This window comes from Chiloscyllium plagiosum, unplaced genomic scaffold, assembly GCF_037043375.1.
Source record: "Chiloscyllium plagiosum isolate Xiang-an unplaced genomic scaffold, Cpla_swu_hap1 HiC_scaffold_16, whole genome shotgun sequence".
Lineage (NCBI taxonomy): Eukaryota > Metazoa > Chordata > Chondrichthyes > Orectolobiformes > Hemiscylliidae > Chiloscyllium > Chiloscyllium plagiosum.
In genome coordinates this window covers 47408344-47530239 of record NW_028270154.1, presented here as the reverse complement: position 1 = coordinate 47530239, position 121896 = coordinate 47408344, and the positions used below count along the sequence as shown (strand labels likewise).

Genomic DNA, 121896 nt, shown 5'->3' with positions numbered 1-121896 from the left:
TAACAAAGGCTACGCTGGAACCGACAATGACTATATCACAACTATCAATGATTCTGCAATGTTTACAACAAACAAACTATGTTACAGAGACAATAACCTCATCACTGACCTATTATATCACAAAATGTATAAAAGTATCTTGACATGTGCTCCGGGTTGAGAGAAGAATTGCAGCTGACCACTGTGCTGTTGGTGTCTTTCTCTCCCTGGAGCTCCAATATTTCCTTGTGCAATAAACTCTGTCATTGAACCCCGACTGTGACTCCAAGGCTGGTGATTTTCCCCACAACACTGCCTTATGCAGTTTGGCACATATGGAGTCCAGTTTTGTAGTTTCATCCATTTGACATATTATTTTTAGGTATGCTTGGTACTGCTCTTAGCATACCCCCCTGCATTCAACATTGAAACAGGGATGATTCACTTCCTTGAAGTAAATATGATTCATTTTCAAAGCAAGGAACATTGACCGAATGACGAAAAGTTACTAATGACTGATAATTGTAATTTCTAAATGTTGCTAACCTTGAAATTCAAAAGATGACTTTGTGATTCTTGAAAATAGATAATTAAACTGTACATAAAATAATTACAAAGGCTAATGGAAAGGTGACCTTTATGTCTGAAAGACTGGAATATAAGGGGATGGAAGTTATGTTAAAACTGAAATTATAGATGTGCCCATGGAGTAGAATGAGCCAGTCTGATCACCAGAGCTTAGAGAGGATATATTGACCTTGGGGAGAGAGTAGCAAAGGTTTAGCTGAATGATATTGTCATGACTCATTGGAGTAGCGTGCTGGAGAACCAGCCCTACTATTCCCAGAGTTGATACAAGTCTGAAAGGATTTAATCAACTATCCAAAATTCCGACTTAGCTGACTGATGAATTCAGGTTAAAAGAAAACATTCAACACAATTTTGTATTTAAAATGAAAATAACTGTTTACTATAAACAAATTGTGTTAAACAATGACAAGGTGGAAATAACAGGTACTGTTTTCACTGGCACTATCTTGCTCTCACCAGCAGTAGTAGATATTTCTGCTGCTGAGTATTTGTAGATTTCTTGCTGCTGGCCACTGTACTTAGAGCCCAGTTCAGAGACGGCAATCAGGAATTGGAATTCTCATTGCCAGTGTGAGAAGATTTATTTTGGAGATGGTTGACAGAGGCAGGTTGGCACCCTGCTTTGCCAGTGGACAGGGTGATGGACAGAAGGGCTGTATTCTTTCCTCAGGGCTGACAGAGGAGACCACAGCACCAGACCCTGCTTGCCTGGTCTCAGGTTCCCACCAGGGTCAATGTAGTTTCCGTGGCGTGGCATGGAGGAATATTTACTGCCGAAAATTAATGACTAGCTGTGCTATGTATGGGTAAGTGACACACATCTTCTCTCTGTTACCTCACACTCATTTTAACCATGCCACTGACATAGTTCTCACCAAAGATTATAGTCTACAGCTCCCTTTGTGGCAGGCAGCATCTTACCTCAATCAGTCCATCACGATTCATACCCCCAACCTATGAACCTTTCCTGCTTAATAGTTCCTACTCACTCACTCAGGATACCTCACCATGTTGCACCTGCATTTGCAGCTGTGCCAGCCATTTACATCTCACTCAAATATCACTCAATTCCTCTCCTGTCTTTTTGCAGGAGAAAATGCCCCACAGTGGGACCGAGAGAGCCTAGATAGTGGAGTGTACAACATTCATTTTATCAGTTTACTATCAGGAGAGAATACTTGCCTTAATGAGAGCATTGCAACTGTTCATCTGGTGATGTTGAGACTTCCATGAACCAAGTAAGATTATTTGCAATGTATTATGCTGCTCTCCCATTACTAGCAATGTAAATGTATTTTTATAATGCCCAACTTCTTACCCTATTTTACATCTCATCCCTTCTTGTGTCTTTTGTAGAAATGGTCAGTATCTACACAACCTCTGTCATGAAATGAATAGCCCCCTTGGACATCACCATCTCCTCCAATTCTGATCAAGAAGCCCGAGATCCCACAGAGAATGCACCAGCAAGGCTATCTTCTGCACCCTCTACCAGCTGAGATACTGACACCTTGGTGCATACTGTAGACAGATGAAACTCAAGAACACATTCTGATGAGCACCTCACTGGCATGCCTCAGCAGCTGGTCAAGGATGCATCACCCAAGGTGACTGGCATTCAGAGTACTGCCGGAGACCAGGTAACTGTTCAGCCCCAGGCAGCACCTGGAGAGGATTCCAAGTACTTAACCATGAACAACTTTGTCAAAATGCACAAACAGACACAGGAGCAGCAAGCAAGTTTGTCACAGACACTCAATAAACTGAATCAAAATTTGAAGGAAAACACCAACTGTACCATACTGGATCATTATGCAGGCACCTTGATACATTAGTGGACAGGTTGGCGTCTGCCATGATAGTCAAAATCCAGCAGAATGCTTGCAGGGCTGGAGATACATGCAGACCTGCACTTCATCACTATAGCCATTGGTAGCCACCACGGCAAAGCAACAGTATGACAAGGAACTTGACCTCATTCTAAGTGCCCCTTCTTCACAAGGTGTCAGGGTGGTGCCAGTAGGTATGAATCCAGAGGAGAGACAACATAGAGGCCCCGAAATGTGTCCTCTTAAGACTCACTAGAGATGCTGAGCCCCTCCACATTCACCTTGCCTGCAATCTCCAACACTGTAGGAGTTCAAGCCAAAGAGAGTGAGCATGCATCCAGCACTCTCAGCATGTCCAAGCCCAACAGCTCCTGAGGTCCACCTAAAAGGCCCAGGCTTCAATTGAGAACAGGGTGCCTCCATCCCAACTACAGACACTGAGACTGCTCAAGAAATAGTGCAAGAGAAACTAAAATGACAGTTCAGAGCTGGAATGAATAAAACTCCATTGTAAATAAAATCTCATATTTATAATTGTGTTCACTTTACATTATGACCTGTGTGATTGACTTGTCAGCTGCAGCTACTATTCAAAGGTAGAGAGGATAGAGATTCTTAGTGCCACAAGATGTTATAAGCCTATCTGAAGGATAGTTATTCTTTCCTTAGAGCCTATACTAGCATAAAACATTCTTCTTATTGAATGAGAAACATCAAATATTGTGAAGGCTTTCATCAGTTTGTAACATCAACTCTTAGTGAACAAGAAGCAAAAGGAGGAGACATGTATTGAAGGTACATTTGCAGTTGAGATTATACAGGGGATGCTGGCCTCTCTAGTATCAAATCATTTACAGTCAGGAAATGACTTCACCTAAGTCAGTGTGGTTGAAAGTGGTTGCCAAGGAAGTCTTGATTACGACGATTGTAGTGGCCGACTCTGTTCTGAAGTAGGATGGTAAAGGTTTTATTCCTTCTGATGAATACTCTCACTTTCATACTTTGATGAATTCTGTGGCTCACAAAGATCCTCTCATTGCATGCTTCAATTGTCCAGATTCAGCATGCAAGTGTTATGCAGTGCTCTCTGTCTGTCCTGCACTGCAACATAGCCCCAGACCATATATGGTAACTTCTTCATCTGGAGACACCGTATGCCCCCAGTGACCACAGTAGGAAACGTTGTTGCGTTGACCATTATCCGTGTCCATACTAGAACATTCTGCACCTAGAATGCTCCATGGAACACAGGTTTGCCATGATGTCTCGGAACAGGCTCACTCAGTTATACCCCTGTGCCTCACTCATCTGGTTGATATCCCAACTAAGACAAAATACTTGGGGTCTCCTACACTTTCTCTGTAATACAGGGGATATTTTGACTGGAAATCCTGCAATGGCAAGCTCTTCCACATCCAATGCAGGTTGTTACTCATCCTGGGTTTCTATACACAAGTTTTCCCATGTGTAGCTGCTTGTAGTATAGCAGACATAAAGAAGATAACAAATTCTCTGCCTGGAATCATTGATGGTGTTTCCAAAGAGCTTTATGAGGAGAGAATCAAAAATAAATCTGATCCTCAGTCAAGTGATCAGTCAGCAGTTACAACACATATGAATGACATTTAACCAAGGACCTCCAAACACTGGGATATGGAGATCTTCAGCAGGGAGGGCATTAAGATGCCTTGACTTGAAAGTTTTACAGAGGTAGACCTGAATGTGATATATACCTCACAAGACGTGGCATATATCGAGTAAGAGATTGTGAATATGTTAGAAAGATCTTCTCCCCTACATCCACCTATTATAAAATCAAGAAAAGGCAGTATTCCATATAAGATAATAGCATTAACATTTTATTGTTCAAGATTTGGGGTAAATAGCTCATGGGCCTTATGCAAACTATGAAAACTTGGAATGTGTTTGTGAATCTTGGAGACAGGTGAAAATTTATAGGTCATTTGACGATATTTCTGCTTCAAAACAACTAATAAGATTAATTTTTCATGATCAATGACATGGCCAAGCTTGCTTGTGGTCATGAATTTTAGTCAAGAGAGTTGGTCATTGCATGAAGTTCATATTCAGAATTCTGCGACTACGAATGTATTTAACCTATGCTGTGTAAGTGCCTGATTAATTCACATGCCCTTTGGAGGGCCTCTCATTAGTCACAAGTACACTTGTTTAGACTCCATCCATTCTGCATGTGCTGTAAGCCATTTTTCATTTCTGTTGAGCACTTGCAATTTGAATGAGGATGGAAGGCAACATTAGCTTCACAGACTAAGTTGCAGGCTCAGCATGTCAATATAGTGACCACTACTTCCCCCTTACTCAATCTTCATGTTCCTGTCAGCTTTGTACTCTCTGTAAATTTCATCAGGTTTGAGCTTCCCCACATCCCCAACTATTCTACTTAACTGTTCATTTCCCCACTTTACTCCCTGAGACCTTGGCCTGCAGCTTAGTTATGCATTGCTTCCCCCCATCCTCATCAAAGTCACAGTCATGGTGGACCATTAATGAAGCTTGTCCTGAAATACCTGGCTGATGTTCGACTGTCTCCCATTCTTACATGTTGAGTTGCCCTCTCCTCCAACACTTTTGTAATTATTGTCCCCTCTGGATCTGAGGATGTTGCATGTAATCCCCACAAGTGATTTTCTAAATATCCCTACCACATCAGTAGCCTCTGGTAACCTTCCTTGAGTTTAACTTAACAGATGACTATGACTGACCGTGGCTCAACCTCCTGACCAAGGTAGAACAGCCCAATCTCATAATTAACCAAATCCCTGTGAGATCATTAATCCCGCATATGGTTAGACTCAACTGCAGAACAACAAAGGTCCATTCCCAGGCTCAAATGTTATGAAATCCTAACCCTAACTGTAACCTTGAACACCCAACTGGCATTGCCAAGCCCCTAGACAGATATTGGAATGATGCCCTTGCTTTTCTGTGGTGGTACCCCCAACCACCCCACCCCACTGTGGACAGTCACCCTTTTGTTTTATTAAGGACTGTTATCCTTAAACTTTGAGACATGGCTATTTGGTTGAAACAAGTGCAATGTATTTGCTACATAGGCTGTTAGTGCAGGTGTCATTTGCAGGAGCACAATGCCATCGAGAAACAAGTCATTCATCACTGCTCATGGCTGGCAACATGATACATTACCTGGATTGGTGTCTGCACTAAAAGGCAAGACTATGTGAGCCTGTACATTCTGAATGTAGTGCCAAAAAGGCCAAGTCAAGACAGAGGTACAGTGAGCATCCAAATGTGTGAAATGAGTGAGCATTTAGAAAGCAAGTTCAGAATCCAGACACACCAGTGTCTGTCACTAAATGCAAAGCAGCAGGCACTGTTGTAGATTTGCCAAAATGACACAGTAAGACTGGTGCATTTTCAAATCCAACTTGCATGGACAGAGTACAGGCTGTTGCTGCCCATGGGATATGCCCCAAGATGTTGGGGAATTCTAGTTATTCTGAATGGTTGTCCAGAGAAGATGCCTGGAAAAATGAGAAGTTAATGCATGCATGCAGACTAGTAACTAGTCTGTTACTAGTGAGATTCTCATCTAGCCATTGAAACTTTTTTGTGGAAATCACTTTCCTTTCCTCAGCATTGGAAACCACATTTTTCCTTCTCACTGTATTTTCCTGTCTTGTCATTATCCATGTCATTCAGGCCTGGGAAATTTAAGCCCAAGGAATTCTAGTTTTACAAGCTTGGCACAGCTGAAGACACTGCCTTCAGTGATGAGGTGGTTAAATTGAGGATGCACCAGAGTTTGTGTATTTGTTAGTTCAGCAGCATTTGACAACATCCAAATATCAGAAAGAGAATAGACCTTTTGGCCCCTTGAGCTTGTTTGGTCATCAATTAGATCAAAACTACTCTACAACTCAATCTTTGTCATTGCCCCATAACCATTAATACCTTTGGTTATCAAGACTCTATTAATGTCAGATTTAAAGTTAACAGTCAACCTTGAAGTAAGTCAGGGATGAGAGTGATTGAACACCACATATACCAGAAAATTAGTGACCAAAGAGAAAACGATCTGTTTTCTGACAAGGAATCATGACATTATCGCTTTTGCAATTTGAAATGAATGTAAATGCTTCCAGAACACTTCAAAAAGTTGATATTATTAGACTTCAAAAGTGTAGAAACATTTGCTTTCACTTTGTTTACCTTCTATCACTGTCAAGAGGAGAAAGTGAGGACTGCAGATGCTGGAGATCAAAGTTGAGAGCGTGGTGCTAGAAAAGCACAGCAGGTCAGGCAGCATCCGAGGAGCATAAGCCCTTCATCAGCCCTTCATCCATTCCTGATTAAGGGCTTCTGTCCGAAACATCGATTCTCCTGCTCCTCGGATGCTTCTTGACCTACTGTGCTTTTCCAGCACCACACTCTCGACTATTACTGTCAAGACTGTGGATAAATGCTTTTGGATCTAGTCACTAATCCTATCTCAGCACTTCTATGTTGAGTGCAGTTGGTATCTGTAATACAGGATGAAGTCCATACTAACACAGCACCACTGGATAATGCAATTGTGAAACACAGGACTGTGGCAGAGCTTCAAAAGCTATTTTCCAAGTCAACCCATTTAAGCTCAGTTCCAACTTCTCAATGACAATTAGTGATAGGCAACAAATATTGGTTTTACCAACAATGTTCACATTCTCCCATAAAGCAATATTGTAAAAACTCTTGAAAATTAGCATAGCTGCAGATGCTAGCAAAAACTGTAATAAAGTAATGTATCAACAGTCAGCATATAATTATTAAAGATCAAATAATACACAACAGCATAAATAACACATCATATTAATAAGAAAATTTGTGTTTTGAAGTACTTTGCACATATAGGTAGATTGCAGTCAAGACCTCCATGTTCCCTGGTGACTAAACTTTCTTTCTTCCCTCCAACCTCTTTCCTCTCTGATACCCACCACACATTCACACATGCCCCTCTTCCCAAATGTTTAAGAAAATGGGTAAAAGCAGACATCATTTTAACTATCTTTAACAAGCTACATTAAAATTACTGATTCCTATAATCAGTAACATCTTTGTGAAAATACAATTTCAAATAATTTTCAGCAGCTTATAATATGCAGCCTACATGATTTTATTCATTTACATAGAGTGATAGAGTCACAGAGCACGGAAACAGACCCTTCGGCCCAACTCGTCCATGCAGACCAGATATCCTAACTTAATCTAGTCCCATTTGCCAGCATTTAGCCCATATCCCTCTAAATCCTTCCTCTTCATATAACCATCCAGATGCCTTTTAAATGTCATGATTGCACCAACCTCTACCACTTCCTCTGGCAGCTCATTCCATACACATACCACCCGCCTCATGAAAACATTACCCCTTAGGTTCCTTTTAAACTTTTTCTTTGTCACCCTAAGCTTATGTCCTCTAGTTCTGTACTCCCCCACCCCAAGGGAAAGATCTTGTCTAATTACCCAATCCATGCTCCTCATGATTTTATACACCTCTATAAGGTCACCCTCAGCCTCCAACGCTGCAGAGAAAACATCCCTAGCCTATTCAGCTTCTCCCTATAGCTCAAATCCTCCAACCCTGGCAACATCCTTGTAATTCTTTTCTGAACCCTTGCTAGTTTCACATCTTATGTAACATAAGAATTGTCGAGATGTTAATGCAAGTTTCAAAAAATAATTTGTAAACGTTGCTTCTAATTACATTTACTTTGAAAAATAAACTATTATGTGCTCAATGTTTCTGAAACTTAATTAGAATTAATTTCCTTTAATCCCCTTCTAATTGACTCATGTACAGCTTGTTTCATTTCACCAGCAGCCTTCTATGTTTTGGTGAAAATGAGAGTTAGGAGGTTATCTCGACACAGGGGGCCCCACATCAAATCTATGTCATCCTCAATCTGATTTCACACAAATTGACTGGTTAACACCTCCACCCACATCTAATATCCAACGCGTCCTCTGACTGAAGCCAAAGTCGCCTTGCTTCCTAATATCTTGTATTCAATTCTCCTACCCTTGAATTTCTAATGTTCACATTCCCTAATATCTGATGTCCAACTCACCCTACATGTGAAGCATTCAATTCCCACACACCTCAATCAGAATGACCCTGCCTAACTCAGGAGAAGTTTTGTGATAAGTTGCTTCTATTTCCTCAAAAAGCAGTTTACAGAACAGAGTTGACCACCCTCTCCATCACATCATTAATCATACCCTTATCATGCTGAACCATGACAGCCCAAAACACTTAGCTTGCTCAAGACAACTCAGTGTCACAAAGTGAAGTTGGACTAAATTGATCTCCTCTATTTCACCAAGAATGGCTCGTTCTGCGGATGCAAGTAATAACGGGGTTCAGCCAAGTACACAAGACTGCATGACAGAATGCCTGCATCTGCTTCAGATTCATTCCCAGCCAAATGAACCCTCAGATATCCCAGCCCTACATCAACCACAGACGGTTTCACTGCGCGCTGCATGCCTATCATTATACTCTCAATGCAGATGGCAAATCAGTGGGAATAACATGGGCTTCAATGAGATCAATTTGTCAGGTCCAATGACATTGTGGAAAGCACCTCAACCAGCATTTGAGCCCTGAATATTTCACATGTTCAATGACATGATTGGAAATGGAGTGTACTGTATTTTACTAGTGCATATTTGAAAAGTTTTGCCCTTTCATTGTTCTCCAGTCAAGCAGAAGTAGAACCAATGTTTTCTGCCATCCAATTGACTTGTTGTTGTCCACGGCATTTTCTAATTATAGGTCACTTCTAGCAAACAGCCAGTGAAGGAAGGGTTGACAATTCATGGTGCATACCCTCAGCACCAGTCTTGGCTTGGTCATCAATTACACTCGTGGAGTCTCCACAGTCTTTTACCTTGCATTACCCAGGCAGCCTATTTGCATCCATATGTACTTCATCCTTTCCATGTGGAAACCCACCACATAGAACTCCATATCCCCTAGCATTCCTACCCCGTACCCCCCATGCCCTCCCCCCAGTCAACAAAAGTACTGACCAGATTCCTGTACTTGCAGCTCCCCAATGGACGGTACTATTCTACCAAATGCTTCTGATGGCTGTACCAGACTATACTGCAATGTACTCCCTGACCATGACTGACCCAGCAGATGACTCTCAATGGCCTGACCCCTGGATTGTGCACCGACTTCTTTTGAGTGATTGCATGGAACCCCAAGCGATAGCAACATCCTTTGACTTGATGTAGGTTAAATCCCTATATTTTGAGACACGGCCATGAAAAGAAAATCAGACAGTGTTTGCCACACAGGCATATTTTGCAAGTGTGAGACTGATGTCTCACCTTGGTGTATAGCATAATTTCTGCCAGCCTGATCACCTGTGGAGTTTCTGGTTTGCGGTCGGTAATTTGCTGATTTTTCGGTGGTTTGTATCACTCCCAGATCCCTGGTTCTGACATTAGCCTTATTTAGGGAATGTGAAATGAAGCAGAAAGCAGACATATGTTTCAGGGCAAAAGAATCTCTATGTTTATTCAACTACAAAAAGGTAAGCATAATACAAAAAATAAAAGGCAAGTGCAAAGAAACAGTGAAATGAACACAATTATACAGAGGAAAGTAATTAGATACACTATTAAAGTGAATATAGGTTAAATAGCATTAGAACTAAACTGCAGATTTTTATCACAAAAAGTATTTTTGGACTTCCTACTCTGTACTGCACTCTAACCACCCATCTCCCATTCCCTGCTAGATTGGATTCTTTGGAGTCTCAGGAATTAAGCTTACCACTAGGGAGAACTCACAATTTTGAAGTACAAGTGGCTGGTCCTGTTTGCCATACCCAGTGCCACGATGAAGACTTCAGACAGTATAGGCCTTCAGGCTGAGTTGAATCCGCTGATACGGTAGGACATGTATTGGATTTATCAGGCGAGTACTTGGCTTTCCTCACTTTCTGGTGGTTTTTGCGAGTCGGTTTTCACCTCAGGATGTGTCTGAGGCCTTGTGGTGTTGGTACTTTTTGGAGGTTGTCGGTGCTCAGATCAGCTGGTTGTGGCCAGACGACGGGTATGGTACTGGTCTGTGTTAACTTTTCGGGATCGCTGTGCAGATAGTTCTCTGGGAGAATTATTTTTGTGGATCCTTCTTCTGGAAGATAGCCAGGGAGAATAGCTTTGGGGGGGGGTAGCTGCAGGGATAGCTCTCTCATGTGAGATCAAGGCCTGCAATTATACTAATTGTGGGCCTATTATCTTCATGCCAAATCTGCGTTGCCCATTGTGTTACTGGTGTTCTCTTTTGAGGTCAATTGACTTCCTGATAGATAAAAGTAGATGCAAATGTATTTTGATTAAGTGGAATGTCTGTTATCTTTCTGAATGAATATTGATCGAAGTTGAATGCCTTGGTATCTGTATAGGCCCCATAATGTCTGGGTTGGGGTAGCCACACAGGTAACCAGAATGCTAGGTCTGGTTAATTGTTCTTTTGGAGTTGAAGTGTAAATTGGATTTTTTGAATGAACAATGGTTTCGGGCAGCTATGTGTGTCGGTCTATTGTTCTCAGAGCATAGCCCAGCTGCCATTTTTCTTTTAAAAGTTTTGAAAAGTCCAGGGTTTTGGTGCAGTATTTTGAATGATAGGGATTTTTGTCAAGGGTCTGCATGAAACAACACAATAATACTGTAAGTGCTTAGTCTCTGGCTGAAGCACCATTACATTAAAGGGCATAGCAAAAGAATGGAGGCAGTGATGCTGTGAGAATCTAGGTAGGCATTAAGTGAGCATGTGCTAAGATTGTAAGCAAGGTTTCTAGAATTGTAGCCTAGCTCAATCCATGAGCTGGATGCTGTGCCTGCACACAAATTGTTCTTACAGCTCTTATCAATCCCAGTTGTTGGTACACTCCAAGGCACTGGTTTAAAGTGCAGAAGTATCTTGCAATCAGAGAGGTGTCATGAGAGTCCTGAGAACATGACAGAGGATACCAGCTTTTGTGAATGTAGGGTGCATGCTTCAGGGTTCCCATGGAGCATTTCAAGAGATATTGTTGCCACATGTCTAAGATAACAACCTGCAGGAGCAAGCAGCAAGTCTGATATTGCCAGATCCAGACAGAAGTCTGTATGTAACTGGTCAACTAGTTTCCTTGAGGCAGATGTTATAATAGGAAGGTTCATATTAATGAGGTGAGATTCGTTGTTAATAAGACCACTAACATGCAATAATGCCCTCTAAAAAAAAATGCAAGAATCTCTTTTATACGCTCCAAACTCTTGTTTGCAAACACAACCAGTTGCTCTTAACGTCCAGAAAAACTTCACTCAACTTCTCACATGATTCTCCTATATACCTCTCCATAGCCCTCATCACCCCTATAAGAATCCAGACACAGTTCATTTGGTCATGTTAAATGAATATGTGGTAGATAGTAAAAAGCTATACAATAATATTCAAATAACTGAGCTAGTTAAATTCATAAGTCTCCAAATTTCCTTATAAAAATGAAGACTTCGGCCAGATTCAGCAATGAAGTTGCCTGAACTATCACTCTGATTGTCTCTAGTTGCACTTTCATGCTGCTTTGTTATCATCAGTGTTAATGGCAAACAGTCAATATCAGTATTTGTGACCAATAAATGATGTTGCAAGTGGTGGGGATTGTACTAAGATTTCATACATAAGCCAACTATTAGTATCAGTAGAAAATCAATCATTTATACAATGTAGATGAAGCTGTAGCATAGCATACGCCTGGCAAATCTACAAAAGAATAAGCTAACCAAATACTACACTTTTTTTAAACTGAATTATTCACCATTGAAAAATAATTTTATTCCAATAGCTTCAAAGGTTTGATATTGTGAAATTAGATACTATACAATGTTTATCAATTGGTTGATTTGTTTAAACCTCAAAATACAATAATTCCACTGAAAAATATTGTACTTGGGATTTATTCAGTTAATAATTTATACCTTACTGCATGCAATTTCACTATCTTAGTATGATAGCTTTCAATAAATATTACATTAAATAATAACATACAACAATTCCTGCACTAGTTGCAAATCTGGAACGATATTTATAAAATATATTAATACAAACAAGTATACTTTAATTTGTATACCACATGCAATTGGTGGAAAAGGCTCCTCAACATGATAGCTCCAATTATACTGTATTTTTGTTAAAATTATCTCTGTATTTAATCAACATCTCAAATGATTTTTATTCAGAAATTTGTTGTTAGAAAGGTTATTCAGCGGCACAAACCCATTAAATAGTATTTACTGACTTTGCACCTTTTAGAATATGATTAAGTCAAGTCTCTTTCCAAATAAAAAACAAGTTCTTCGATTGGCACTTTTGCACTATTCAGAATTTTCATTGTGCAAACCCTCTGTGACAATAACCTTGGAATTTAAAAAAATTGTAGAAAATTGGAAAGCTTCAAATATGACAACTTCTACATGTTTGTGGTGATTAAATAATTAAACTGATCAATATGGAGAATGCCTTATTAATAATGTACTATACTTTAATTACAATTAAAACATTTAGAAAAAAATGAAAACACTTTTCAGTCAATACCTAGTCAGTAATGTGTTACAAATCCATACTATTCATGTTCAAAACGTTCAAACGAGTTTAGAATTGGAGTGAGACACAGAACTACAGAAATAAATTAAAACAATCTACCCTAAATGTAAATAAATAAATATTCCCCATGTGCAAAAAGGAAGTACTGACCTAAGATTAGTAAAAGCCTTAGTGCTCACTATGAAACAATTTAACTTAGCCAATAATCTCAATTGATGATTTTCTGCTTAGAACCACGTATGATGACACTTTAAAAAGTGCATTTATGTTTCAATTAAAGTTTGTATCTGATATTAAATCTCAGAATAGAACCTTCTTCATTTATTTTAATCCACGTTTTGTGACATGAAGCTACAATTGTTGTCATCCACCCCTCTGAAGTTCAACAAGCCTGGACAATTTTTCACAGTTCTCAGTCTTAAGAGATTCAGCTTTCTGCTTCAGGCGTTCATCCCTGTATAAAGTGGCTAAGTTCTGCAGATCAGCTTCTGTTAAGAAAAATCAAACTCATGTTAATGAATAATACCTGCAACAAAGTTTGTTTAGAACAATCCAATTATAAGATTAGAATAAAGCAGAGGGCACTGTCTTGGTGGCTTCATAACTGCATACTAAACAAAATATGAAAGTGTATTTTGCTTGGTATAGAATGATTATGAACTCAGCTCAAGTACAACTCTCCTGTCCCTCAGATGCTGCCTGGCTGGCGTGCTTTTCCAGCACCACACAGTGACTCAAATACAACAGAACAATTCATCATGCACTTCCATCTAAAACAAGCCATCTTAAACAGTTTGGGGAAATGGAGAGGTTAGAGACTATCCAAATTAAAATTTTTCAGAATGAACAATATACAGAAAAAAAACCAAGGTAAAAATACAAAATAAATAAAATGTCCATTGAACCATGCCAATATTCAGAACAGATACGAAAACAAAGAAATTAAAATTGTCCTACATAGGACCAGCTCTTCTGCCTTGAAGTACCACAGCAGAATTCATGTGTACTTTATAATCACTCAACAAATGCCTGTTTCATTGGCAAGACCAGCATTTTCGCCCACCACTTATACCTTCAAAAATGTGACAATGAATCACTTTCTTGAACAACTGCAGCCCATCAGATGTAGTTACACCTACAGTTCAGTCAACAAGGGAGTTCTGGGATTTTAACTCCGCTTCCGTGAAAATGCAATGGCTTAGTTCAAAGTGAAGATGGTGTCGGTTTTGGATGGGAACTTGCAGGTGATGCTATGCCTATCCATTTGCTTTCTCTGTCCTTCTAGATGCTAGTTGACAGGCACACAGAAGGCAGTGTCAACAAATTGGAATCCATCTTGTAGATGGTGCAGAGAGAGAGCATCAGTCTTAAGATTTTTCAAGCACAAGAAAATCCCCTGTCAGTGCTGGTGTAAAACATTCATTTAACAATACTAAACCTACTTTCAAGCAATTGGCCTATAGCCTTGTATGCCTTGGCATCGCAAGTGCACATCTAAATATTTAAGTGTTAGAGATAGAAATCGCCATATCACCCTTAAAAAGACAGGAAGTTCCAGATTCCCATCACCCTGCAGGCAAAATAAATATTTCTTCATGTTCCCTCTAAACTTCCTGCCCCTTACCTTAAATCTATGGCCCCTGGTCATTGATACCTTGGAAAAAGTTCCCTCCTGTCTATCTATGCCCCTCAATGTCAATCACGTTCCCCTTCAGTCTCCTGTTCTAAGGAAAACAACCCTGTTCTATTCAAACTCTCTTTATAAACTCTCCAGCCCAGGCAACATTCTGCTCCCTTTTCAGTGCAATCACATCCTTTATGTAATAAGAATTCCAAAATTGCACACAATAATCGAGTTATGGAGTAACCAACATTTTATACAGTTCCAACATAACATCTCTGCTCTTCAATTCAATGCCTTGGCTAATACAGGCAAGTATCCTATATGGCCTCTTAACGACAGTGAAAGCAGAATCAATATTTAAATAGGTAGGTGAGGTGCTGATCAAAAGGTACTGGATAGTGTTGGATTTTTTTTTCCAGTGTCATATATGCCATCAAATCCCTATTAGAGCCTTACACATGGTTGATCAAGCTTTGATGATCAGAGGTGTTCAGTCTGCAGAACTCTTAATCTCTAACATGTAGAGGTTAGAAACCTTATAGAAACATTACTCATATCATTGGCTTAGTTACATTTCTAGCCAATGGTAACTCCCAGGCTGATGATGGTGGAGGATTCAGTGAAGGGAAAGCTGTTTAACATCAAGGGAAGATGGTTACATTTACTTTGATTGGAGGTGGTCAGTACCAGGAATTTATATGGCAAAAATATTATTTTCTATTACCATTCCAAAGCCAACTGAATGTTGCCTAAGGCTTACTGTACAACAGTAAGCTTTAGTAGGAAAAGGAAGTACAAATGATATTAAATATAGTTCAAATACCACTTTTTTTTTAAAAAGTGATTTCATGAGCATCACTGGTAGAGGTATTCAATTAACGTGCAGTCGTTGTCCTTCTGGGTGGCAGAGGTCATCAGAACCCTTGACAAGTTGCCAGTATTTCTTGTATATAGCAAACATTTTTTGCCATAACAGTGCAGTAATGGTGGAGGAAGTAAATGCTTAAGACAGTAGAGAAGGATGATAGCGGATGATCAAGTGGACTGTTTTGCCTTGCATGAACATAGCTACTTTTGACCTTATGATGGAGTGAAGGTCATTCATGAAGCAGATGAAGATGGTTTGGCCAAGAACACATCACAATATTGTTATTTTATCACAATTTTGACGATTAACCTTGGATCCTATTGTCTGTTCTAATACCTGGGATACTCATGGACTGAGATAATTTTAAAAGAGGAACCAAAAACACAGAAAACCTGACCCAGTGTAGGTTTACCAAAAGTAAACCTGAACTAAAATTACTTGTTCCACACCCCAAACCAACAAAAGCAACCAGAAACCTCAGCCCCATATCACCACTGGAGGCATGAAAAGGTTCTCTCCAAGTGGAATTACACCAATGAGAATCTTCACGTCAGTTTCCATCTCCGACTGCCCGAAGGCTACATGCTTATGATTGGCTCTCAACTTATATTTTTATAATAGCAGTAAACATTATATTTTATTAATTGAGAGGCAAAGCCTCATACTTAAAATAATTTAAACCTTTTGACCAACTGGGGAGTTCAAAAATGGGACCCGACTCAGTCCTTCTTGCCTAATCATATCAATCTTCACAGAGGAGGTACGCTGTATGGTCTTCAGGCTGGGAAGATTTGTCTTCAATAATCATGATCATGTTCCATTGCGTTAGGTATGACAGCAACTAATGGAGAGCTTTATTTCTGAATCCCAATTACTTCAATTTTGCGACATTTCTTTAGTGCACTTGGTTAAACAGTGGTCTGATGTCAAGAGCAGGCAGTCTCACCTCAGTTCTTGACTTTAGCTCTTTTATCCACATTTGTAGCAAGGGTGTAACGAGGTCAGGATCTGAGTGGCCTTGGAGAAGTTCAAACTGAGTATCAGTGAGCCAGCTATTGGTGTGCATGATTGCATTGTCAATGACACCTTATTGGTGAATCAAGAAGAGACTAATGGGTTGGAAATAAACTGGATTGGATTTGTCCTTCTTTATGTGGATGATATTTCTTTTTAGATTCCCTATAGTATGGAAACAGGCCCTTTAGCCCAACAAGTCCACACCGACCCTCCAAAGAGTAACCCACTCAAACCCATTCCCCTGTCCTCTATTTACCCCTGGCTAATGCAACTAACACGATGTGCAATTTAGCATGGCCAATTCACCTGGCCTGCACATTTTTGGATTGTGGGAGGAAACTGGAGCACCTGGAGGAAACCCACGCAGACACGGGGAGAATGTCTGTGTGGAGTTTGCACAGTTGCCCGAGCCAGGAATCGAACCCAGGTCCCTGGTGCTGTGAGGCAGCAGTACTAACTACTGAGCCACCGTGTCACTCATTTCTGTGCAACATTTCATGTCAGTGTATGCCAATCTTGTAGCTGTAGTAAAACAGATAGGGAAAGGTATGACTAATTGTAACACATTCTTCAGTAATACAATTTGTATGTGGGCAGGTATCAGGAGTCTTCAGACATTTCTCAATATCACTGAGTGAAATGTATTAACTGACGCTGGTGAAGGCGCAGATAGATTTGTCCACTCAACAAATCTATCAGAAGATGGCTGCAAATGTTTCAACCTGATCTTTTGCATTGATATGCTGGATTTCTCCATCATTGAAGATGTTCGTAGAGAATCCTCCTTAGGTTAATTGTGGTTCAATATAACTCAGTTCCTGATAACCCACATTGTTCATGAATTTCAGTTTTGAGCCACAATGTCTGTTATAAAAATTCCAATTAGCACACTCGTAGTGTCACACAACACAGCCATAGTGGCATCCTCAGTGTGAAAGTTGGCCTTGTCTCCACAGGACAGTGTGATGGTCAATCCTTCCAGTACTTCAAAGGCAAATACATTTGCAACAGGCTGGTTTGTTAAGGCAAGTTTGAGTTTCTTTTTACCCCCCTTTGGTGGTTGTCACTTACGGCAAAATCTAGTATGGCAGGTATGTCCTTCAGGACTCAGCAAGCTATGCTAGTTGTGATGCTACCAACTCTCTTGGGATGGACACAGAGGTCCCTCATCCAGAGTACATAGTGCCCTTGCTAAGCTCTGTACGTCTTTCAAGTAGTGGCCAGCATGGAGGAATTCATCACTTGATGGAAGGCAGTAGGTGGTAATCAGCCTGCATATGTTTCACCTAAAACCATGAGACGTATTCAGGTCTGGAGTCAATATTCAGGATGCCCAGGGCAAAGCCCTTCAAACTCTTAACGTTGTGCTGTCACCTCTGCTGGATTTGTCCACAGCCCTACCCTGGAATAGTGAGGAAGGTCTCTGGGACTTTGCCAGATAGTCATATTTACTGAATCATGCCTCTGTCTGGATGCTGCTCTTCCAGTTTTGGTAAATGCCCACAGAGTTAATATGGAAGACTCCCCTGGTTTGACTGATCAGTACAATTGTCACTTCTACTGCCTCAGTCCACACCAGGAACTCCTTCCAGCTTTTTTACATTTGGACTTTTCTGTCATGTTTCAGTACAACCAAACAGCTTTCTTGGCTATTTCATGGATAAATTAAGACCCAGATTTTGTTCCTAGGTCAAGTGCACAAAAGCAGAAGAAATTCTAGCTCTGCATCCTCTACATTTAAAACAAAACTGAGTCACTTACACTTCCCATTTCAAGCCAGGGGCTGGATAAGTTGGAAATCTGACTAGATGACTTAAGGCAGACTGGGCAAAAAGCCTGCCTGGAGATTCTAGCAGTATTCAAAATCTTAAAATAAAGATTAAAACAACTCCTGTTCTCACCCCTCACTCTCTCTGTCCCATCCATACCAAACTATACTACCTCACACCCTATATAACCCTATTATGTCAAACCACCCATGACAAGCCATGCCCCCTGTCCATCTCAACAATTACCGTATGTCAATGTCACCATATACCCTATCAATTTCCCATGATCCTGACATCTCCTGTACCCACCTATTTCAAATCAGTGCCAACTGTACCTTCCTAAACACACATACCACCCTGTGAGTTTTGAAAAGATTTGTAGCTCAGGTTGAGGTTCAGGTAGTAAGTTTGCTCGCCGGGCTGGTAGATTTATAAGACCATAAGACATAGGAGCGGAAGTAAGGCCATTCGGCCCATCGAGTCCACTCCGCCATTCAATCATGGCTGATGGGCATTTCAACTCCACTTACCCGCAATCTCCCCGTAGCCCTTAATTCCTTGTGACATCAAGGATTTATTAATTTTTGCCTTGAAGACATTTAGCGTCCCAGCCTCCACTGCACTCCGCGGCAATGAATTCCACAGGCCCACCACACTCTGGCTGAAGAAATGTCTCCACATTTCTGTTCTGAATTTACCCTCTCTAATTCTAAGGCTGTGTCCACGGGTCCTAGTCTCCTCGCCTAACGGAAACAATTTCCTAGCGTCCACCCTCTCCAAGCCATGTATTATCTTGTAAGTTTCTATTAGATCTCCCCTTAATCTTCTAAACTCCAATGAATACAATCCCAGACATTTGTTCTCAGACATTTTGTCATCATTCTAGGTAACATCAGTGAGCCTCCGATGAAGCACTGGTGTTCTGACCCGCTTGCTATTTATCTATCTTGGTCTGTTGTGATGGGAGATATCACTTCAGGCTCTTTGAGGTTGATGGGATCAAAATCAATGTTTGTTAATAGAGTTCCGGTTTGAATTCCAGGCCTCTAGGAACTCCCATGTGGTGTCTTTGTTTAGCCTGTTCCAGGATGGATGTCTTATCCCAGTTGAACTGGTGTCCATCTTAGTCTGTATGGATACCAGTGATAGTTGGTCATGTATTTTGGTTGGCTAGTTGGTGTTCATGTATCCTGCTGGCTAGTTTCCCGCCCGTCTGTCCAATGTAATGTTGTTGCAGTCCTTGCAGGGTATTTTGTATATGATGTTCATTCTGCCTGTTATTGGTATGGTATCCTTTAAATTCATCAGGAGCTGTTTCAGTGTAGTAGTAAGTTTGTGGGCTACCATGATACCTAGGGGCCAGAGTAGTCTGGCTGTCATCTCTGATATATCCTTAATGTTTGGCAGGGTAGCTAGAGTTATGGACTTACGGAAGAAATCTAGCAGGCAGTCAGAGAGACAGCAGCACCAACACTAAGCAGAAAGAAGGGAACACCCTCAACACACTGGAAAGGAAAGCCCTGGAAGGACTTAAAAGACAAAAATATCGTAATCCAACCGGCAGACAAAGGGCGCATGACTGTCATCCTAAACAGAACACAATACGTTGAAAAAGCAAACAAACTACTAAGAGACTAATACCTACCAACACCTACGTTCTGACCGCAAGACAGACCCAAAGCTTCCAGTTGCCTACCACTTCAACTCACCAGCCAGCCCCACAGACCTTGTTAACAACCAATCGGCTATTAAACACAACCACAAACAGTCCCCATTAACAGTTATTCACTCTCCCAGCCAGGCTGTCATCCCCTCCTTTGTCTGCTGAACTGTTCTCTTCTCTTCAGGCATTATCCCCATCTATCATTAACCCCTCGCCCCATCGTCCCATCACCACCACGCCCCCAACCATCTTCTACATATACACTGACATTTTCCTAGCTACCATCAGTTCGGAGGAAGGGTGTTGACCCAAAATGGTAACTGATTTCTTTCCACAGGTGCTGCCAGACCTCATGAGATTTTCCAGCAATGTCTGTTTTGGGTATTAGCACATTTGATTTTCACTCAGGATTTCATACTCCAGGAAGCACAAAATCTAAAATGTTATTGAATCATTGAAAATAGCCAGCTACCAGAACTTACACTTAACCAAAACACTGCCCTCAATCCTACCCTGTGAGAATGGGAGTTGCCAGGTTAGGAGTGGGATATGGGATTTTTGACTTGAGTCAGATATACAGCACAGAAACAGACCCTTTAGTCCAACTTGCCCATGCTGACCAGATATCCCAACCCAATTTAATCCAATTTGCCAGCACTTGGCCCATACCCCTCTAACCCCTTCCTATTCATATACCAATCCAGATGCCTTTTAAATGTTGTAATTGTACCAGTCTCCACCACTTCCTCTGGCAGCTCATTCCATACACGCACCACCCATTGCATGAAAAAGTTGTCCCTCAGGTCCCTTTTAAATGTTTCCCATCTCACCCGAAACCATTGCCCGCTAGTTCTGGACTCCACCACCCCAGGGCCAAGACCTTGTCTATTTACCCTATCCACACACCTCACAATTTAATCAACTTCTAAGGTTCCCCCCTCAGTCTCCAATGCTCAAGAGAAACAGCCCCAGCCTATTCAGCCTCTCCCCAGAACTCAACTCTCCAACCTTAGCAATATCCTTGTAAATCTTTTCTGAACCCTTTCAAGTTTCACAACATGCTTCCTATAGCAGGGAGACCAGAAATGCACACAATATTCCAAAAATGGCCTAACCAATGTCCTGTACAGCTGTAACATGACCTCCCAACTCAACGCTCTGACCAATAAAGGAAAATATACCAAAGACCTTCTTCACTATCCTATCTACCTGGGACTCCACTTTCCAAGGAGCTATGAACCTGCACTCCAAGGTCTCCTTGTTTAGCAACGTTCTCCAGGACCTTAACACTAAGTTTAAAAGTCCTGCCTTGATTTGCTTTTCCAAAATGCAGCACATCGCATTCATCTAGAGTCATAGAAATGTACAGCATGGAAACAAACTCTTCGGTCCAGCCCCTCCATGCCAACCAGATATCCCAACCCAATCTAGTCCCACCTGCCAGCAACTGGCCCATATCCCTCCAAACCCTTCCTATTCATATACGCATCCAGATGCCTTTTAAATGCTGCAATTGTACTAGCCTTCACCACTTCCTCTGGCAGCTCATTCCATACACGCAGCATCCTGTGTGAAAAAGTTGCCTCTTAGGTCTCTTTCATATCTTTCTCCTCACCCTAAATCTATGCCCTCTAGTTTTGGACTCCCCCATCCCAGGGAAAAGACTTTGTCTATTTATCCTATCCATGCCCCTCAATTTTGTAAACCTCCATAAGGTCACCCCTCAGCCTCTGACGTTCCAGGGAAAACAGTCCCAGCCTGTTCAGCCTCTCCCTATAGCTCAAATCCTCCAACCCTGGCAATACCCTTATAAATCTTTTCTGAACCTTTTCAAGTTTCACAACATCCCTCCGATAGGAAGAACAGAATTGCACGCAATATTCCAACAGTGGCGTAATCAATGTCCTGTACAGCCACAACATGACCTCCCAACTCCTGTACTCAATATTCTGACCAATAAAGAAAAGCATACCAAACGCCTTCTTCACTATCCTATCTACTTGCAACTCCACTTTCAAGGAGCTATGAACCTGCACTCCAAGGTCCCTTTGTTCAGCAACACTCCCTAGGACCTAGGATTAAGTGTATAAGTCCTGCTAAGATTTGCTTTCCAAAAATGCAGCACCTCACATTTATCTAAATTAAACTCCATCTGTCACTTCTCAGCCCACTGGCCCATTTGATCAAGATCCTGTTGTAATCGGAGGTAACTTCTTCACTGTCCACTACACCTCCAATTTTGGTGTCATCTGCAAACTTACTCAGCATACCTCCTACGTTTACATCCAAATCATTTACATAAATGACAAAAAGCACTGAACCCAGCACTAAACTTTGTTGCACACCACTGGTCACAGGCCTCCACTCTGAAAAGCAACCTTCCGCCACCACCCTCCTTCTTCTACCTTTGAGCCAGTTCTGTATCCAAATGGCTAGTTCTCCCTGTATTCCATGAGATCTAACCTTGCTAACCAGTCTCCCATGGGGAGCATTGTCAAACGCCTTACTGAAGTCCATATAGATCAAATCCACCGCTCTGCCCTCAATCCACTTTGTTAATTCTTCAAAAAAAAAACTCAATCAAGTTAGTGGGACATGATTGCCCACACACAACAATCTCTAATCAGTCCTTGCCTTTCCAAATGTGCCCTGTTCCTCAGGATTCCCTCCAATAATTTGCCCACCACCGATGTCAGGCTCACCAATCTTTAGTTCCCTGGCTGTTCCTCACCACCGTTCTTAAATAGTGGCACCACATTAGCCAACCTCCCGTCTTCCAGCACTTCACCTGTGACTATTGATGATATAAATATCTCAGCAAGGGGCCCAGCAATCATTTCCGTAGCTTCCCACAGAGTTCTAAGGCACACTTGATCAGGTCCTGGGGATTTATCCACCTTTATGTGTTTCAAGTCATCCAACCACCACCCCCTCTGTAATATGGACAGTTTTCAAGATGTCACCATGTATTTCCCCAAATTTTATATCTTTCATTCACTCTCTACAGTAAACACTGACACAAAATAAATACTCATTCACTATCACCCCCATCTCTGACCTGCAATAGTAAGCAGAGTGGGTTTTTTTTGATAATATGTTTTATTGAGATCTCTCTCTTGATTAAGTTTTAAACACATAAAACATAGGTGCTATGTTAGCTTGGAGCAGTGTTTTTTAGAGCAATAAGGTGAAACTATTTTCTGGGTCTATAGATTGTTAAAGAGCAAAAACGGATTCTACTAGAGTGATGCACTCTTCCTGTCAGATGTGGGAGATTAGGGAGAGTTTCCATGTTATTGATGAATATGCCTACAACAAGGATTTTTGTTGCGAATCCTATCAGACTGTATGGATTAGTTGGAGCGGCAGTTACAGGCAATAAGAAATTTACAGGAGCCGGGAGTGTGATGGATGACAATTATAGGAAGGGAGAAAAACAACAGATACAGAGTCAGGTAGATGGGTTACTTCCAGGAAAGGTAGGAGAGGGAGGCAGGTAGTGCAGGAGTCTTCTGTGGCTATCCCCATCTCAAACAAGTATGCTGTGCTAGAAAATGTTGGGGCTGATGGAAGCTCTGGGGAATGTAGCACAAACAACCAAGCTTCTGGTACCGAGAATGGTTCTAACGTAATGAGGGGTACATCAGGTTCCAAGCAATCATTGTGATAGAGGCCTCTCTAGTCATTGTCTCAGACAGATGTTTCTATGGCCGGAAGCAAGAAACCAGAATGGTGTGTTGCCTCCCTAGTGCCAGGAACAAGGACATCTTGGAGAGGATGCAGAATATTCTCAAAGGGGAGAGGGATCAGCAGGAGGTTGTTGAACACATTGGAGCTAATGACACAAGAATGAACAAGAATGAGATTCTGAGGGGAGAATATAGAAACTTAGGCAGGAATTTAAAAAGGTCTTCGAGGGTAGTAATAGCTGAACTCCTCCCTGTGCTACGAGCTAGTGTGGGTAAGAATAGAAGGATAGAGCAAATTAATGAGTGGTTGAGGAGCTGGTGCATGGGAGAAGGGTTCACATTTTTGGATCACTGGAATCTCTTCTAACCCAGAAGTGACCTGTACAAGAAAGACAGATTGCCCCTGAATTGGAAAGGGACAGATGTAGTGGCAGAGAGATAAGCTAGAGCTGCTTGGGAGGATTTAAACTAGTATGGGGGAGTGTGGGACCCAGGGAGATAGTGAGGAAAGAGATCAATCCAAGACTGGTACATTTCGGAAAAGGAATGAGTCAAACAAAACAGTCAGGGCATGCAGGAACAAAGTAGAGAACGAAGCAGGACTGATAAATTAAACTGCATTTATTTCAGTGCAAGATGCCTAACAGGGAAGGCAGATGAACACAGCATGGTTAGGAATGTGGGACTGGGATAGCATAGCAATTACAGAAACATGGATCAGGGATGGACACGACTGGCAGCTTAATGTTCCAGGATACAAATGCTATAAGAAGGATAGAAAGGGGGGCAAGAGAAGAGGGGGGAATGGCATTTTTGATAAGAGAACATTACTTAGCTGTACTTAGGGAGGATATTGCTAGGAATACTTCCAGGGAAGTTATTTGGGTGGAACTGAGAAAGAAAGGGATGATCACCTTATTGTGATTGTACTACTGACTGCCTAATAGTCAGCGGGAAATTGAGAAACAAATTTGTCAGGAGATCTCAGTAATCTGTAAGAATAGGGGGGTAGGGGAAATTAACTTTCCAAACATAGACTGGGACTGCCATAGTGTTAAGGGTTTAGATAGACAGGATTTTGTCATGTGTGTACAAGAAAATTTGTGATGTATTTACTAGAGAAGGTGCAAAACTTGACCTATTCTTGGGAAATAAGGGAGGGCAAGTGACTGAGGTGTCAGAGGGGGAGCACTTGGAGTTCAGCAATCAAAATTCTATTAGTTTTAAAATAGTGATGGAAAAAGGATAGACCAGATCTAAAAGTTGAAATTCAAAATTGGAGGAAGGCCAATTTTGATGGAAATAGGCAAGAACTTTCAAAAGTTGGTTCAGGGCGAATGTTCGTAGATAAAGGCTGGAAAATGGGAAGCTTTCAAAAATGAGATAATGAGAGTCCAGAGACAGTATACTCCTGTTAGGGTGAAAGGCAAGACCTATGGGTGGAAGGAATGCTGGATGACCCGATAAATTGAGGCTTTGGACAAGACAAAGAAGGAAGCATTTGTCAGGTATTGACTTCAGCAATCGAATGAATCCTTAGAAGAATATACAGGCAGAAGAAACATATTTAAGAGGTAAATCAAGAGGGCAAAAAGGGAGCATGAGGTATCTTTGACAAATAGGGTTAAAGAGAATCCAAAAAGATTCTATAAATACATTAAGGATAAGAGGATAACGAGGGAGAGATTAAGGCCACTCAAATGATCAGCAAGGCAGCCTATGTGTGAAACTGCTCTTCCAACATTTTTGCCATGGCATAGACACTCTCCACCACAGTAGAAAAGAGGTTAACTGATGTGGAGAAATTATTAGTCAAGAATATGTATATCACGACCAGCAGATCTAGTCATGACACCAATGGCACTTCAAAAGGCTGAAACCCATAGACTGTGGTCCTGTTATGTAACCAATGGTAATTGAGCTCCCTCACATGGTTGAGTTCAGTAATACACTATTCTAATCTGAAAATATTCCAAAAAACCTAGTACAAATTAATACAAAATTATACTTTCAAATGCTTTCAGCCAAACCAAATAAGTTTTAATTTTGAGCATGCAGAAAACATATGCCATTAACCAGTGAGATAATGATTTCCAAAGCGTGACTATCTTTGGATGAAAATAAAATCACAAAAGTGGGAATGCAAAAAATATTTAACATCATTTACAAAATGAAATGTGTTCTTACTCTGCTGTTTCTCCTTCCGGCAGCTATTTTGAAGGTGGTCAATATAGTCCTTCTCAATTTTATTTTCCATGTTTTGTAGGGCTATGCCTTGGTAGTCTTTCTCAAATCTTTTGTCAACAAAATATTCTACTTTAAAATGTTCAGTTTCTCTGGACAGAATATGGCCCAATGACCTGGATAATCAAATCAGGAAGCAGTTACACAGTTAGACATTATATGGCTTCTACACAATTTATTTTTAAAAGCCACATTAAACAAACATCTATGCTACAAGTTTATGACAAAATCAAGAATGTAGGATTGGGTTTTTTCAACAATTAGTTGTAGTTTTGTTACGTGCAATAGACAAACAAGAAAGGTATTAATATGGGACTGTTTAATGATGGCCAATGTAAGACTGGTATCTCGACATGGATGATCCTTTTTGCGTGTGTTTATGCATTAACTGGAGTGCCACATTGCCTCAGGTCAAAATAAACAAATGCAGGAACTTTCTTTTTTGGCTCAAACTAACAAACCCAGATTAGAAAATGTGAAGATACTTTGGAATAATAAAAGCTTTTATTCAAAGGCAGTGCTTTGTTACTTAAATTGGATTAGTTATGTACATACAGTACAATAGAATTAACTTATGGAATAAGTTTCTTGCAATGGTCTTTGAAGACAACCTGGGTTGTACAGTTTAGGTAAAGTGATACAATTGGATTCTAGTAATATGACTCTTACTCTTTGGAGAATAAAGTAACTTTAAGTTATTCATGGCAATAGCTATTATGAAATCATAACAGTAATTTTAATCAAAATACATTGACAGGCTTTGGAATTTGCCAAATACTTATATATATCAATTAAGCATTTGGGACAATATTAAATCATTAGGATGTGACAATACATATCTTTCATGCCAGTTCTTCCCAAACCATTTTCCACGTGCCCCCATTTTGAGGCTTAAAAATTGTTGTGTGCTCCAAGAACTATGATGTGGGGAGACAGACTTGCGAGGACAAGAGGCTGGGGCTGTGTTTTAAAGAGAGAGCTTAGATGTTATGACTTGGTCTTAACACTACAGTAGCCACAGCTGCCCTGATGCTTATAATCCAAAAATTTCAGCTCACGTTGAAGATGTCAGTAAGATGGCCATCGCCATATTTCACAATAAATACTGACCTAAATAATGACACCCACATTCCATGAATAAAATATAATTAGATGCTAATCACAAATTGGGTACATACCACAAAGCAAATTTGAGATTGCTCATATGCTGTTCCCATATTGGCAGGGAATCAGTTCAGGATGCCACTGATCATGCACAGGGGTAGTGACTAGCAAGGGTTAAATGACCTTTAGTGGTTAGGTGCACAGAAAGAACAGAAGAACAATTTCAGTCATCAGACAGAAGTCATGCGATAGTCAACTACAAGCCCTTCCCACTCCCTTTCCAACATGACCATTCTTGGCCTCCTCCATTGTCACAACGAATCAGATCGCAAATTGGACTCAACATTAAGTTCTCCAATTTCAAATAACATCCCTTCCCATCACTCGACGCCCTTCCCAGCCCCCCTTCCATTCTTCTCAAGGACCCATCCTTATAGCCACCAATCAGATTCATTCCTCCCATTGACCAACCAGGTTGTACCTTCCACTTGTCTTCACCTATCCCCACCTTACCACCCTGCACCCCCCCCCCCCCCCCCCCCAACCCCCTTTATCTGCAGCTCCTCTTAAACCAATCCCCAGTTCTGAAGAAGGGTTACACCTAAAACTTTGGCTTCTCCACCTCCTGATGCTGTCTGGCCTACTGTGTTCTTCCAGCCTCCTGCTCGTCTACCTTGGATTCCAGCATCTGCAGTTTTTTGTCTCTAACTACAGTCACTAGCTGTACCATGTGGACCAAATGAACCACTGCTTAAGAATGCAATCAGTATTTTGAACTTCTTGAAGAATTCTGTAAAACTGAGGAAATACTTTCATACCTGGAGTGGTCTTATGGCGAATCAGGACTGAAATAATTTTAAAATTGGCTCTTCCAGCTCAGTGTATAATTGTAATTGACAGAGATCTTCCAATAAAAGTTAAATTAAACACTTCAGGCCTTGTATGAATTAATACAAAGATCAATGTCATCCTTTTTTTTTTGGTTTTCCTACTTTTGCAATCCAGTGTTGAAAATATATTGTTAGCAGTAGGACCAAGATATCTTTATACTTTTTTTTTAAGCAGGTCACAATAACTGGTTTTATTGCTTAAAGGGTACAATGACAGTGGGGATTTACTTTTACAAGTGTAAAGACACATTTTTTTGCTTTTTAAATCGTGATTTAAAATGAGAAAGAATCGATTTAAAAGCAAGGAATTACAAAGAGCGGCTGGATGTTTTGAAAGCAAGCAATTTGATACCTATTACAAACTCTGTGGTTGTGGATTCCAGTATTATGCAGACAAACTTGAAACTGGGGGGGTTGTTTTTAAGCAAAGCTCATTGGCAAGGTACAGTGGCCAATTTTCATTGACTGGAGTCCTCTGCTTGTCAAAAACCATGCGATAGGGAGAGAAGACAGAGAGAAGCTAGTCAATCCAGAAAAGGATCTAGCAGGTCTGCAGCCTGCCAAAAAACTCAGTTCCTTGCATTAAGCCATTTTAAACCAGAGATATACCAACTTGTCACACATGCATCCAAATGTACAACATGGAAACAGACCCACATCCATGCTGGCCAGATATCCTAAATTAATCTAATCCTATTTGCCAGCATTCTGGCCAAATCCCTCTAAACCATTCCTATTCATATACCCATCCAGATGACTTAAATGTTATTGTACCAGCCTCCACTACTTCTTCTGGTAGATCATTCTATGCGCACACACCGCCTGTATGAAACAGTTAGGTCCATTTTAAATCTTGCCCCCTCACCTTAAACTCATGGCCTCTAGTTTTGGAAACTCCTACCCTGGGGCAAAGATCTTGACTATTCACCCTATCCATGCCCCTTATGATTTTATCAACTTCTGTAAGATCACCCCTCAGCTCCAATGCTCCAGGGAAAAATAACCCCAGCCCAATCAACCTATCCCTGGCAACAAAGCCTCTCAAAGCCTCCAACCCTGGCAACATCCTCAAATCTTTGAACCTTTAACAACATCCTTTCTTTCAGTAGATGCTACAAATTGTGACTTTGAATTAGGTAAGTGTGAGACATTTCACAAAAAAAAGCCACCCTGTGCTTCTGCTTCTACTGGCTTCCAGTTCAGACAAAAGTCAAGGAGAAACCTTTGGATCAGCAAGAATCAACCCAACAGATCCAGTGAACAAAGATTATGGAATTGCTTTTTCGGTTTCACCTCCATTCATTTTTTTTTCCCTGTCTGTGTCTTTAAGGGGAATCTTTGAGGAGAAAGTGAGGTCTGCAGATGCTGGAGATCAGAGCTGAAAATGTGTTTCTGGAGAAGCGCAGCAGGTCAGGCAGCATCCAGGGAACAGGAGAATCGACGTTTCGGGCATAAGCCCTTCTTCAGATTCCTGAAGAAGGGCTTATGCCCGAAACGTCGATTCTCCTGTTCCCTGGATGCTGCTTGACCTGCTGCGCTTCTCCAGCAACACATTTTCAGCTCTGATCTCCAGCATCTGCAGACCTCACTTTCTCTTTAAGGGGAAACTTATTAGGGGCTTTGACTTTACAAATTTAAAGTTTACTTAATTAAATTTAATTTTTACCTGTAGTTACAATCTAAATTACACATGATAGATTAGGTAGTGATTCTTGTTAAGTACCAAAACCTGGTCCACATTTACTATTAAACTGGGTATGAAAATCAGGTAGGTTTAGGGTGTTTTTTTGCATATTCTTCTAAAATCTTAACTTGTGATCAGGCAGAATAGCAGGGCTTCCATTCAAATACACTATTGCAGTGAGCAAAAACAAGCTTGTACATTCTTGTGCAACAAATGTATTAATGATTTGTAAGGCACTATTTCTTTGTTATGGCCATCATCTTGTTCAGCTTTCCAATATCTATGATATTTTACAATTCTCTTTCCATGCATACCCAACTTTTAAAATCAATTTTCAGTACATTTCATTTTTCAATCCAGCACGAACATTAAAATGTAATTCTGCCCTCTTGTGGTTGTACTAAACCTAGAAAACCGATGCATATGCCCTTATTATTAATATCCCATTTATTTTGTATTGATACTAAATTAGCATGCTTGCTCATTAAGAAAAGATACATTTACACAGAAAAACTTGATCTCTTCTCCCACCAGGAATTCTCTCATTTAGGGATTCTGAAATAGTATTTCACCAACATTTGCACTCCTCCTACAACGAGATTTTGTGTATCAATAAAGAAAGTGAATGCTGGATGTAACCAGGAATGACTGAGGAAAGGGTCATGACTGTGAATGCCAATTCCATTGCCAATGCTGGTATATAATTTGAAGCTAGTAACTAGGAAGAAAAAGAAAGCCTGAGCAAATATCTTCCATCTTGTATCATGCACCTTATTTCCATTGCAATCAGGTTTATTTTTTCTAACTTGCTGGGATAAATAAAGGACATTTACATAGTGCCTTTTACATTCTCTGGACATTGAAGCCTTTCCAACTAAACTAGTTACTCCTCAAAGAAATGGTTACAATTATTTTATGTAAAATTGGATATGTTCACCTATAATGTCCCACAAAAGCAACATACAAGATAAATAACCAATGAAAACAAATTAATTGGTGCAGGTGAATTTTAACAGAAAATCGGGAAGATATCTACCTCTTTTTTGATAATGTACCACGTTCACGTTTTTACTTGAGTAGGCAGAGTTTTATCTGATTTATCACACATCTTGCTCTCTCATTAGAGAGACACAACTGGTGGTAGCTTAACCAGAGGAGTACCACACCTCAGGCAAGGAGAACTTGACGTGGGACCTTCACAGTAACTGAAGCTGGGATGGAAAACAGAAGCCACCCACCCATCGCAAATCATCTGTCCAGTAAAGTCAATTAACCAACACCCCCATCTAAAAGCAACATACCAAAGTATATAATCTTTAAAGAAATAGAACAGTTTAATCTACAAAAATATAGTAACCAAAACACACTAATCAACACTAAATCTAGAGGAAAAAGTGAGGACTGGAATCAGAGTCGAAATTGTGGTGCTGGAAAAGCACAGCAGGTCAAGCAGCATTTGAGGAGCAGAAGAGTTGACATTCCCTTCATCAGGGAATGAGGCTTGTAAGCTGAGGAGTGGAGAGATAAATGGGACCGACTAGGGTAAGGTAGCTGATTGTGCAATAGGTGAAATCCATATTGATCCCATGTGGTTGGAGGGTGAGAAGGAAGATGGCCAGGTAGGGTAGTACCGAGTTGGAAGGTTGCATCTGGGATAAAATGGTGGGGGGGGGGGGGGGGGGGGGGGGGAGAGGAGGGGACATGAGGAAACTGGTGAAATCCACATTGATCCAGTGTGGTTGCAGGGTCCCAAGGCAGAAGATGAGGCTTCCATCGCCAAACCCTAAACACCCAATGCCTGGAAGAAGAACGCCTCATCTTCTGCCTTGAGACCCTCCAACCACATGGGATCAATATGAATTTCACCAGTTTCCTCATTTTCCCTCCCCAACCTTATCCCAGATCCAACCTTCCAATTCAGCACTACCCTCATGACCTGTCCATCTTCCTTCCCACTTATTCACTCCACTCTCGTCTACGACCTATCACCATTACCCCCACCTTCATCTATCTATCACTCTCAGCTCCATCCCCAAGTCCCAAAACCCCCTCCCATTTATCTCTCCACACCCCCCCCCCCAAGCTCACAAGCCTCATTGCTGATGAAGGGCTTTTGCCCAAAACGTCCATTCTCCTGCTCCCTGACCGGTTATGCTTTTCTGGCACCACATTCTCAACACTGAATCCAGACCCTATTGATAAAGGAATTTACAGCACCCTCCATTTTTTTCCAATGTAGTTTAAAAACAAAATGGACTGAACAAGTCCAAATAATCAAAGTCTGATACTTGGCAAATCTTGCCAGCTGCAGGAACAAATACAAATAAAACTGTTAACACTGAACTATTTAGATTCTTTTAAAAAAGCAATATATCATTTATATTCAACTTCCACTTAAGAATTATGACCACTTACACCATTCCCTCACCAATTGTAGAACAATGACAGCATGATAATATTTTGAAAATATTAAACTTACGGTTTGTAGTAAAGACTGTAAGGAGGGTTGATCACTGTTAACTGGGCGACAAGTGATACAAGAACTAATACAAATATTGGCAACAGCTGCAAAAATACTGAATATGTTCCCTGCAAAATGGGCAAGAAAATAACAGTCAAATTAACAAAGCACAATGGGAGAAACCTTGTTTTCAGTATTTCCTTAATCCCAGTAGCATAATATTGTTTCCCAGCAACTAAGTTCTTTCCTTATTATGTATAATCTATGTCAATTCTTTGCCTATACATACATTACACATATGCTTTAAAGATATTTTTAAAATCATTGCTGCATTATTAAAAAAAATACGTAAATCATAGTCTGGTTATTTAGAGCAGGGACCTTCGTATAATATCACCATGTTGACTATACATTAAAATGTCCTTCCTCCCTGATCCCTTCTGTGTATAAAACGACCAATTAATTATGTCAGGAGGTTTTTCATCAACACTGGCTTTAACTGGATGGCAATCGGATTCAAATGGAAAAGAGAAGCCAGTCATACAATTTTACCACAGATTTGATCATCAAATCTATTCCACTGCAGAAACTTGACCATTAATTACAATTAGGTCTAACAGGCATTTAACACAAGATAAAACAAACATGTTAAGTCTATAAATTTTAGGAATACAGGAACTTTCAGTTATTTCCAAATGAAAATGGTATTAAGGAATAAAACTGAAACCACTATACTGTTTAATGGCTTAATCTGACATGTTCAAGCTCATAGAAATGTTAACAGTAACCTGAGATCTAGCCTCCTGTTCTTCTTCTTCCACATGGTCATTCATATAACGACGCCGGCGGTAAATATGGGTGTATGTTGTTGTTCCATTTGTATAGGCATGAATATTACCTGTCAAAAAAATATGGTCGTCAGAAGGCTACCCCATTTAACAAATGCAAACAAACTGAGAAACTGGTATAGTGAAGTGCAATAGTAAAGCTAATAAAATGGTTCTCTTCTTCCAATCAGAAGTACTGAATTTTTCTACATTTCATTGATATGCGAATGATAAACATTTCATATACTGACAGAATGTCAGGTCAGCAAAGTCTTAATTAAGTGTAACCAGTTTTGAATTGGTCCTAGCTATTCTTAGATTCATCAGTGCTGTACACTTAAGAATCCAAGCATCTTACATTTATGGGCATGCAAATACTGCCTATCAAAATATATTATAACAGGCACATAGTAATGTATCTTTTGAACATAGCTACAGGGAGATGCTGACATAGTGATAACATTACTGGATAAGTAATGAAGAAACCAAGGCTCTGGACTGAATTACTCAGAGTATGTGGGTTCAAATCCCACAGATGTAGCTCGTGGAATCAAATCAAATGAATAAATCTGGATGATGACCATGTTGCACAGACCAATTTGGTTCACTCCTTGAGCCCCAGAGGCCAAAACATTGTTTGATTTTGAGGAGTTGGAAATAGCCTTGGGGCTAAAGGGTTCGAATGATATGGGAGTAAAGCAGGAGCAGAGAATTAAGTTGGATGATTGACACAATCATAATGAATACTGTAGCAAGATCAAACAGCCAAATGGTCTACTCCAGCTCCTATATTTTATGTTTTTAATATACCAATTTTGAATGTACGTTCATTTCTGTAAAAGATGATGAGCTAAACATATCAACCTCAGTCTTTTTACCTTCATCGTTTTCATTATGCAATGGCAAAAAAAATTAAAAGACTGCCTCTACATTAAAGGGAGGGTAAGTGGGTTTTTTCTAGCTGTTTGAGCATGTGGGCTCTACTTGTCAGCAATGCAAGGGGCAGTTCTATTAATCAGACACTTACGCAGTACAGATTAAAGGTATCTGTAATCACAGTATCCTGCATGTGAAATACATGGCGTACAAATCCTAACCACAGATAGGCTGAACAGTGTCAGTGATCTCTGAAGCAGAAGCAATCACAGATGACTAAACAATATCACCTGAAAGTCATAATTCAGAATCTCATAGGCTGTGCGAGGGCATAGAGCTGATTTCCTCACATTGAATGTATTTGACAGCACATTCTTCTATACAATGCATGTATCCTTGGGTGACATGGACGATAAGGAGGCAAGGTTTCAGTAACCTCCTAAAGTCAGTTCTTCTATAACACAATAGTTATATTCTTGTGCAACCCCACATTATAGAAAAATTGCACTTTACAAACAGTGCTTAAAGTGTTGGCACTATAATCGCGATACAGCCAACACACATTTTAAAGATTCATGCTGTAGAAACAGTGTCCTCAGTTTGTCAATCGTTGACGAAACACGCATTACAACAGAACAACCTGTACACTTAAAATCTCCAACTAGATTTGCATTGTACTGCTCCAATCAGAATAAAGTCCACTATATCAAAGGCCCAAAGGATTACAATGGTCCTCTTTGTCACACTGTATTGAGGACTACTTTTTAAACCCTCACTGTGCAAGATGTTAATGCTAATTGCTCACTTTACCAAGAACTTGTTCTGTTTCTGAAATCCCCAGACAGGTCCATTACAAAGACCAATGGATCCAACCACAGCAGGGATTATCGATACCATGACCACTAGACAAATGAAGGTGCAGGCAAATGTGCGAGCAAGCCAAAGACCTGCACCAACCTTCCCTGGCTGTTGAATAACCCCACGAAGCAACTGCAGCAGAAGGAACACTTTTGGCGTGAAAGAGGTACTAGAGGCAGAGAGATATCATCCTTAATGTCATTTCCTCCAGATGAGTGTGGCATTGGGCACCCCAGACTAAGGATGTCACTGGACATGATCAGAGAACTATGCCATCTGCTGTTGTGGGACTTGCAACTATCTTGACCACCTCATCAGGTTGCATTAAATCTATATGCAACTTGCTACTTCCAATGATCGATTGGGAACCTGTGCGGCTTCTCTAAATGCACAACCCACACACTCATCAAGGTTATTCAGAAATTATTTATAGTTGTGAAACACTCGAAAACCAGAACTGCTTGCATATCATGGATGCCTCTGTTTCATTGCCTTCTTCCATTAAAGATTGCTAGTATAGGTTTTAATCAGGTCAACTTTCACGTAGAAACAAAACATTGAGGATAATGGAAATCTAGATTTGCAAAGCTACTGGAATCCTTGATTATACACTAGCCGATTGGTGAGAGACTTGTTCTGAACAATGCCAATCATGGGAAAATGACATACTTCTCCATCCATGCTTGTTATGGTTAAGCTAACTGTTGCCCAAATGTAGAAGGGTGGGTACGGTGTGATGCGGCACAGAAGAGCTGGGACCACCCCTTAAGTGTAGTAACACACTACAAAGAGATTAAAATTGCTAGGCAAGTTTAATAAATTGTGTAGAGCATTGTTTAATTTTTTTTGTTTCTTTTAAACAATTAATGATATTGACGAACTGTAAGTGTAATAAATTTGTTATTTAGAATTTCTGAAAGAAATAATGTCATTACATAGAGTCATAGAGATGTACAACATGGAAACAGACCCTTCGGTCCAACTCGTCCATGCTGACCAGATATCCCAACCCAATCTAGTCCCACCTGCCAGCACTTGGTCCATTTCCCTCTAAACCCTTCCGATTCATATAGCCATCCAGACGCCTTCTAAATGTTACAATTATACCAGCCTCCACCACTTCCTCTGACAGCTCCTTCCAGACACATACCACCCTCTGCGTGAAAAAGTTGTCCCTTAGGTCTCTTTTATATCTTTCCCCTCTCACCCTAAACCTATGTCCTCTAGTTCTGGACTCCCCCACCCCAGGGAAAAGACCTTGTCTCTTTATCCTAACCATGCCACTCATGATTTTATAAACCTCTATCAGGTGAGCGCCTCAGCTTTCGATGCCACAGGAAAAACAGCGCCAGCCTATTCAGCCTCTCCCAATAGCTCAAATCCTCCAACCCTGGCAACATCCTTCTAAATCTTTTCTGAACTCTTTCAAATTTCACAACATCCTTCCAATAGGAAGGAGACCAGAACTGCACACAATATTGCAAAGTTGGCCTAACCAAAGTCCTGTACAGCCGCAACATGACCACCCAACTCCTATACACATTGTTTTGACCAATAAAGGAAAGCATACCAAACACCTTCTTCACTATCCTATCTACCTGTGACTTCACTTTCAAGGAGCTATGAACCTGTACTCCAAGGTCTCTTTGATCATCAAACACTCCCTTGGACCTTACCATCAAGTGTCTAAGTCCAGCTAAGATTTGTTTTCCCACCTCACATTTATCTAAATTAAACTCCATCTGCCACTTCTCAGCCTATTGGCCCATCTGATCAAGATCCTGTCATAATCTGAAGTAACCTCCTTTGCTGCCCACTACACTTCCAATTTTCAGGTCATCTGCAGACTTACTAACCATACCTTTTATGCTCACATCCAAATCATTTATATAAATGACGAAAAGCAGTGGACCCAACACCGATCCTTGTGGCACTCCACTGGTCGCAGGCCTCCAGTTGGAAAAACAACTGTCCACCAGTACCCTCTGTCTTCTACCATCGAGGCAGTTCTGTATCCAAATGGCTTGTTCTCCCTGTATTCAATGAGATCTAACCTTGGTAACCAGATTTTCTTATTTACCATATCTGTGATGATTCTTATTGAATGATTGAGCACAATGAGTGAAGTGGGTAAGAGGTCAGGACGATACCTGGGTAATTTAATAGACAGGTGAGTGGTAGGTAGTTAGTGATAATAATGGGATCAGGTTCTGAGGTAGGGCAACAGGTCAAGTTTTACAGTTCCCCAGAAATTAGAGCAAGTTTACTAAAATTTCTTGGATAACTACACACATAAGAAAGCCAGAACACTCCTGCCTATTCAGGCTCATAAATGTTTTCCCAGAAGGTTCCAAATGCTGGGAATGTGTCCATCAGATGTTTAACTACCAGTACAACTTGTGCACGGTTGTGTCCAGACTTCTGCATGGTATTCATTTGTACTGCCAGTCACACTGCTGCAGTAACCATCTTTCTGGACCATAGTATAATTTCCATTTAGTTAAACTCCTTAAATATAGCGAAAATTATATTTTTCCAAGACCAACCTGTGGGGAATCTTCCACCAAAGAAGATGTTGAACAGATCTTCAGGCGTTACATCTGCTTCAAATTCTCTGTAATAATTTGAACCACCAGCATAAGGACGATGGACAGTTGGTGGTTGCTCTCCATATTCATCATATTGTTTTCTTTTTTCTGGGTTACTCAGAATAGCATATGCGTTTCCTATTGCTAAAGTAGATATCAGTAATTTCAGTATTTAGTATTTTCACCATTAAATTCTTGTTAATTTTGTTCATGTCTATTCTAACAATATTATTCAACACAGTGATAAATTTAGAGAGAGTACTACAGAAATAGCAAACATGCACCATCAATAATCAACTTTCATCATCAGACTTTTAAAGATGACAAATACAGACCCAAACAGAGATATACTGATCTCACCCGCCCTTATTACATTAAACTAACTACATTGAAATTCGCATTTTATTCAAAAACAAAGACTGTGAAACCAGACTACTAATACAAAATCAAAAAATTTGCACCTCCTGCTTAGCTCACACTCGTAAGTTAAATTACCATATTGGAGGAATTAAAGATTTGCCTGGAGTTTTCAGTTTGGAAAGACAATGGAGCTAGATTCAGGAGTATATAAACAAATCACAATTTAGTAATTTTCTTGGCACAGCAGAGGGAGAATGAAACAGATTCATAATAATACCAAGAAAGTTTTGTCTCAAAATTTTAATTATTTCACAAATATTGAAGAAATCTGACAACAGCTAATCACACTCAATGCTAGGTGCATTAGTTAGCGGTAAATGTAGAGTAATAGGGTTGGGGAATGTGTCTGGGTGGGTTACTCTGCAGTGGGTCGGTGTGGACTTGTTGGGCCAAATGGCCTGTTTCCACTGTAGGGATTCTATGACTCTAATAACTTTAAAATGTATAAGATGCTCTCACCACCCCATCCACTTACATTTTTACATTTATAACCTGTATATGTAAAACTTTTTAAAAATATTTTATTCTGTTTTCCTTGAGATTAGTAGGCAATAAAATTCTTTTTTCCACTCGATAGCTTTGAATTGGCTCCTTAATTTTGATTAATTAAAATTTAGTTTTTACACTTTGAGTAAAAGTAAGTGCTTAAAAAGAAATAATAAATATGCATTGCATCCAACCAGAGGAGATTAAAAAGAGCCAATTCTCTTGCCTCCTGAATTGTGACAAAAACCAAACAAATACTAAATGTAGAGACTTTTAGATATTAGTCACATGTAGATGGAGTCAGCGTCGTAAAGAATGGAAACAGACCCTTCTGAGCAATTAGTCCACACCAACCATGGTCCCAAACTAAGATTAGACACACCTACCTGCACTTGGCCCATGTTTTTCCAAACCTTTCCTATGCACTCACTTATCCAAATGTTTTTAAGTGTTGTAACTGTACCTTCGTCCACCACTTCCTCTGGTGGCTCATTCCACACACTAGCCACTAAAAGTTGCCCCTCATTTTATTTTTAAATCTTTCTCCTCTCATCTTAAATATATGCCCCCTAGTTTTGAACTCACCCATCATACGGAAAATAAACCTTTGTTATTAACCTTAGCTATGCCCCTCATGATTTTCTAAACTTCCATAAGATCCTCAACCTCCTACACTCCAGCGAAAGAAGCCTCAGCCTATTTTTATAACTCAAACCTTCCATATTCAGCAATATCGCATAAATCTTTTCTGAACTCTCTCCAGTTTAATAATATCTTTCCTATAACAGGACGACGAGAACTGAATACAGTACTCCAGAAGAGGCCTCACCAACATTCAGTGCAACTTCAATATGATGTTGCAACTCATATACTCAAAGTCCGAGCAATAAAGGCAAGCATGCTAAATGCCTTAACCATCCTACCTGTGACACAAATTTCAAACAATTCTGTACCCCTAAGTCTCTCTCCTCTACAACAAGGCCCTACCAATAATTGTGTAAGTCTTGTCCTGTTTGTTTTACCAAAATGTAATTCCTGACATTTATTCAAATCAAACTCCATCTGCCACTACCAATGATTCAATTGATCAAGATGTCTTTGTAATCTCAGATGACCTTCTTCATTTTCCACTATACCACTAATTTTGGTGATGAAAATTAGATTAGATTACATTAGTGTGGAAACAGGCCCTTCGGCCCAACAAGTCCACACCAACCCGCCGAAGCGCAACCCACCCATACCCCTACATTTACCCTTTACCTAACACTACGGGCAATTTAGCATGGCCAATTCACCTGACCTGCACATCTTTGGACTGTGGGAAGAAACCGGAGCACCCGGAGGAAACCCACGCAGACACGGGGAGAACGTGCAAACTCCACACAGTCAGTCGCCTGAGGCGGGAATTGAACCCGGGTCTCAGGTGCTGTGAGGCAGCAGTGCTAACCACTGTGCCACCGTGCCACCCACTATTATGCTCCTAACCAGCTATAGAACATAATTTGGAAATGAAGTACATTGATAAACAATAAATTATTTTCATGAGCAATAACCAGATGGTAGGGAATTAACACAGTTGAGAAAAGAACCAAAAATTCAAATTGGGTTATGCTGGTCAGGAATATACTGTTAAACAGTGTGGTGAAAGCAGTTTCCTCCATAACACAGGAAGAATATGGAAGCTTTAGATCAAGTATGAAGCAGATTTATTAAGATGCTTATAATGAAAAGGTCATTGTCTTCAACTAAATTTCCAGAATCTGCAGTATATTGCCTTGTTTCATTGGAAAGATGTCCAGTGTAAGTAAAATTCTACACATACACAAAAATTAATCACTTTCTTCATTACAGCAAAGTAGATCAGGGAACAGTAAGACAAAAGCAGACAGGATTTCTTCATTGAACTAAACAAGAATGAGGGACTAAAAATACCAGATTGAATATAGGAAATTTGGAACAGGGTAGGAGAAACATCTATACTAATGTTTTGCAAGGCTATAGAGATCATTCACCTGATTAATGGAGAAGGCAGAAGCTTTGTCGATACATTTAAGAACATATGGATAAATGACTGAGCAAACAAAAACAAAAGCGTACTAGGGATATGGGAAAAAGGTGGCAATTAGTAGTATTACAGAAAATGGCATGATTTTGTTATATGTTTGGTACATATTATAGAATCCCTATCGTGCAGAAGAGGTCCTTCTAGTCTGCACTGTCCCTCCAAAAGCATCCCATTTAGATTCTCGCCCTGTAACCCTGCAGCTCCCATGGCCAACCCACCTAACCTGCATATATTTGGACTGAGAGGGGAAACTGGAGCACTCAAATGAAGATATGGGGACAATGTGCAGACAGCCACCCAAGAGTGGAATTGAACCCAGGTCCCCAGCACTGAGGCAGCAGTGCTAACCACTGAGCCACTGTGCCACCCAAATGTTCATGTATTCCCAAAAATGTCCACAAGAGATTTTCAGAAATTGAGATGGGTAAGAAACAGTTGCATTTATTAGGCTAAACCCTCATATCTCACAACACATACAATATTAGAACAAGATGTATTGGTCCCTTTTATCTCCCTCTTCACAAATATGAGCTCATCTAATTTGGATGATGATATGATCCTGCTCTAAGGATATTTTGTTTATTACAACTTCATAATGGTTAAAAGGTTTTTTGCAAATTCCACCTCATGGAGTCCATCTTTCTACTTCAGAGAGACTGTGTACCTGCTATGTCAATGATCAATCTGAACTGCATGTTCAAATTCATAGCTGAAAACAAAAGCCCATTTATGGTTCCACTGACTTTGAAGCAACTTTTCAATGAGTAGGAACAAAATGACAGATCCTCAGAATTATTTGCAAAGTTTCCAACAGGTCAAGATACTAGAGTGGAACATTTTATTTCCACTCAGAATTGAAAAACAAAATCCTTAGTAACTTATCTTTCTTCCATGTCTCAACTGTAATGAACAATCTGCAGAAAAGTTAGGTAGAAGGCAAAAATGGAAGAGGGAGATGGAAAAATGGAGACATAGTAAATGTTCTAATTGTGTATATGCTGGTGATAGTATAGTCACTCAGTCAACAGTATAATGATAAAGAAGCACAAGATGATGGGAAAACTTAGAAGGTCTAGCAGCATCTGCGGAGACAGAAAGAGCATTGATATTTTGAGTCCAGCATCACTCTTCTTCAGAATTTAGCATATTGTTATTGATGTTGCCATTTCCCACTGCAAAGTGCAATAGGTGCTGACAAGCTACAGGTCCTGTTCTTGAAGTAAGTATTGGATCAAAAAGTAGGGCCATTTATATCAGTGTCAAGCACTGTATGTCAATCTGTTTTGCACAAGTTAATTGAGTAGGAATATGGGTGGCAGTTAACTATGCCAAGTAGCAGGAACAGGTAAAGCAAGGAGACAAAAGATTAGCGAAGCAGGAGAAAGTTTTTTTTAAGAAGTTCTGAATATTAAGTAATGGTTATGAGAGAAGATGAGTGACCACAGTGTACGGTGCAAAGTTAGAACTTCCCTTCATTATACTGTACTGTAAAGGATGAACTACTTAATAATTCAAGAGTGTGAATTCTGGGAGGACAATAAAAACAAGAAAACCCATACATATTTCTCCCCAACTTGGGTGAAGTCATTAACCTTTTCTAACATGATGCCATGATTTCAGAACTGCACAAGTTACATTTCCAAGGCATTCATGACACCTAGCATCAATGATCAGTGGTCCCTGTCTTTGATTTCTTTGAGAAAAGGGTTTTCAGTGAAATTCTGTGTTCATTATATCCACCCTGTGTCATGCTTTACTACCTCTTACAACAAATGCAGTATATGTAGTTGCAATTGTGTCCAAGTATGATGATTAAAATTCAGGAAGAGTTAAGTAAAGGGTTATTGGACTCAAAATATGACTCTGCTTTCTATCCCTAGATCTGCCACACCTGAGGTTTTCCAGCAATTTCTGTTTTCTGTGCATCTCTTACTTGTTTGTCATGTGTTTCTTATCAAGCAACAGACAGAAGCTTCACTGGCTTTTTAAAAACATTAAGCCTTTAGGTGGCTTAGCTGTTCGTGTCTGATTTACTCGAAAGCAATAAAATCAGTAAATACCTTTTTGGGCCAACAAACTTTAAAGGTTCTTTAAAAAGAGGCAATAGCAGTCAAATTTATTTCAAAAAGAAATTCTATGCATCCATTTCATGCATTATTAAAAAAAAATGCTCAGAAGGATTAAATTGGGAACAAGTCCAATTTGACTACAAAAAAGCCCAAAGTAGGTTTCACAGATGAAAATTTATCTCCAGGAAACTAAAAAGAGAAACAGTAACAGAGATAATGCTGTGATAATCCTATGATAGAGAGATCATCTAGTTCCGATCAAAATGTTCTGAAAAGAGCACAAAAAAAAATCACTCAAATTTTAAGCAGTGATTTCAGTAACCCATCCATTGCATGTGATGTACACTGAAATATTAGGAGGAATTTGGAGAATACATTCAGACATGAAAACATACCTTAAAGTTTCTAAAACTGATAGTGGTTTTCATTAAAATTAGAGATGTCTCGTCAATCGAGATGCCTTGGTGGCACAGTGGTTAGCATTGTTGCCTCACAGCACCGGGAAGCCTCGGGTAACTGTCTGTGGGGAGTTTGTACATTCTCCCTGTGTCTGCGTGGGTTTCCTCCAGGTGCTCCGGTTTCCTCCCACAGTCCAAAGATGTGCAGGTCAGGTGAACTGGTCATGCTAAATTGCCCATAGTGTTAAGTGCGTTAGTCAGAGGGAAATGGGTCTGAGTGGGTTTCCACACTGTAGGGAATTTAATCTAATCAATGCTTTAGGTATTTAATTGTACATATTGGACTAATTATTTAGTTCCTCATCCTTCCCCCTATTGTTTAGGACTCTATATCATTGCAATAAACTTTCAGTTTTGTACCTTTAAATGCATCTGTTGCACCAGGAGCACAGTTTTTATCAGGATGAAACTTTAATGCCAGCTTCCTGTAGGATCTTTTTAATTCTTCTTCATCTGCATTTCTGCTAAGTCCCAGAATTTCATAATAATTCTTACATCTTTTTATCCTGTAAAACATCAAAACAGCAATTAACTGATAGACTGTGATCTGGAATAGATTGATCTAGAGTAGATTCTCTTCTGGGAGAACAGCACAAAGATACATTTTAAATGCAGTTTTTTTTATGTCCATTTGTTTGCTGTATTCAGAGTCAACATTAAAATTCTCAGATCAGTCATGTCACAGCCAAAGATAAATTAAGCTAAGTACCAGGGAACTCCAATTTCATAAATCTTCCATATCTCCTGATCGAAAAATCAAATTACTGCTAGGATACAAACGAAACTTCAAAGTGCAATACTATATCAAGCAAAGTGCTTAAATATTCTAGTTAAGATCCATACATTCCATATAAATTCCACTGTTATAATTATGGCCTTTCAATGTAGAATATTATTTTTAAATATACACAGCCTTGATATTCTATTCATAATATTCAGAATAGGAAAGTTGGTGCCAAATCATAGCAACATTTGGATCAAGCATTTGATTTAAAATTCATTCTATTACAGTAAGCTGATGTAAGATTTACCACTCCTATTAACATATGCTGATTTCTAAACTACAATCTTATTTTGTAAATTCCACTTCAATTGCATTTCACTGTTATATTATACTGCTAAATAAACATTTTCTGCATGATAGAATCCAAAGTTCAATTACACTATTTTACTGGAAGAAAATATTGGATTTGCAGTCTTTTTTCCTCTCACATCAGCAGAACATTACAAAACACTCCACAGCTGTTGAATGATTTTGGAATATAAATCACTACTGTAATGAAGAAAAAAAAACAGTAGCCAGTCAATTTGCAGCTCGCAAAGTTTCACAATCAGTGATTTTGTTTGAGGGAATGGAATGCCACAGGAATGGAAAGAAGTGCAAGTTAAGAAAATGACGTTGAAGGGAGACTACATCATATGATTCTATTAAGCTTTTAAGTCAGTTCAGAACAATACTGGTTAAGACCTTGAAGGGCAGAAATTGGAAGGTAGCATGGTGAAATCAAAGGTGAAACAAGAAATTTATCTTCAATATAAAAGATATAAATCATGAATAGGAGTCAATAATAAATGAGATTTAAAAAGTTATATTACTGTCAAGGTTGGAGGCAGCTGAGAGTGTTCCAATTTTCTTACTCTCAAGACTTAGCTGCTTACAAATCAAAGACTGCTTTCTAATTTAGAGCTTTATATAAATTCACAAAGGAGATACAATCTTATAATACTCACAAAACCCCATTTATTTGGTATTTAGAAAATGTGACAGTTATTTCACCCCTTTTATTTCTGAAATCCCTAGCAACCCACTATCTGACATTCAATTTTGTCATTCTCAACTAACCTGACAATGTCTGCTTTTCAATTTGTCTATCTGTCAATCAGCATTGTCCCAGATCAGCACAGTTAAGTTGGAGAATTCTGTAGAATTGTGGCCACACATACTTGTCACTTTTCTGTGGAAAACTATTGGTATTTCAACACACCATCTTATTACGGTACTATGAATCAGTGTTAGAAGAACAACTAGAACAAACTAACAGCATTTATGCAAATACATAACAAGAGGCAGGTGAATTGTAAAAAAACAATGTTTCTGCTTTTAAAAGTACAATTGACCCTTAATTTGAGGTCTTTGTTTTCCTCAAAAATATCAGTCATTTCAATTAAGTGGTTTAAGTTACCACAGAAGTGTTTTTTTTTGAACATATTCAATCAAACAACAAATTTGAGCAATTGAGAGGGGGATAAGCAGCTTCTTGTACAACTTATCTAAACTTTATCAATACTGAATAAATGCATCTCTATAACTTAAGAGTTTGTGCAATATATTTAGTGCATTCTCACCTCTGTACACCCTCCAGCTGCTCTCGAGTGTAACTCTTGGCAGCTTCACCGATTCCTGTAGGTGCATTCACACACCTTTTCAATCTATTGGATTTGTGTGCAACATTATTTGTATCCCGGTCACAGTTCCAGCCAGCTGAGTTTCCAGTTCTAACAATTAATTGGATTAGTGCTAAAATTAAAATAAAATAAGCACAGGAAAACAAAAAACAAAATCAACAAAACCTATTTTTTAGAAATGTTGCATTTGAACCTTGAGAAACATATGATTTATAGATTTTAAAGAAGCACAATTTAAAATTTCTTTAAATAGCAAAGTCTTCACTTGTGATTGTGATTACCAGGTATTCATAATTCAAAATTTACCAAAATGTTTAAGAAAATTGTATTTCCAAATATTAATGTTTAAACCATAGCTGTTGATAGTAACTGCTGAAACAAGAGATAAACCCAAACTATATATGCTGAATAAAATAACATTGATTTGCATTTATTCAAAACTGACTGCAAATTGCCCAATAACTCCCAAAAAAGTGATCATGAAATTCTACAATACAAATGCCTTGCCTCAATCAAGTTGCATGTTACACGGTCTTTGAAATTCTGCCCATTAAAAAGATACAGTTCTACTGCAGGTTACAGGTACGCTGTATTAATGCAAATTGTCTGCCTTGCAAAATGAATGGTTAAAAACATTAGGTCCAGTTGTTAAAAGTCCAACAGCCAATAGAAAGGTTTAAACAGCTGGTGAGTCTGCTTCAGGATGTAGCTGAAGAGCTTCAGGGTAGAGGAGATGACTTGGGCGGGGGGATTCACACACACATGGGTGGGGGATAGGGAGCAGACAGAGAGACAGAGAGACAGAGAGACAGAGAGACAGAGAGACAGAGAGACAGAGAGACAGAGAGACAGAGAGACAGAGAGACAGAGAGACAGAGAGACAGAGAGACAGATCCTTGTACAGAGAGGAGGAGACCTTCTTTAAGGTAGGCATCCTTGGAAGAGGTTTCGCGGTAAGATTAAAATCAACTAGAAGAAAGTGAGAACTGCAGATGGTGGAGATCAGAGTCAGGTGTGGGGTGCTGGAAAAGCACAGAAGATCAGGCAACAAAGGAGCAGGAGAATTGACATTTCAAGTATGAGCCCTTCATCAGGAATGCTTTTCCAGCACCACACTCCCAAATCTGATCTCCACCATCTGCAGACCTCACTTTCTTCTAGCTTTAAGCAGCTGTTGAATGTTCAACTTGAGGCAATTGTAAAAGACAGTACTCCAAAAATGGCCTCACAAATGTCCTGTACAACCGCAACATGACATCCCAACTCCTATACTCAATTTTCTGACCAATTAAGGCAAACATCTACCTGCCACACCACTTTCAAGGGACTATGTATCAAATCTTTCGGTGTCTCTGCTTGACGATGTTCTCTAGTGCCTTACCATTAACTATGTAAATCCTGCCCTGGTTGTCCTGTCAAAATGCAACACCTTGCATTTATCTAAATCAGAATCCCTCTCATCCTTCTAAATGCCATTGATTATAGTGCCAGAGTCCTCAAACGTTCTCATATGTTAAGCCTTTCATTCCTGGGACCATTCTGGTGAACCTCCAGGGCGAATACATTCTTCCAGAGGTACAAAATTGCTCACAATACTCAGTGTGGTCTGACCAAAGCCTTATTAGGCCTGAGAAATACATCCCTGCTTTCATATTCTAGTCCTCGAGATGAATGACAACATTGTATTTGCCTTCCTAACTACCGACTCAACCTATAAGTTTACCTTAGAGAAACCTTTGCACTTCAGATTTCTGAGTTTTCTCCCCATTTAAAAAATCGTCCATGCCTCTATTCTTCCTACCAAATTGCATGACCTCACACTTTCCCACACTGTATTTCATCTGCCACTTTGTGAAGTCTTCCAACCAGTTTAAACTCTTCTAACCTCTCTTCTTAAACAGAGGGGTTACATTAAGCAATTTTCCAATCCTCTGCGACCTTTCCTGACTCCAGGGCTACCTGAAAGACCACAACTAAAGCCTCCACTATCTCTTCAGATATGTCCTTTTGAACTCTAGGATGTAATCTTTGAAGAGAAAATGAGGTCTGCAGATGCTGGAGATCAGAGATGGAAATGTGTTGCTGGAGAAGCGCAGCAGGTCAGGCAGCATCTAGGGAACAGGAGAATCGACATTTCGGGCATTAGCCCTTCCTGAAGAAGGGCTAATGCCCGAAACGTCAATTCTCCTGTTCCCTAGATGCTGCCTGACCTGCTGCGCTTCTCCAGCAACACATTTCCAACTCTAGGATGTAGCCCATCTGGTCCAAGTGATTTATCCACTTTCCGACCTTTCAGTTTTTCCAACCACTGTACTCATTGTGTATAGCGTATCAACAGGCAGGGAAACAGGTTCTGAGTTTTGTGAAACAAGAGGTTCAGCTGAACATGCCTCAGATCAGATAAGAACTTACAGTTAACAATGGGGTGGTGGAGGCAAGGGAGATGGATTAACAAGGTGGAATAGCAGTCATTATGTAGAGCCATTTAACAATATTAGAAGCATTCAGTACGAAAGGCCAGTTAACAAGGTGAAAAGTATTTATTATGTGAAGTCAGTTATTCATTGCCTAACAACAGATGGCTTAACCCTCATTATTTACACTCACTGATTGTAACCCAGTCAATATGTATGTTGCCTTATCTGGATGCTCCTCACTGTAAGGTGACTATATAGTTCATTGAAAAACTGCTGTTCCAGAGACTATGAACTCATGTCTCTGTGCACATAGGCAATCGTTCCCTGTCCCTCCAGGGCCTGGAATAAAGATGAAGGAGGTTTTGGGGCATTTTGCTTTGACTGAGGTGGGGGGAGCAGGACGAAATTGGGATAGTACTGTCTTCCACTGTAAAGACTGACACAAAGTACTTATTCAACTCCTCAGCCATTTCTTTGTTCTCCAGTACTACTTCAGCATCATTTTTGTGATCCTATGTCCACTTTTGCCCTTTATGTATCTAAAGAAACTCTTTCAATCTCTTAACATTTCCAACTACCTTACCTTCATATTAATCATCTTCTTTACTTCTTTCTTCACTGTCCTGTTGGTCTTTGTAGGCTTCCCAATCTCCTTTGCCACATTATATGCTTGCTCTTTTGCTTTTATGCTGTCCCTGACTTTCTTGGTCAGCCATGGTTGCTTCATCCTCCTTTAGGTATGCTTTTGTCCCCCCCATTGGGATGAACTTTTGCTGTGGGTCACAAATTACTCTCAGAAACTCTTGCTATTGCTGTTCCACTGTCTTTCCTGCTCAGCTCCTCTCCCAATCATCGAGTCATAGAGGTGTTCAGTACGGAAACAGACCCTTTGGTCCAACTTGTACATGCTGACCAGATATCCCAACCTAATCTAGTCCCACCGGCCAGCACCCGGCCCAAATCCTTCCTATTCATATATCCACCCAGATGCTTACTAAATGTTGTAATTGTACACGTCTCCACCACTTCCTCTGGCAGCCCTTTCCACACACGCACCACCCTCTGCGTGAAAAAGTTGCCCCTTAGGTCTCTTTTATATCTTTCCCCTCACATCCACTGACCCATCTGATCAAGATCCCATTGTACTCTCTAGTAACCTTCTCTGCTGTCCAATACACCTACAATTTTGGACAGCATACCAAATGCCTTCTTCACTATCCTAACTATCTGCGACTCCACTTCCAAGGAACTATGAACCTGCACTCCAAGGTGTCTTTGTTCAGCAACACTCCCAAGGACCTTACCATTAAATCCTGCCTTGATTTGCCTTTCTAAACTGCAGCATCTCATATTTATCTAAATTAAATTCCATCTGCCTCTCTTTGGCCCATTATCTCATCTGATCAAGATTCCATTATATTCTGGGGGTAACCTTTGCTGTCCACTACATCTCCAATTTTGGTGTTATCTGCAAACTTATTAACCACACCTCTTTTATGAGAAACTGCCATTCTAGACAAGACCATTTATATGTCTTTTTGTGTCTGTGTTTAACAGTCCCAGAAATATTATCATCTGTATTTGAGGTTTATAACCTGTGGAATTGTTCTACTACGTCTTATGCTGAGTTGTAATTTGAACCCAGCCTTCTTTCAAGATCTCCATTTCCTTCCTCACCACAGCACTGTCAAAGTCCTTTAACCACTCCATGAGATTGGTTACCATTAGCCAGGAACGGAACTGAATCACATGTATAAAAATATGGGTAGAAGAGACTGTTCTAAGAGAATTCTGCAGCAGGTAACTGACTTTCTGCACCCCAAAGCTTCTGCATAGGAAGAGGGCACAAGTCAAGAGTGTGATGGAATGCTCTTCATTTGTCTGAATGTATGCAACTCCAACAATAATCAAGAAACTCACCATAATCCAGCAAGTGCTCTGCTGATCCATACCCTACACATTTACCTTACATTCTTTTAACAGTTACTCCCTCCAGCACTGACAGTGACAGCAGTATATACCATGTACATACCAGGTATTGCAGCAAATTACACACCTGTAACCTTCACTATCCAGAAGAACAAGGACAGCAAATGCATGTGGAACAGCACCTTCACTGATGCAGGGTCAAATTCTTAGAATGCCATTCTTCACAGCACTGTGTTTTATAACACCAAATGGACAACAGTAGTCCAAGACTGTTTTATTTTCCAACTGTATTATGTCCTTACAGGTAAAGGAGTCACAGGAGAACAAGGTGCTTTGAAGAACTGCACATTTGTAGGTAGCAACTGAACATGTTTTATACAAAAGGCTCTCTCACAACTCAAACTATTGGATGACCTGGCATCACAGTATAGATGGATATAAGCTGATTTTGTTTGTTAGCAAGTTCCATTATTAAATATGACTCTTTGACTCTATAACATGTGCAGACACAAAGAACACAGTGGCAGATGATTTTGAGAACAAAACACATCCCAGGAAGGCATAACCCTGGATAGCACCATAATTTGGCTTTTTGACATCTGAGGAAATGCAGGTCAATTAGTCACACTGATGGCAACAAACTCCTACTTTCCATTGTTGATGGTGGGAGATTCGGTATTGGTGATGCCCCTGGATGTCACATGGAGATGGTTTGAGCTGATGTTGGAGTTGATCACTGCCTGACGATGGGGCAAGTATTTAATGGGCACTGATCATTCCGCAGTCTGAATACTAGCCAAGTCTAGCTGCCTGCGTCGGAGCAACAGGAATATAACTGTTTACCACGAGGCTGATCCTTCCCCAAACATTAACCGTCCCATATGTCTCACTGCTCTCACCAATAGTTTGTGCACATTTACAGCTGCTCTACCTGAGATCGGCATGCATCCTCTATACTCCAGCACTGAACGATCCTGTGTCTCAGCGGGGCCTGGGCTGAGGCCACGACAAACCCCTGCATTTCCCCAGGACGCTGTTACCTTTAGCTCGCTGGGTGGGATACCTTTGCTGTGCCCGGTACAGGTAGTGCAGGGCCTCCTGCCGCTCACCGCATTTTAAACAACGCTGCGCCGCTTCGACATAGCGCTCCGCCTCCTCCAGCCCAGCCTCCATTTCCCGAGGCCGCCGCCGCCGCCGCGCGCTCCCTCGGTGATAACCGTACTCCACAGCGTCGCGACCCCGACGCGACCCGCCCACATACCCTCGCCCCGCCCCCGTTTACCATCCTCCTCCAATCGCCGCTCACCGCTGATAAATCCTACTCTCACCCCACCCCACCCCCTTCCGTCGCTCCCTCCAATCCCCGCTCCCCTTCCTAATAGATCCCGCCCTCTCCGCCGTGGCCCGAGCCCTGTAGGCTCGAGGATCAGGTGCCAGTTGCGCGTGCGCGGCGGCCATGTTTGTTGGGGGCGCTAACCGGCGGAATATTGCACTTCCTTAGCAACGTGTTGCCAGCTCGTGGCCGCAAGTGAGGTAGGTCACCGGTTGTTCCGGAGCTGATCGGAGGCATCTTCATCATCGAGTACAAGGATGGTCGCGAAAACCTGGGTCAATGAGAACGGCGCCTTTTTGATTGCAGGGTAGCGAGGAAAAAACTCAAAAATGGACTGAGGAGTGGGCACTCGGCGGGAAGGATTAGGGAAAACCCAAAGGCGTTCTTCACGTACGTGAGGAATAAGAGAATAATCAGAGAGAGGTAAGGCCAATCAAGGATAGTGGGGAGAACTTGTGCCTGCAGTCTGAATAGGTAGGGGAGGCCCTAAATGAGTGCTTCAGTATTCACTCGAGAGAGGGACCTTTGTTGACAGTGAGAACACCATGGACCAGGTTAATAGGCTTGAACAGATTGATATTTAGAAAGTGGATGTGCTGTAAATTCTGGGAAGCATCAAGATAGATAAGTCCCCAGGACTGGACCAGATATACCCGGTTACTATGGGAAGTGAGGAATGAGATTGCTGTGCCTCTGGCAATGATCTTGCACCCTCACTCTCCACCGGAGTAGAACTGGATGATTGGATGGAGATGAATGTTGTTCCTCTGTTCAAGAAAGTGAATAGGGAAATCCCGGGAATTACAATCTTACATCTGTGGTAAGCAAGGTACTGGAAAGAATTCTGCATAAGGGTTTATGACCATTTGGAAAACATAGTTTGATTAAAGATAGCATGGTCATTTTAAGGTGAGGGCAGGTCATGCCTCACAAGCCTTATTGAGTTCTTTGAGGATGTGATGAGACAAGTTGATGAAGGTCGAGCAATGGATGTGGTAAGACATTAAGAGCACCTGGCGCAAACCCACGCAGACATTGGGAGAATGTGCAAACTCCACACAGTCATCCGAGGCAGGGATCGAACCTGGGTCTCTGGAGCTGTGAGGCAGCAGTGCTAACCACTAAGCCAAGTGTTGGTGAGTGAGGTAGTTCCACTTGACTGGACATGATGGAACTGGCATTTTGATAGGGATAGTATAAGCAAGTTGGAGGTCTATTTAGTTCAATTGGCTGGACGATTGGATTGTAAAGCTGTATGATGCCAAAAGCATGTGTTCAATTCCCATCACCAGCTGAGGTTACCATGAAGGACCGTCCTTCTCAATTTCTCCTCTCGCTTGAATTATGGTGGTCCTCAGGTTAAATCACCAACAGTCTAATGAGAGAGCAGCCTTGTTGTCTGGTTAGACTGCAAGGGTCAAAGGCTGTAGTGAAAATATGAAAAGCAAGGAAGAATAGATATGAGTTTTTTTTCAAATTCAGTACCATTATGAATAACGTTTGGCCTCAATGCTAGTTACTGCCTGTTCACTATCTTCCTTAATTCCCTGAGAAACCAAAAACCTGTCTATTCCAGCCTTAAGTGTGGCAAATGTGACTCCAAGCAGTGTAGAGTTGTCCCCCCGATTCCCATTGAATCCAGTTTTACTCAAGCTCCTTGATGCCATACGCATGGGAAGTAAGAGAAAACTGTGAATTATAGACCAGCAATCTGACATCAGTGGTGCAAAAGATGCTAGAGTCCATTATCAAGGATTTTATAGCAGAGCAATTAGAAAACTACAGTAGAATCAGAAAGAGTCAGCATGAATTTACAAAAGGGAAATCATGCTCATGGCAGCCAGCGGGAAGAGTGTGACCAGACAGCCCTGGTGGGAGAAGGTAGTCTGGGGGGGCTAATGCGAGAGTACAAGCAGGCAGCCAGTGATTTGAATAGGAGCAGGGTTGAAACTTTATTGCTGGAACAGCACAGCAGGTCAGGCAGCATCCAGGGAACAGGAGACTCGACGTTTCGGGCACAGGCCCTTCTTCAGGAACCATTCCTGAAGAAGGGCCTGTGCCCGAAACGTCGAATCTCCTGTTCCCTGGATGCTGCCTGACCTGCTGTGCTGTTCCAGCAATAAAGTTTCAACTTTGATCTCCAGCATCTGCAGACCTCACTTTCTCCTCATTTGAATAGGAGCAGGCAACCCAAGTGGCCAGCAGCAAGAATAGGAGCAAGCAGTCCAGGGTAGACAGCAGTTAGCAGGAACACGCTGCAAAGCATTGATATCTATCATCCCGGGACTGTCTTTTGCACTGGTTTACTAGGCTCCCACATTGTTGAGAATGGGGTAACTCCTCTAGTGAGTTGTTTAGTGCTTAGATTATCTATCACTAGCTCTTTATGTTGTTCAGCATGCAAACCATTCTGTTTCGTACCATTGTTGAAAAGTGTGGTGCTGGAAAAGCACAGCTGGTCAGACAGCATCAGGATGAAGAGCTTATGTTCGAAACGTCGTCTCTCCTGCACCTCTGATGCTGTCTGACCAGCTGTGCTTTTCCAGCACCACACTTTTCAACATTGATTTCGAGCTTCTGCAGTCCTCACTTTCTCCTCTATTTTGTACAATCACCAAGTTGACAACTCATTTTCAGTTATGACTTGTTCTGGTGTTGGCATGCCCTCCTGCACTCTTCATTGAACCAGGGTTGATTCCTCTGGCCTAATGATAATGGTAGAGTTGGGGATATGTTGGACCACAAGTTTGCAAATTGTTATGGAGCATGATTCTACCTGTGCTGATGGACTACAATGGATGCCCAGTTTTGAATTACTAGATAGGTTTGAAATCTTCCCATTCACTACAATAACCATGCCACATAGCACAACTATAGTGTATTTTCAGTGTGAAGTCAGGATTGTCTCCACAAGGACTGTGTGATGGTCATTCTTATTGATACATATCCCCTACATTTACATTGAAAAGGTTAATATATATACAACCTGTATTTGTATAGACAATCGTCAATAATGATCCTTTGTTTCCTGCTACAGTCAATTTTGTGTACAGCTTGCTACATTCCCCAGGATCCAGGGGCTTTGACATTTTTAATCAATCTCCCCTATTGGACCTTTTCTAAAAGAAAACTAGCTAAAATCCATGTAAATCACTTCAAGTACACTATCCTATGAATTATCCTTTTTATTTGCTCAGTCAATTAGGTTAGTCAGGCACAGTGTTCCCTTGGCAAAGACACACTGTTCTCAATTAATCCCTGTTTTTATAAGCAACTGTTTATTCCAATAACTTGCCCAGTACTGACATTAAACAGACTAGCCTGTAATTATTATTTGGTCCTTACCTTGCTCTTTCTTTTTTAAAGGTACAACAGTGCAGTTTTTCAGGGGGAAAAAGTGAGGACAGCAGATGCTGGAAACCAGGGTCGAGATTAGAGTGGTGCTGAAAAAGCACAGTAGGTCAGACAGCATCCGAAGAGCAGGAAAATCGACGTTTTGGGCAAAAGCCCTTCATCAAGAATGGAGACAGGGAGCCTCCAGGGTGGAGAGATAAATTGGGTGGGGGGAGGGGGGCGTGCTGGGGAGAAGGTAGCAAAGAGTACAATAGGTGAATGGGGATGGAGGTGATAGGTCAGAGGAGAGGATAGGTGGGAAGGGAGATTGGCAGGGACAGTGCTGAGCTGGTGCTTTTCCAGCACCACTCTAATCTAGTGCAGTTTTTCAGTCCCACAACACAACACCTATATCCAGTGAGATTGGAAAAATAATGATTGGACCTTCCACTATTTCCTCCTTAGCTTTTTTGCATTTCATCCAACCCTGAAAATTTATGCACTTTTGTGGATGCTAGTATCATTAATCCCTCCACTCTTTCTGCTTATAAAATCTGAAATTTCACATTCTATCTCTGTATTTACAATGTCTGCATCACCATGAAGACATGCAAAGAATTCTTGAACAACTTTTATCTGTGTCAAAAAGATCCTCAATTATTTTCTGTTCTCAGTGGATTGAAATCACATCTTTGGATACTCCTTGATTTTAATTTACAATATTCTTAAATGCCATCTGTTTGCTTTCCTAATTTTCTGTTCTTCATGTGCCATACTCTTTTCAGCTTTCTTTTGCAAAATTTTTGTGTTGGACACAAGCTTTCCTTTTCTGCTTTACCATAAGCTACAAACTCCTTCATGATCAAGAATCTCTAGATTTTACAATTCCATCCTTTTTCTTTGTAGGAACATATTTAGTCTAAGCCACTTGGTTCTCCCCATTGAATACTCTTTGACTGCTTGAGACTGAAATAGCTTTTTATTGCATTTTCATTAAATTACTCCAAATTTACTTACCAACACTCATTTTCATTAGTATTTACAAATTGAATGATTAAACTCTCCACTTATTAAATTTTCAGGGTTAGATACCTGGAAAAATATGGTCAACTTTTATGTAAAGTACAGATACAGTGTCTAATGTCCAGTAATGCAAATTGGGCATTTATTCTTTCAGTGCTGCTCATGCAAATGCAGGAATGAAGAAACCACACTTGAGCTATTGTGGAAGAGCGGAATCAGTGAGAGTTGTGAATAGCAGATCTGACTCCATTGCAGTACTTTAGGACCTGCTTCCCTGGTCCTCCCTGTTGTCCAGATACACAGCTATTCTCCAGATACACAGATTCCACTGACAAGAACAATCCAATTGCAACATTCCCAGCTGCTTTCAAGGGAGAGTATCAGAAATTAATCATTTCTGCCTGTCCCATTTCCCATTTCAATTTTTAAAACTTTGTATTTCTGCTCATAACATGCACTCCCCATCCTGTGATCCACAGCAAAGTCATTTTTTATGACATCAATGTGCTTAGGAGCACGTTGGATCCAAAATTTGGGAAAATCCAAATATTGTATGCTGTGGTCCTGAGGATACTAAATTTGGGACACCATATCTGTACAAAAAAAAATGTTTTCTTAGGCCAGAAATCATAGGATTGACTTTTATGGGATTAAGGTTTACAAATTTTTGTGATAATTACTGCAAAGAGATTCTGAAACTTAATATAGCCATACTTTCAGTTGGATCAAGGCCTCTGATGCGATGCCCTCTAACAGTAGTACACATGGTTATGATCAAGGCCTGCCAGTTGAGACACTCAGAAGCTGTAGTTCTGTGCCAAAATATAGCTCTGCACAAGTTATAATAGGTGTGACCTCTGAAAGCAATGATGTGTTTTGACACGGGGTAAACCCTCCTACTTAATGTAAAACCAGCAACACTGAAAAGATTTATCTCATGCAATAATCTGTCAAAATCGAGTGGCCAAGAACTACTTTAAGAAATAAAGTCGTTAATTTTTACTTTAAGTATAACAGAGAATAATTAACTAACCACTATTTACAATTTCTTTCTCTAACCTATCTTTTAGCTTCCTTCTATAATACTAGTCCGATTAAAATTCCCAATTAAAATTTACATTACAACACATCTTATCTCAAAACCAGGCAGCTGTAGGTTCTTGTCTTCGGATCTTCCTGTGTCTTTTTTCCTTGTTAGGAATTTCTGCATTACAGGTTATTGATCAAAAAGGTACTTTTAAGAGAGAACTATTTTCAAACAGTCTGTTCACATGCTGGGCCGCGGCAGTTCTCCTCTCAACTGTTAAATTTTCACCGGTTTTATACTCCAGAGCATCAGATTGTGTCATTGGCTTTTAAGATTGCCAATATACTCAATTAAAACTTGATTAGAGTTTATTATATTTTGGATATAATTTAAACTGATTGGCTGAATTCAAATTTGTTTTTGTCTCCAAGCAACGAGCTAATCGAGTGGTTCGACCCAGTGTTGCATTGTTACCATTAATGAGTACTCTTGGTGCTGGATCCGGTATACTCTCTCAAAGGTATATCCACATCTTCATAACAATGTATAACTACAGAAATAGAAATTCTTAAAATTAATTTAGGTGAGAAGATTTAATCACGCAAACAGGTATCAGACATTTGTGTTCCTTAGTACCATTGCGCAAGTGAGTTAAATGAATCAACTTCTGTACCTTAAAGCTTCCACAGCTTCTTAATTTTTTAAAATGTGAAATCACTTATTTCTGTAAACCTCTTAATGAAATTAAGAAACAAAAATATAGTTTTTGATGTCCTGAAAATATGGCAAATCTTTCTGTAATACTAAGATTTTCCTGTAGAAGGTGCTAAATCATAGATCTTATTACATTACTGAACATAAAAATACAAAACAGAGAAAACTGAGAAAACTTTTTAATAATAGCCATAAAAAAGGGGTTAGAAATTATGCAATATTTCAGTGATGTTTGCATGCAATACAATTAAATAATTATCATATTATTTCATCAAATTTAATTGTGATCTAATGCATAGTCGTCTATTTTTCATGATTATTGTATCCTTACATTAGTATTAAATGAATCACATTAGAAAATCTCATGTATGACTTGGTGTGGAGCTAATTTCTTAAGTTGGTGCAATGTTGTCAAAATCTTAGTTAAGAAATATGTCATAATACAAAAAATATAATGCTTTTCCCATTCAGGTTTTGCTTCTCTATTGTTTCTCCCAATCTGCCTATTCTGCTATTGAAGTAACCATGATAGATATATAAATAGTAAACTTGGGTGACTGCCTCTCCACCCCTTCCCCCAGTGTCCACTTCTGTCTTGCGCACACAATTTCTGGTCCTCACAAACAGTATCTCCATTTCATTCAGCAGCTTCTCCAAATGATTTAAATTGGGGGAGCAAGCTGTGCATGGTCATGGTGTGAATCCTACCTTCCTGTTTCACCCTGGCATAGAAGGCTTATGGTATAACCACATAATCATGAGCAGTAACAGTAAGTGGTGAGGGGTAGGAGGCCACATAGCAGGGTAGCTGGACCAGTTGAACACACCCTCTTTGGAGGAAAGGGTGTCTTTGGAGGAAGGAGACCCAATGAAGAGAAGGATCACATAGACCAGGATTTCCTCAACTACATGTAGTTTTATATATTTCTGTGAAACTTAAGTTTGTAGCTAATCTCTGATCATTAATAAATTCCTCATTCACTCTCCAGTGTTACGACAATCGTCTGAGCAATTGGCTGTGTATGCTATACCAATAGAAAGCATAATATATGGGAATAAAGTAACATTTGTTCCAGAAAATAAAATTGAAATTGAAGGTAGGCCTGGTAATTACAGACCAGTAGTTTAAGCTTAGTGCTGGGGAAATTTCTGGAAACAATTATTTGGTAAAGAATTAATGGACATACGGAAAACATGTAGATGGATTCAGAGAGTCAGCATAGATTTAAGGGAAAATTTGTCTAATTTGCTTGAGTTTCTTGAAGAGAGGGTTGACTCAAACAAGACAATGATGTACATATGGATTTCCAAAAGGCATTTAATACAATACCACTTATAAGAAAATTTATAGTTCATAGAATAAAAGGGACTGTAGCAACATGAATAGAAACTTGCCTGGGTGATCAAAAACAGAGTAATAGTTAAGACAGTGTTTGCTGACATCCACAACTGCACACCAATCTAGAAACACGAATGCACATGATTTCAAACCCAGTTTGTCATCATGTAGAATTTACATATGGCATCACACATAAAGGCCACACTGCGCATGCACAGAAGCATGTGATTTTTTCCAATGGCATTCACCGGTGGGGTGTGAGGAAGTGGGACAGGATGAGACTGAGGATGTAGGAGTGAGTGCGGAAGCAGGATGGGAAGATGGAGGATGCAGAATGCAGGGTAGTGAGTACAGGGGTTGGGGCGGCAGTGAGTACACAGAACAGAGGGTAGTGAAGATGTGAAGGACACCTTACACTGATGGACAAGAGTGGGGGTAGGAATGAGGGTGTCAGATGTGAAACAGGGTGGGGGGAGCGGCAGTGAGAACTCAGGGTGTGGGTGGAGAATAGTGAAGATGGAGGTGAGGAAGGAAGTGAGGATATGGGACAGAAAGAGGATGGAAACAGAGGGGGGAGTGGGGATGAGGAAAGAATGGGAGAGTGAGGGCACCGTAACTGGGGAGGCCCCCTCAAGTTTGGACCAAGCTAAACCCCTTCAAACATATCAAGGAAGTAGCCTAGACCCTAACTTTTATCTTTCTGAAAGGCAAGTGTAAGGCATTGTGTTCCTGATGTAATTCAATTGGTTATACTACTCCGCTTTAAGCAAAGTACATTTTATTCTTTCCCTGCATTTAAAATACAAATGAAAGAAGAGTTGGTATAGCTTAATTTATTGGAAAACTAAAAATAATAGATTAATAATAGAATAATATAGTAACATCCCATATACACACCATTTGGTAAAGGCAAATTCAATTAAATAGATTGTCTTGCATACAATTTTTCTCCAGTCCAGGAAGAAAGAATATCAAGAAAGCATTCTGGCAGAGAGCAAGAATACTCGTGTTTTGCTGTAGCAGAGAGAGATGTATGGCAGCTTCAAAACCCCAACAACTACTGAAAGCTAAAACAAAACCCTGGTACTGTAGGAATCTGATTTCACCCATTCTTGCTGCTTCTAGTGTACCAACTTTTTTAAAAAAGCCCGAAGACCTCTCAAGCTGTTTACTTTATTGGGATGGAGGAGACAGCTTGTTACTATGACTCAAAACCTCTCTTCAAAAAAAAAATCACCTCTTAAAGCAACCCTACCTCTTTTAGGTCCCTCTGTGTACATCCTCACTTTTCCTGAATTCCTCTGCCTGACACCTTCCCCCACTTTCCTCTCTCCTGATCCTCTGCCCCCATATCCTCCTTCAGTTCTCTCTATCCCCCAGTATCCCATTTCTCCCACTCTACCATGCACCCACCCCCACCCTTCATCCCTGGGGCCAATGTCTTCCCCATTTCTCCCCTTCCTCCATCCCTTTCCCCATCCTCTCCCTCTGACTTCTTCCCCTCTCCCTTCTTCCCCAACCTTCTCTCTTCCCTACCTTCCTTTCTCTTCCCCTTTGCTTCCTCACATTCCCTTCCCCATTCCTTCTTTCCTCCCATCCACCATTCACCCCTCCACTCTCTCCCCTCTTCCCCACCTCTTGCCCTTTCCCTCACCTCACATCCTTCTCTCCCTCCCCTCAATCCCATTTCTCAAAACCGTTTAAACGCATACACACTTAAACCAGCAGTGCATTAGCAAATCACAGCCACAGTTAACATGTACAGTATTTTTCAGACAAGAGGAAGTTTTGTAGTTGAGTTCTTCAGAGTTAATGTTGCTTTTCCTGATGGATATAAATGACCTAGATCATGCTGAACTGAGGATAACTTAAGTTTGGAGACAACAGAATATTTTCAACAGAGATGGAAGTAAAAAACTTCTAAATCACATTAACAAGTGGGTGAATAGGTGGTAGGTAATGATCATTGTGGGGAAATTATTACTATTACAGAGTCATACAGAACAGAAACAGACCCTTCAGTCCAGTTCATCTGTGCTGACCAGACATCCCAATCTGACCCAGTCCCACTTGGCAGCTTTTAGCGCACATCCCTCTAAGTCCTTCCTATTCATATGGCTATCCAGTTGCCTTTTAAATGTTGTAATTGTACACACCACCATCACTTCCTCTGGCAGCTCCCTCCATAAATGCACCACCCATTGCATTGAAAAATTATCCCTCAGGTCCTTTTTAAATATTTCCCCTCCACACCTTAAATCTTTGCCTTCCAATTTTGGACTTCCCACCCTAGAAAAAGAGACCTTGGCTATGTAAAGTGGTACACTTTGATGCAACAAATACGAAGAGACAGTGTAAGGTCTAATATTCCACAGGTTTTGCAGGAGCAGAGAAACCTGAGTGTATGAGTGCACAGATCATTGAATGTGGCAGGTTGGGTTGTCAGAGCTGTTTACAAAAATCCATACAGTATTCTATGCTTCATAGTTAGGGACAGAGTATAAGAGGGAAGCAATGCCGCCTAAATGGGACACTGGTTAGACTTAAGCCATAGTCTACAGTTGTGTCTGTCAGACTATAGGAAAGATGTGAATGCATTTTAAAGATCACAGAAAATTACAAGAATGTTTCAAAGAATGATAAACTTTGGTTGTGAGGATAGACGAGAGATGTTGGGACAATTTTATTTGAAGAGGAGAAGGTTTTGGGAAGATTAGATGGAACTTCTCAATCACAAGGAGTCTGGACAGCATTGGTAGGAAGAATGTGTTCTTGCTCAAATACAGATTAAGAATTAGAGGGCATTAATTTGAAATATTTTGCAAAAACAGCAACTGAGAAATTGGAAAAAAAAACTTTGTCATACAATATACAGTTTGATTTGGAATGCACTGCCTGCAAGTATACTGGGGTCAGTTCAATTAAGGCATTCAAGAGAGCATTGTTTCAGTTTAAATATCCAATGTGCAAGGCTATGGGAAAAGGCAAGTGTTTGGCATTAAGTTAAATTGATCAGAGAGTTGATGCTGCCATGATGGGCTGAATGACCTCTTGCACTGTATAATTCTGTGAAGAACTAAAAGCAGGAAATGCTAGAAATAGTCAGCAGTTCAAGTTTAAATGGTTCTACAAATAATGATGTAACAATCTGCTACTAAACTTCTCAGTTTGCACCTCTTCAGTTTAGTCTGTTCACTTTTTATGGTATGTTTCTGAAGGTTATTGGGCCCATACTGACATAGTGTTCTGGAATGTAATACATAGAGTTATAGAGATGTACATGCTTAAAATGCCTTTCTCATCAGAAATGACTGTTAAATCTTTTGTTTAATTGGGTGATACTTGTCCAAGTTCTGAGGCACTGTAGCTTAAATATTAACTCCCAGTGTGAGTGACAAAGGACCTAAGGGTTTAACATTTGATTCGGTGGAAGATTTCCCTAACATGCCATTCACATGCCCTCTGCCTTTTTTTTTTAAACAGCACCCGATATCGTGATATCCAAGTGTTCTGTTGTGGAAAGGCAGACTACCAAATTATTGTGGGTGCAATTGAAGCTCAATTTGTAAAATTCAGCGCTGCTGAATGTTTTCCACGGATTGAGAATTGGGAGAATAAAAAGGTGTCTCTCTTACCCATAATGTCAGGATAGTTGAACTTCCCTGTTTATTTAGCTGTATCAAATTTCCCTACTGTCCTCCCCCCACCCCCACGTCATAATGTCTGATCTCTTCTTTCTCTCCTCCTACCTCAAAATAACCACAATGACTGTACTCAACTTCTGATCGCAAGCAGCCCATTTTCAATTGCCTCTCTACCCTCTCCGTCACCCTCCCAGCCCAAATACCACTCCACCACCCATCAAGGCCTTTTTCTCTGCTAATAAGTTTCAATTATTTCTTCACAGTTGATCCTACTATGATAGTTCTGTAGTTATACATTACCCATTTCCATTCTTCATGGAATAATACTTACGAATTTCCAATCATGCTTTGAAGCTCAACCACTGATCAATCTATTGAATCAAATTTATGTGAAGGAGAATGGCAACAGGAAACCAAGGTTTAAAAAAAAGTCACGTCATAATACCATCTCTTTTTCTATAATAATCTTTTCGAAACTACGAATAGTTCTAACCAAACATGTCAATAAGGCAATTTAGCAACATTGATCAGAAAGGTTGATTCCCTTCACATATTTTTTAAAAAACTAAATTTGTGCATCAACACATTTCAACCATCAGTCTTTCACTGCCTTCTTCCTTACGGTTGCAGATTCTAATATGTAATATCATCTAAGAAATTATTTGAGAAATGCAGCATATTGTTATTTGTAACTGAGTGAAACTGCTCCACCTGAGTACAAACCTACAAAGTTGCAACATAAAGATAATTCTTAAAAAATGTTAAACATAATTACATTCTGGTGATTAGTCTGTGCATTTATAAATGGGATGAAACCTCTCCAAGTCAACTGATGAAGGATTTGATTCTTAACGATCCTCATCCTTCTTCAGATGGGTTCTTGTAAACATTACCAAAGATTGAAACTATTTTTAGAGTCATATTTAGATTATGATTAACAACGCTCTTAACAATTTTGTCATATTTTAAGATATAATGAATTTCTTGTAATCACTGCCAGATAATCATTGTTCTTTCTGTCTAAGAAACAAATTTGTTTGATAACATATAAACTCAATTATCGTTGAACTTTGCATTTCACACTCATAGGGAGCTTTAAGTTTTTTTTGTGAGTAGTCACTGTTTTAGCAGTAGCTGTTGGCTAATTTGCACAAGCAAGCACCCCGCAAACAGTATCTAACTAAGTGCATTGCATACCTACCAAATTAGTAAAATGGGAACTATCATTGCTTTGTAATTATAAAAATTCCATGTTGAAACTCTCTATTTAACTTTCACATCATTTTGGATATAACTTAAAAAGTGGACATACATCTACTTTGGGAAATGCATGATTTTTTGATAATCATACACAGGAATTTACACCTCTCATATACTTTATGTCAAATTAGTAGTGTTTAGAATGGAAATTACAGCTTTCATTTGTATAAAATGGAAGTTGGGCAACTATTAAGCTACAAGAAAGGGCAATTGTCAATTGATCAGCTTCCTGTTTAACACAGATTTTCTTTGACCTTAAAGGATTTTTATGTTATTATGAGAGCTATAGTGAATCTATTCAACCAATGTACATCTAATTTTTTTTATTAATAGTTATTCCATTAGGTTAATCTGTGAATAATTGTGTGATTGTGGGTAAGTTTTAGAGATGGACAATGGAAATTGTATGTGCCAAGAAAAATGACACAGAATTTAACTTTGTACTTATATAAATTGTTATCTGAACAATTAGGCAATTAACCAAAGCAAAAGGCTGCTTTCAGACAAATGTTGAATACATCTTGTTTGATTCTGATGCTTGTCCTATAAAGTTAAGCCGATGCAAAAATACTTCGGAGACATATGGACTACATTTCTCCGAAATAGCTCATCGGCCCTGATCAGCTGATTGCATCCTAGTGGCTTGTGGGATTGTTTACTACATATTTTCCAGTCTGTGAAAAGAAAAGCTGAATACAGATTAGATGAAGATTTATCCTGCTTTTGGCTTTGTTCAGTATTGCAATGCCTGCCAGACCCATGAGATCTGATGTGGTTTCACTGGACCAATCAGCAAGATAGCCTCTAAACACTTATTCCTTTTGAGGATTATTTTAGCCATGGTTTGTTCAATATGTGGGAAGGTAAAAATACCATTTTTTTAATGCTGGATCAATGGCTTTGCTGAAGATGGTATTACAATTATAAAACAAAAGTGTGAATCATAAAATCATGAAATAAAAGCCACATTTATATTATAATGTCCAGTGTTTGAATAGATTTGTTAATATTTGCAGAACAGTTTATGAATTATAATGGTTAATTGTATAATTGTAATTTTTAATTGATCACTGGAATGATTTATGATCCACTTTTTATGAAAGTGGCTTTATTATAATGTATGACAGTAATGACAAAAGATTTCCAAATGGCTCTTCAGAAACAAATAAAAATGCTTGACAGTTCACAATTATTGTCTACTTTAGAAGTTTGAAAAGGCTTGCATACATTATAATATTCTTTTGTAGCTCAATGAATCCTAACGATTCATCTTGCAAAAATGTGTTATATAAAGATGTTTATACTAAGATGAATTACATAACAAAATTAAGGGACATCTCTAAAGAAGTTTTATTTCTCTGTTATTGCATTTTATAAGAGAAAATGCCTCAGCTTCAGAGTTAGTGACACACTCTCAAAAGCCCAGAGAATAGATGTTAAAATACAAAGTATCCATTTGATGGCAAAATATACGTTGTCAACTCCCTAAAAGGCTGAAACACAAACAAAGTCCTGGAGAAACTTAAGCAGGTTTGGTAGTATTGGTCGAGAGAGAAGCAGAGTTAAATTAGTTTATCAGTAAGTTCTGATGAATCATCACAGGACTTTAAATATTATCTCTGCTTCTCTTTGTACAGATTCAAGGAACTATGAACCTGCACTCCAAGGTCTCTTTGTTCAGCAACACTCCCTAGGATCTTACCATTAAGTGTATAAGTCCTGCTCTGATTTGCTTTTCCAAAATACAACACCTTGCATTTATCTAAATTAAAGTCCACCTGCCACTCTGCAGCCCATTGGCCCATCTAATCAAAACCCATTGTACTCTGAGGTAACCTTCTTCGCTGTTCACTACACCTCCAATTTTGGTGTCATCTGCAAACTTACTAACTGTATCTGCTATGTTCACATCTAAATCATTTATATAAATGACAAAAAGTAGTGGACCCAGCACCAATCCTTTTGGCACTCCACTGGTCACAGGCCTCCAGTCTGAAAAGGCAACCCTCCACCACCATCCTCTGTCTTCTACCTTTGAGCCAATTCTGTATCCAAATGGCTAGTACACCCCGTATTCCATGAGATCTAACCTCGCTAACCAGTCTCCCATGAAGAACCTTGTTGGACGCTTTACTGAGGTCCATATGGATCACGTCCACCACTCTGCCATCGTCAATCCACTTCGGAAGACTCAGTCAAGTTTGTGAGACATGATTTCCCATGCACAAAGCCATGCTGACTATCCCTAATTAATCCTTGCCTTTCCAAATACATATAAATCCTATTCCTCAGCATTCCCTCCAACAACTTGCCCACAACCAATGTCAGGCTCACTGGCGTACAGTTCCATGGCTTTTCTTTATCACCTTTCTTAAATAGTGGCACCATGTTAGCTAACCTCCAGTCTTCTGGCACCTCATCTGTGACTATCGATGATACAAACATCACAGCAAGGGGCCCAACAATCACTTCCCTAGCTTCCCACAGAGTTCTAGAATACATCTGATCAGGTCCTGGCGATTTGTTCACTTTTATACATTTCAAAACATCCAGCACTTCCTCCTCTGTGATATAGACATTTTTCAAGATGTCATCATTTATTTCCCCACATTCTGTATCTTCCATATCTTTCTCCACAGTAAACACTGATACAAAATACTCATTTACTATCTCCCCCATCTCTTGTGACTCAACACATAGGCTGCCTTTCTGATCTTTGAGGGGCCCTATTCTCTCCCTTACCATTTTGTCCTTAATATATTTATAAAAACCCTTTGGGTTGTCTGTAAGTCTATTTGCCAAAGTTATCTCATGTCCCGTTTTGGCCCTCTTAAGTATATTCCGGCTGCATGTTACTCTTAAGGATTCTCTCGATCTCTCTTGTCTATACCTTAGAAATGCTTCCTTCTTTTTCTGAACCAAAGCCTCAATTTCTTCAGTCATCCAGCATTCCCTACATCTACCAGCCTTTCCTTTCACCCTAACAGGAATATATTGTCTCTGGACTATTGTTATCTCCTGTTTGAAGGCTTCCCATTTTCCAGCTATCCCTTTTCCTGTGAACAACTGCCCCCAATCGGCTTTTGAAAGTTCCTCCGAACACTGTCAAAATTAGAACTTCAACTTTTTGATCTGGTCTATCTTTTTCCATGACTATTTTAAAACTAATAGAATTATGGTCACTGGCCCCTCGGTGCTCCCCCACTGACACCTCAGTCACCTGCCCTTATTGCCCAAGAGTTTTGCAGTCTCTCTTATAGGAACATCTATATACTGAATCAGAAAGTTTTCTTGTACATTCATAACAAATTCCTCTCCATCTAAACGCTTAACACTATGGCAGTCCCAGTCTATATTGTAAAGTTAAAATCCCCTACCATAACCACCCTATTACTCTTTCATATAACTGAAATCTCCTTACAAATTTGTTTCTCAATTTCTCTCTGATTATTCGGGGGTCTACAATACAATCTCAATATGGTGAGCATCCCTTTCTTATTTCTCAGTTCCACCCAAATAACTTCCCTGGATGTATTTCCGGGTATATCCTCCCTCAGTACAGCTATAATGCTATCCCTTATCAAAAAAGACCCCCCACCCCCCATCCTTCCTATCGCATTTGTATCCTGAAACATTAAGCTGCAAGTCCTGTCCTTCCCTGAGCCTCATTTCTGTAATTGCTATGATATCCCAGTCCCACGTTCCTAACCATACTGTGTTCACCTGTCTTTTCTGTTAGGCCTCTTACATTGAAGTAAATGCAGCTTAATTTATCAGTCCTAACTTTGTTCTTTCTTCCTTCCTACCTACCCTGACTGTTTGACTCACTCCCTTTTCTAACTGTACCAGTCTCAGATTGATTTCTTTCCTCACTATTTCCCTGGGTCCCATCACCCTCCACCCCACCTCACCTCACTCATTTAAATCCTCCCGAGTAGCTCTAACAAATCTCTGCCAGTATATTTAGTCCCCTTCCAATTCAGGTGCAACCCATCCTTTTTGTACAGGTCAGTGTACCCCAGAAGAGATTCCAATGATCCAAAAATGTGAACCCTTCTCCCATGCATCAGCTCCTCAGCCATGCATTCATCTGTTCTATCCTCCTATTCCTTCCCTCAACAGTTCGCAGCACCAGGAGCAATCCAGATATTACTGCCGTCAAGGACCTTATTTTTAGTTTCCTGCCTAGCCTTTTATATTCTCCTTTCAGAATCTCATCCTTTCCCCTTCCTATGTCGTTGATTCCAATGTGTACAATGACCTCCTACTGGTCCCTCTCCCCTTTGAGAACATTCTGAACCCTCAGAGATCTTTCATCCTGGCACCAGGTAGGCAGCACACCATTCTGATTTTTTGCTGCTGACGGCAGATACGTCTGTCTGTGCCTCTGACTAGAGAGTCCCCTATCACAATCGATTGCTTGGAACTCTATGTACCCCTCATTACATTAGGGCCTGTCTCAATACCAGAAGCTTGGCTGTTTGTGCTACATTCCCCTGAGGATACATCACCCCCTACATTTTCCAAGACAGCATACTTGTTTGAAATGGGTGGGCGGCACGGTGGCACAGTGATTAGCACTGCAGCCTCACAGCGCCAGAGACCCGGGTTCAATTCTCGCCTCAGGCGATTGACTGTGTGGAGTTTGCACATTCTCCCAGTGTCTCCGTGGGTTTCCTCTGGGTGCTCCGGTTTCCTCCCACAGTCCAAAAATGTGCAGGTTAGGTGAATTGGCCATGCTAAATTGCCGATAGTGTTAGGTGCAGGGGTAAATGTAGGGGAATGGGTCTGGGTGGGTGCGCTTCGGCGGGTCAGTGTGGACTTGTTGGGCCGAAGGGCCTGTTTCCACACTGTAAGTAATCTAATCTAATCTACCTACCTTTCCTGGAGTTAACCCATCTATCTAACTGCATTTCTGGCTTTTCTCCCTTCCTATAATGGCCATCCATCACATCCCCGAGCCCTTGTAAATTCCTCATTGTCTCTAACTGTTGCTCCAACCAATCCAGTTGATCTGATAGAATTCACAACCAAAAACACTTCCTGCAGACATAATCCTCAGTAACATGTAAACTTTCCATAAACTCCCACATCCAACAAGAACAACATATCACTCTACTAAAGGCCAACTTTGTTCCTTCACAATCTACAGACACAGAAAATAGCACCACTCACTTGTTCTAAAACAAACGTGCTTCAGGCTAACTTAGTACTTATGGTTTGTATTTTTAAAATTTTTAATCAAGACAGATTTCAATAAAACATATACTCAAGAAAGAACCCACGATACTTACTAATGTAGATTTATGGCAAGGTTTCACATTAAACGCTATGCACTTATCTGTACCTATGTTGTGAGTGCCTCTACAGATTCCTCCAAGATCAGTTGTGAATTTTGCTGTTTGGTATGTTTTCCTAGATGCGCTCTGATGTCCAGAGATGCATTAATTCAAATAGCAAAGGCAGTAACTGCAGATTCAGTTAGCAATGTCGGTTTCTTTCTCTTCCCTCCATCACCCCCTTGCTAACCACGTGCTCACTGTCTTCAGCTGTTTTTTTTCCCTTTTAGAAGTGCCGTTGGATCTGGATGGGTATATGAATAGGAAGGGTTTAGGGGGATATGGGCCAAATGCTGGCAAATGGGACTAGATTAGGTTAGGATATCTGGTCGTCCTGGACAAGTTGGATCGAAAGGTCTGTTTCTGTGCTGTACATCTCTATGACTCTAGATGCTGCAGACTTGCTGAGTTTCTCCAGCACTTTTTTTTTGCATTTCAGATTTTCAGCATCTATAGTTGTTTGCCTTTGCCTTAAGGGGTCAGTGTTGTTTTCTAAGCAATCAGCCACAGTGATGTGTGTAAATTTTTGTTATTGGCCTTTTAACTTCCCACAGCAAGTGTTATTAATTTTTTTTTAATTCTGATTTGAAAATAAGTTATAAATTGTCAAAATAAGATCAATGTCAAAAATCTTGGGGAGGCAATGGGAGGCCTGCTGTATCGTATTCCATTCACACACTCAGGGAGGGACAGGCCTTCCCTACATCAAGGAATTCTGGGATTTGGTCCCACTCACTGAGAGCAACCAAAAGGCCAGCTCCACTATTGAACAATGGGAAGCAGTCGAAGGGGGCATGTTTCACAGCAAAGGCAGGGTGCTGGCTCTTAGTGAATAAAGGTGAAGTTACCATTGTCCCAGAGGATCATCTGGCTACTCTCTCATTAGAGAGATAACTGGTGATGAGTTTATGGTAAGAGGGTCATCACATTTCAGGATAGTAGCAAGGCTGGGAAGTTGGGACCTTCATGGTAACCTTATTAGAATTGAATGCATGCTGTAGGTATCACTCTGCATTGCAAACCAACCTGCAGCCAACTGAGCTAACCAGCCTCCAACAGGACCAATGGTAGTCCAAAAGTCAGACATTGAACGGGTTAGAATGAGTGAATCCCCACCTCACAAGTTTTATTGTTGTGTTATGTTCCATATGCCATTAAATTATACCACCCGTGATGGGAGAAGGTGTCTAAGTTTGCATTATTTTCCAACTTAACGGCCTGAATTGACAACAGGAAAGAAGGTATTCATAGACTTTCCTGCCATAGGCTAAGTTCAGACGAAGGCCAGAAACCCAACACCCTCATACCTGATTAAGGAATTCAGCCCAGACAGACTCATCACAGGGAAGGGTACAAGATTCCAGCCAATGAAAACATAACAAAAAGGAAAGATTCTAATAGTAGTAAAATTTTGTCAATATATTAACAATTTAGATTAGATTAGATTAGATTACTTTACAGTGTGGAAACAGGCCCTTCGGCCCAACAAGTCCACACCGACCCGCCGAAGCGCAAACCACCCTTACCCCTACATTTACCCCTTACCTAACACTACGGACAATTTAGTATGGCCAATTCACCTGACCTGCACATCTTTGGAACTGTGGGAGGAAACCGGAGCACCCGGAGGAAACCCACGCAGACACGGGGAGAATGTGCAAACTCCACACAGTCAGTCGCCTGAGGCGGGAATTGAACCCGGGTCTCTGGCGCTGTGAGGCAGCAGTGCTAACCACTGTGGCACCGTGCCGCCCACGGTAATCAATTTCTTTGATTAGGTTTAACCAAGACATCTGGCGAAGACATCTGGAATTGTATATGCATTGCTGAAGTATAAGTTCCTACAGCTTGAACAGTTAGCAAAGTTTTTTGAAGAAATGGTAACTGCAGTAATGATTGACATAAGGCTCACCAGTTTGAGGCTGAAGGACCATCACACAGCAAGTACCTACTTAGATACAACGAAAAGTGCTCTGGATAGCTTATGGTTTCAAGAAGAAAAAAAATCAAGTTTAATTTAGCCATGACACGATCATAAATCTGAGTTATATCACATAAAAATAATGTTCAAATTTGCATCAGCCTCACGTTAGTAGCATAATCAACAATTTGCATTGATAGTGTGCCTTTAATATAAGGCACATATTATCTTCAAGGAGTATAAATTGGAGAAAATGCATTCCCAGCTGAAATGAATGGGATTAAATACAGATGACAGTTTTCTCTGCATTTGTGCTAATATAATTAAACCACAAGATCATTGAGAATCAATCCCAGTAACCTTCGAACTGTGAAAATGAAAATATGGTTTATTTACAACAGTAGGGTGTTAAGCAATCAGGCATGATATGGCTGGACTTGATCATGGTCGTAAATGGGAGCGATATATGTTTGGATAAAGCACATTAGTACCCCAAATCAACATTCCTCTGAAATAACGTTATTACTTTAAATTGCTGTGGTTCTGTTCGCCGAGCTGGAAGTTTTTGTTGCAAACGTTTCGTCCCCAGTCTAGGTGACATCCTCAGTGCTTGGGAGCCTCCTGTGAAGCGCTTCTGTGGTGTTTCCTCCGGCATTTATAGTGGCCTGTCCCTGCCGCTTCCGGTTGTCAGTTTCAGCTGTCCGCTGTAGTGGCCGGTATATTGGGTCCAGGTCGATGTGTTTGTTGATGGAGTTTGTGGATGAGTGCCATGCTTCTAGGAATTTCCTGGCTGTTCTTTGTTTGTCTTGCCCTATAATGGTAGTGTTGTCCCAGTCGAATTCATGTTGCTTGTCGTCTGCGTGTGTGGCTACTAGGGATAGCTGGTCATGCCAATATTCCAGCCACTGCAGCGGACAGCTGAAACTGACAACCGGAAGCGGCAGGGACAGGCCACTATAAATGCCGGAGGAAACACCACAGAAGCGCTTCACAGGAGGCTCCCAAGCACTGAGGATGTCACCTAGACAGGGGACGAAACGTTTGCAACAAAAACTTCCAGCTCGGCGAACAGAACCACAGCAACGAGCACCCGAGCTACAAATCTTCTCACAAACTTTGAATTACTTTACATTTCTCAGTCTTCATTTTTAGCTAAGGGGGTTAGAATGGCTGCTTTGTCATCATTCCAATCTTTGATCAAATATATCAAACTGAATTCACTGGGAATCATTGGAACCTCCCTACCATCTGAAGTCATCTCAAGCTCAAAGAACATGATTGTTAAAGTGGCGCTGGAAAAGCACAGCAGGTCAGGCAGCATCCAAGGAGTAGAAAAAAAAATCAACATTTTGGGCAAAAGCCCTTCATCAGGAATCGAGATAGGGAGCCTGCAAGGTGGAGAAATAAATGAGAGAGGGGTGGGGGTGGAGAGAAAGTAGCATAAGTACAATAGGTGAATGGGGGTGGGGATGGAGGTGATAGGTCAGAGAGGAGGGTGGAGTGGATAGGTGGAAAGGAAGATAGGCAGGTAGGACAGGTCATGAGGACAGTGCTGAGCTGGAAGGTTGGAACTGGTGTGAGGGGAGGGATGTGGCGAGGGGAAATGAGGAAACTGGTAAAGTCTACATTGATGCCCTGGGGTTGAAGTGTTCAGGGGCGGAAAATGAAGCGTTCTTCCTCCAGGCGTTGGGTGGTGAGGGAGAGGCAGTGGAGGAGGCCCAGGGCCTGCATGTCCTCGGCAGAGTTGGGGGGGGGGGGGGGAGGGGGAGTTGAAATGTTGGGCCACAGGGCGGTGGGGTTGATGGGAGCCTTCCACATCCTCCTTCCTCACCTCCATCCAAGGCCCCAAAAGAGCCTTCCACATCCAAAGTTTTACCTGCACATCCAGTGTCATTTATTGTATCCGTTACTCCCGACACGGTCTCTACATTGGGGAGACTGGACGCCTCCTCGCAGAGCACTTCGGGGAACATCTCCGGGACACCCGCACCTATCAACCCCACCACCCTGTGGCCCAACATTTCAACTTCCCCTCCCACTCTGCCAAGGACATGCAGGTCCTGGGCCTCCTCCACTGCTGCTCCCTCACCACCCAACACCTGAAGGAAGAACACCTCATCTTCCACCTCAGACACTTCACCCCAGGGCATCAATGTGGACTTCACCAGTTTCTTTATTTCCCCTCCCGTCCACCTTTCCCCAGTTCCAGCCTTCCAGCTCAGCACTGTCCTCATTACCTGTCCTACCTTCCTTTCCACTCCACACTCCTCTCCACACTCCTCCACCTTCATCCTCACCCCCATTCACCTATTATATTCTATGCTACTTTCTCCCCACCCCCACTCTCATTTTTCTCTCCACCCTGCAGGCTCCTGCCTCTATTCCTGATGAAGGGCTTTTGCCCGAAACGTCGATTTTCCTACTCCTTGGATGCTGCCTGACATGCTGTGCTTTTCCAGCACCACTCTAATCCAGACTCTGGTTTTGAGGATCTGCTGTCCTCGTTTTTACCTACACGATTGTTAAAGGTTAGTTGTCTAAGCCCCAGGATAGAAGTCCATGAGGATCTTAGGGCTATATCTTAGGCTTTTTTTTAAAAAAAAAAAGCTGCTTCATCAGTGGCCTTGACATTCTCACTTCTGAATTTTGTGATGATGTTTACAAATAATTGAATGAATATTCAACTCCATTCAGCTTTAAAACAGCTGTTTAGGATTGGCTAGTGACCCTCAAGATATTCAATTATATGGTTTCTTTTGGGGGCAAAAGAAGGTGGAGAAAAAAAAAGAGAGGTTTCACAGTATGAATCACATCATCCAATCTCTAGGGTTTAGTCTGTGTCTAGTGCACTCTGAAACAATATCTACACAAGAACTTACCATTGTTTGATATCCATTTTGCCTCAGGACCTAAAGATGAAAGTTGTCAGAGCTAGGAGCCTCACCAACCTTGAACTTTAGCATCATCTTTTGTACTTCCAAAAATGCATGTTGTTTACTTTAAAAATTTACTCAATTCTAATATTTCTTAACACCAACAACTTGGATGTTATTGCGATTTCAAATCTACCTGTTGGGATATGTTACAATACTTGTCTGGCAGATGGGACTTTAACTTGATACGACAACTGTGGCAAGATCCCAATTTACAATTATTTTAATCAACCCATTCAGATGTGTTATGACATCATTGAAGTAGATGAAACTTGGACCCAAGCCTTTGTACTCCAAGATGGGGGCACTATCAATGCCACAAGACCCCGACATACATTTGTACTTATTTTGAAGTCCCAAGAAAGTTTCATGAAAGTAATCAGATACAAAATGGATACTGATTTTTGTAAACATTGAATGATACTTTCATAAAGTACTAAACTCTTTATTCAGACAATATTTCCATTGTCATTGTTGAGTTGGTTAAATCTACTTCATAACTTGTTTTTCCTGACTTATTTGAAGAATGTAGTATTTGTTTTATATAAACAAACAGTAGGAAATCCAAAATTAAAAAACAGGAAGTGCTGAAAATACACTCCAACATCTGTGGAGAGAAAAATAGTGGGTAGAATTTACGGTCCTCTCCAGGAAGAGGCTAGGCGCAGGTAGGCTGCAAGATGGAATAAGCAGAGAAGATAGAGAATTTAGGAAAGGCAATGGACTCAAACAGGAAGGATCAAGCATAGTCTTCTCATCTGATGTTCAGTCGAGGTCCTTAAATGATTTTTAAGTCTAACACCGCTGGTACTTTCCACTCAAACTCCAGAGAACCCCTTGATAACAAGAGGGGCAAATTTCTTTAGTTGAAAATCTTCCCCTTTAAAATACCTGTGCCCTTTAAACTGACTTATGTTCCTCCCTATTCTTCAGGGCATACCTGCCTGACCCTAATATGTTTACCCCCTGATCTCTGGGTTCCAATGCTCCATTGATGGAGCTGTGGCCTACAGTAGTACTGGCAATGGTGTAACCATTTCCACAAGTTCCAATATGGTTAAAAACTGGGTTGCAACTATGTAATTAGTCATGAGACCAGCCCCCCCCATCCCCACCCAGTATTTATATTGCCCCTTGTGATTTTTATTTTAGGCTAGCTTTTCCTTCTCATTCTTTTCAACAGTTTACATTTGTTTATATTTAAAAGTCACCTGCTTTTTGGTAATGCTTTCAAAGCTTTGTTACTAAACCAAGCCTGTTGATTATACCACTCTGCCAGCTATTTTTCCCCAATCACAGTCCATTTCTTTCCATGCTTCTCAACTACATTTCCATATTATTTCTCCTCATTCCACCTATTCTGAGTTTTGTCCAATAATCTTAACTTTCATTGTAATGCTTTCAACAATAACTAAAAGAAACAGATATACATTGGAGGAGATTTATGTCACTATTTGTATTCTAAAGTGGGAAGTTAGGGGCAATATGATCATTTTAATACCTTTGAAAAGCATAGGTTACACAGATTTAGTCTAGTTCTGCAAGTTTAGGGCTTTAGACAAAAAAGGTGCATTAAATTCTAGAGAGGTTTATAAAAGAGGCAAAGAGGAACTTTATTACACAAACTTGATAGTGCTTCAAGGAACCTGGAAGTGAGTTCCAAAACCTAAGTGTCAATATGAAAGCTAGATTCAATAGTTAGCTGGAAGAAATGGAGACAAAGGGAAATGAGAGTATACTGAGTAAATGAAATTAGGGTCATTTGTTTACATGGAGGGTAAATGCTGACTAGGACTAAATGCATTGAATGAGCTCTTCATCTTGTAACTTGTTGGCAAGTGAATGACACAGAAGCACACCACTTTAAACATTTGGTGATCTCACCTAAAATTATTTTGCAAATTCATTTTGCAACATTATGTTGTAACTCATTATGATCTGGATGAGCAGCAGTTTTGGCAATAGTCAGAGTTATCCTTGTGGTATAAAATTGGTTGGGAGATTTTATATTTAAAAATAAATTGTTCACAACATGAAACCAATGGAGAAAGTGTTTATTTTATAAAAAAGGTTTATTGACAATCTCTTACACTTCAAAACCAGACATAATCATAGCACTGCAGTAGATAAAAGGTAGCAATTAACTACCCTGCATCCACTACAGGAAGCTTGCACTGTTTGTATAAATGCAAGGTACTATGTTAGAGCAAGTCCAGCATGCCCATACAAATACAAAAATGGTTCAACTGATCAGTGCAAAAATGTGCAAACATTTAACAATACTGAACATCAGTAAAATAAATATCACAACTTTAAACTCTATTTTAATCTAGTACCACTTGCAACTAAACGTTAATGTAGAGTACCTTCACCTTCCAAAAGAAAAAAAAATTTACAGACATGTTTCATGCTTTCATTTCCTTTCCCTCAGACCCCCATGCATGTTGCTCACTATACCATCACTACATGCTTTTAATTGTCCTCATCCATAACCAAAAAAGTCTACTTCTAACAGTGGTATCAGTAAAAAGACAATAGGAAAACTGCATGAAAGTCCATTGTGGATCCTCTGCCTACTGCACTACCAACTTAATGCGATGGATGCTAGAGTAGGCATTATATATACACACAATATTCTGAATCCAAAATAATTAGTGAAGTTCAAGTTATTAACAGTTGTATTTTAGAGAAACACTTCTATTGCTGGCTTAATAGCACTTAAGTCTTATTCTTAATAGCACAAAAATTACCCTTGAAGAGCAAGTTTGGCATTCAATCAGCATTCTTCAACAATTGGTCCCACAGAAGAATATAACTTTCTTTTGACTAATCTAAAGCCTGGACTAAGTTTCAGAACCCTTCTTGATGATTGAGAGAAACAGGCCCCTATAGCGAAGAAGTCACTCAGACTTGGCCAGCTGTTATCATCTTGTTTAAAGACTAGAGTCAATTCAAAGGTAGGAATGACACTGCTGTCATAAACAATTTTGCCCAGCTTCTTACTTGTGTTCTCATGCTCCAGATTGATATAGATCACTGCACCACGCAGTCCACAAGGCTCATTGGCAGCCATTCGAAGTACATCTCGGGCTATTCTCCTACTCATGTACTGGGGGATCAAGAGCTCTTGGCAGTGCAGCTGAGATTTTTTTGAATTAGACAAGCAATGCTCTATCTGCTTAGCAAGATTTTGGCATGTCCTTTCTTCTAAGAATTCCTCCAGAAAAATAAAGTCATTACCAGATTGATTCAAGAAATAGGCATCTGAAAAAAAAATGTAATATGTGAAGACCTTTGAAATGCATTTTTAGGTAATGTATACTGACAAATATGATTCGAGATGATTTTATCCAAATCTGAAGTCAAATATTGATTTCAGCCATCTGAAGTTCACACCCTATGCCCAAAACTACGAGAATGTGGTACATTATCAGGTTCAATATTAGATATTATCTTCCAGCATTCAGGACATCTGAATGTTTTTCAAATAATATTCTCAGAGCCAAAAGTCTGATTGACTTGGAGTTACCATTTTAGAACAACTATTATTCCACATACAAGGGTGCATCTAGATTATTTTTTAAATCTTTTCACTAAGCAAGAGTTTATTTAAAATTTAAATTTGCTGCACAAGTGCATTTACTGGTAATAGTGATACTGCAGTATTAATATTCATGAAAATAAAATACAATACATTTTAATAGGGTATTACCATATTTAGTTTCAAGTTTGTGATTTCTGCTATGGACCATCCATTTAACTCCACTGAAATCTTTATCCCCTATGCGTTGCTCGTCAAAGCAACTAAAAATGGAGCATTTAATGCCATCACCTGAACAAACTTAATATTGCAGTTTTACCACATTTAGAATGGTTCTGTTCAATGCTTGAGAGGGGTAAGCGGTTACTATTTATTATTATGCAATTGCTATATCTTTATTCTGAATTCTCGATTCTAGAATAGCGATGATGTAACTGATTAGTTTGAATCGGAATTCAGATGGAAAATATTTTACAGAAGAAATGTGAAACAAAAACGCACGTTACTTCATAGGTTTGTGAGAGAAACAAAACCTCATTTGAAAGGAAACACGTCAGGGTTTGGTCAGAAAAAAATCCCATAATTCAGTTTTAAGATTGCAGCAGTTTATCTAATTATTAATTTGGACCAGTTTAGGAAAAGTTTATATAAATTGAGAAAATTTAGAAAGAACCCCGAGTACTGAAAATGCCAAGACTTTAGTCACTTAGTATCGACTTGTTGCAATCAGCCCCAAGAACAAAGCGACCGAGCGACCCCATCAGCTCACCTGATCCAGGAATAAGGCTTTCGTCATCTGCGTTATAATGTCTCTCAAAAGGGATGTCACCATGTTTTATCTTCTTTGAACTTGTCACCGCTTCGCCTGCGAAACTGTGCTGAATGAGTTTCTTCACCAGCTGGACTACACTATCCCCTTCATCGCCTGTAGGGCTTGTCCTTTTACTGTAAACAGTCGTGCCCCCAAAAGTCTGAACGTACATCATCACCATCACTGCTAAGTGATGTGTCCCACCGTGTCCGGCCAGCTCTTCCTCTTCGTTAGCAGTACCGAATACAGATCAGAACCGACTGCAGCCACCGCTTTCTACTCGAACGTTGCATCAGCTGTTGAGAGGCACATGATCTGATGTCAAAAGACTAGGGCCCAACCCATCACACTCATTGGCTGTCGTACCAGAATTGATACATTGTAAAACCAATGAGAGAATTGTTACTATGTGCTGCGGTGAGTCCTAGATACAGAGGCGGAACCTTTGTGACTCACTTTGACTGCAAGACGGGGTGGTAGAACTTTACTGTCTTTTCCCCTGCTTTAAACCAATCAACTAAGGTTTTATTTTAATACAATTTTGTCCTGAAACAGTCTCCTTTGTATTCTTCTTCTTTGAGATAAAAGTAACTTTCTCTTCAATTGTTCACTATTTTTGTTTTTGTTATTCCATGGATATCGATTATTATTGATCATGTCCGAAATAGCGAATATATTGATGGTGCCGTTAACATTGATTAATAACGATATCCAGTTTCTGACTTAAGGGGCATGTCTGTTGGAGAGTATATTTGTGGATTGTGCCTAACGCATTATAAAGACACATAGAGCATGTGGAGATCTGAAATTCGTAATACTTGGTGGTGGTCGTAATAGAGGAAGGGTGGGGAGATGTGGAGACTAGAATGAGTGTAGAAGAAAATTGGAGAATGTGAGCCCAACATCAAATTCCTTTGGTTCCATGGGTTGTTTCACGAATAATGGAATTGATGGGAAGTTCGGGGATGGTAGAGGTGAAATGGAACTGACCTGGGAGTTAGGGGTAAAATGCCAGGCTCATAAAATTACATGGATGGGTATATGAATTGGAATAGTTTAGAGGGATATGGGCTGAATGTTAGTTAATGGGACTAGATTAATTTTGGATATTTGGTCAGCATGGACATATTGGACCTAAGGGCCTAATTCCATGCTGTACACCTCAAACTGTAAGTGTGACAAAATGATGGGAACAATTGATATAATATGTTTTTCAGAAGCTATTCTAAAAATTAAAGATTCACTAGATTTGAAAGAGAAAGGTTTTTAAAAAGTGTGTTGAATTAAAAACATAAATTAGCATTGATTCTATTGACAAAGAAGATGACAGTAGTCTATATCCTCTAGAAATTCTGCACAGCCTAACTCCAGTAGACTTGCAATTGCGTAAGCCTAGACTTACTGTGACTATTAAAGAAGAAGGAATTATGGCATTGCTGCAAACCTTGAATCCTGAACAAAACTTTAACATGGAACAAGTTGGTAGATAGGAAACCATTTTACTCAATGGTAGATGATGCAAGTAAAACAGATAGATTTACAAATTCCTAAAATAACATTGAGCCTGTTCCCAATTAACTTTTGATATTCTATGTTGATGGACATGTAAGAAGGGCTCATGCCCGAAACGTCGATTCTCCTGCTCCTTAGATGCTGCCTGACCTGCTGCGCTTTTCCAGCAACACATTTTCAGGACATATAAGAAGGCCAGAGTTTTGAAAAAAAAGTTTATCTGTGTTCTTATGTGTATGTTTGCATATGGCTAGCTTAATGTAGATTTTTCAATGTGAGAAGTTTTGATTTTGTTAAAAGTTTTTGGTGAAAGAATAACTAGGCATCCAGTATTTAAAGAAGTACTGTTGCAATAACGATACCAATTTCAGAATCAACTTAGTGTTATCATGGAGAAGGACATTCAGTCCATCACATCTGTACAGACTCTCTTAATTAACAATCTTGCTTCATGCTATTCTCCTGCCTTTCCCCAATATCCTTGCATTTGTTTCAATTTAGGTATTCATCCAATGCCTGCTTGAAAGCGTCAATTGAACCTGCTTCCAATATATGTGCAGGTGGTACATTCCAGATCCACACCACCTTTTGTATGAAAAATACACTTTGCATTTGCTTCTTTGCAAATTACTTTAAATCTGTGTCATTTCATTATTGATCCTTCTACGAGCAGGAACAATTCCTCACTATCTATTCTATCCAGTCCCCTCATGATTTTGAAAATGCTATCAGTTTTATTTTAGCCTTCTTCTCTCCAGCTATTCCAGTATCTCCATTCTATCATCCTAACTTATCCCTGGAACCATTCTTATCAATTTCTTCTGCACTCTCTCCATAATATTCACATCTTTCCTATAGTGTGGCACGCAGAACTGTACACAATGCTCTAACTGAGGTCTAACATTGCCTTACATAAGTTCAGCATCACCTCATGTACTTTAAATTCTATTATGGCAGCAGGAAGGGAGGAGCTCGGCCAGGAAGGAGAAGTCACTGGGCAGCAGGAAGAAGGACAGAATCACCAGTGACCGGAGGAAGATGACCAAAGGAATTAAGGTCCAGATGCCTGGATGGCAGATTTGGGTGCCTCAGAAAGCAGCGAAGGAGTGCTGAGCTGCTATCTGGGGGGGGGGCAGGAAACCCAGCCAAAGTTGGGAGGAGGAGACAGTGGTCCTGTGGGCTCTGGGCCAGTGGCAGGAAAATGCTGAGCAGAGGAAATTAATTGACCTGTCAAGTAAAAATAATAAATAAAAAAAGCCCAGGATACTTTTTATTAATTGCTCTCTCAATCTGTCCGGCCACCTTCAATGCCCGTGCGCATATCCACCCAGGTCCCTCTATCTCTGCATTCATTTTAGAATTGTACCCTTTATTTTCTACTGTCTGCCAACATTTATCCTACCAAAATGCATCAGCACACACTTCTCTGCATTGAATGTCTCTTTTAACTACCTGCACACTCTACCAACTTGTCTTTGTCCCTAGGTAATTCTACACTGTCTCCCTTACAGTTGATAATGCTTCCAAATTTCATATCATTTGCAATCTTTGAAATTGTACCCTGCATACCAAGATTTAGATCATTAATATATATCAGAAAAAGCAAGGCTGCCAATATCGACCCCTGGGAAGTTCCATTACAATCCTTCCAACAACACAAAAAAGATCCATTGATCATTACTCACTTTTTCTAATACTCAACCAATTTTGTATCCATGTTTCTACTGCCCCATTTATTCATGAGCTACAACTTTTCTCTCAAGGCTGTTTTGTGGCACTATATGGAACACCTGGAGCTCAGTGTCTATCATGTCAACATTACCCTCATCAATGTTCTGTCTTCAAAAAACTCCCAACAAGTTAGTTAAAATGATTTTCTCTTTAAAAGTTTATGCTTGCTCTTCCAAATTAATCCACATTTTTTTCTCACGTGACTATTAACTCTACCCTGAATAATTGTTTTTAGAAACTTCCCCACCATTAATGTTAAGCTGACTAGTTTGTAATTGCTGGGATTATTCTAAAAGTTTTGTTTAATGAACCAGGGTGTGATATTTGCAATTCTGCAGTCTTCTGGCACCTCCATGAAGTTTGAGGGAAAGATTATGACGAGTGTCCCTTCAATTTCCAGTTTCACTTGCATCAATATTTTGGGATACATTTCATCTAGTGCTTTTTCAACTGAAAGGACCAACCAGTAATCCAATGCTTCTAATTAATTTTAAATGCTTTTAGTGATAAATAGGGAATGTTTCTCCTGATCTGCCTTTTTATGTCCCTCAGAACATTTGCATTTCAATCAGATCCCCCTTCAACCTTCCCTCTCTAAGGAAAATTACCCCAACCTACCTAGTCTCTCTTCATGGCTGAATCATGAAAACAACATTCTGGTGAATTTCATCTGTACCCTCCCTAGTGTAACCACCTTCTTCATATTGTATGGTGATCAAGACTGCTCACAGTACTCTGGTTGTTATTTAATTGAGGTAATAAAATGCTTGCTCTTGTTTTCAATGCTTTGACTAATTATCACACCTATCCTATATGCCTAAATGTCTTAACCATCTTATATATCTGTCCTGATGCCTTCAAGGATCTATGAACATGCACACCAAGGTCCCTATGATCGTCTGGACTTGCTTGGATCCTATCATTCTGTGTATGCTCTATTGCCTTAGCCCTCCCAAAATGCATCACCTCTTGGTGAAATGTATCACCCTCTAACATTCTCTCTTACTTCACACATATTTTTAGATTAGATTAGATTACTTACAGTGTGGAAACAGGCCCTTCGGCCCAACAAGTCCACACTGACCTGCTGAAGCGCAACCCACCCAGACCCTTTCACCTAACACTACGGGCAATTTAGCCTCGCCAATTCACTAACCTGCACATTTTTGGATTGTGGGAGGAAACCGGAGCACCTGGAGGAAACCCACGCAGACACGGGGAGAATGTGCAAACTCGGGAATTGATCCCGGGTCTCTGACTCTGTGAGGCAGCAGTGCTAACTACTGTGCCACCGTGCCACCCACAATCTGCCGAATTATTTTGTTAATTGCAAATGTTTTGTGGACTTTTGTTAATATATAGGAATTGTAAATAAAAACAGTTTTATAATTTCAAAATTGCTTTCAAACTTTCAACTTAATTGTTTTGGGTCATTTAGTTGCGAACTTCTGGTGCAAGTTTGACACTTAAATTTCTAAAACATTATTTACATTACTCATTTTCTATATTCCAACTTTTCTGTATGATATAGTTTATATATTTTGATAACTGAACAGAGCAACAAACATATAAATAATAATAAGCATTTCTAGATTCTTTCCATTTCATTTTGAGGATTCTTATATCAGTTTTAATTTGTTTTCGAAAATGTGAACGATATTGACAGAGATGCACTTAATTTTTTTTCTCTGTTATTTCATGGGATGAGGTCAGTGCTGACAAGGTCACTATTTGTTGCCCATCCCTAACTAACCTTGAAATGAGTGACTTGCTGGACCATTTTAGAAGTTATTAAAAGTCAACCACATTATTGTGGATCTGGAGTCACATTCGGCTAGACGAGATAATGACGGCAAATTTTCTTTCCTAAAGAATGTTATTAGACCAGGTTAGTTTTAGGAGAAAGTGAGAACTGCAGATACTGGAGATTGAGTCAATAAATGTGTGCTGGAAAAGCACAACACATCATGCAGCATCCATGGAGCAGGAGAATCAAAGTTTTGGACATAAGCCCTCAACAAGAATGAGGGGGGAGGTGGGAAAAGGGGACTGAGAAATAAATAGGAGAGTGGGACTGGGGGAGAAGGTAGCTTGAAAGGTGATAGGTAGATGCATATGGTAGATTATGGTGATAGGTCGGAGGGGAGGATGGAGCAGATAGATGGGAAGGAAGATGTACAGGTAGGACAATACAAGAAGGCAGTGTCAAGTTAGAGGGTTGGATCTGGGATGAGGTGGGGGTAGGGGAGATGAGAAAACTGGTGAGATCGACATTGATTTCTTGTGGTTAGTGGGTCCCAAGGCAGAAGATGAGGTGTTCTTCCTCCAGGTGTCAGGTGGCTTGGATTTGGCGGTGGAGGAGGCCTAGGACTTGCATGTCCTTGGCGGACTGGGACGGGTAGTTGAAGTGGTCGGCCTCAGGGTGGTGGTGTTATTTGGCGCATGTGTCCCAGAGTTGTTCCCTGAAATGTTCATTGAGTTGGCATCCTGTCTTCCCAATGTAGAGGAGACCACATTGAGAGCAATGGACACAGTAGGTGAGGTATTTGGATGTGCAGGAGAGTCTCTGCTGAATGTGGAAGAATCCTTTGGGGCCTTGGATGGGAGCTATGGGGGGAGATGTGGGCGCAGGTTTTACACCTCTTGCAGTGGCAAGGGAAGGTGCCTGGAGTGGACGGTGGGTTGGTGGGGACCATGGACCTAATGAGAGGGAATGGTCTCTGCGGAATGCAGATAGGGGTGGGGAGGGTAACATATGAGGTGATGAGGTCTGATTGTAGGTGGCAGAAATGGTGGAGGAATCCAGCAATTAGTGGGGTGGAAGGTGATGACCGAGGCTGGGATGGGGGTTGGGGGTGGGGGAGCTGGTGGGGTGGGTGGTGAGGGGGGGGGGGGGCGTGTGGCGGGATTCTATCCTAGCCATGGTTGGAGGCAAGGTGTTCAAAGGCTGAAGTGCAGAAAGTAGAGGAGATACGCTGGAGGGCATTGTTGACTGTGGGAGGGGAAATTACGGTCCATGAAAGAGGAGGACATCTGGCAATTGCTCCTCCTGGGTTAATTATAGTTTTACAAAAGTCAATAGGTTTATGACACCATTACTGACACTTGCTTAGTATTCCAGATTTATTAATTGAATTTAAATTCCAGCAGCTACCATGGTGGAGTCTGAATCTCTCGCCCAGTCACTGATTATAAGTCCAGTGATATTATTTCTGCACCACCACCTTCATTTTGTGTTATGTTCCTACTTTACCTGAGGTGCTGATAAGCCCTTTAGAACCATGGAAACATAGAAAATAGGAGCAGACATAAGCGATTTGGCCCTTCAAGTCTGCTCCTCCATTGCAATTATGGCCATCAACCTTGAATCCTTAAACCCCAAGAGTTATAACCAACTTCTTCTCAAAATTACACATTTTTTTGGCCTTGGCTGCTTTTTGTGGTAGCAAATTCCATCGGCTCATCAGTCTCAGGGTGAAGAACGTTTTCTCTATCTCAGTGCTACATGGTTTAACCGTATCCATAAATCATGGAACCTGGTTCTGCACTCCCATGTCATCATGAATATCCTTCCTGTATCTACTTTGTCTCACCCTGTCAGAATGTTAAACATGACTCTAGTACTATGAGCTTTCTATTATTAATTGTATATCCTTGTTGATGCAAAGTAAGGAATTCCACAATTTTGACCAAATACCAAAGAAGAGATGTGGGATCCAAGAGAGGATAGTATGTACTTTAGAGGTAATGATGTTTCCATTCTTCTATTGGCTTTCTTGCTGTAGATGTCTCAATGCAGTCAGTTCTGCTATAATGTACATTTCTTCAACATAAATTGGCTATAACATGATTGAAGAATTTTGACCATTATTTGTAGAATGTAAACTTTCCTTAACTGTATTGGCTATAATGCGATTCGAGTCCCATTGGCTGAAAAGGTGCTGCTATTATGCGATTTTCTTCTAATGTAGGGTGGCACGGGAATAGAATTATCACGTTATATCATAACGGACTGTATATGGACTGTTGTTGAAGTTAGTTTGGCAGATTATAGAGTCATAGAGATATACAGCATGGAAACAGACCCTTTGGTCCAACTTGCCCATGCTGACCAGATTTCCTAACCTAATCTAATCCCATTTGCCAATACTTGACCCATATCCCTCTCAAACTTTCCTGTTCATATACCCATTCAGATGCCTTTGAAATGTTGTAATTGTTTCAGCCACCACCTTTGGCAGCTCATTGCAAACATGCATCAGCTTCTGCATAAAAATGTTGCTCCTTCGGTCTTTTTAAAATTTTTCCCCCTCTCACCCTAAACTTATGCCTTCTAGTTCTTGATTCCCCCACCCCAGGGAAAAGACCTGATCTATTTACTCTATCCATGTCCCTCATGATTTTATAAATCTCTATGAGGTCACCCCTCAGTCGCCGATGCTCCAGGGAAAATAGCCCCAGCTTATTCAGCCTCTCCCTGTAGCTCAAATCCTCCAACCCTGGCAACATCCTTGTAAATCTTTCCTGAACACTTTCAAGTTTCAATCATCCTTCCGATAAAAGGGAGAACAGAATTGCACACAATATTCCAAAAGTGACCTAACCAATGTCCTGTACAGCCGCAACATGTCTTCCCAACTCCTATACTCAATGCTCTCTGTCCAATGAAGGAAAGCATACCAACCACCTTCTTCATTATTCTATCTATCTGCGATTCCACTTTCGAGGAACTATAAACTGCACTCCGAGTTCTCTTCGTTCAACAACACTCCCCAGGACCTTACCATTAAGTGTATAGGTCCTGGTCTGATTTGCCTTTCCAAAATGCAGCACCTCACATTTATCTGAATTAAACTCCATCTGCACTCCTCAGCCCATTGGCCCATCTAAAGTTGTTGTTTTATATCTTCCTGCTGGTTAACAGTACAGAAACAATATTTTGATGCTGGAAGGGTGGTTGTCAAATTAAAGGCAGGATTCTAATTAAAAAGAGTTCTCTGTCTCGGATAATGTCAAGTTTCATTCATATTCTAACAGGTGGTAGTATTCTCAAATGTTGGAGGTGGTGGTTCAGTATTAAGGAGTCTCAAGTTTAACTCCTCAGACTCCCCAGCTTTATCAGTGAACAGCCACATGAAGATGACAAAGTATTATTCCAGCTACCAAGATGCTTTACCTTTTGTGAACCACATTGGCTTTGGACAAAACTAAGTCTCCGTATTTCGATGCACATACCATTTGGAACAAAACAGATTAACCGAAAGCGCAAATAGAAATAAATAAGAATGATCTGATACCCATTACTGTACAGATGAATGTTTGAATATTGAAGAATATAGAACACCTAGAAAGGACAGGAAGCCAGGAAAGGTTGGAGGCTGATTCCGTTAATTAATTATGGTGTTAGCAAAATACAGAGAGATGGCCTGAGCTTATGAAACCAGGAAATAGAAACAGTTCAGGCCAAAATAAGAGATGACTAAAAGGAAGAAGCCACTTTGGAAGTAGTGTACAGGCTCCCTAACATCAACCAGTAGGATTGAGTATAAGGGAAGAAACAATGGGAACTTGTCAGGAGAGTATGATGGTAATCATGGGGGATTTTAATCTACATAAAGATTGGAAAAATCAGCTGGATGAAATAGCATAATTTCTTTGATCAACATGCTCTGAAGCTGACCAGTGAGCAGGCTCAACCTGGTATTTTGCAATGAGAAGAATGAAATAATGACCTCATTGTGAAGATACCCCTTGCTAGAAGGGAATATAATATGATTGAATTTAGTTTTCAGATTAAGGGGAAACAGAGTACACAAGGTCCAAGATTAGACTTTTAAACTTAAAGAAAAGGGCAATCATGAGGCATGAAAGCAAAGTTAGATATAATAAACTGGAAAATTATATTAAGGGATTGATCAATAGAAATACAGTGACAGACATTTAATGATACATTTCAGAATATACAAAACAGATAAATTTCAATGAGAAAGAAAGGTTCAAGGGAACGACTAACCATGCATTGTTAACTAAAAATAAGTCAAAAATAGTATCAGACTTAAGGAAAAAGTTTATAATTGTGCAAAGTTTGGTGGGGAGTCAGAAGATTTAATAATATATACTTAAAAACTAAGAGATGAATAAGAGGGGAAAAATTAAGAGTACGAGAGAGATCAAGCTAAATTAAATAATTGATAAAGAAAAAAGAGAGAACAAAGTAAACATTGGTCCCTTGAAAGGGAATCTGGCAAATTAATAATGAAAAGAAAGTAGATGACTGATGAATTGAACAGGGATTTTGTGTCAGTCTTAACTGTAGGACCTAAAGAAAATTACAATCACCAGGGAAGTGATAACTAAGGAAATTGTTGGAGGTACTTGCTAACAGTCCCCTAAAGTCCTTTAGCATCTTAAAAGAAGTGACTAATGAGATACTTGACTCCTTGTTCCTAATTTTCCAAAATTCCCTTGACTGAGGGAAGATTTCATTATATCAGAAAATAGCAGATGTAGTTTCTTTATTAAAAAGGAATGGAGACAGAAAGCAGGAATTTATAGGCCAGTTAATTTAACACCTGCCATAGGCAATATGTTAATGTGTTGAAAGTAGTTCAGAGAAGGTTTACAGGGCTAATGCCCAGAATGAGCAAATTGGCTAGAAAGGCAACGTCTTTTTCCTCTGGAGTTTAGAAGAGTCAGATCTGAGATAATTGAAACACATAAGGTTCCAAGGGGACTTGTCCATGTAGATATTGAAGGAATGTTTCCCTCTTTTGAGAAAGTCTAGAACTCAGAGTTAGCATTAAAAATAAGGAGCTGAAAATGTGTTGCTGGAACAGCGCAGCAGGTCAGGCAGCATCCAGGGAACAGGAGTATCGACATTTCGGGCATAAGCCCTTCTTGAGGCTGCCTGACCTGCTGCGCTGTTCCAGCAACACATTTTCAGCTCTGATCTCCATCATCTGCAGACCTCACTTTCTCCATTAAATATAAGGAGGCAGTCATATAAATTAGAGATAAGGAAACACTATTGAATAGCAGAGCAGGCTCAAAGGGGCCAAGTGGCTTATTCTTGTTCCTTATTTGAATGTTTGAAATATAATTGAATGGCAAAATAAGCCCAAGGAACTGAATAAATGACTCCTTTTCCTGTTGGATGAGGTAGTGCTTTGTAATGCAAATGTTTGTAATGGAAATAAATGCTTCTAAAAATTTGTAATAATTGGCTCCAATTCAATCCTTCACTGTCTGACTTTCTTGAATAGAATATTTGATTGAATAGAATATTTGATTGGTTTGCCTTTAGATATACTAGGAAAATGGACCTCATATTAAACCTTTGAAAGACTGAGGCATATCGATCAAACTGTCAAATGTAAGTGCAGATTGTTGGGAATATACATTATGCTCAGTTTTCCTGAATCTAAAAGGGTCATTCTGACAACAACCTTGCTAGTCTGCTTGAAACTAAAATGTTTGTTAAATAGATGGTGGTATTAATATCTGTTGGTATAACTAGCATGGTTGCTAAATATTTAATCATTTTTATCCTCTTCCTTTTTGGAAACTGGATGAATTTTCATTCCTGTAATTTAACCCAATCCACTACTATTTAGCTTATTTGCCATGTAAGCTTATATCCATGCTTTGTTACCTCTAAACTCAATTACTTAAATATTCTCCTGGATGCAAATGATTTTGCAACTCATCCAACCTTGACTTCATTCAAACCTCTAGCTTTGAATCCTACACACCACATCCTACATACCCAAGGTCTAGCATTGCTTCCCAGTCCAGCACCATTTCCTTTTTAAATTGCCATCATTGTTTTCAAAGCTGTCAACAACCTTACTCAAGAAGTAGAATGCAGTATTAAATTTTATTGTCATGTGTACTCAATGTATGACTACAGTAAAAAGTGTATAAAGTCACCGTTCTCCAATACCATTGTGGTTACAAAATCAGAATCTCAAAAAAGGACAGCAGAAATAAAAGAAAACCCAAAGGTAAGAAAAATGTCCAGATCGCGCAAAGTCTAAGTCTTCTCTCCATAAAGATTTTTGGAATCACCAATGCAGGCACTCGGACCTATATACGGCTTGATGTCTCGGTCATTGTGCGGTCTGACATTGATCGCTGCAATGAGCCATGTTCTCGCTGCCGCTGATGCTGTCGCCATCTCCGACCGCTGGAGGGGCTTTGCCATCAGCGCTGCTGTCACCGACCCCAAACAATGGGAGATGCCACCATTCCGCACAGCCCACTCTTGCTGCTGTGTCGATTAGCCCTCGCAAGAGGTTTGATCCTTTTGCTTGCCAGGACTTGTTATTATTCAATCTTTCCATGCCAGGTAGCTTTCACTTGCCGGGACACAGAATGACTTAGCTGATGCTGGCTGAAAGTAGTCAGTAAGAAACTGGTCAGGTTCCTTTGATTCCTGCTTCCAAGTCCTTTTCAGTCATGGAGAGAGAGAGAGCAAGCAAACGTTTTGAGTCCAGATAACCCTTCATCAGAGCAGAAGTGAAGTGTGGAGGGGACAGCATTTATGCAATGGTTTGGCGGGGGGGGGGGGGGGGGGGGGGTGGTCTGCGTGTAGGGTGCTAGTGGAAAAAAGGATGTTGATAATTCAGGTTAAGTGATTGGAATGAGAGAATGGCAGAACCATCCTGCCAGACATTAAAGGACAGATAATCTCTCTTGGGGTGGGGTGGGGGAGGGGGTTGGGGGAAGATGGGGAGAGTGGATATAATAACAAGCTAAAAGAAAGGGAAGAAATGGGAGCTGGTTCACAATTTAAAGTTGTTGAAAGTCCTGCTCGCATACCCATATGTCTTTCCTCAGCATGCTGCAATGTTCCAGTGAATCGCAGCGCAACTGGAGGAACAACATCTCATCTTCAGACTAGGCACTTTACAGTCTTCTGGACTTAACATTGAGTTCAACAAATGAATAAGTAGAGATCTCAATGTCTAGGCAAACCAGTTGACTCACAGTGATTGCAATTATTTTTCAGATTTTAACTGGTCTTAGTGTAGTCATTTTATTATACATATTTTTATAGTCTTGAAACTTAGTTAAATTTAGTTTAAGGTAGCTTTAATTGAACAATTAATTATTGAATAGAAGAATTCAACACAGTGGGAATATAGTACTTGGTGTTTGGAACAATAATCAGAATCTGTGTTGGATAGATTTGCTTTCTCAGCACTAATAATGAATATTGGCTTCTCTCAAGTAGTTTTACAAAGAACACATTGTGTCTTTATCTTTATACTACCACCATATTATTTTGGCAGATCATCCTGTTTTATTAGATTGTCTTTTCTGTGGATAAGTTGTAAATATTCCCATATGTGCAGCAACATCTACAGGCAATGATTTTGGTTATGTGAGCATTGTGTCACATAAACAGTGATGTACTGCAAAAAGTTACAAGAAGAACAAAACCAGATGGAGCACATGATGTTATCTTAGGGACTGGACATTACAAAGGCACACTCTAATCCTACGAAGTTCTACACACTAACTTCAGGTGATTTCTGTCAGAGCTGTCTCACAGCCTATCAAGCAGCAGCTGACTTCCCTATCAGACAATGTCCCAAATTATTCCATCAGTATCCCTAGGTATGTCCTGTCCTAAATGCAGAATAGACTCACTATAAGTGGTTGTACAGTGACATACAATTATGGAAGATTAGCCCTGGGCTTCCTCAATTTTGATTTAACATGAAGTTTCATAGCAACACACCAGGCTACCTGCTGATGAGTCTGTACTTCACCAGATTGAACATCACTGGAAAAAGCAATGAAAGTAGAAATGTAACAGAACATACTTCCGACATGTCCATGACCAAGTGTGACACAGTAGCATCAATACTGACTGAATTGGTCTAGTCCTAAAGGATTTAACTGCCAAATTAGGTTGAAGCAACTGCTGAGAGAACAAACACTGGGGAAAACCAATTTTTATAAATTTGTTTGTTGCAGAGATCTCTGTCTATGACTATATTCGTAGAAACAACATCGCTCTGTCCTTTTATGTCTTTTTGTGTTATGTGGAGTAGAATCAAAGCTAAACTAGCAGTTCCAAGTTAGGTGTTCATGTGGCACTGGAAGCTATCAGCAGAATTGTCTAGGAAGCAGCAGAATTGTATTCTGTCACAATCTGTAACCTCATGGTCTGGGATATCCCTCACTTTACCACTGCCATCAAGCCAAGTAACTGTTCAATGATGAAAGTAGAAGGGTTATGTCAGAAACAACACCAGGCATATATAAAAATGAGGTGCTAAACTAGTGAAGCTACACTAGTAAAGTTACAATACAAACTCAGTGCATGTTAAATAGCAGAAGCAGTATGCTAGTCACAGAATTACATGAATAATAAAAGATTACTGCACAAGATAAGAGCTCATGATTCTAATATTAATGCATTAGCCTGGCTTGTGGATTGGTTAACACATGGAAAACAGAGAGTCAAATTAATAGGTGTTTTTCTAGGTTGGACAGACGGAACTAGTGGAGTGTCATAAAGATCAGTCCCTGGGTCCGCAATTATTTGCTATCTGTGTTAATAGTTTGGAAGAGGGACTAGGGAATAATGTATCCTGATTTGTTGATCACACAAAAATAGTTGGGAGGGCAAGTTTTGATGAGGAATAAGAAATCTGCAAAAGGATATAGATAGGTTGAGTAAGTGGGCAAAACCTTGACAGATGGAATTAAATGTAGAAAGTGTGAGGTCATGTTCTTCAGTAGAAAGAATTAAAAGGCAGACTATGACTCCAAAAAATGCAGCACAAAGGGATCTGGGTGGTTTGGACATGAAACACAATAGGCTAGCATTTGGTGCAGCAAGTAATTAGGAAGGCAAATGGAATTTTGACCTTGATTGCTTGGGAGTTGTAGTTTAATAATCGGTAAGTTTTGTTACAGCTGTACAACCATGTTAGTGAGGTAGCACCTGAATTGCTGTGTGCAGTTATGGTCACTCTATTAATGGAACCCTAACATCACACTTACCTTATATACTGTACTTACCACTTAATAGCAATGGTTAAAGTGGCCCTTGTGACCTTTAAATTTCTATGCTGCAAAAGACCTGTCAGCATAGAAGTCTGGTTCTGCATTTCTGAAGGAATTCTGATCAGAATCTCGTATCAGAAATGCGGGGCTCTTTTGTTACATATAAAAGGGAATGGATGGGCAATCTGGGTGAGATTGCCATTCCTTGTAAAATACAGCCCATTGTTCCAAATTATTCTCCTGTGTGGACTAATACATCGCTCAAGTAAAACTATCCACAGTCATTGCTCTTGTTGTAATTGGCTGAATGTTTTAAGATGTACTTCCAGTAAATCAAAACATCATGTTTATGGAGATATCCATGCAGCAGTTGTATTCATTTGAAAATTTAAAAACACAATTAGATCATACTTTTGTATTGATGCATCAGTGTGAAACACGTGGTCATAAATAAATGTGTTACATTCCAATTCAATACGCAAACACTTTAACAGCAAATAATGTGAGGCTCCTCAAAAAAGAAACAAGGTTGCTGCTTTGAGGTTGCTTCAGTTGGGGTGCAATATTGGGTTGTTAAGAAATCACATTTGAAATGTTTGAAGGAAATTATCCTGACAAAATCATGGAGAATGTTTTTATTGGTAGATGAAGCAAGCATTCTCATCTATTCTGCAAGCATTAAAAAACGAGCTACCAGAAGATCAAAGCCCCACAACATGTCAAAACAGACAAACACAACACATCAGTGAAACAGCACCTCAGGGCCAGTTAGGCTGAGATCTGAGAGAGAATACAGTTCTCATATCATAGTCAGACAATACTGTGATACAGTATTAAAAGCAAACATTGTGCTTAGTTTGGTAAACACCAGTCTGAGCACCAGAGCCAAAATCCAGTCTGATAACTTATTTTGTAGTTCGTTACCATTGAAATTGTTAAGAAACATAGAAAATACTACAAACTCCTATATTGAGGTAGGGAAGATGTACAGAACTGAATGTTCTTAAAAAAAATACATACACATATCAATTAAAAACCAAAAGAACTGTGGATTCTATAAATCAGAACCAAAACAAATTGCTGGGAAAGCTCAGCAGGTGTGGCAGTATCTGTGGAGAGAAATCAGAGTTAACGTTTTGGGTCCAGTGTTCCTTCCTCATAACACACATTAATTGATGCTCACAAAACCTTCAATAGCCATAATATATTTCCCAGCTCCATGCTTAGAGTATTTGATGAGAACATCAAATGAATGTGAAACAAAAATGAATGGGAAAAATGGATGTTAGGCAAAGGAATGGGCTTTTGGGTCAGGCAGTAAAAAATTTACCTTAATGAATGTTTCAAGGAAAGAGCAACAGGGAAGAGGTAAAACATTTTATGACAAAAACGCAAAAGCATAGCGTCATTCTGGCTATAAGCATGGATATAGTTATCAATAGGACAGATCGAGTGAATCCTTAGAAGAGTATAAAGGCAGTAGGAGTATATTTAAGAGTGAAATCAGGAGGGCTTGAGATAGGGGAAGAGGGGGACATGAGATAGCTTTGCCAAATAAAGTTAAAGAGAATACAAATACATTAAGGACAAAAGGGTAACTAGGGAGAGAATAGGGCACCTCAAAGATCAACAAGGTGGCCTTTATGTGGAGCCGCAGGAGATGGGGCAGATTCTAAATGAGTATTTTGCATCAGTATTTACTGTGGAAAAGGACATGGAATGTAAGGAAATAGATGATGACATCTTGAAAAATGTCCATATTACAGAGGACAAAGTGTTGGATGTCTTGAAATGCATAAAATTGGATAAATCCTCAGGACTGGATCAGGTGTGCCCTAGAACTCTGTGGGAAGCTAGTGCAGTGATTGCTAGGCCTTTTACTGAGATATTTGTATCATTGATAGTCACAGGTGACATGCCGGAAGACTGGAGGCTGACTAACGTGGTGCCACTGTTTAAGGAAGGTGGTAACGACAAGCCAAGGAACTATAGACCAGTGAGCCTGAAGTCGGTGGTGGGCAAATTATTGGAGGGAATCCTGTATTTGGAAAGGCAGGGACTGATTAGGGATAGTCAACATGGCTTTGTGCGTGGGAAATCATGTCTTAGAAACTTGATTGAGTTTTTTGAAGAAATAACAAAGAGGATTGATGAGGGCAGAGTGGTAGATGTGATCTATATGGGCTTCAGTAAGACTGGTTAGCAATGTTAGATCTCATGGAATACAGGAAGAACTAGCCTTTTGGATACAGAACTAGCTCAAAGGTAGAAGACAAAGAGTGGTGGTAGAGGGTTGTTTTTCAGACTGGAGGCCTGTGACCAGTAGAGTGCCACAAGGACCAGTGCTGGGTCCACTACCTTTCGTCATTTATATAAATGATTTGGATGTGAGCATAAGAGGTATGGTTAGTAAGTTTGCAGATGAAACCAAAATTGGAGGTATAGTTGACAGCGAAGAAGATTACCTCAGATTCTATGCTCCCTTGTTATTGACCCCACTACTAAAGACAAAAGTGCCACCTTATCCATCCTACATATGCTCTTCATCACCTTGTACAGGTCTATCAGGTCTCTCTCAACCTTCACTCCCAAGAGTAAAACATTGCCAATGTAGCTAATCTTTCCTCATCTCAGAGCCTTCAGCCCAGGCACCATCCTGGTAGATTTTCTTTATACTATTATAATCACATTCTTCCAATAATGTGGTGACCAGAATTTCACACAGCACCCTAGTTGTGGCCTAACCAGCATTTTATACCGTTTCAGCATAACCTTCTTGATTTTGTATTCTGTACTTAGGCTAATAAAGGGAAGTATCCCATATGCCTACTTGACTATCTTATTTACCTGGCCTACTGTCTTCAGCTATCTTAGGATATGCACACAAAGGTCTCTCAGATTTTCAGTACTTTCCAAAGTCCTGTTGTTCATATTGTCATTCTTTGCCTTGTTAATCCTTTCTAAATGTGTTACCTCAAACCTTTCAAGTTTGTCAAACTCAATGTCCCTTTAATAACACCACGCTAACTATTTCTGATTACTCCCTGTCTCTCCAAAGCACACATTCTGTCCCTCAGAATTCTTTCTAATAACTTTACCACCACCAGGATTAGACTGACTGGCCTGTGATTTCTTGATCTATTCCTTCTCTTTTTAAATAATGGAACAACATAGCAGTCCTCACCTGTGGCCAGGGACAATTTGAAAATTGTTGCCCGAGCTCCAGGTAACTCCTCCCTTGCCTCCCTCAGTAGCCTGGGATAAGTCTCATTGGGCCTGAGATTTATCCATTTTTAAGTTTGCTAAATCCACCAGTACTTTTCCTCTCTATGTTAATTTCTTCTAATATTTCATAGTCCTTCACTCTGATGTCTGCATTATTCATTTCCAATGTGAAGACTGACACAAAGTATTGATGACTGACTGACATTGACAACTATGTCCACATCTTTTGGGTCCACACATCAATCACATCTATTCTTTCCCTAGTTATTCGTATGCATTTTACACATTTATAAAATAGGATTTGGGATTTTCGTCATTCTATCTGCATTTCTTTCTCATGCACTATCTTTCCTTTCTAATTTTGTGTTTATATTCCTCTAGTTAAGAATGGATGAGAATGCCTGCTTCACCTAGTAATAAAAACATTCTCCATAATTTTCTCAGGATCAATTCCTTCAAACTTTTCAAATGTGATTTCTTAACAGCCTGATATTGCACCCCAACTAAAGCAACCTCAAAGCAGCAACCTTGTTTCTTTTTCAAGGAGCCTCACATTATTTGCTGTTAGAGTGTTTGAGTGTTGAATTGGAATGCAGCAATTTATTTATGATCATGTGTTTATTTATGATCATATGTATTCATCCTACTGTATTGAGCCCACAGTGCCATAAGTATCTTTTTTATTTAGTTAGCTGTCAATTAAGTGAAATTATAATTAATTGAACATATTGTTGACAACCCAACTCACCTCATTAATAATCAACTTCCAGTCTTACTAAACTTGTCAAACAAGCTAGACATCAAGAAACTCAGTGTGGAAACCAGGACATCCTAGGCATTGGCCTGTGCCAATCCATCTTGGCCATCACTGATACACTTAGGAAGAATGTTGGAGGGTGCACCAGAAAATTGAAAAGCTGTCGCAAGGACAAGCAACCAGATCATAGATTGGGACAGGCTGCATGCATCTCAGGGCTGCTTGTTGCTCTCTTTGGGCTCGCTTAGTTAACGCTTTTCTGTAATGCATCCTTGCAGCATCCATGTCTTTCCATGCTATTAACAACATGCCTGTTAGTGCATTGCACTTCAGCCAGAGCCAGAGGAGATTAATATTGTTGTACTGAATTGCTCTTTATTGTAGACAAGGGCAGGTTGGTTTGCAGTGGGAATCTGTCTGGGGATGGGGAGCATCTTGACAGTACAACAAGAATCAATCTAACACCTAAAACATGTGCCAGCTGCCTGAGCACAAACATACTGCATGTTCTTAATCAAAAGGTCATGTCAGAAAGTGGGTAAAAGCTTTCCCATCACCTGGCTGGGGGAGGTGAAGGGATGGGGCGGGGAGGGTGGTGGTTGTTGTTGTGCTGCCAATCGGGGCAGCTGTTAAGGCATAGCCTGCATATAGACCACAGTCAGTCATCAACTTGGGATGCTCATGATCCAGTGATCTGTGCCAGCACAGCTTGAGGCATGTGCAGTGGTCCATACTGTACAGCCTGCATACTCAGTCGAGGCATTATGTATCATCAGCTGCAACGACAGTGGTTAGGCATCTGGTCGTTCATATCTAGGGGCTATTCAATGAAGTTAGTCAGAGATCTGGAGTGAATACAGTCCTGGGAGTCCTTCCATCATTCTTTCAGGAAGGTGCATGGAAGGCCTGTAGGGACATGGGGGGATTCATTGCCAGAAGGAGTGGGTGAATCAAGACTGAGGGAGGGAAACACAGGCATTTGTAGAAGTGGAGACAAGTATGGTGAAAGGGACAGCACAAGGTATATGAAGGTGTGCAGCACAGCTTTGGAGGACATTGAAGTCTCGTGATCAAGAGCATCTTACCCCATCTTTTATACTTTTCACAAAGGTGTGGAGAAATTCTTGGAAAGCAGTAGCATGATGCCAATTAGTGGAGACTAACATTTGTCAAATGCCTCATTAATACCGAACTTACCTCACTAATCTTACCAAACTACCAAACAAACTAGATGTCGGTAAATCTCAACAAAGAAACTGGAGTGGGCATTCAACTTGCTACTTATTCCAAATGATCAAATGTTGGAAAGCAGGCACAAACATCTCAACGTGTACTGATTGGCACTCGCCACACACATATCTTTGTCCATGGATAATGGCATCCAATCATTATGGCAAATTTCCAATGCATTTACAGGATGCTTCGCACTTCCATGCTGCATGTAGGACTGCACCAGTCGCTCATTGCAATATTGCAGCAAGAACACTTTGTGCTCAAGGACATGCACCCAACCACGGACTGGATTAGGCTTTGAATCTTTGATTGGTATGATAGACCTTACTCATTCACCTACCTGACTGCTCAGACCATCGGCTTACATTACGTTTGTTGTGCCATGCTATTTAGTGCAGACACAAAGCCAAGATATTCACATAGTTGTCAGGAGACTTCAGTCAAATCAAAGCGATAGCCTTTTTTCAGAGGTTTCTGGCATAGTAAATCAAGGGCAGCCTCTAATATGAGCATAGGGCCTGCTCAGGGCTGGTCAGTGTCGGCATTGTCCCCTTGTAAATAGTAATGAGCCAAAAGCGAGGCAGCACACCACTTGTTTTCACTCTTTCTGCCCTGATGTGGGCTCTTTTCTTCCTGCAATGAAAGAATGGTAGGTCTACTGTGATATGAATTTGGCTGACACAGCTTTTACTTTTGAGGGAGACAGGGAGAATGAGCAGATGCATGATGTATCCATTAAGTTGTCTGAAATATTTAATTCAGGATATTAAATGCAAAAATAAAGTCATGCTAAACCTTTACAAATTTCTGGTTAGGCCTCAATTGTATAATTTGTACAATTCTTTATGCCACATTTGAAGAAATATATAAAGTCTTTGGAGTGAGACAAGGGGTTTTAATGAACTAAGTCTCACACACACAGAGAAATTAAAGAATCTGGGATCATGCTCCTTACGCAGGGAAGGTTAAGGGCAATCTTGTAGAAATATTCAGAATTATAAGAGATCCCATTCAAAGAGAAGCTACTTCCTCTGGCAAGTGTGTTTGAAATCAAAAGTCATGGATTTAAAATAAGTGGCAAGAAGATAGAGGGGAAATGAAGGAGTCTTTCCACACAGAAGGTTGTTATGATTTATAACACACTACCTGAAAGTATGATGAAATCAGATTTTATTGGAACTTCCAAAAGGCAATTAGACACACACTTGAAGATAACTGATGTGTAGAGATAAAAAAGACCATTATGTAGGGTTATATAGAAAATGGTCAGATGAGGGATTAAATTGAAATTAAATGCTTTCAGCTGCCCTAGCATTTGCTCAATAGCCAAATAACCTTCTTCTGTGTTATAAGGTTTTAACCAGATTTTGGAATCTCCTGAATTCATTTCTAGAAGTTATTCCTAATTTTTTTTAGCTTAGTCTGGCTGAATTGGAAATCTGCAAAGAGTCTTAGCTGTAAACAATTGTCAAGGTTGCAGATTTTTAATTACTGCAGAATTAAAGGCTGAACGTTATCCCTAATTATTGCCTAATCAAAGGTTGTCTGGATTTACTAAGCAGCCAATTTACACTATTTCCATTGTTTTGGTAAAATTGTCATTGAGAAAATGGCAACTTCTGATACATGATAGGCAGATTAAGTACTACAAATACTATGTTGGTCTTTATGAAACAAATGCTTGTACTTCACATGGTGTCTATATAACCTTGGGCCATCAAAGTGTTATTCAGCAAAATGAAAATTCATTAGTGTTGGAATGGAGAATATTAAGTAGAGTTGTAAATATGTGTTGAACAATTTTGGTGCAATGTAATATTCCCATGATGGAACTACAACGTAGCACAAACAAAATGAGGATTGTTATATGATTGCATTAAATGGTTCTGACAACAAGCTAATTCCAAAACGGAATGAGCATTAAATACATTAAATGCAGGAAATAGCATGTGAAACAATTTTTTTGTAAAATCAAATCAAAAGGTATGGCTCAATTTCAAAACAACACTTTAAAAATCATCAAGTAAAAGGTCAAAGAAATAGACTCCAAGAGCACCTTCTAGCAATGTATTCTATACCAATTGGTAGCTCAGGAATTAGTTCATTTTCCTTTGACATTGAATAATTTCTCAATCTTCCTGTTCTTAATGCTGAGAACCCCCCACAAATAAAGTCAGGTAATTATACATTATTGTGGTATTGTAACAAGCATTTTTTTCAATGGTGATTAGTTGGATTGCTTAACTGTGCAGATTAAGACATAAACTTGTTTTAACTGAATTAATGCGCACATTAAAAAAAGACATATATGGCAGGATTTTATCGAGGCCTAAATGACATGGGCTGTGGTGAGATTGACCTTCTTTCTCCATTGCACTGCATTCCAACAACTGGCTTAGACTGCATTGACTGGGTGTCAACCTTGGACCACATTGGCATGGTCTGGTGTTGTGATCTCCCCCTGTTGGCCTTGAAGGAAGAGGATTCCCTGCATTTTCACTGTCCCATCCAGCAGGACCTCCAGATCCTTGCCTACAAAGCAGGGTACCTACATTTCTCTGTCCACCAAGCCCAGATCAAATGTTAGGAATCATGAACTGCAGGTCCAGACTGATAGTACATGCCCGGGTGCACAACAGGCTTTTAAAGGTGGTGCCATCAATTTTAGAGTAGCACGTTGTTCTGGGAATTGCGTAAGGTAAAATGGGAATAGAATCAGATTACAGTACCAATATAGCAGTGAGGTAAGTAGTTAATGACGTAAATTTAATATATCATGGTGAGAAAATACTGTGCCTTTCAAAACATTTTGGCACTTAACCAAAACACTGTAAGTTTCAGCCTATAGTAATTACGGTATGAAGCCGCCTGGTTATTGTATGGAAATTTCACATCCAAAGTTTTGTGCAGTGCTTAGCTAATTGTACCTGTTAACTCTGAAACAGAAAACAGAAAATGCTAGAAATACTGAACATTAAAAGAAGGAGAAACCAATGTCAATCATTGGTCTTTGGTGGTGCAGAACTTGAACACTATTGAAATAGCAAACATTCTGTCAGGACAGATGCAAAAACCTCAATTTCAAATGAAGCAACAATTTATCCTGCATGAGAAAAAGGTACTGATTCATTGTTAAGTCAATTCTGACTGTTTAAAGTATTGCCATAGAGAACGCACCAGGAATCTATTGTCCTTCACAATCTTGTTCATGTTAAAAAAAGTGCATTGCCTGGACATATTTTGCCGATGTCACTTCCTCCCCATGGACACTGCTGTAAGCCCCACTTCTGCCCCCACTGTGAGCGCACTTCTATTGGTGACGTCACTCCTGACCCTGTAATCATGCCCACTCAAGTGACTGTCTCCGCCTTTACACCCCGCTCCAGCCCCACTCCAGATCCTAGCTCCCAGCCCTGCCATGTCTTTACTATTCCCCCAGACCTCCCCCTCACTGAGGATGAAGATTTAGTCCTCACCTTCATCCCGCTACACTCTCAAATCAATGAGTTCGATATGCATCGCAACCTTGAACATTTCTTCCACCACCTCCAGACCCTCTTTTTTCAATCAAGACACCCACCCACCTACCGAGGACCCCTTCTCTCATCTCCAACACACCCCATCCCTCTGGGCACCTCATTCTGGCCTGTTACCCACCCTTGACCTCTTCATTTCTAACTGCTACCATGACATTGAATGCCTCAACTGGTCCACCCCTCTCACCCATTCCAACCTCCCGCCCTCAAATGCATAGCTATCCACTCCCTCTGCTCCATCCCCAACCTCACCATCAAATCCGCAGACAAGGGGGGAGAGCAGTGGTAGTTTGGCACACCGACCTCTACACTGCTGAAGCAAGGTGCCAATTCATAGACGCCTCCTCCAACTGTCCTCTCGACCATGACCTCACCTCCCTTAACCAAACCATCTTCGCCCACACCATCCACAACCTCATCATTTCTGGGGATCTTCCATTCACAGCTTTCAACTTCATTGTCCGTGAACCCCACACTGCCTGATTCTATCTCCCACCGAAGATTCGCAAACCTTACTTCCCCGTCAACCCATTGTCTCAGCCTACTCCTGTCCCATTGAACTCATCTCTGCCTACCTTGACACCGTCCTGCCCCATAGTCCAGGAACTCACCACCAATGTTCGGGACACCACCCATGCCTGTCACCACCTCCAGGATTTTCATTTGCCCAGCCCCCAATGCCACATCTTCACCATGGACATCCAGTCCATGTACACATCCTTCCACCACAATGAAGGCCTCCAATCCCCCCCCCCTTTTCTTCCTCTCACGCCATCTCAACCAGTACCCTTCCACCGACACCCTCATCCGCCTGGCTGAACTGGTCCTCACCCTTAACAACTTCTCCTTCCAATTCTCCCACTTCCTCCAAACCAAAGGGGTAGTCATGGGCACCCGCATGGAACTCAGCTATGCCTGCCTCTTTATTGAGTACGTGGAATAGTCTATCTTCCGCAGTTACACCAGCACCACGCCCTACCTGTTCCTCCGCTACATTGGTGACTGTATTGACGTTACCTCGTGCTCCCAGGAGGAGGTTGAACAGTTCATCAACTTCACTAACACCTTCTACCCTGACCTCAAATTCACCTAGACCATCCCGGCCACCTCCCTCCCCTTCCTGGACCTCTCCATCTCCATCTCCGGCGACCGACTAACCACGGACATCTACTACAAGCCTACAGACTCCTGTAGATACCTACATTACACCTCGTCCCAACCAACCCCCTGTAAAAAACACTATCCCTTATTCCCAATTCCTTTGCCTCTGCCATATCTGTTTCCAGGATGACCAATTTTACCTTAGAAAATCCTAGATAGTCTCCTGCTCCAAGATCGCAGTTTCACTTCCCACATCGTCAACGATGTCCTCCAGCACATCTCCTCCACTTCCCGCACCTCCACCTTGAACCCCACCCCTCTGAATGCAACAAGGTCAGAGCCCACCTGGTCCTCACCTTCCACCCCACAAATCTCCATATACATCACATCATCCTCCACCACTTCTGCCACCTACAAACCGACCCCACCACAAGATATATTTTTTCCTCCCCACCCTATCGGCATTCCGGAGAGACCATTTGCTCCGCAACTCCGTCATCAGATTCACAACCCGCACCAGCCCACACCCCACTCCCAGCACCTCCCCTTGCCACAGGAAGTGCAAAACCCGCACCCACACTACTCCCTTTACCTCCGTCCAAGGCCCCAAAGGATCCTTCTACATCCAACAGAAATTTACCTGTACATCCACCAATGTCATCTACTGTATCCATTGCACCCAATGTGCTCTCCCCTACGTCAGGGAGACAGGACGCCTAATTGTGGATCACTTCAGAGAACATCTCTGGGACACCCACATCAACCAACTTCACCGGCCCGTGGCTGAACACTTCAATTCCCCCTCCCACTCCACCATGGACATGCAGGTCCTCCGTCACCAAATCCTAACCATCCGATGTCTGGACGAAGAATGCTTCATGTTCTCCTTGGGACCCTGCAACCATAGGGGATCAATGTAGATTTCATCAGTTTCCTCATTTCCCCAGTCCCAAGCCTCCAACTTGGCACCACACTCATAGCCTTTTCATCACCTTTCCCAACTATCCACTTCACGCTCCTCTCCGACCTATCACCTTCTCCCTGACCTTCACCTACCTATCACATTCTCAGCTACCTTCCCCCCAATCCCATCCCCCTCCCTTTTATCTCTCAGCCCCCCCGCCCACAAGCCTCATTTCTGATGAAGGGCTTATGCCCGAAACATTGATTCTCCTACTCCTCGGATGTTGTCCGACCTGCTGTGCTTTTCCAGCACCACACTCTCGACTCTGATCTCCAGCATCTGCAGTCCTCACTTTCTCCTATATCCTTGCTTTTAAATACCATCTTGTAAGTGTAAGTGTGGCACATTTTGAGTTCAACAGAAAAATTGGTTGTTAGTGTAAATATGGCACAAGAATCTGGAAGGTCCCAGATGTGGTGAATATTTCTGTACCTCTCACCAAGTAATGTGCCCACACCACACTTGCATAAATAATAAGATAAGATGATTCACCCTGGTCCATGGCAGATATAACACCAAGAAAGTTGCTTGCCACAAATTTGGAAATTTAAAACATCAAATGGGAAAATCCCAGCCATAGTTTCATTTGCTATATTGTTTGCTCCCATTTTACCATTTTTCATTCATGACCTATCATAATTCTTTCCCAGAACCAATTGATGAGATCTCCTTCCTGTTAAATCAAAACCTTTCAGCTTTCTGGCAAGATTTCACAGAATCAACACACTGAGAAAAGTCAAAAGCATCCAATAGGGAACTTGAAGTGTATAAAGAGTGAAGCTTGTCCTCCTCTGACAGAGGCTGGTTTTTGGCTACTGTGGAATGATTGTGTTTTTGTGATAATGACATACAGTACTTCTGAATCATATCCAAGTGTATGGTGAGATAGGTAATAACTTTTCATTTTCAACATAGTAACCCCAGAACGTGAAAGTACATCAGGGACAGGAAAGCACTATTCAGTCCATCAGAATTTTAGCCATTATGCTGTAGTACCTTTGTAAATGCTCAAAGTAAATCTTATCTCTTAAAACCTGTCTCATAGCTTTTCTATTTTAAGTTAGGCTCTGTCTCATTGAATTATCTTGCACTTTTTAAAATACATTTATTTATTTTATTCTCAATTAAGTAATTATAAATAAAGGCAAAGATGGTATTGGGGAACTTGAGCAGTGATGAAACAGACTGCTCTTGAACATGACATAGTGTTCAATTAAATAGTTAACAGTCTTTCAGACTCATTTGATTTCAATTGAATTACTAAAAGCATAAACAATGTTTTATATGTTTAATCTTTGTTTTAAGAGGTGATATGAAAATTGTTAATAAATTCCTTATTTACTGATCTGATGGAAGCATAACCTTCCACATTACAGGTGTACAGAAATTGAGCCAAGCATAATTTTCCAAATCACTTACACAGGCCTACCCATTACACCATTGTAAAGATTTGACATTCCATCTCTACATTTGAGTAAGCCTCTTGTGGAAACATGATCAGCTGCAACAGCTCACACCAAGTATGCTGTTAAAACCTAAGGATGAATTTCCATTGATCCTTGAGCTTCTTGGCTCTTGATGGTCCTGTGTCATTGAATGCTGAGTCTAATAATCTCAGAACAAATTCTATCTGAAAGTGCAGTATTTTTAGATGAACTAAAAGTACAATGAGGTAATTGGTGCCATACACAGGTGTTGTTTGTTAGAACAGAATTAAATATGATGAGGTAATTGTCAGCATGTGCGAACATTGTTTGTTTGTGATAATTCAAGCTGTTATCTTTTAAAATTATGCAGTAATGTCAATATTCCTATTGATCTCAGTATTGCATAAGTAAGAGATCATTGAAAAATGAAAAATAATGTAACAACTGATGTAGAAGCTTCATAATTTTTTTCCTTCATGATTGAAACAAAAATGTTTTATATAAGTACAAGTAATAAAAATGGGTTTGTATGAATTTAAAATTGAAAGGGTGAACCCAATCATGCAAATTATGTCTTGATCTTTAAATGTCTGTGTCCTTTTGCTCTACAGAAGTGCTTGTTTCTTATATTAATTTGTTATCTCATCAGTTGTTTTCACATACTGAACTTTTCAGTTGAAATTGCAAATTACCAATATCTAGATGGCCAAAACTGATTGCAGCATCAGACGTATTGTCTCCAGGACCCTATGTGAACAATAATAACCACAAAAGGTTTGATAGCTTTTCATCCTAGTTCATCAAGATAGAATAATGAGCTAATTGCCTGTATATTAATAATTCATCACCTGAGTTTTATGACAACGGCTAAAGGTAAGGATAGCCTAATCCAGTCCCTTTCTTTATTGGGATTATATAACTAACACAGAGAGAGGTCAAATGATACAACCTTTGATAATATGCTTGGATTTGAATTTGAACAGTGATACAAGCTGCTGAGCTCTCTCTCTCTCTCTCCAATTTAAAAGCTAAGCTTTGAGCCTTGTTTGCTGAGTTTTGAACCATGTTTACATCCCTGCAAGCAGACAAAGTTCCACAGGTAAAGCCGTTCAATTTCTACAACAATTTTCCAGAAGAAAAAGAGACATTCCAGTACATTTTAAGACATCATCTCAAAGGGAGAAAGGCAATGTCATGGTAGTAACATGGATTTGAGTCCTACTGTGGCAGGTGGTGAAATTTGAAATCAATAAAGATTGGAATTAAAAACTAACTAATGGTAACCATGTGACTATTGTTGATTATCTTTTTAAAAATCTGGTACATTTATGTTTTTTAGACAAAGATATCTGTCATATGTTCTTGATTTAAACTACAAATGACTCCAGACCTATGGCAATTTGGTTAACTCTTAATAGCTCCCTTAATAGCAACACCAATAATCAATGAATGAATATAATAAAAGGTTGAGAAATAAAAGCCTGTGAAATCTGCAGCCAGATCAGACTGCCAGCTATAAACTGTGAATTATTTCTTTTATTTTGTTCACGACTTTGCATTTGGCTAAATATACTGATCTCTACTTCGAATATGCGTTCGTGTGTGTGGATTTGCTTTTGCATTTTTGGGGCCTGTATTAACCTTTTAATTTTTTTTCCAGGTTGGCTTCAGAACAAAAACCTGACCTTGCACTTAAAAATGGAAAACAAAACTGGTCGAATCTTTACAACTACCATGTAAACAGTTAATTACAAACACACATTGGCAAATTTGTTTTCTTCAGAAGTTCAGTACATCTATTAAAACCAAATGAGAAGGAAAAGATAGGAAGCCATTCCACCCCTCCTTTCCTGGTCATAACACCAATATGTTTAACAACATGGAAATAAATGTGGGACTAGGTAGCACAAATACTGTTGTCAAGCACTGATGAAAAATAATTAGGTATTGCAGTTAAATAAGCAGAAAATGCCTTTGCAACTTAAGCCCATCATCAGTATTAGGTGTCTGCCTTGGCTTAATGGCGTCTCCCTGATCTCTAAGTTAGAAATTTAAGTCGTTCTCCAGATAGATAATACATAATCTAAATTGAGTGTTCAGTACCAAGGGAGTCTGACCTTTGGATGTTTGATCTGTTGGATGAGTTGTTAAACTCATTTGCCCATTCCTTTGGATATAAAATATCCCATGTGCAGAAAATAAATGAGTCCTCACCAATATTCACCCCTAAATGGATACAGCAAAAATCTATGTATTCTGCTAACATATCAGTTCTCCTACTGAAGACTTGACTTCTAGAATTAACTGTGCCTGTTTTTAAGGTGTTCTAGCACAGCTACAACACATGCATTTACCCAACATGGAAAATTGTCAAGCTATATCATGCCCACAAAAGACAAGACAAATCCAGTGTGACCCATTAGCACCTGATCAATTTACTGCACAATAAATAGTACTCAGCAACAACCTACACATCAATGCTCAGTTTGAGTTCTGCCTTGGCCAGCCAACCAGATCTCATTGTGAAAGTGGACCATACATGGATAAAAATGCAAATTATAAAGATGAGGTGAGAGTAATTATTCTTAACACCAAGGCATTTGAACAATTATGGAATCAAAACCCCTAGAAAAAATAGCCAAGACAAATTGAGGAAAATTCAATACTGGTTGGAATCGTGTCTTGCACAAAGAAAATTGCTGTAATTGTTGAGGTCAATTATCTTAAATCTCAAGGTTTAACCTTTGGTCCACTCATTTTTACATTTTTCAGCTATTTCATTAATAATCTTTTCACAGTTATAATATCAGAAGTGGGATGTTTGTCAATACTTTCACAGCATTCCATATTTAGATTTAGATTAGATTCCCTATATTATTTGCAACTTTTAGATGATGAAGCAGCAAAGGCCCAAATAAAGCTAGAACTGGACAACATTCAGGCTTAGCCTGATATGTGACAAGTATCATGCAATTGCCAGAAAATGGTCATCGCTAACAAGAGAAAATCCCATTTTCTCCCCTTGATATTCAATACCAGCACCATTGCTGAATTCCCCACCATCGATATTCTAGGCATAATCATTGACCATAAGCTTAACTTGACCAACCATTTAATTGCTGTCACTGGAAGAGCAGGTCTAAGGCTGGGATTTCTGCAGTAATTAACTCATTTCCTAACTCCCCATAACATGCCCTCTACCCACATATCACAAATCAGGAATGTGATAGAATACTTTCTACTTATCCGAAAGAGTGCAGCTCCTATCACTACATCAAAGCAGTTTTTAGCCACTATCATAAACATTCACTTCCTCTATCACCAGTGCACATTAGCAGCGGTGTGTATCATCTACAAATGAACTGCAGCAAGTGACCAAGTCTCTTTCGAACGCACCCTCCACACCTGTGACTTCTGCCATTTAGATGAACAAAGAGCAAACACATGAGAACATACCACCTACAAATTTCCTACCAAAGAAATATGTACAGATGTAAATTTTGATGTGGTGGATTTTGAGAATGCTACTGAGGATGTAGGAAATGATTTGTATGAATAATTAAACTAGATAGAAGCAAGTAAAATAAATAAAATACCTTTTTCTCAAATGATCTTTTTGTGGATAAACTTTTGTGTGAATTGAAGTATTTGTGTTTCATATTTGTGGGAAGATAATTGTTAATTAATGTAATTGTGTGAAAGAAATTAATCAAGTGAATTATTGAATGAAATCTAATGGAAATAAGAAACATTTCAAATAAATTATTATGGTCTGGTTTTCAGCTTTAATATCTACCTTATTTTGTACACATGTTCATAGGGCAAATATCTTCAACATATGACTTCATTAAAACATTTTCTTTATCTTAAATTTTAGATCTTATTTTTAACCTCCATTTCTTTATTTCCCAGACTTAGGATGGGTAGCCCAACTTGTATAATTGGCAGTATAAGAAATGGGGCTAAACAAATTAAAATTAATTGTTAATGAAATCCTACCCTAATTGAATGGATATTTCAAGATTGAAATCTTTTTGTTAGTTTTCCAGTCGCAGTGAGGCAAGATATTTGAGACTCAATGGAACTGTGAGTAAGTGTGTTCAGAGCAACTGTCAGCCAGAAAATCTCATCTCCCCTGGTCCCAAGGCTCAAGAAATTAAAAGTTTTTCACTATCCAAGCCAAAATAATTAAATTATTTTCTTCAAATAACATGCACAAGAATTTTGAATAAAATTCACCCTTTATTGTTTTTTGCTATATTATTACTAAGTTTCTGACTTATTAAAAGCAGCTCTCTCAATTATTTTATGCTAAATAGAAAGCTTAGATCTCTTAGTATGGCTGCACCCTTGCCAAAGTTGCAATTCGTCATAGTTTTTGCTGTACTTGAAAGGACATCTTTAGAACGAATGATAGCCCATTCTGCTGCTGCTGATTAAAACGTTTAGCTCTGCAGGGAGTTCCTGTAAGCCATAATCCCATGAGTTCTGCTGCGGGTGTATTTTAGATTTAGATTTAGATTCTTTATTTTGTTGGTGCCAACTCCACTGGCTGCTCTTTATTTGTGCTAGATATTTCACTTGGTGATACATGTATTTTTGTAATTTGCTGCCAATTCTCATCTGGGAATGTCCTTCTTGAAGAGGTTCTGTTCTTCTTGGCATCAAGACTTCCATTTGTCTATTTTACCTTGATCACCTTCATTGTTTCTTGTTTCTTTTCTCACATGCAATCAGGTGTCTCCCAAAATGTTTTTCACAGTCACTTTTTTTCTCAGCAAATATCTCAAGCTTCAACTGAAATTCAACCTCTTATGTTTCAGATTTGCCCATGATTGCTGTTACCTGCAATGAAATTTCATGTTCCACAAACCACTGCACTTGATGCACTCGTATATTCATGCACAACATCATATGCTACACATAACATCTCCATTTGCAGCATTGATTCATTCTATCTCCACGCTATCATAGAGTCATAGAGATGTACAACATGGAAACAAACCCTTCAGTCCAACTCATCCGTGCCAACCAAATTTCCTAAATTAATCTAACCCCCTTTGATACCGTTTGGCCCATATCTCTCTCAACCCTTCCTATTCACATATCCATTCAGATGCCTTTGAAATGTTGTAATTGTACCAGCTTCCACCACTTCCTCTGGCTGTGCATTCCATACATACACCACCATTTGTGTGAAAAAGTTGCCTTTTAGGTGCCTTTTAAATCTTTCCCCTCTCACCATAAACCTATGCCCTCTAGTTTTGGACTCCCTTATCCTGGGGTAAAGAACTTGACTATTCACTCTGTCCATGCCCCTCATGATTTTATAAACCTCGATAAAGTCACCAGACATTCCAGAGAAAATAGCCCCAGCCTCTCCCTATAGCTCAAATCCTCCAACCCTGGCAACATCCTTGTAAATCTTTTCTGAACCCTTTCAAGTTTAACAACATCTTTCCTATAGGAAGAAGACCAGAATTGAACACAGTATTCCAAAAGTGACCTAACCAACTTCCTGCATAGCCACAACATGACCTCCCAAATTCTGTACTCAGCAATACACTGACCAATAAAATCAAGTGTACCAAACACTTTCGTCCTGTCCGGTCCACAGTTCCATTTCATCCTTTACATCACCTAACAAGTTAACAAAAACTTCTTTCATCCATTCAGGTGCCAAAGTTTGCAAGCTTCAACAAATCTTACATACCAATATCCTCCAGATACCTTCCTCTGACCCCATCCAATTTCCCAACCTCACATTGTGAAATCTTTTCACTATCTGCTATGATCTTCTCACTCTAACTCTAATGTGCCAATGCTCAGCAAAGGTTCCACTTCATCTCCTACATGCCTCAATGTATAGAGATCACATAATTTTTTTTCTTTAATTTGGATAGTGTAACAAAATGGGAAAAATATATTTCTGTAAACCAAGAGCTATGGAAGGAATTATTGCAAATTTAAAACATAAGTGACTAGAACTCATTATTAGTTGTGTTTACACAGTTGTCTTCTCAAGCAGTGAGGCAAGATATTTGAGACTCAATGGAACTGTAAGTAAGTGTGTTCAGAGCAACTGTCAGCCAGAAAATCTCATCTCCCCTGGTCCCAAGGCTCAAGAAATTAAAATTCTCCCTCCTGCATCATCTTCCATCTCTGCTATTCTCCTATTTCCATACCCCCTGATGCATGGCATTTAATGTAATCAAGAGATGACTATCTTTAAGTTCCTTTTTTTCTAATTTCTTTCTTTGCTCCATAAGTGCTACTTAAAGACACTTGTCCCTCTTTCTACCTAAGTCAGTAGCACTGATATGGACTGTGAACTCTAAGTGGCAACCTTAAAATGCTTACCAGCTGTTCCAGGAGATCAGTGACCCTGGCACAGTGCGCCAAAATAAAATCCTGCTCTGTTCCCCTAACTATCTAATCCCCTATCGTTATTCCTTTTCAAACATTCATCCTCCTTTCTTATACAGCCAAACCACAATGAGTAATACCACAGACCTTCTTTGGTAGCATTCTGAGTGACTTTGGGTGCAAAATAGCAGAATTGAGGAAGTGCTGCTTTGTTAGAGATGCTCCTACCAGATGAGACATAAAACTGAGGTTGCATGTGCTCTCTCAGATTCATGCAGAAGATCCTTAATGTTTACCACAAAGTGCAGGGATCCCTACCAGTGTACTCACCATCAATAGCAACACAAAACAGATTAGTTGCATATTTATTTTATTGCTGTTTTGGGACCTTGATGTGCACCAGATTGATGGTTACATTCCTACTTCACAACAGTGACCACGCTTAAAATGTAATTAATTGGCTGTGAAGTGCTTTAGAATGTCGCTGAGGTTGCGAAAAAGAAGACGTAAACTTATTTTTTTAACAGCTGGAAGGAAACTCAGCTGGTGGTGTATAATCACACATGCTTGGAACTCTCTGCTGAGCAAAGAAGTAGCAATTGATCCAGGGAGGAGCCATGTAATATAACGAGGGTACTGCCTGGCCAGAACCATTCAGAGACCAACAGCTGCAATACAAATCCATTATAAAATTTTGCACTTACATCACACATTGGACTGGCACAAGTCAGCTATATTTGAGAATTACAAAATAAATTTCTCTTAGTAAATATTAATATCATTATTTCAAATGGAAGCTTCTAAGTCTCATCCTCTGATTTCAATACCTTTTTGGCAAATCGCTAATGTTCTTCTGAAACAATTAAGTTCAAATCTGAAATAATATGTGAAGTACTGAGGTGTAGCAAATGTAGAAATAGCCTCTTCCTAACGTGAGATCAGAAACTGTCACTGGAATTTTTCGGAAAGATGATCATATGATTCTCATTTTACTGCAGGTAATAATAGGCTGCATTTGATCTGGACTAGTCGCACGATAGAGTCAGGTGATTTGCACTGTGAATGACTCACTCAGTGTAATTGAGAGGATGTATTGCATAAGCGGCAGCCAAACTCTCATCTCAACCAAAGTTACTCTACACCCCATTACATCCTTGTGTTTTAATAGAAATGTATCACATGCAGACTGGAAGGCACTATGCGTTCTTTTGCAGTTTATGAATTGCTTTGCCAGTTATTAAACTACATAGGAGTGTGGAACGTAGAAAGAAAAAGCATGGATTTTTATTCAGGGGTTTTCGATTATAATATTACTGGACGACTCACCTCTATGCAAAAACATGTAATGCATTTGCATTAAATTTATGCCTACAATCACTTTATATTATGCTATTTGACATCATTAGAGCTTGATAGCAATTTTATTAGTGATTTTTTCAAATTAAAGGTATTGAGACCAGCATTATAACTAACCAAAGTGCTAACAGTCTCAATGCACCTGAAACCTTTCAGGCCATTGAACTTCTAACGTATTCAAAAAGGCTAAGCAACTGGAATAGCTTCAAAGATCATGCCATTGTTTTGCATAACATGGGATTTGAAAACACAAATGGCTCAACGTTCAGGAAACATTTTTAATAATCATTTTACTATGTATTGTTAATTTATGGACAGCTGTGCTTTAGATGCTTGACGGTACAGCGCCATATGAATTCTATGCCCAATAGCTTCAGTGGGCAGGTTACTGCTGAACTTTGCACGCACCACGTCATTGTTTCCATGATCACGGGTCACTTTACCCCAAATGATACCAGTCTTGTTTGGTTTACCAACAGGAGTAACAGTGTTGTTCCTTGCTTTGTAGACCTAATTAGATCTCTTGCCGAGGTAAAATTTTGTTTCTCTGTGGCAATAAACACCTTCAATCTTCAGTAGGGTAGTGTCCTCTCTCTGGTTCAGTAAGCCAGGTTTACAGCTTGTAAACGCGGCTTTGTACCACAATTTTCCGGGCAATGCGAGCGCAATTCTTCGCATTTCGAGGGATTTTTCTTATTTCACTGGCATCAGGTTATTACAGATATGAAGGTGAAATTAAGGTAAAACATGGAAGGTACTGTAAATATATGGCTTGGTGGGTTGCGGTCGGGGGAAACGAGATAAACAGCAAGGGTGTTACCGCCCTGTGCATACAGATACGGGATGTGTGGAGACTGTTTCGCGCGCAAGAGGAGTTCACGTGGAGACTGTTTTGCGCGCAAGAGGAGGTCACGTGGAGACTGTTTTGCGCGCAAGAGGAGGTTACGTGAAGACTGTTTGGCGGGCAGAAGGAGGTCACATGGGGTCAGACATCCAGGAACGTGAGAAGGCGGACAATGGAGTCAGATCAACAGCCAATCAGAAGACAATCCCACCTCAGTGATTGAATGACGTTCTGTACTGTATAAAAGACTGGGTCAGGGATAGGAATAGGTCGGACTTCGTGAACTGACACACTTTGCTGTTGTTCAGGGACGGGAAGACCTAGACCCAGAGCTCTGTATACGTTATCCACTTACTGCTAAAATAAACTAAGAGTTTGAGACTGAATATCTTCTCCTATTGCTTCATTGAAAGAACACGCAAGACTCGGCTCACACATAGAGGAAAGTAAGCTGGTAGATTGAGCCAAAGTCCAACAGTACAGTACTTATATTGAATTATACCAATGGGTTTCATCTGATTGAGGAATGAAATGATGATTAATAACACTATATGTTGCTGTGCATGTGTAGACACAGCCAGCGACATCATCTGGCCATGAAAGGTCTGGCGTAGGAAGTGCTTGCACATATGCCGAGACATCACCATCAGCATACATGCCACTGATGAGATGTTGGGGACAGAGTGGAGTAGAGAGGGGTGGGCCGTCTGGAAAGGAGGAGGCCATTAATGGGACAAGGAGGGAGGTTGACTACTCCAGAATTAAAAGCCTCTTTGTCATTTGATGTTAATTTTATGTCTGCTAAGCACCACCTAGGGGTGCTGTGCATGGGATACACAGCTGACTGGCTGATCCTTCTACCCAAGAGGCTTTCTTCTCCCAGAGGCACCCTTTCTACCAGAGAGAGTCTGTTTCATTGTGCTGCTTGATACCCTCTTTCACCATAATCACCTGCTGCTGGAGCTTCCATTACTCACTTCCCTTCTGGAGGTTTACATCCCAGCAGTTGCACACACTGACTATTTGTTAAGCAGTTGAATGATTAGCAGGTTTAATTGCACAATTTTGGCGAAAAGGTGTGGCTCCACATTTTGGCAGGATTAACTTCTTGCATCATCAATCTGTGCAGATACTGAGGGCTGAGGTGTTGTACAGCATTTGCTCACCAGGATCTCTCTTCTTATCTGTCCTTGTCCCTTCTAATAAGGGACCCAGTCTCAGTGGCAGATCTACCAACTTTGGGCTCCAGGTCAATCAAGTTCACAAGAGTCATGTGATAGGTAGCTTCAATTTCTGCCTCTCAGCAAGTCACCAATGCACTGTTTACCAGGAGGAGGCTTCCCCACACTGATTGCATGCACCACATTTAAAACACCCAGGCCACTGCAAAATTCCTCACAGCTATTCGACTCCACTTCACTTGAGTCAATGTGTAGCACTACCTCAGGCTTTACAATACCACTGAGCTGAGCTGCTTGTCTTTACATCATTCACCAGACTCTGGCCTCAAGAGCGCTTTGTGAACCATGTTCTAAAACTGTCCTCCAGCTATTAGTTCAGAAGCATATCTGTGGTTACCTATGTGCGGCTGCTTGACATTTCTGGGGCGATCAGGGTCCCACATATTCTAAATTTTATTCTGACACTGATATACCAATTTCATAGGTCAGATTTGTCAACCTTACAATCATTCAATGTTTTTCTTCTCAATGCGTCTCTCATAGTCATCTGGGTTGCCATCTCAAATGCCTGCCTTAGCCTCGTGTAATGCTTAATTATCCACTCATTGACCTGGCTGTCTCCATCAGAAAGTGTGATGAGCTCAGATAGATGGCCCATCACAATGATCGCATCTGATCCAAAGAAGTGATATTGTGAAGAATAGCTTACGGATGAATATGGTGGGCTGTAATAAATATAAATCAGCTCCAAAAGTTGAACAACTTCTTGAATGTATTCTCAGGAAGAAAGGTGTGATGACAGGAATGTTGGCAATGCCATAGACCTTGTAAAGCTCATCTAGAATATTACTTTTGAAGTTGCGTCCTGATCATTAAGAATCCAACATGGCACACGGAAATAGACATATTAATAGTCTGGCTATAACAGTGGCCTTTTAGTCACTAATGGGAATGGCTTGTGAAGAATTGATGAAGACATCTATGAGCACAAGATGGTAGCCTGCTTGATCATGAACTTCCACAGTGCATAACACTGAGGCCGTCAGGAGGGAATGAATGGCTTCACCTATTTGACCTCATAATGAACCAGCGGGTAGAGAATACCATCCTCTTTCCTGACACTCGTCTAGCACCTCAACAGTTTCTGTGCCTGATGGACTCCCTCTTCAGCTGATGTTGAGTTGGTTTTGGCCCATTCAGGAATGGTGCATCAATCAGCTAAAGTTGTCTGAGGTCCTCTTTAGAGATAGATGGCAAAGGTGAAACCAGACTTGGCTTGACATGATTGGACCTGGTTTGACTCTCACTCAAGTGCTTTGGTGACACTGAATCATAATACGAATATCATTGGAAATTGAAGTTGGAACGGTACCTTTGAGTTGAGGATGGGCAAATGTATATCATCAGCCACAGCCCCTTCCATCAAGCCTCCTTTATGGTCAATCTTCTCACTACTTTTATCTAACCTGTACCAGATCTGGAGTCAACACTTATTGAGCTCAATGGCCTATTGGGTATAGGTTGCTCCAAACTTGGCAGACGTCTAAAAGTAGCTGAGTAGGTTGTTGTCTGTAAACATATCAAATTCTGCACCAATCAAAATGTCACTGAACTTCTGGAACATAGCCAAACTCAAAGATAGCAGATCGAGTTCCTACTTTAATAAATCTCCATTTTCTTGTTGTTCAGCACCGTTGGTATGAAGAAAGCACTCTTTTGTGTCCTTGAACCCAGGGCAACACTTCTATTTAATATCTGGTTCAGCAATGAATAACTGATTATAGCCATAGGCCAAAATCAAGACCACAGAAAGGTTTTGCACATTTGGGAACTTACAGTATTTCTTCAATCTTAGGCAGAGCATAAGCATCCTATGAGTCTTGTTGTTCAGCACCCAATAACTAACACAGATCCTCAGTTTTACATCGTTCTTCTTCACGAGGACTATGGGGGAGGCATCTGGTCTAGACAACTTTTAGATGGCATTTTCCTTCAAGGACTTCTGCAGATAGTCCTGACCATGTCTCAGTAATGGGCCGGAATCTAACAGGAATCTTGTCTTTCATCTTTCTGCACACTTCTGTGTTATCCCAGACCACAATACCCAGTGTCATTATCAAAGTCACTAAGAGTGTCCCAGACTTGGTAAAAAAAACAAACAATGTGCATCCTCTGGTATCCTTTAACTCACTAATGTCCATTATTGAATTAAAATTAGATGTGTCTCCTTTAATGGGCCATATGTCCATGCCTGTGGCAAGTTTAAGGACATAGAGTCATAGAGATGTACAGCATAGTCCTCGTGAAGAAGAACGATGTAAAACTGAGGATCTGTGTTAGTTATTGGGTGCTGAACAACAAGACTCATAGGATGCTTATGCTCTGCCTAAGATTGAAGAAATACTCTTGGTTAGAGGTAAACAACTTTGTCACTGAAATTGGCATCCTGCAATCTGATGACTTACATGAGCCTTCAAGAACAGTGATGACTTGGTCAGAGAATGGCCTGACTGCCTGCTTCTCCTTCAGTACTAGAATACTGGCCAGGCTGATTTATTTTGATTGCATGGAGCAAGGTCAAAGTCTTCTGAGCCCTATTTGCCAACCTTATAGCATTGTGCTCTTAACAGTCACAAGTCATGCTTTTCAAGAATGGCTAGATATCACTTAGCGTGTTCAACCCTGACATTGAACATCATTTCTGTACTGTCCTACCAATTGGGTCACAAAGTATCAGAAACCCGAAGCTATGGAAAGTATGATTGAGGAAGGATAGGGGGAGCTCAATTTAGCCATAGTAAGGGGTGTCAACAGAGACCTGGATGAGGGAAGAGATGTTAATCAGGTCACATGCCTCTGTCAGATAATCATAAAAGGAATGGTGAATAAGAGTTGACACATCTGCTCCTGTGTTAATTAAGCATCGTGCTTCTACCTTGCCAAATTTCATGCTCACTATGGGCAAGTCTCTACCACTCTACGTAAGATCCTATTTCTTCCTGAAGAGCCTCACACCTCACTTGATTGTCAGTAGGAGCCCCAACTGAATAGGGTCTTTGTACCTGACAACAGTGAAGGCCATGATTGATAAGGGCTGTCATATCTGAAGTGCCCAGCCCTGTCACGATTCCAATATTTCCTTGGAGCATCTGAAGGGGAACTTGATTTATTGCAGTCCCATGTAATTAAGTACAGTGAAAAGCTTTGTTTTCCGAGCAGTACAGGCAGATCATAGCAAACAAGGACACACAGCTCACAAGATGCTCAGACAAAATGAGCCATACAAGATTATGGCTGCACAGGAGGTGCACAAAGTAAGATCAACATAAGCAAGATCAGCTCTATTAGAAGTTAGAGAGATCCATTCAGTAATCTAATAATAGCAGGAAAGAAACTGTTCTGGAACCTGTTGGGGAGTGTGTCAAGCTTCTGTATCTTTGGCCTGATGGAAGAGGTTGGAAGAAAGCATTCTGCACTGGGAGGGATCTGTGATGTTGTTGGGAGCCTTTCCATAGCTTTGAGAGGTTGATGTCTGTGATGGTCTGGGCTGCACACACTACTTTCTGTAGTTTCTCATGGTCATAGGCAGAGCAGTTGACATACCAGGCCATTATGAACATGGCTGGAATGCTTCCTATGGTGCATCTGTAAAAGTTGGTGAGGGTCCTTATGGACATATTGAATTTCCTAAGCCACCTGTTGTGCCTTCTTGACCTTCACATCTACTTGGGACATCAGGACAGATTGTCGGTTATCATCATTCCTAGGAACTTGGCGCTCTCAACCCTCACCACCTTGATGTAGAGAGGAGCGTATCATTCTCCTTTTTTCCTGAAGTCAACGATCTTTTGCTGACCTTGAGAGAGACGTTGTTATCATTGCGATACGTCATCAAGCACACTATCTCCTTCTTGTATTCTGATTCATCGTTTAATATCCGGCCTACCACAGTGGTGTGTCATCAGCAAACTTGTAGATGGCGTTCATATGGAATTTGGCTACCAGGTCATGGGTGTACAGGGAGTACAGTAGGGGACTGAGAATGCATGCTTGGGGGATTAGTGGAGGAGGTACTGTTGTCTATTTTCAGTGATTAGGAGAAAGTGAGGACTACAGATGCTGGAGAGTCAAGAGTCAGAAATTGTGGTGCTGGAGAAGCACACAGGTCAGGTTGTATCTGAGGAGCAGGAGAGTCGATGTTCTGGGCATAAGCCCTTTATCAGGAATTTCTGATGAAGGACTTATGCCTGAAACATCAATTCTCCTGTTCCTTGGATGCTGCCTGACCTGCTGTGCTTTTCCAGCATCACAATCTTTGACTCTATCTTCAGTGATTGCAAGCTTTGGATCTGGAAGCTAAAGATTCAGCTACAGAGGGACGAGGCAAGACTTCAGTCTCAAAGGGGATTATGGAGTTGAAGGCTTAGCTGTAGTCGATGAGTAGGAGCCTGGCGTAGATGTCTTTGTTATCTAGATGTTCCAGGGATGAGTATAGGGATAGGGAACAGTTTCAACGATAGACAAAATGCAAGGGCTCAAGGCAGGCTGGGAGGTTCGAGTTGATGTGAGCCATGACCAGCCTTTTGATTATGGAGGTCAGAGCCCTTGGGTGGTAGTCATTGTTGCATGTGTTTTCTTTGGTACTGGGATGATGGTAGCCTCCTTGAAGCAGATGGGGACTTTGGTTTGTGGTGAGGAGAGATTGAAGATGTCAGCAAATAGCTCTGTCATTTGGTCCACACAAGATCTAAGTGCACAGCCAGGGATTCCATCTGGGTCTGTCATTTTCCTTGGGTTTTATCTCAGGAACACTGATCTGATATTTGCAGTGGTGTGTCTGGGGCTGTCCGGGCAGGTAACACCATACCACTGGCATTCTGCTTGAGCCAAGCATTGAAAGCATTATGCACATCAGGGAGAGACATGTTTCTGATCTTTCCCCCAATCCAGATGATGCAACCACAGCACCCTGTGGCCCAAAATTTCACCTCCCCCTCCCACTCTGCCGAGAACATGGAGGTCCTGGGCCTCCTTCACCGCCTCTCCCTCACCACCAGACACCTGGAGGAAGAACGCCTCATCTTCCGCCTCAGAACACTTCAACCCCAGGGCATCAATGTGGACTTCAACAGTTTCCTCATTTCCCCTTCCCCCACCTCACCCTAGTTCCAAACTTCCAGCTCAGCACTGTCCCCATGACTTGTCCGGACTTGTCCTACCTGCCTATTTCCTTTTCCACCTATCCACTCCACCCTCTCCTCCCTGACCTATCACCTTCATCCCCTCCCCCATTCACCTATTGTACTCTATGCTACTTTCTCCCCACCCCCACCCTCCTCTAGCTTATCTCTCCATGCTTCAGGCTCTCTGCCTTTATTCCTGATTACTTTTGCCCGAAACGTCGATTTCGAAGCTCCTTGGATGCTGCCTGAACTGCTGTGCTCTTCCAGCACCACTAATCCAGAATCTGGTTTCCAGCATCTGCAGTCATTGTTTTACCTTAGTTTCTCACTGTCCAATGTACCATTCTCTCTACTTCTGACTGGTAAACTGTCATCAATTTTTCCATAACCTCTTTTCCACTGTTTAAGCTATCTCCATTCTATCCGCAGTCTTGTTATGCACCAGTCTCATTTACACCCACTTTGTCTCATATAATGTGGTTTAATGGCTGCTCATTTTAAGTTACAGCAAAAATCATATAATCAAGGCATTAATTGTATGATGTACAAATGCACTTCTCCAGACATCACTCTTATCAAAAAAATGCATGCAATATCTTTTGCCAGTATAGATAGATGATAATGTTAAATCATTCTGAACAAAACTGTATGTTAGTTCAAGTCTGCCTTTCTTTCATTTGTCTTTGTTAAATTGATGATTTGTAGAACTTGCTGAGCCGTTGCTTCTCATTGAATCTGGAAAGTTTCACACTGTCTTAGTATCCTCAGCTTTCTTCATAGACAGTGCTGTTTCTGACAGCCTATCTCCATTTACTTACCTTGTTTTAATATCAATTCCAAATTTTATCTCTGCAAACAGTCACCTTTGAGCAGATAGAGGTTGTTTGAGAAAGATGCTTTGATATGGCCAGTGGTCAGACTCTACTCTTATTTTGACTATTCCAAACAGAATTTGACTAGCATACTCATGAGGAAGGATACTCTTTTGCAATTTGCGCATAGCATCATTCAACTTAGGTTAACACCATGGATCGAAATGCAATTGGTTGTCTTTGCTGAATAAGAGTTGATCCAAGACCAGTTTCTGCAAAGTGACTCAATCGTTGATGTTGTTATACCTCTGCGTTGGCATTGTCATCATTAGTTGCATGTTTCGAGTGAAAACTGCTTCTTGATCCTTACCCATATGCCACTGCTCATTCTTATCAATGAGCTTGCCGAGAGTTTCATAGTGACACATTATGTAAGAACGTTGCTAAATTGTTCACAAATCCAACACTTTGTTAGATTGCATTTATAGCCAACATTCATCACATTGCTGCTACAGCTCTCACCATGTTAGAATATGGACTAAAACATTTTCACTGTCAGTAAATGACCTATATATTTGACTTAAGGTATCTTCAATTGCTTCTTTTTTCTTCTAGTTTCACTCTTTTTCTTATCATGGTTTTTCTTCTGCTGTTCGATTAAGACTGTCTCTTTTACTTTCACTTGTGTATCATCAGTTGCAAGTTCCTCAAAGAATAATTTGGTTTTATTATCTTTGCTTTTCCCTTTTGCATTACTTCCTAGGGCAATAGAACCATTGAGTCCTCTATTTTGTCTTTCATGCTGAACTTGAGGACAGAATTAGAATTAGAATTCCTACAGTGTGGAAACAAGTCCACACTGCCCCTTTGAAGAGTATCCCGATTACTCTACATTTCCCCTGAATGCACCCAATCTATACATCCCTGAACACTGTGGGCAATTTAGCTTGGCCAATTCACCTAACCCTCACATCTTTGGACCGTGGGAGGAAACCGGAGCACCTAGAGGAAGCCAATGCAGACACGGAGAGAATGTGCAAACTCCACACAGACAGTCACCCGAGGCTGGAATCAAACCCAGATTCATGGAGCTGTGATGGGGCAATGCTAACCACTGAGCCACCATGCCACACCCTAAGCTGTAACACTTCTTAGCAGATACTATGTTGTTTGCACACTCACATCAACCTTGAGATTATATTTGCCAGTAAGCCATCCAGTCATGTAAAAACTTCTTTATCATTTTCTCAGATCTGTTCAGCAGCAAATGGCTTCATTCGAACCATTACAGACCATTTATCATCTTTAAATGTGCCAGTACCAAACTGTTGTATGGTGCAGATAGTCGTCAGAATCATCATTCTGCAGTCATTTTTGCAGATTGGCCTTGCTCCTTCCTACTTGAACACTTGCATGCAAACCAATTCAGCTTCTTGCAGTTATCTAATGCTGGACATGTTTCCTTTTCTTGTGTATGGTGTGCTTTCCAATACTTATCCCTGTACTCTGGCTTTGATGTTTCTGTTGGTCCTTCTTTTCTTTTCAATATGTTCTTACTTGGCCTGAAATGTCTCTCTGCAAAACGTAGAATCTCACCTGTTCTGTTAATATTCTCTAGCTAATGGCAACCTCAGACCTCAGCACATAACAAAAGCACAGCTAACAGAATTATTAATTTTATTGTCTTGTCCAATTTTGAAGCTTGTTCAGAATTTTGTTTCCAATTCTGTCTTTCATTTCACTTTTCATTTCCACAACATTGGGACCTGGTAAATTCACAGCATTCTTATTCTCCCAGGGATTACAAAATTGCTATTCTAATATTTCCTTGCTATGTCTTACAATAATTGTCTCTCTCACAGCTCTGAAAGTGCTCACAATTTCAGCTGGACGCTTCCGATACCACATTTCATGTATATGTATTTTAGTGGCTGCTCATTCTAAAGTGAAAGCAAGTTACGGCAGAAGTTACATG

At 40.3% G+C, this 121896-nt stretch overlaps 2 protein-coding genes, 1 long non-coding RNA gene and 1 pseudogene across 5 annotated transcripts; 1 reads left to right on the top strand and 3 right to left on the bottom strand.

Moving 5' to 3' along the window:
* Positions 1-9939: 9939 nt before the first annotated feature.
* Positions 9940-50665, bottom strand: dnajc18 (DnaJ (Hsp40) homolog, subfamily C, member 18). 3 transcript variants are annotated; one of them, XM_087995367.1, is made up of 8 exons: positions 50563-50665; positions 45048-45219; positions 43062-43207; positions 37162-37347; positions 32843-32952; positions 32073-32182; positions 25859-26031; positions 9940-13529 (listed from the first exon to the last, which is right to left on the bottom strand). In XM_087995367.1, the coding sequence occupies exons 1-8, from the start codon at positions 50624-50626 to the stop codon at positions 13405-13407; spliced, it is 1086 nt and encodes a 361-aa protein (XP_087851493.1). In that variant the 5' UTR covers positions 50627-50665; the 3' UTR covers positions 9940-13404. The 3 variants fall into 3 exon arrangements, with proteins under 3 accessions (XP_087851493.1, XP_043559638.2, XP_087851494.1); XM_043703703.2 differs by having other exon boundaries at positions 50494-50642; XM_087995368.1 differs by lacking the exon at positions 50563-50665 and adding an exon at positions 50385-50412.
* A 276-nt stretch (positions 50666-50941) lies between these two features.
* LOC122556678 (uncharacterized) lies at positions 50942-107954 on the top strand. The gene is made up of 3 exons (XR_015759751.1): positions 50942-51209; positions 56601-56689; positions 105840-107954. It is a non-coding gene; the product is annotated as an uncharacterized LOC122556678 (long non-coding RNA).
* On the bottom strand, positions 75357-77959 carry LOC122556677 (DNA damage-inducible transcript 4-like protein). The gene is made up of 2 exons (XM_043703702.2): positions 77630-77959; positions 75357-76583 (listed from the first exon to the last, which is right to left on the bottom strand). Exons 1-2 carry the CDS (start codon positions 77850-77852, stop codon positions 76096-76098), a joined length of 711 nt encoding a protein of 236 aa, XP_043559637.1. The 5' UTR covers positions 77853-77959; the 3' UTR covers positions 75357-76095.
* A 4250-nt stretch (positions 107955-112204) lies between the features above and the next one.
* LOC122556994 (large ribosomal subunit protein eL33 pseudogene) lies at positions 112205-112579 on the bottom strand (annotated as a pseudogene).
* Positions 112580-121896: the final 9317 nt, after the last annotated feature.

Bases quoted from the DNA above. Each gene is read 5' to 3' on its own strand.
- dnajc18 (XM_043703703.2), bottom strand. From the start codon at position 50,626: ATGGAGGCTGGGCTGGAGGAGGCGGAGCGCTATGTCGAAGCGGCGCAG. The intron at 45,220-50,493 runs GTAACAGCGTCC...TTTTAATTTTAG, and splicing joins TCCCACCCAGCGAGCTAAAG to CACTAATCCAATTAATTGTT. The intron at 37,348-43,061 runs GTACAAAACTGA...TATCTACTTTAG, and splicing joins TGCAACAGATGCATTTAAAG to CAATAGGAAACGCATATGCT.
- LOC122556677 (XM_043703702.2), bottom strand. From the start codon at position 77,852: ATGGTGATGATGTACGTTCAGACTTTTGGGGGCACGACTGTTTACAGT. The intron at 76,584-77,629 runs GTGAGCTGATGG...TTTTTTTTTCAG, and splicing joins AAGCCTTATTCCTGGATCAG to ATGCCTATTTCTTGAATCAA.